A 144179-nucleotide genomic window follows, 5' to 3' on the forward strand; every position below is an offset into this window, starting at 1 on the left:
ATTTAAATTACTACAGTAAAGGGACCACAGTTTCAGTTAGGCCCAAGTTATGGGGACTCTTACTGGTTCTGTGAGGTTCTAGTGTTTAGGGAATTGGCTTGCACATCAATTGTTTTTTCTTCCTGATTTATTTCTGATTTCTAAAGTCACTCATGAATTTCTTAGTCTATCTTGTCAGACTTTTCCTAATGGCTTCTCAGAGATTCCAGCCAGTTGATGGTTTGCTTTGCCTTAGAACCCATTAACTTCTGTCACTTGGCCTGACACTGGTGACCTCTGCCCAGAGGCCTGACCACGTTGTCCATGTTTGCTATATGAGAACCAGAGGTGCCAGCCAGCACCACTACTTTCATCCCTGCTTCTGAAATGGACCAGAGGAGGCTGCATCAAATGGAAATAAAGATAAGATACAAACCCACTCACATATGTAATCTTTCCTCATGTCTTTCTGATCAGGGAACATGATGGTAAGGTTAAGTGCACAGTTTTGGGTACAGACAGAATTGGTTCTAATCCCAACTGCCACCTATAAATCATGTGATTCTGAACATGTTACTTCATCAACCTGGGACTCAGTTTCCTTATTTGTTAAGTGGAAATAACAACTATGTTGAGGTTTGTTGACAAGACTAAAGAAAATAACTCTAGAAAGAGTTATTTCTAAAGAAAATAACATAGATGAAGCATCTAGGGACGTATCTGTCACATGGTAGGTGCTTAATAAATGAAAACCATAAACAAAAATTTGATAACTTACCTGATATAACTTCCAGTGCTTTCTGTGTGGTTGAGATTTCATTTGTAACACAACAAAGCCTGCTTATATTTCTCCAGAGAAGAAAATACCATGGCAGCCTGATGTGCAATTGGGATTTAACCTCACATAAGACCCAAGAGTCCCTATGGAGGGCATTCTCCATGTGTTTCAAACTTGGTGCATCATCCACCAAGCATGTTCCCTCCGGAAAAAGCAGGAGACCGCCCAAGGTTTGGATAAGTTCAGGGAAGCATCTGAACTTTTTGGGAGCTGTCCCATCAAAACTGGAGTTGTCTGGGTTTTGACCGCTGGGGCCAATATTCTTTTCTGTCTGGGCTTTTTTAAAAGATCAGAACATTGGGTTAGTATTCCCAGTTTTCTATGACATGAGAAGCTCCTAAGCATGAAGATTCTGCTTATTTCAACCAGAATTTTGTGGGTAAAAGAGATGAGTAATGTGAGAAAATGAATGAGGACATTGGCACTCATTGAGGGAAGTTAGGAACTTCAAGGAGAAAAATAAAAGCTATCTTCATCAGCTGGCCTAAGGCGGAGGGGTTTTTAGAATAAGTGTTCCCAGCACTATTTTGAATCTTTCTTACATCACATAGAATCAGGAAATTTGGGTTTGAATTCTGTTCTAAGATTTATTAGATAGGGTGACTTCTTACAGTTTCAGTCTCCCAAGCCTCAGTTTCCTCATTGGTAAAAAGGAAATATTAGTAAGTATTCATAGGATTGTTCATTTGTTCATTCATTCACTCACTCATTCATCCAATAACACTTATAAACCAGTTGGTCTGGCACATAGCAAGCACTCAGTAAATAATAGTTCCCAGAAAATTTCTATGGAATCTTCATAATTCCATGTGCCTGGATTTCAAGGAAAATTTCACATTTGCATCCCAACTTTTTTCATTTTGCTTAGGAATACATTTTCACCTTTATAAAAAAAAATGCACTTGGCCCTTTAGAGTCCTCAGAGAAATATTTCAAATAGAAAAATGTGTGTCCTTCTAAAATCAAACCAGTGGGCAGCCTGGGCGGCTCAGCAGTTTAGTGCAGCCTTCAGCCCAGGGCCTGATCCTGGAGTCCCGGGATCGAGTCCCGAGTCGGGCTCCCTGCATGGAGCCTGCTTCTCCCTCCTCCTGTGTCTCTGCCTCTCTCTCTCTCTCTCATGAATAAATAAATAAAATCTTAAAAAATAAAATAAAACCAATGTTATTGAACCTGACTAAAACGTTAGGCTCAGTCTGTCATGTTTCTCAATTCACTTGAATTACCACTAATGAAAATACAACTTAGCTACATCCAAATGCATATAAAAGGTTGAGCCATCAAATGGTTTGACTTGCAGGAGAGAAGCATGCTCAACAATCAAAAGCGCAGGGTCCACCTCCATGAGGGTCCCTGGTGCCAGTACGTATACTCCAGGCCAGGAGGGTAAGCAGAGTGTCTGCTATGGTTTGCCTTCATAGAGTTTATGACTTTGCATTATGTTTATGACTTGCGCTATAACTTAATACTTCCCTCAAATAGTATCGTTTGCCTCTCAAACTTAACTCTTTTTTTGAGTAGTGTCAGTTTGCCCCCTCCCCTCCACTGTGATTTCTAGTCTTCTTGTCTTTCAGAGTCTGGAATACACTCCTGATTTAGCCATGACTGAATCTCGTACTACCCTGAAGAAAACTATGATTTGAGTAAATATCTCACATTGCTTTCATTAATATGTCACATTAAATTTAAAATCTTAAGTCCAAATCAAAAGTTGGATCTCTTAACATTGTTCATACTTTAGGAAAGTCTGAGAGCTGGGAATAATTTTTCTCATGGGCCAAACACACACACACACACACACACACACACACACACACACACACACACACACCAGATTCTAATGGTTCCCAACAGTTTTGTTTTACTTTATTTTGCTTAATCTCCTTACCATCGAGCATATAACTCACTCCCATGAACAAGTGGCACTTCTCCTCAAGGACAATGATTCTGGATGGTCAAGGCCACGTATAATTTGAAAAAGTATTTCCTCTCACCCCATGATATTGAGAATCATTCCTCCAATTGCATCAAGAGAATAGGATTCCTTTTGCCTGCTCTGATGGCTTTACTGAGAGAAGTTTGGCCAGAACTGTCATGCTTTGAAGTCAACAAAATTAGCACCTTAATCTGTTTTGGAGTTAAAGGGTCCTACTGGAATTCTCTCTTGAGGGCTTGCCTGAATAGTTACTCTTGGCATCCTGTTCCACTCATGGCCTTTCTGCTGTCATCATTGTACCCACCATAGTAACCTGTTGTGAGGGCAGTGATGTCTCCTGATGGTCCCAAGAAACCTTCTCAGATCGTCCTTCTTGTATAGGAACAAAGAGAAGGATCACTAGACAAAAGCTTAGGTTTTCCTTATGAAAACATAGTGACTTGCTAAGAGATTTTATAGTGGGCCCAGAATAAAAACAAACAAACAAAAGAAAAGAAAACAAACAGAAAATGTTTTCCTCATATTCATTCCATCAAGAGTTCCAATTTCTCAATAGCAAAAATAAGTCAGGGAGGCTTATAGGGGAAACAGAACAAAGCAAAGCTCTTGGGAAACAATTCTGAGAACAGCCCACTAGCTGGCCTCGCATGAACTGTCACCCAGGAGAAGACATAAAGTGAAGACATCATTCACGGCCCCCCTCCCACGCTTCTCATCTCCACCATCAGAAGAACAAAATGGACATAAAGCAAAAAGAGATTGGTACCCCTTGCCATGTTAGGAAAGAGAGTAGAAGAGCAGGAGAAAAGGAAGAGAGGGAGTGACCAGTGTTATATCCAGAGGTGTAAACAGAAACCTCGTTTTCCAGGAGAGGAAGGCTCTGGCCAGCCCCACTTGTGGGATGTGGGACCTCTAGGCTGCTGAGTTTGGGGCTGGCAGCAGCTTCTCAGAACCTGCCTTTGGAGAGTCAGTGATACTTACCTTCAAATAGGCTTGACTAAGTTAATTATGCCTTTGGTATTGTTCATAGGTGGAAAGGACAGTATTTTATCAAGAAGATGGTTTTGGGGTGATAGACATTAAGGAAGGCACATGATGTAGTGAACACTGGGTGTTATATAAGACTAATGAATCACTGACCTCTACCTCTGAGACCAATAATACATGATATGTTAATTAATTGAATTTAAATAAAATAAAATTAAAAAACCCTACCTTGAAAGGCGCCTGGTGGCTCAGTTGGTTTGGCGCCCAACTCTTGGTTTCTGCCCAGGTCATGATCTCAGGGTCACGGGATCCAGCCTTTTATGGGGCTCTGCACTCAGTGGGGATTATGCTTCTCTCCCTCTTGTCCTACTTCTCCCTCCATGTGCACACACTCTGTTTCTCTCTCATAAATAAATCTTTAACAAAACCAAACCAAACCTACTTTGATTTCACCATTTGTAAATTAATGTGTATAGATGTGTCTAACTTCACCGTTATCATGGTTCTCAGTGTCCATCACAGCCTGAGATTACATATATATTTTTTAAAAGATGGCTTTCAACTGCTTCTGTCAACCTGTTCTCCTCTTTTCTAAGCACTGCCAGTTTCCAGAAGGTACTTCTACTCAGCCTGGAGTTGCAGGTACAATGACACACAAGTGAGAAGACAGGAATAAAAAAAAAAAATCACACTATGTAATGATAACCGTGGCCAATGCTATGTCCAGATATTGAATTTGTTTTAGCTTCATAGGTATTAACAGTTGCTGCTGACACTAATTAGCCCAGTTTTTCATTACAGCAAAATTCCATTTTTATGGAATGGCAGAGGGAGAGAAGAAGACAGGCAGAGTAGGAACAAAGTTGGAGAGCAAAATTTGAGTAGGTTTCTTAGCAACTTGACTACTGTTCAGTGGAAATGTGTGTGCCCGGAGAGTTAAGCTGCTGCAGGTGACAGAGACCACAGGCATTGCCTCCCACGGCAGGGTGGGCCGATTTGAAACTGGCGAATGGCCAGTTACTTGCCTTTGGTGAAAAGAGCATTCTGTTGAATGGGATATTCATATGTCATATTTCTCCAAAAGCAAACTGTGTCTTACAGGCTGCATCTAACAAATTCTCCCAACATCCCTGGAAAGCAGAGCATGAGTGGAAAACTGATTTGTTCACATGTATCTGGCAAAGTTCATGGTTTGCTAACAGGAAAATGTAAATTCCACTGAAAAAGAACAGCAGCAAACCATCCATGCTGCAAAGATAAGGATTTTAAGGGTGTTAAAATTTGGGGAGATGTTGGAAAGGGATGGGGCAGTGAACAATGATGTGAAATTCAACTTTGAGGAAAAGTTTTGGGAGAGCTAGCAGAAGCCAGAAGGAGGATGAGGCGGAAATCTTAGGTGCTTTGGTGGAGGGAGGAGGGTTAGAGAGAGAATGGGCAACTGAGTCTAGGTGACAATTCTTACACAGTTAGGTATCCTTTACCCAGAAAAGCTGCAATCCCTTGAGATTTGGTTGAAGCATCATCCTCAGTCCTGTTTTTATGGAAACATCTTACTCTTTATCAACTGCAGCAGTTAGCACAGCATGGGGCCTGCAGAGTGGCGAGCTTATTGCATGTAGTCCCTTCGGATGACGTCTGCATTCCTGTTATTCTCATCTGACAGCATGGACCCGGTGCCGAATGACCTTCTGAGGTCTCCGGGGTGGTAGGAGTCAGGGCCAGGGGTCAGGCCCACGTCTGTCTGCTCGTAAAGCCTCTGTTTGTAGCCATGGCATTCTGTGTGCTGCGGCTTCTCAGGGCCCCTGAGGTAGAGCTCAAAGGGTCACAGTTAGGGGGGCTGAATAATGAGAAAAACTTAGTTCTGAAGTTTCGGTTTTAAACTCCTGACCCAAACACAGGCAGCGATGGGGGTGCAGGACTGAGAGAAAGAAGAGAGTCGGTGTGCGGTAGTAACACAGTGTAGGTCATTTGTGTGCATATCAGGAGTTGTGATGGGGCCATGTTGCCAGTGGAGGCCCAGCAGGGTCTTGTGACATCACCCATACGGGTGTTGGTGCTTGTCCCTGTCAGCTATGGCTGACGGAGTGGGAGAGGGGCCCTTCTCCCACCAGTGATGGAATTTTTTTACAGACTTGCCCTCTTTTTCACAGAGCTCCCCACTATGACTTTGCTGACTCATGAACTGAGTTACTCCTCCACTGGAGGATTTGGCCCAAGCTGCCCAAGGGGTTGAGTTAGAAGACAACTGCTGTGTGCCCACCCAGTGTGGCATCCACAGGCATCCCTCCTGTCGACGTCCCAGTGCAGGCTCCTGTCAGAATTGAGCTCGTCCCCCGAGGGTGGCCCTGGGAGTCCAGGTCCTGTTCCTGGGCATTAACCCAGATGTTTTATTATCTTTCTGAATTTGTTCTTTAGTTTAAGCCATTATGAAAATAGAACCTCTGGCAGTCGATTTTTTGTAGGACTGAATTTCAGGTATGAATCTTGTGCTGCGACTTGCCAGCTGTGAGATTTGGGACAAGTCATTTAAGGACAGACAAACAACAACTTTCTAAGTCTTAGTTTCCTTACCCCATCCCTTACCATGGGGTCACTGGCAACTAACTAAAAAGCAACTTTGATTTATTATTTTTTCTAGTATCCCATTTGTAGGACAAAAAGATAAATAGTAAAAAGTCAAACTCCATTTGGGCATGTCTTTTATAAGCCAACTTTTCGAACTCACCTGTGAAGATGAGCTCCTCTGCCCCTAAAGCTAGATCTCTAGTTATAAAATCCTTATAGTTGCATAGTGTCTTAAGTTAATGGAAATTATTTCCTAGAGGATTTTCATTATCTTCACATAATTCTGTGAAGTAAGTAGATTTCTTATCCTCACTTTACAGAGAAGGAAACTGAGAACTGAGACTTAGTGTTTTGTTTTTTTTGGTTTTTGTTTTTAAAGCAACTTTCCCTGAACCTCACAGCTCTTCAAGGAGAGTGGATCCTCAAACCCACGTCTTCTGGCTCCAATCCTCAGTACTTGTCCCATCACCCATGGCACCGAGGTCAGTGGTGACCGAAATGATGATCTAAATGATGGCTCTGAAGCTGAATGCAATTCCAAATCTTCAAAGAGAGATTCTATCGCACTAGCAAAGGGGGCTTGAAATGTGTAGAAAGATTTTTTTTCCAAAACAGCAGATGAAAAATCACTGGTTACTGAACATTCCATGTCCTAAACATTCCCACTCTAAGTCTGTGCCCCAGCCATCAGCTGGGGCCGGGGGTGGCCATACATAGATTCAGCATTTGGAGGAAAGAAGAGCTGTCACAGAAACTTAAAACAACACATAGCAGGAAATGAGAAAAAACATTATATATCGTAATCCTGTTGCTGTCTCCAAGGAGCAAATGTAAAAACAGATGCCTATGGCTTTAAGAGAAACAGTCATCCTGGAGAGTGTTACAGGTGTTAAGGAAAAGACTGTTTCTCATGCCTTGGTTCGGGGGATTCCCACAGGCCTGTGTCTGCTTCCTACAGCCCACAGCCTTCAATGTGTGTGTTATCTGGTGTGTGCTTGTTATTGGGTATGAATGACTCGGGGAGGAAAGCACCCATCCCTTCCAGGGGCCTGCTCCCCGTGATGGCTCCATCACTTCATCTCTGTGGGGAGATGGTCACCCAAGGATTCAGGGTCATTGCAAAGAGCCTGCTTCTACCCTTCCTCTTCCTCTCTGGCACCTCCATTTGTTCCAATTATACTGTTTCCTCTGTTTCTGAAGAAAGGGCTGGACCATGGAGCACTGGAGAACGCACACTGAGAGTCTTCCTAAATCAGGCATCACCACTGCAAACCCTCTTCTCCGTTATGGGTGAGAAATGAGTCATGAGATGGGCATGGTCCAACCCCACTCTTGGTCCAGCTAACCCTAGTGGCCTGAAGTGAGTCAAAATGGTGAGCAAGCTGTTCAGTTCCTCTTGAGAAGCCTCAGCTCTGTTCATCTGGATTTCTTGATCTTGCCAAACTTACCTACTTTGAGACATCAGTGGGCATGTTACCTGGAATGCTACATCTGAGAACCAGGGGTTCTGGAGTTCATCTTCCCTCATCGTTTTCTGTGTGGTCCAGATCTATGAGCTGCTTGTTCTTAGTCATGCTCATTACAAACTGTGTTCTCTTAAAGATCAGCACTCAGATCATCAGTGCCAAATCCCATTTCCTTGCACAAGTTCCACATTTCTTAATTTCTTGTGGTAATGACCCTGTTGGGAGGGTCCCGTCCTGATTCTCATTCTTCCTCTCCACACAATGCTTTCATCTCCTTAGTGGTCCACTGCTCTTCTTTCCTCTGACCATGAGTGTGATCTTATATTTTACTCTTGGCCCTCTGGCCCTCTAGTCTTCTCTCTGCACGTTAGACTTTGGTAAATTCACCCACCACTACTTTAAAGGTCACCTGTATGCCAACACTTCTTGAATCTGTATCTCAAACCCCACCAACCTCTTATCATCAATATTCAAGTCTGTAGTGTGGCACTTGAAAATACGGAGTTGGAAAAAAAACATGAGGTAAATTCCAGATTTATAGTTTTGCCGATGAATTAGCCGAGACCTATAGACATGCCTGAGGTCCCTAACATTTACTTATGGTGATCTCACCAATTTGCCTTAACCTACCTTCCTTGCCTTTCCTTCATTGCTTTGCACCAGCCAAACTGGGCTACTGTAAGCTGCTCCGTCCTCCTGACCCCATGCCCACAATTGTTCACATTGTTCCCTTCATAAATTGCACACTCCTCTTCTCCCCACCTCTATCAAAACCCTACCTCTAATTCAGCACGTGTGAACAATTGATGTTTCTCCTTCATTGCCTCAAAAAAAGTAGGCAGAGCGGCACCTGGGTGGCTCAGGTAGGTTAAGCATCTAACTCAGGACTTCGCCTCAGGTCATGATCTCAGGGTCGAAAGATTGAGCCCTGCATTGGCCTATGCCTAGCATGCAGCCTGCTTAAGATTCTCTCTCTCTCTCTCTCTCTCTCTCTCTCTCTCTCCATCTGTCCCTCCCCCACATTCTCACTCACATTTTTTCTTTCTCTCTCTCTCTCTCAAAAAAAAAAAAAAAAAAAAGTGGAAAAAGCCCAAATGATCCAAGGGGTACCAGGATGACCAGAAGAGTGGGTCTCTAACAAATCAGGCTCCTCCAGGATCTCAGTGGGACCTGCCCGTAGAGTAAGGGGACAAGATGATAAATAGCTTCCACCTTAATTCTTTCAACTACCTACTGCTGCACCACCAATATTTAGTCAAATCCAAAATGCTTTTAAATGACCTCATTTCAAGAGTTAAATGCTATGTGGGAGAGAATTCAATGACAATTCTTTAAACTATTAACAAAAAAGCCTACTCCAAAAGAAATAAAAAATACTGGCTGGTAATTTAAGAGACACAACAAAGATTTTGACCCCCTTAAGTTCCTGGAAAATGACTTATTTTAGGCATTATTGAAAATTTTTAGTTTAAAGGACAATTATTTTTATCAACAACATGAATCACACACTTTCGTTTAGCATATATTCTAGCTGCCTCCCACTTTCTACCTTACACAGTTGGAGTATTCACATAGTTTTCCGATTCCCTTTTGTTCTGAACAAATTTTGTTAGAACTTAATGTTAAATGTAACAGTGCCAGAAATATTTTTATATTTTTTCTAATTTTATATTTTTCCTGTTATTGAATTATGTTGAAGAAAGAAAAATGGGAAATGGGGAAACGATGCTGGTGAATGGCTTTGTCTGGATACTAATAAATATCCCACAAGTGATTTTCTTTTATTAATTTATTATTAGTCATTGGTGTTACTTATTCTCATTACTCATGAAACACCACCACAATTATATGAGACTTCCATCAGTGACCCTGTTTTAATGAGATAATGTATGGAGGTACCTGGTCACTAGAAAACATCGAGACCCAGAAAATGGCACCGTTTATTCCCATTATTAACCCTGAGAGTTCTGTGAATCCCTCCGAGGTCCTGAGGATAGACATTATGAGAGGTCTCATGCTACCAAAAATTGACCAACTTGTCTTCTTTAGTACCTTGTGTAATTGTCCCACGTCGCACTTATCCTATGTGTAAGACCACCTATCTCTGAAGCTTGGGAAGTCCTGATATCTGCACCTTCAGGAAATCACAGCCTGGCTCTATTCTTTTAACATCTGCCTCATTTACTAAACTCCAAGCTCCATTAAGGGCTGGGACCCTGTTGGCTTTGCTTCTTCCCTGAGTCCCTAAGGCCTAGAGTACTCCTGGCACTTAGTAGGCACTCAGCATTAATACATGGTACTCTGGCTCCTGATCTAGCCATGTGTTCTCAATCCTCTGATTTCTGCTATAAATAAATACAAGCCGTTCTCATGGATTTGATGCTTCTTGACTCATTCTCCCACAGGTCATGTAAGGCGCTTCACTGTAGGACAGTGATTTGGCTAAGTCTGAGTTTCCCTCCCACACAGTACCTCATGGGAGACACTGGATGGCCTTCTTTTTGTGTGTTCAAAAAACACATCCTTTGCACATAGGGGACAGTCAAAATGCTTAGGTAGTCACAGATCTTTCTGGAATGAGGACGTTCTGTAAACAACCAGCTTCTCTCACAGCATTCAGTAAACATTCGCAAACATTAGCAACTATTAATGTCTTCAAATGCATTACATGGTCTGGGGTTATTTTCACAGCTTTTTTTGTTTAAGTAATGGAGTTTGTAGGATGATTTTAATTGACTTTTCTATTTTTCATCTGTACCTAGGCTCAGACAAAAAGGAGCCAACAGTTCCTTTATGAAGCTTTTTCTTGCCAAATAGCATTAGGTCTTTTTGATTGTGTGGTGCACACCCATTGTTAATTATGCTGATTGTTATCCATAATAGAGTAACAAGTGATAAGTAAGACTTTGGCTCTGAAGCTTGGGAAATCCCCTTTTTCAGGACAGACAGGAAACCATGGCCTAGGCTTTGACTGACCTTGAGCTTTTTTCTCACCTTCCTGGCTCCTCCCTCACCTTCCACTCCCCAACATTCAAAAACATCCATCCTCCACTTGGGCACAAGTGACAGGAGGAGAGCTTCAGTAAAAGTGGGAAGTGATTTTTTTCCAGAAATCATCTGGAAATCATAGAATCAGGAGGTGGGAAATTATCTAGAGTTCTACCGTTTCATCTAATTTCTTAATCTTATAGGTAAAGAAAATGGATGCCAGAGTGGCTAAGAGAGGATGCAAAACTAGGAGCAGAATCCTGAATGAATTTAATTATCTAGGCAAAGCCTTCAAGAGGAGCCCACCACTGCTCTGAATTCTCCTGTACAAGTGTAAGCTCCTGTGCAGCAGAATCTACAGGGAGAGATACTTGATAGTCCTTTTGTATACTTAGATCTGAAAGCTTCCCAACCCGTAAGGCACATTTTAAAAGTAGAAGTAAAGAGAGAGAAGGAGATAGTGAGTAATTAACTTCGATGTTGTAGTTTCCTAGTCATACTGGAATTCCTCTTGATTTTATTCAGCTAAAGGAAAACCAACTTGCCATCATGCATGATTTTTATGAAGGGTTGAATGACTTAATTAACTTGGCTTTTATGGTAACCTGAAAAGATTCCCCACTGACTCCTGTGTTTTGACAAAGCTCAAACACTGTTATAGATCAAAGGGAAGATACCATGAAATCTGGACATGTCAAGGGTACTATACTGAAAGCCTCCTTATAAATGGGTAATTGAGGAGCTGTTTCCAAGCTGGACTTCTGACCCCAGAGGCTGTAACATCAAGGACAGAGATAATAACCACAATCTGGGGTGTCTAAGCCCTGGCTGCTGGGAGAAATGGATCCTTACCCACACACCCCTAAGTATGTGATCGTCCTGGCAATGATGCAGATTATCAACCAACTGCCATGCCTCTTGTAAATGTGTCCTTCAGAAAGGAGCCCTCCTTGCATGCCAAAGTTTTTATTGCTTTCCAAGGTCTTGGGCTTCTTTCAATCAACATTCTCCTTATTTATTATTGACATTAATATCAACCACATCAAAGCTGTCCATGCCAAAGCTGTTAACCTTGATACTGTTAATTTAAGCCATCTATTCTCATTAAACCCATATTGGTTACAAATAATGTTTCATCTAAATGTTGTGTGTGATTGTATTTGAAGCAGAAGACCTTAGTTAAAATACCAGCTGTATTTTAAATTATTTTAAATTATATTTTGTGTTTTACATTTATAATCAGAAGAAATAACTTTTTCTCTTGAAAAACATCTCAGACTCTAAAGGAGTTTTAAAAGTTTGACCATCACCATAACACCTTTGAGGAAACAATATGCTTATCTTTAGGTAACCAGATAGATGTCATGTATAAAATTTCAAATAATCCCAACCTTTGAATTCTAATTTCTTGGGATTATTTTTTACTTCAGCCTCCTTAATTAAAATTTGCTATAATCATTATCAGAACTTTTCCAGGGGGACCTGACATCCTGTAAATATCTCACAATTATACTTATTTGCCACATGAATCGATTAGGTAAAAAACTTATAAAGAATCATTACTTTTTCTTTGAATTTTTCAAATGGAGACAGCTATAAAAAAGGAATTTTAACAAGTGCTAGAAGATAATACATGTTCAGATCTTTTCTGTATAAAGGGATCTGCTCTGAAATCTTGAGGAATGGTAAAAAGAAAAAAGTATATTTGGACCTGTTGTTATTTAAAGATTCTATCAGAAAATCATAAATGTCTCATTTCTATAGCACTTAAGTTTTGTCTTCCAAAAGAATCAAACAGATCTGTTAGAGTCATGCAGCAATTTATAAATCTTGGAACATGTGTGCTTAATGGAAAAAATAGTAGACCATTTATGGATGTACAGTGGTGCTATCTATTAAATCATGGATTTTACAGAGTAGGCACAAGATGCTTTCTGGTTTCAACCCGTAAAGGTCAAGGCCTCTACCGTAATTCTGACATAGATTCTGATTCACCAAGAACAATTCTCACAGCTTGCTTCAATGTGGATGCCAGGTTTACCTATAGCAGTCCCTGCTACCTGGTTCATGAGCTATGTTTAGATAACTCGCCACACCTGACATGAGGGGTATAGCTGCAAGTCTGCTTGGAGGCTGATGGGCATTCTGTCCTCTCTTGGGAAAAGGGAGAATGTTGGTCAACTTGTTGAAAAGTAGTTTGCCACCTTTGAAAGACATGTGGAGATTTTCCTCCTGAACAGAATATATCAGAACTACATCTCAATCCTCAAGGCCTTTTCAATTTCTACCCTTAAAAAAGACAAAATGGAATGGAGAAGAAAGGGGACAACTGACTCTAAAACTGTCAGGGAAGTATAAAGAAACCTAAGAATCATAAGATAGTTTTGTGCTTTTTTGTTTTTTTAATTTTTTAAATTAGCAATCATATGACACTGTAAAGAGGCCTCACTACAATTACTGGCTCTTCTTATCTCCAATAAGAATTCAACTTTGCAATAGGAGAAACTCAGTTATTGAGAGACAAACACATTCAAGGTCACATGGTATTGGATACATGACACAAGATGCTGGGAGAACATTCCAATGACAGGGACAATTCTAGTTATCTCTGTGCAATGTGCTATTGCTTTCTTCATGCCTCAGCAGCTTGGTTCATAAAATGGAGACACATTACATAGGGTTGCCAGAAAAACTACAAGGCATCCAGTTAAATTTGAATTTAAGATAAACAACAAATAATTTTTTTAAATATTTTATTTATTTATTTATTTATTTGTGAGAGACACAGAAAGAAAGGCAGAGAAAAGCAGAGGGAGAAGCAGGCTTTTTTGCAGGGAGCCCAATGAGGAACTTAATCTAAGGACTCCAGTTCATGCCCTGAGTCAAAGGCAGACACTCAACCACTGAGCCACCCAGGGATCCCAACAAAAAATAATTTTTAACATAAGTATGTACCATACAATATTTGGGATGCATTGATGCTAAAAATTTATTCATTATTTATCTGAAATTCAAATTTCACTAGACGTCCTGTATTTTTAGTTTCTAAATATAGCAACACTACATTAGCAGTAAATAACAATTACCTTGGTTCTGTTCTCAGCTGTTACTGAAGAATTTCTACTTAAAAACATTCCCTAGAGAAAGAATATTCTTTTCAACAAATGGTACCAAAATCAATAAATATTCACAAGCAAAAGAATGAAGTTAACTCCTGCTTCACGTCACATACGAAAATTAATTCAAAATGGGATATAGACTTAGGATTTGGAAGCTGAAAATATGAAACTCTTAGAAGAATACACAGGAGTGAATTTTCATGATCTTGGGTTCTGACACCAAACACACAAATGAAAAGAAAAGAAAAACAGATAAATTGGACTTTATCAAGATTAAAAAAAATTGTGCTTCAAAGGACAGCATAAAGAAAATGAAAAAATCCCCACAGACTGAGAGGAAATCATATATCTTAGGAAACTATCCAGAATAAATAACCAGCAATAACACCAGAAAGACAACCCAAATTTAAAGATGGGCAAAGGACTTGAATAGATATTTCTCCAAAGAATATATACAAATGGCTAAAGGCACATGAAGATGCTCAACATCATTAGCCATTAGGGAAGTGAAAACTAAAACTATAATGGAATGCCACTTCCCACCCACTAGGATGCCTAAAATAAATGACAAACAATAACCAATGCTGGTGAGGATGTAGGAAAATTGGAGCCCTTATTCTTTGCTAATGTCAATTAGCATGGTGCAGCCACTTTGGAAATATCTTTCTCTCAAAATGTTAAACATATAGTTACCATATAACCCAGCAATGCCACTCCTATATATATATATATATCTCCAGAGAATTAAAAACACGTTTATAGAGAAACCTGTGCACAAATGTTCATGGCAGCATTAATTATAATAGCCAAAAAAATCTGAAATGTTCATTGATGGATGAATAAACAAAATGTGCTATATCCATACAATGAAATATTATTTGGTAATAAAAAGGAGTGAAGTACTGATGCATGCTATCACATGGCTGAAACTTAAAAAAATCGTGTTACCTGAGAGAAGCATGTGACAGAAAACAACACATTGTGTGATCCCATTTATATGAAAGAAGGGATGTGTGTTAGTGGTTTCCAGGGGATGAGGATAATAAGGAATGAGAAATGACTACAAATGATATGGGTTTCTTTTTGAGGTGATGGAAATGTTCTCATCACTCCACATGTAATTATGAAGTACTTTGTGTCATTCACTGTGCCACGTGCTGGTGGTGTCAGATGGACAAGACTCCACCTCTGAGTTTGAGGAGCTGACAGCCTGGTGTTGGAGAACAGTACCTCCACAGATGAGGGCTGCAAAGCATTATAGGGGTTCTGTATACACACGAACGGGATGCACTGAGTTGCTTTACACAGAAGGTGGTATCTATGTCATTACTTAACACAGAATCTGATGCAGGGTTGGTATTTAATAAACAATTGATGAAAAAATGAAAGAAAGAGGAGGGGCCCCTGGGTGGCTCAGTCATTAAGCACCTGCCTTGGGTCCCACATCCAGCTGGGCATGGGCATCAGGCTCTCTGCTCAGCGGAGAGTCTGTTTCTCCCTCCGCCCCTCCCTCTCCTTCTGTCTCTCTCTCTCATATAAATAAAATCTTTAAAAAAAAATAAAAAAGGAAGAAAGAGGAAAAGAGAATGGTTAAAGGTGTGACCATTCTATCCATTTAAGTGACTTGTTCAGTGAAGTTTCTTCTATGATTTGTAATTAGCATATCATTGAGTCATTCATATCATCTCTGAAGCATTTAAGGGAGGGCACTGAGGACTCTGCTAAATGCTAAGCATTTTGTTGCTACTGTTCCTGTGGAATTTGCTGCCTGGTGAGGAAGACAGTTAATAAACAAGCTATTAAAATAATGGAGGGTGTAGGGTAGTCTGAGAGTATAATAGGAGTGAGTCACTCAGTCTAGGGGTCATTGGAGGCTTCCGTGGGAAGTGACAGTTAAGGCAAGACTTGAAGGGTAAGTAAAAGTCACAGGTGGAGGCAGTCATGTCATTCATCCACATGCAAATAAATGCTTTCCTCATGTTTGAAGTGGCTGAAAGACAGTTTATCTGTTTAGGCATTTTCACATCCCTCCACCCAGCAATGCGGTTGATATGGTTCTTGGTTTTCTAAACCTTTTCTTTCATGAATAGTACAAAGGTAAACTTCACCCTAGATCCCATTCGTATTCAAATTTAATGAGATCCTAATCCAGTGGGTTTAAATGTCTTGCTTTAAAACCATCCTGTTTGATAAGCAATGTTGTGTCCTTTCTATAGCTGAGGAAACTGAGCCTTACACCATGATGTGCAGGTGGCACATCAAAGAACCAGTCAGCCCACATCACACGTGTCCCTCAGCCTGCCTGACTCCACTGTGGGGCCATTCCAATAAGTCCAGATTGCCCACTGAGGTGACCACCAAAAAGGCACATGGTATATGGAATTTGTAGAATTCATGTACATAGACCCTATCTTTCTGGTTATGTAGAGATCACTTATGAACTAATGCCGTGGACCAGGGCCTGGAGTTTATTTAAGTTGCACATTATTGTTTAAAATATTCATCTGGAATTGAGAGAAAATGAGGCGTGCCGTAGAAGCGTATTTCCATATAATCGAAATTTACCTCTTTAAGCACAACACTTTTTACAAATGCAAATGTTCGTGAATGTAAATCATTCTAAGATAAACTGCACACTCTCTGCATTCTTACCGTCATTTAACCTATCACTCAGTCTGTGAGGGTTGACTGTTTTCTATCATTTGTTGGCCATTATTAATTATTTATGTACCTGGTGTTATGCCAGGAATTGGGACTATATTAAGCAAAATCCCCAACTGATAGAAAATTTATGCTTAGAAGGAAAATATATATATACCTAAACAGCTAAGCCTAATATGTTCAAGAATTGCACTGAATTGCTTTGGGAATTCAGTGCAAGGGCTGTTGCATGCAAGTCCAAGAAGGTGCCACAGATAAGATGACATTGGAAGAGGACCTTGATGATAGGGGGAGGAAGGTGACGTTGGTGGTAGTGTAGTGGTGGATAGGGGTGTTGGAGGTCAAGAGGAGGAAAGAGAGCTTCCTGGGGGATGCAGTCACATAAACAAAGCATAAGAGTGGTCAGGGCATGGCCAGTGCTGTGGGAAGTGGCAAAGATGACGCTGGAAGGCAAAGATGACGCTGGAAAGCCAGCTGAGGAAGGGCCTTGTGTGCCAGGCCAACGAAGAGCACCTGAGGTTTCTGACAAGGAATGGCATGATCTGCATTAGCTTTGATAAGGATTACTCAGGTAGAGCCTGAAAAATGATGCATGGGATGGTGGGCAGAGACTGGAAACAGAGAAACGGGTTAGACATCCTTTAAAAACAACACAGAGGGATAGGTGGAGGGTTGAATGGGTCCAAGAAGGAGAAGAGGAAGAGCTTAGTTTGAGGCAACAGCTAAAATGAGATAGTAAAACATGGTCAATAGCACAGGCCTTTACAAAAACAGACACATAGACCAATGGAACAGAATAGAGAATCCAGAAGTGGACCCTCAACTTTATGGTCAACTAATATTCGACAAAGCAGGAAAGACTATCCACTGGAAAAAGGACAGTCTCTTCAATAAATGGTGCTGGGAAAATTGGACATCCACATTCAGAAGAATGAAACTAGACCATTCTCTTATACCATACACAGAGATAAACTCAAAATGGATGAAAGATCTAAATGTGAGACAAGATTCCATCAAAATCCTAGAGGAGAACACAGGCAACACCCTTTCTGAACTTGGCCACAGGAACTTCTTGCAAGATTCATCCATGAAGGCAAGAGAAACAAAAGCAAAAATGAACTATTGGGACTTCATGAAGATAAGAAGCTTTTGCACAGCAAAGGATACAGTCAACAAAACTCAAAGACAACCTACAGAATGGGAGAAGATATTTGCAAATGACGTATCAGATAAAGGACTAGTATCCAAGATCTATAAAGAACTTATTAAACTCAACACCAAAGAAACAAACAATCCAATCATGAAATGGGCAAAAGACATGAACAGAAATCTCACAGAGGAAGACATAGACATGGCCAACATGCACACGAGAAAACGCTCCTCATCACTGGCCATCAGGGAAATACAAATCAAAAGCACAATGAGATACCACCTCACACCAGTCAGAATGGGGAACATTAACAAGGCAGGAAACCACAAATGTTGGAGAGGATGCAGAGAAAGGGGAATCATCTTGCACTGTTGGTGGGAATGTGAACTGGTGCAGCCACTCTGGAAAACTGTGTGGAGGTTCCTCAAAGAGTTAAGAATAGATCTGCTCTATGACCCAACAATTGCACTGCTGGGGATTTACCCCAAAGATACAGATGCAATGAAACGCAGGACACCTGCACCCCGATGTTTATAGCAGCAATGTCCACAACAGCCAAACTGTGGAAGGAGCCTCGGTGTCCATCGAAAGATGAATGGATAAAGAAGATGTGGTCTATGTATACAATGGAATATTACTCAGCCATTAGAAGCAACAAATACCCACCATTTGTTTCGACGTGGTTGGAACTGGAGGAGTGAAATAAGTCAATCGGAGAAGGACAAACATATGGTCCCATTCATTTGGGGAATATAAAAAATAGTGAAAGGGAATAAAGGGGAAAGGAGAAAAATGAGTGGGAAATATCAGAAATGAGAGACTCCTAACTCTGGGAAATGAACTAGGGGAGGGTGGAAGGGGAGGTGGGCGGGGGATGGGGGTGAATGGGTGATGGGCACTGAGGGGGGCACTTGATGGGATGAGCACTGGGTGTTATTCTATATGTTGGCAAATTGAACACCAATAAAAAATAAATTTATAAAAAAATAAAAATAAATAAATTTATACATATATGTATAAATATATATTTTTCACTGGCCCTGATGGCCAGTGATGTGGATTTTGTATATATATATACAAAGAGCACAGGCCCTTGAGGCAGATCTGAGGGGGACAAGGCCTTCTTTCTTCCTGGCTGAAGAACCTAGGGCACACCACTCCACTTCTCTATGCTCCCTTTTCCTTGTCTGCAAAATGTGTTCTTAATACCTCACAGGATGACGGTGTGAGTCATTGAGATAATAAATTAAGTACCTAGCACCAAGCAGGCGGTTTGCAATTTGGAGTTCTTTTCCTCGTCCTGAAAGACCCCAGACAGGAGAGCACCCACTTTAACAGACTGGTTTAGGAGGGTCCTCTCCTCCTGTTACCTTTTCTGCTGCCTTGGGTCATTCTTTTGTTCAACAAATATGCACTGAGTATCTACTATGTGTTAGGCAATGTCCCTAGGCCTGTCCCTGCCAGCTCCAGGATCCCCTGAGAATTGACTGCTATTGGCTGTGAGCTCAGAAATCAGAGAGCCTGGTAGTGTCCATAAACATGCTGTTGGGGGACATAAGTGTGTCAGTGTATATAGAGTAAGTGAGCTCTCAGAGCCTGCCCCGTCAGGTAGAGTGCTTGGCTGTGGGGCTGCCCTTCCTGCTGCTTCTAGTACTTTCCCCCAGACTGTTGAGTTCTCACCAGAAGACCCTGCAGACATGTAGGACCTTGTGAGAGAGGCACAGATGGAGGGGCTGTGCTGGGAGCTCCGTCGAATACGGGAGAGGGCACTTGGTTACGCTGTGGCATTACCTTCAGAAGAAGAACGTCTTACAAGCAGAGGGGATTGGGAGCCATCCAAGGAGCTATAGAATCTTCTCCTGGAGATGCCTGGGACAAAGGATGCTTTCCTAGGCTGGCTTACACATTGCAGCCACTCATCACAGGAAGAGGGGATGGCCCCCCAGATCCTCCATCCCAGCCCCCTGTGAGTTCACACTGTCTTCTGCCTCGGGGGTAGTTTCTAGCACACGTCGCCACAACGCATGACATCATCTCCCAAAGGCAAGGGCCACTCGTGAGTTTTTGCTGGCTACAACCTCTGGGCAGGACTTGGTGTTCTTGATAGAGAACATCTGTCTTGGGCGGCACAGTTGGGAAAGAATGAAGGATTTTCTGGGAGCCCGACTGGCTCACTGAGCAAAGGCCAGGAGGCATTTGGTGAAGTAGCGAGAAGGCTGTGATATGTAAACATGATGTGAGTGTGCTTCCCAGGAGTGACTGGGAGTCTGCAGAAATGGATCGCAGGCTTTCTTCCTCCTCAGCCATAGGGAGGGAAAAGGAGCCTTGTGATGTATGTCTGTTTATTTGTTTGACTCAGTGGATAAACAGATCTCCATATCACCCTGGGGTGTGAATGACTATCCATGGATGTCACGTTTTCCCCTTCACAGTTGCTGTTTGCGCAAAATTCTCTTATTGTACAGACAGATGTCCCAGGGTCCTGAAATCAGTTCGTCTATGGAAGATTTCCCCAAAGGTGCTGGTAACATCACCAACAAATAAGGGAGCCCCCTTTTGGCTCTGTGTTTCTGTGGAGATGGAAGAGTTAGGTAGCAGATGCCTATTTTCTACAAGCAAAACAAGGACACGTGGTATACAAATGTGGTTGGTGTACCAACTCCCCTGACTGATAAGCCTGACAGAGGCTTGTGGGAGACAAGTCAGAAGACAAGAGTTAGAACTGGCAGGAAAAGGTTAGTGAAGAACTTAAATGACCACTTATCAGAAATTCTATCCTGACTTCACTAGCTTTGGAAGACCCATGGCTGTTGGGGCTCAGCAGCTGGAAGAGAGAATGGAGGGAAGATATGAGCAGGCAGTTGGAAAAGTTTCTTCCTACCTGCCTGGACCTAGAGATATAAATGATCTGAAGGTGCAGTGGTGCAGTGGGCTGGCTGGCTTCTTTTCTTTTCTTTTCTTTTTTCTTTTTTTTTCTTTTCTTTTCTTTTCTTCTTTTCTTTCTTTTCTTTTCTTTTCTTTCTTTTCTCTTCTTTTTTCTTTTTTCCTTCCTTCCTTCCTTCCTTCCTTCCTTCCTTCCTTCCTTCCTTCCTTCCTTCCTTCCTTTCTTTTTAAAATATTTTATTTATTTATTCATGAGAGACACAGAGAGAAGCAGAGATAGGCAGAGGGAGAAGCGGGCTCCCTGAGGGGAGCCTGATGTAGGACTCGATCCCAGGACCCAGGATCACACCCTGAACCGAAGATGGACCCTCAACCACTGAGCCATCCATGCATCCCTGGATTTTCTTTCTTGAGTGCCTCAGCTATTCCAGGTTGGCATGGCTACTTGGGATATTGAAAAATATATATGCTGCCTATAAATGCACAAAAGTGGACGTGAGAGGTGTGGTCACTCTGGTTGTCTTGAGATCACTAGATCACACTTAATCATCCTGTAAGGATTGACACAAAGGAAATTTCTTCCTCTGAGGCCTTTCCTGACTCCCCTCCCCACCAGATAGAACCTATCCCTTTGTGTCCCACTTTATTCCAAATATTCCCTCAACTTTTATCCCACCTGGAACTCTGATTCACCATGTAATTCTGGCGAGGGATTGGCTGAGTTCTTCATATAAACAAGCATCTAAAAGAGTCCCTGATACATAATAAAGGATGCAAATTGAATACATTAATTTATGCATATGCAACTTACCACATTGATGCATTCATAATGAGAGAGAAAAGTATGTCGTATGTCAGAGACATAAGGATACAAAAGCTGTGTGTGAAATATGCCTGGGCTTTGAAAGTCGTCGTCCTATCTGTTATCTCAGAACTTGAAAAGAATGTGTATTCTGCTGTTGGGTGGTATTCTATAAATGTCAGTCAGATCCTGTTGGTTAATGGTCTTATTGGATTATTTTATATCTTTGCTAATTTTCTTTTTTTAAAGATTTTATTTATTTATTCATGAGAGAGGCAGAGACACAGGCAGAGGGAGAAGCGGGCTCCTCGCACAGGGCTGGATGTGGGACTTGATCCCTGGACCCAGGGTACGCAGACGTCCCATATATCTCTGCTAATTTTCTGATTAGCTGTTCTCAGTTGTTGAGAGAGAAAGAGGTGTTCAAGTCTCCAGCAATAGTTGTAGATTTGTCTAGTTCTCCTTTCTGTTTTATTGGGTTTTGCTTCACATATTTGCAACTGCATTGTTTAGTGTATACATACACATTTAAGATTGTTATGTCTGCTTGGTGGATTGACCCTTTCATCGTGGGATATGATGATGTAATGCCCCTCTTTATCTCTGGTAATTTTCTTTGCTCTGAGATCTACTTTATTCAATATTCATATAGCTACTTCTGTTTCCCTTTGGTTAGTGTTTGTATACCTTATCTTATTCCATTCCTTTACTTTCTAGCAGATTCTATCATTATATTTGAAGCGACTTTCTATTAGACAGTATAGAGTTGGGTCACATTTCTTTAATTTGTTACATGACAATAGATACCTAATACAATTGGCATGATATCAGTGTTCTCACCTTCTAAACCCATAGAGTCCCCATGACTCTGCAGAACAGGTAGGTGACCTTAGAGCATGTGCTCAGTGAATGAACTTTATTATAGCACATCTGTCAAATCTTTCTGGATTCCTCTCCTAATAAAAGATATGGCATCCCAAGAGCTCCCTAAGATTCACACTGAAAATGTGTTAGGTGTAATCTGGTTGCTGTAATGTGGCTGGTTGACCCAAGGAGACATATGCCCAGAACTTCAAGGATGTTCTTAATGTTAGACTTTAGACGGTTGTGGTGAAGCAAGGCAAGTTTGGACGCAGCCTCTGTCTCATCATGCTTCTTGCTTTATAAGCAAGTGTGGAGCCTTGCTGCCTTTAGCAGTATCCTCATGTGAATGTTTCTGGCTGATAAAAAGTGTTCTATGTAGACCCCCTTCAACTTTTTCCCAATACCTTCTTGTCTCTCCTTCCCCAGGCAGTCTCTGCCCCCCCTTCTCACTTCCAAAGTTTTGGTCTGCCTTTTACTTCTGAGCTATGGGCCTTCCAAAAAGCTTCTTCTTGTCTTGAAAATCTTTAAGCGTTCAGCATGGGATATGAGTCACAGCTATTTTTCTTCCACCTCTTTTTACAGGATAAAGACTTAGCAGACTTGAGGTTGGAAGAAAAGACATGAGTTATTTTCACTTCAGGTAGAAGAGTGTTGGGTGTTGTCATTTTTCTGATTTTTCTTTCAAATTTCCGCTAACAAAAAAAATCAGATCTCCTGCATGAATCGTTTTTGAAATTTACTATATTTTTTAAAGTGTGTCTGTCTTCCTCCTGAATTTTCATTCCATCATCTAGCTCTTTTTTTATTAATTAATTTACTTTAAAAATTTTTTACAGATTTAGCCTTGGGAGAGGCTATGCCCATCCTAACCTTGACTTTTCTCAATTTCTGTTTTGTTTCCTTTGCTGCAGAAGGTAGAGACAACAACAATTCTGTTTTACTTCACTTCGCTCTCTGTGTTGAGTACTTCTTCTTACCCTGTGCCTTTGGTAGGTTTTGTTAAAGCATGCTGGACTTGCTTTGGTGTGCCACATTGGTCTACACAGTGGTCAAGTAACAAGTAAACCCTCCGTCTCCTGAAAAGGAGTTTTAATTGTCAAGAAGGGGATGAACCTGAGACCATGACATGAATTTTTGAAAAGCAGAGCTGCTTCAAAAGGGAGAATAAGTTTAAGAGACCCAGTGTGAGGCCTGGAAAGGACCTTAGAAAGTCGGAGTGCTTGAATTTATAGCCTAGAGTCTGCAGTCTTGTCTGACCTGCGAATGCCCCATTTGCTCATTACACCCACGGAATATAAGCTCCAAAAGACTGGATAAATTCTTACAATTCCAATGCCATTGATGTTGCTGCCCAAAATGGAATGGCCCAAGACCCCAGAAGCAGGACGGGCAGGGTTAGAGACAGAGCAAGGCTGGGAGAACTTGCTTCCTTTGCTGCCCTCACAGCCCCTCAGCAACCAGGGATCTCCCAGCCCTCAGTCTCCTTCCCTGGAATCTTGAACCACAAGGCCCTGAGCCTCTGTTTCCTCTAGACTTCCTACATCATGACCTGACTTCCCTAGACATCCCTAGATGTGGGGTCCCCCTACTGGCCTGAACTCAACAGACCGTACCTATCTCGGATGCTCACCCACCACCCACTTCCCAGATGAGAACAGGTTCTGGACTCACACCCCCCCCCCAAGGGATATTGTGAGGCTAAAAATGAGATAAAAGGATAGTCTTCATGGTGGAGATACTTAGTGACAGTAGAAGTAGTGGTTGATAGGGCTGAGTAAAGAATAACTGGCTGCCAACCTTAAGAGGGAAAAGCCTCAGGCTCTCTAAAGACTTTAGCTTGGAACCAGTGGCATAGACACAAATTCGACCTCTAGGTTTGTAACGCCGGAGACTAAAAGGTCCCAGGAAACCAAGCGCTAACACACAGTTTCAGATCTGGGTCTGTGACTCTCCGGTTGTCATTAAAAATGTTTCTGCTTATTCAGCAAGGCACATTTACTGGGGATTAGGAGAACCCATAAAACATTGCTCTCTATTCAAAGTCTTCTTTAGATAAACCCTCTGAAGCTTTGAAGTATCCACTTGCTAAGGATTTTTCATTACCCCTTATCCTCTTGGCAAAGTGCCTGGATATTTGTGTTTGTGCATGCACTATTTTTTTTTTTAAGGATCTTGGTAGATCTAAAGATCAACCCATACCACAGAGGCAGATGAGCAATATTTTTATTTTTCAATCATCAACAGAAGACATTCAGACATTCCATTTGTGATTCCCTTATTGTCCAAGAGTATAATGCAGTGGGAAGGGCCTTGGTTGGGATTTAGAGGCCTGACTTCTGATCCTGGCTTTGCCACCAACTGGTTATAAGACCTTGGGTGAGTCTTTCAGGACTTAGATTCCTCATGCACAAGGTGAGGGATGGGTGAGCTCTAAGCTTCCTTTCTGAAAGTTAAACCTCCCCTTCTAACTAAGTTTTCAATGAAGACTCCACCAAATACAGGCTTGTCTAACTTCCAGCAGTACTTGGGGACAGCCTGCGGGGAATGGTAGCATGAAAAGAAAATGAAACCAGGATTCTTTTCAACACAATCCATGGAACATTAACCAGTTTTGGTTTTTTCAAAAAAAACTGTAGAGGTGTACGTGTGTGTGTGTGTGTGTGTGTGTGTGTGTGTGTGTTTATGTATCTCTGTTCACAAATTTATGTGAACATGGGCTCAGAGGAATTTTTTAGAGATTGGATGAAATCCTGTGCTCTTCAAACTCTCTATAAGTAGCAGAATCCTTTCTTCAGTGAAATTGTATGCAGACTCTGAGTGCATACAATGCAAGAATGAACCTCCCACTGTGGAAACCCGCAGCCCATCTGCTTCTTGATTCTCCCCTTCTCACCTGCATCTCACCTTGATTTCAAAGGCTCTCCATAGAACCCAGAGCTTCTGGGCACCAGGCTGCATAATTCACAGGGAAACAAACTGAGGCTCAGAGAGGCAGGGACTTGCTCAGGGTCAGACACCAACTGGTGGGAAAGCTGGGGCTCCTGAACACTTGTCCAGGAACGCCTATCCTTTTCTCGCCATGATTGTTTAAGTGATTAGGTCCATAATCACATGTGTGCATCCATCGCCATGAGAACTCTCGTAGGATAGTGGGAGTTTCAAAAGTCAACAACAGCCAAAACAGCATCAGTGTTAAGATTCAGGAAGCCCCAGGCCTATCAGCCTCTGGCTCATTATACAGATTACTCTTTTTGTGAAGACAAAGAGGACCTTATTGCTAAAGTGCTGTTTCAACTGAGCTATTAAAAAGAGTCTTGTTTAAAAACTCATTTTATAAGTAATTAAAGAAAAGAGATGGTCCAATCTTTTCACCAGCTCCCTTGGAAAATGTTCCCGGACCAGCAGCACCTGGTGGTAGAGTGAGCTCACAGCAGGGCACACCAAAGTATGAGGGCCCCTCACTGTAGCCCTAGTGCCCAGATCCTTTCTGGGAAACTCTGTATCAGTCTTTGTGATTGTATAGCTCCAGGGTCCAGCCCTAGATTGCAAAATATTTCCCCTTTTGGACTTCAACTCGACAATAACTCAACAATGTGACAACTCAGTAGGAAACGGACCTTGAACAAAAGTGATAGGTATCTTTAGCTTGGCCAGAGCTGCCCGGGAAGCTCAGGGGCAGATTAAGTAATCATATCCTATGGCCTTCCTTCTTGCACAAAAGAAATATTTGCATCATGCAACCCAAGCACATTTCATACAAAATCTCATCCCCCCCTTTTCCTCTGGGTGGCATTTGGCATTTGTACGAGTTCCTAATGTTTTGTTGCGGTCACAAATAAACCTCCCCTGCCCACTCTGTAGGGAAGCTGAATCACAGACTGTTAGAGCTGGGTTGGCCTCAGAGGTCATCGAATCTAATCTTGGCATTTCATAGCAAAGGAGTCAGAGAGCGAGATGGGGAAGTGACTTGACCCAAGTTGTAGAAGTTAATAGCAGAGCTGGGGCACTAGCAGAGCCTCTGTCTCCATATCAAGGTCTTTTCCACTACTCTGTGGCACTTCCTCCAAATAAGCTACAACACAGTGACAGACTTTTCTATGTGGTTCGCCAGTGTGGGTATTTGCAGTCAGATAACCGAGATCGGTTGGCACCTCTCATTCGTTGAGCACCTAGAAAAAAAGCCCCTCAATAGGCTTACAGGCTGGAGAGGAAGAGAGATACTAAGTGAATAATTACTAAATTCCTAGGTTCATAGTTCCAAGTGTGTACACACCTCCAAGAAGAAGAATCAGCTGCTCTGGGAATGTTATCTCAAGACTGAGAGGGACTGTTTACATCCAGGGTGGAATTGGATTGGCCGATCCTGTGACTTAGCAGGTACAGATGTTGCTTCTTTGTTCATCTCCCAGAGGCTGTTCACATGATGTGTAGACTTCAGCCATTTGATTCTGCTGCTCTTCGTTTCTTCAGTCCGAAGAGGCTATGTCTAGGAAGACAGGTACCACAAAAGAACTAAGATTCATACTGTCTTATTCTCTGGTGTAAGTGCTTGGACAAATGGAGTACTGAGGGGACATTTCAATGATCTATGGAGCCCCACGTGTTTGTGTTCTTCCCGGGAAAGGCCTTGTTGGATATTAGAATCTTGATTGCCTACTAATGCACTTCTTTGATTCCTTACATTTACATCAAAACTAAAGTGGTGGCTTCAAATTGAACAACAACCTAATTTGGAATATTAACCCCTCCTCCTCTCCAACCCCCACCATTTCGGCATGCCATTCCTGTTACAACTTCTGCAAAGGCAGTCTCTGCAGAGTTAGAAATCCTGCCATGAATCTTTCTGGAAAATGAGCTAACTTGCTTAAATTCCTTGTCATTCCAGAAGTATGTAAAGAAGCAACAGTTAAAGGAAATTCCGACACCCTGGGTTTCATATTGAAGAGTTAATCACAGGACTTTTTTCTAAATCAAGGAGGTTTGAACTTGGGATCTGGGTTGACACCTGGTGGAGCTCTGCTTGATCCAACTCCTTTGATTCTCTTCCCAGCTCGCTTTCCATCCTCAGACCCTTCCCTTCCTCTTTCTTTTCCACCATGTTCATGAGGTTTCCCTGAAGCCCTTTCTCATTTTTCCATTAGTCCCCAAGTTTGTTCAAATTGTTTTCTTCTTCTGAGGCGACTCCCTCCTGGCTTTTCCTGGCTTTCTCTGCACCCTGCATCTTCATGGGTGGCCCCATCTCTTCTCTCTCCACTTGCCCAGCTTTTCCTTCTCTCTCCTCCCGCCCCTCATCGTGAGAGCCGTGCAAAAGCTGGCACCAGGCAGTAGGGAAGGGAGAGACAGTGAAGCTTCATGTCCCAGCATTTCCTTCCCCTGGCTGGGTAAGTGCCTCAGGGAGAGGGCGCTGAGCTTGCCTGGCAGAGGACAATGTGTCCAAAGCAAGTTGGCTTTGTGTCAGCATTCAGCTTTGGTCAGTGCTTTCTCTCAGTTGAGTAATTGGGCCAAGTTTGGCCAAAGTCCCATTCAAAGTCCAGTTCTGGAATATGTGTCTATTCCTCCTCTCCTTCTACTTTCCCCAGAGAGCCCAGGAGGCCAGACAAACTGTTCCCACACCGGGCTCTCATCAGGGTAGCTTGACATCACTTTTCCTCTCCAGGAAAAGAACTAGAGTTGAACTTTCCTTTAAGCAGATCCAATATAGATTTAGAATTAGAGAATAACATCTCTTTTGACAAAGAGTTTTATCGCAGAAGTGTTTTCGATAGAACATGATTCAATTTCTGAGTGCTTCTAAGCTACTTTCATGTGTACACTGCATCAGGTAAGACATACTGTATATGAGAGGCATTGTCTGGCCAGAAGACACTACCAGCCTTGCCTGGTCTTGACTCTTGCCCTGAAATTCTACCTCATTCTGTCTCCATTTCTTCCTCCATCTTTTCCTGTTCTTCCCACATATCTGAGGTGTGGCTGCACAAGTAACCATGCCACTGGAATGTAACAAAGTAGGCATCCAATAAATCCTACTAAAATAACCTGACTTGAATTACGCATCCAAATGAACATTGTCCTCTCAAGTAGTCATACTTTAATTTATTGCAATGATGCTGCTGGTCCTAAAACCCCATTTTGGAATTTATCTCTTCAAATTGCTTTGAAATCACATCCAGATCCAGTTTACAAGCCAAAATTATAAACTCATAAAGAGGCCTTAAAAATAATCTGGTACAGCCCCTGATTTTATAAATGAAGAAACGGAGCCTGTAGAGTTTATGCATTTGTTTTTTTCTCCCCCTCATCAAGACGCCATCACCACATTCTTCTGTAGAATAAATAAAACAACAATGGCACTCTCCCTCCCCTCAGAGAAGAGCCTCCTGTTGTAGCTGGAGAGAGGGCACCATGAGGAACCCTCATCTGTGGCAAGTAACCAGCCCCTCCTCGGTGCCACACAGCTTCTGGGGTGCCAAGATACACTCATTGCTGGATTTTAAAATGTTTTGCTAAATGCGTCAAAAATAAAAGACTCATTTTATCTAAAAAAAAAAAAAAAAAAAAAGACAACACTGTTCACCCATTAGTCATTTGATTAGTAGACTCAAATATCTTTGTGAAGCCCGCAGACATTACAATAGAAGAGTTACCAGTTACTAACAACGAGCTGTGCTAAGGTCTATGCCAGGCATTCCTCACAACAGAAATGTACACCAGCAATATTATAATGTGCAATTTCTGGAGGAGGTAAAGGAAAGTAAATTAGATGTGACTTGCTCAGAGCCACCCAGTGATGACGTGGCAGTGGTGGCTTGTGAGCCCAGGTCTCTTGGGTTTCAAAACCTGTGTGCTTTTCTAACTCTGTGGTGCACTAAAGAAAGCCGAAAAAAAAAAAAAAAAAGAAAGCCGAGAAGCTGTTCGTTTTCAGAATGTTAGGAATCATCAGACACTGTCATTATGAAAACTAAAAGAACTTGCAATCTTAAACAAAGCATTTCCTGCAAACCACACACATACCCACATGTGCATGCAGTTTACAAAAGGTTATAGAATGCTAGAAGTAGACAGGAAATTGGAGAAAAACTCTTATTTTTTAAGCAACAAGTCTGAGGTCTAGAGAGATCTCAACCTTTTCCCCAAGCCCCATCAGCAGCAAGTGACATCTTCCATTTCAGGCCTAGAGCTTTCTTCATTATGTCCTGGTGAGGACTCTCAGCCACGCCTTCACTCTCCACGGCAATGAGCTGAAGGTGTTGAGACTTCAGGACACCACCCCAACCCAGGCACATTGTCCCTTCTGGATAAATCATTCTCGTGCAGTGGAAAAGTTTCTCCAGGACAACACCCAAATATTGCCTAACTTCTAAAGCTGGTAGTTTCTGCATCTAGATCTTCCCATTGACACGGCTGAAGCACAAGAGAATTCACTCTGAGGAGCTGTCATTCAGGAAAACTCTTAACTACATTTTATTTCTTTTAATCTTGCAAAACAAAACAGAGAGAGAAGAATACAAAAGGTTCTGAAATATCACCTTTCTAGCCACCTTCTTTTATGAATTAGGCGAGGAAGCCTCTTGCCCACATCAAAGCAGTTAAGGGCAGATTCAGAGCCTGAAAGATAATTTTTTCCAACTCCCAACTCACTACGTTCTACAATACTTCTAAGTCATCTCTCCTGCCTTATGTATTTGAGTAGAAAGGGCCATCAGGCCATGGCTCTGGTTCCTCTTACCTGCTATTCAAGACAAAGTCCACTCTGCAAGAGCAAAAACTTGCTGGCCATGTCAGAGCTTCAGACGAGATTTTTGCTTCTTCTGGGTGTGAGCAGCAGGAGCTGACCTAACATGGCCAAGCCGATGAAAGCCACAGGGGCCTGCATTATTTACTGTCTTGACTCAAATCATATAAGGGGATTTTGGTGGCTCAAAAAGATAGCAGATTTCATCCACCAAGTTTTGCTATGGAGTTTCTCTTCTGCAAGCTTGAATCAATAATCCGCCAGTTGATTTGCTATTTGTTGAGGCTTGGCCCTGTGTGGAGTCTGAGCAAGCCACCATGAGACACTATAAAAAAGAGAATGGACCTTGTGTGCCTTTAGAAGGCATACGGTGACTTATTTATGTAGTGTTGTCTCATCTTCCAATGAACAGCCAGGACCATGCCTGAGTCATCTGTGTGCCTATCACCTAGCCAGGACATTGTGGGGGATTCTCAATAAATATTTACTGAAGGAATAAGTAAACGAATGTCACCTATAAGATAAAACAATAGCAACATGAGACACTTCAAGTCTTTGCCTGAACAAAATACTGATAATAAGCTATTGGGAGTCAGAAGAAAGAAGTGAGCAAAGGTGTTTCTTTGGAAATTTAGGAACTCAACTGGGCCCCAAAAGATGGCTCAAATGTGGTCAGTATTAGAAGCAAAAGTGGCTGTCTTCCAGGCAGAGGAAAGTAATGGGAGCAAATGAACGTCAGTGGAAATTTATGGAGTGGTAGAGAAAGCTTGACATCTCCATCTGGCTGTCCTAGACAGTTTCCTTCAAATCAGTGTGTGCAAGAATGAGTGCTTCATTTTTCCTCACAGACCGCTCCCTGCCCTGACTGGCAACTCTACAGTCTAAGCCAGAAACCTAGAGATCACTGCTCATTCCATCCAACTAACCAGTCATTAAGTTGAGATGTTTCTGCCTTACAACTATCTCTCATTCTATTTCCTTCTCTTCATGTGAACATTTGTGGCCTTAGCTCAAACTGGCATTGCCTGTCACTTTGCCATATTTCCCCAACAAGTCTCCTTGTCTCCGTACTGGCCCTGCCTACTTATCTGTACAACAGTTGCTTATTGAAAACTTTCCTCATTCCAAAAATGTTATAAAAATTACTATACCATAAGAGATAGTGCATTGTAGAAATATATGCATATGTATACATTATATATGAATATATGTGCCTGTACATGTATAAATATTACACATAATTATAACTATACAGGCAGTCAAGGGAAAGAGAAAATAAGGATAGAATAAGACAAGGATAGATAAAAGTTTAGGCATACAGATGTATGCCAAAATTCTACATGGTGGCAGTATATGACGTACTAATAGATGGTAAATGGGATATTTTTCTGCATTTATATGTTTCACAGTTAATAAGGGAACTGAGGATAATGTGCACTGAGAATATTTTTAGGATAATCAGTTGACCCAAATGTTATGTTTTGGTCTTTTGTTGTCTAGATGATGATTTTAAAAGATTAAACTCATATTACTGGTGTTATGTTGTGTGTGGACCAGTATTGCCTATAAAAATATTTTATATATAAAAAAGGCAATATTGAACTATATGCTACAGAATACCATATAACATATTCTAGTTCATATTCTAGAATATCGGCTCTAGTCTCTAAATGGCCAATAAAAAGAGTGGATTACATTGGGTTACCTGGATTGCACTGTCAGTAAGTTTTCTTAAAACTCATGTTCTCTGTCAAGGAGAAGCAAAACATTTTTTAGTAGTAGCTATGAGAAGAATGTTTCTCTTGAGGCCTCTTAAAGGAGACATGGCTTGATGTAGTGGACAAGACCTCAATAACATCCTTAAAGCAAACATGACAGCAAATTTCATGTTAAAAATGCTCTCTCTTTTACAAGCTGAGGGCATACCACCAGAAAAAAAAATTATTTTTTTTTAATTTTTAAAGATTTTATTTATTTACTCATGAGGACACACAGAGAGAGGCAGAGACATAGGCAGAGGGAGAAGCAGGCTCCCCGCAGGGAGCTCAATGTGGGACTTGATCCCAGGACCCCGGGATCACAACCAGAGCCAAAGGCAGATGCTCAACCACTGAGCCACCTAGGTGCCCCCAGAAAAAAAATTTTAAATAAAATTTTAGAGTGGATTTAGGAAATTCAGAGGAAATCCACTTCTCTGTGGTGGCTGTCTTGACCTGGGGCTGGAGTAGGGGTGGATATCTAGGTTGTTGAGAGGATTGTATGAATAGCAAATAATTTTTTAATAAATATGAGTTCGTATAATTGACTTCCTAGTAACAGTTGGGCTTATGCCAAAAGAAGATGAAAAACAATTACTATGTTGCATGTAACCTAAGCTATTTAAAAATATTCACAGGAAAAGGACACAGAAAAAACACATCAATATGTTAACAGTGGGACTCTGGATAGTGAGTATATATGTAACTCTTTTCTTACTGTTATTTATAGTTTTCTGTACACTTTGAGAAAATTACTTTAGCTCCTGTGTTGAGAATAGATCAGGCTGGGGTCGGGGTCGGGGAGGGGACGGGCAGTTGAGTAAGAAGGGTAGAAAGAGGGAGACCAGTCAGAAAGCCTCTTACCTGGGACTGGGAAATAGATATGAAATAAATTTTAAAACAATGACAACAAAGTACCATATACCTGTAATCTCAACTACTTAAAAATATAGATAGAAAACAGATTGGAAAAATGTGTTCCAACAAGTTCTTGATGGTTACCTCTGCATGAAGAGTTTATGTATAATTTTTTTATTATTGATTATGGTTTGGTACACTTTCAAGAGTTTCTACAATGTACGTGTTAGTTTTATCGTTTAAAAGAGTGAGAAAAGAATTTCCCCCAGAAGACAGTTCCGAGACTGTTCTAACATAAGGAAAAATGATTTATCTGAAAAGTATCATGTCACTAGTGAAAAAAATAATTCATTTCATGACTTCCCATTGCCTACGGAATAAGAGAGGTTTCTCAGCGTGTGTTATGAGGCCTTTTATGACCTGTGTCTACTTCTCCAACTCCTCACTTCTTGCTCTCCCCTTTGGCAACACCAGATTCTCTATAGTTCTTCAAATACACGGTGCTCCTATGCTTCCAGCCTTCATTCACTCTGTGTTCTTTTTGAAGAGCAACCTCCCCTGCCTTTCTTCTTGCTCTGAAAGCACCCCTCACTTAGTCAATTACTTCATGATTCTGCTTCCTAGACAATGCCCCCCTTTCTAGAAAGCCTTCTTGCACCCCTCCATGATAGTTTCCAGGCATAACATGTTTGTAACCCATATTGTGTTGAATTTAGATTTTGTCTACCCGTCTACCTTTTTCCAAATGAACCATTGGTCACTCATCTTTACTTATCCTAGCATGAGCATTATTGAATGGCACAGAGGTTCTCTAACAGCTTTCTCACCCAATAGGATATAAGAGGATCAGACCATTTTCCCAGGTTCTTCCCAAGACAGCCCTTGCTGTGGCTTGTGAAAGACAATGTCTGACTAAGGATCCAAATCTTCTGTGATGAGAATGTCACATGAGAATGTCACATGTGATCACGTGAAGGGTCTCTTTCTGGTCCCATTGCTGTCTTCCCATGTCTTTAGATACCATAGGTCAACATACAAACTCCTGAAGCTGGTCCAACTCTTTCATTTGACTGAGGAGACACTTAGTGTCTTGCTTTACCCATGGCCCAGAGCTGGTGGACATCTTTTGTGTCCTTCCAGCCTAGTGCAATTCCCACCACATGAGGGCCTCAGATATTCTCTATCATCTATTCTTCTTTGTTTCATCTTTCTTTATTAACAATTCTTTACTAATGTCAGAACCATTTGTAACATAAGCCTTACAAAAAGAGGCTGCAGGCCAGATTTGGCCCAGAGATCATGGTTTGCCAACTCCTCAGCAGGCTTGTGTTTAAACCGGTGGGTCTCAGCCAGAGATGATTGATCTTATCTCCACAGGACACATGGCAATACCTGGAGATATTGATTGTTGTGACTGGAAGGGGTGATGATACTGGCATCTAGTGAGTAGAGGCCAGGGATAATGCTAAACATCCTACAACGCATAGGACAATTCCCACCATGAAGAATGTTCTGGTCTAAAATGTCTATAGTGCATAAATTTAAAATCCTTGGAAAAAATAAATAAATAAATAAAATCCTTGGAGTAGAATAACTGCCCTCCTTTGCAGATGACGGGGAAGATTCCAGGAGCTTCTAATGGGGATCTGCTGAGTACAGACAGTACAGGCCCAGGGAGGCCCCATCTGGAGTGACTCGGAGCTTTGGTCAGTCAGCAGGAAACCCAGGGATGAGTACCATCTAAAGAAAGGATGGGCTCTGGATTCCAGAGGGATAGAATCCCCTGGAAAACAATTAGAAGTGAAGATCACCAATATGTCTTCAAATCATATGCAATAGAGAAGAGATCTGTTTCTGGAGAAATGTATCTCTAGGTCCAAATCCCAGAGACCAGGGAAAGAAAGGCTCAGTTGGAGGCGGTGACTGTGTTTTGCCCTGTCATGTCCTTTTTCTTCTTCTCTGAAGAACAATAAATTACAGTTTCCCTCTGACTTTCTCTTTGCAATGTTGGAAATGAGTGCTTAATGAGCTACTACTTTATGTTAGACACTAACCTTCAGGGACAGTTTTTAGGCTGAGTATCTAAGCTTTTTACTTCACTGGCCTTCCTACACTCCATGGGAGTTTTTTTGTTTGTTTGTTTGTTTTTTTAAGGTCAGACACTCCAATATCTCTCAAATTAAATCACAAAAATTCCAAAGGAACTTGGTTAGAAGTTCTCTTCTTCAGTGCTAAACTGTTTTTTATAAGATTTTTAAAATTTATTTTTTCATGAGAGACAGGGAGAGAGAGAGGCAGAGACATAGGCAGAGAGAGAAGCAGATTCCATGCAGGGAGCCTGATGTGGGACTCGATCCCAGAACCCCAGGATCACCCCCTGAGCCAAAGGCAGACGCTCAACTGCTGAGCCATCCAGGCGTCCCTCTTTTTCAATGCTAAACTTTTTAACTTTTGGCAGAGATAAGAGTGGAATCATTCAAAGGTACCTTTCATTCATCTCCTAGAGATTAAGTAAGCACCAGGGCCAAGCAAATCAGTTCAGGAAATGCAGGAATTCAAACAAACAAACAAACAAACAAACAGATGCCTTGGTTTGGAAGGGTGATTGAGGAATCAAGGATCACAAGTCAGGGTGATGGGTGTAGGTGGGAGTCCCCTGAGCATGTTCCTGGAACCACAGAATGGGAACCTAACTCAGGCTGCAAGCAAGGTATGGGAGGAGGGGCTTGGCTCCTTCCCAGAAGAAAGGAAGGCTGAGCAGGACCCTATGTTTCTCTTTTCTCTTCTTATTTATTTATTTATTTATTTATCCTACACTTCTCAATATGGATTTCCTCCTCAAGCGAGTTTGTACATACAAGGAGTTTCTGATTAAAAGAATGGAAGGAAGAAAGGAGAAAATAAGGAAGGGAAAGAGGGAAGGAGGGAGGGTGGGGATGTATGACAGACTCTGGTCTATCCTTGGCTCCCACCGTTTGCTTGCACACTAGCGACCCTGCAAACAACCGCAACTCTCGGCCCGAGAGCCATCTCTGGCTAAAGGAGTGTGCGGAGTCTGCACCCAGAGCAAAGCTGGAAGTGCCTGGGAGCTAAAGGTTCCTGGAATAACCCTCAGCCAATGGCAGAGAGGAGTTGATGGATCAGTAGTCCAGCTGCCTCGCCCCGTAGAAAGCTAGCGCTCTGGACACATCCTATACTGTCCCCCAGATGTCCCAGCAGGACTGAACCCCCGCTGCCCACAGCAGTAACTGCCCACTAACGCACACTGTTTGGGCTTCCCTCCCCCTCTCTTGGTGGTTCTCCCTAGGGTCACCTCTCAAATCAACTCCTTCCACTCAAATGCTGGTGTCAGGGGTGGCTTTCAGCTGAAGATAAGCATGTGTGGAGTAACACACACTTGCCTCATTCCTGGGGTTCACCTGGGGCTCACCTGGGGCATGCACCCTTGGTGAGAGTGTTCCCTCGGCGACATAAAAAGTAGATTTTTTGGTTCCTCAAGAAAGCCCACACAATCGCAAATGTCTTGAATGGGGAGGGGACTATCCTGAAACACAGGTCACTGATCTGCTCACGTGCAGGGCGGTTCTTCTGGGGACAGTGGTGGTGGTGTGCGGGTCCGGTGGCCTGTTCATGCCACTCTGCTGACTTCACAGCCAGGGGCAGACTCAGACAGAAGCCGTCCTGGAGATGCGCTGATGTGATGGGGTGTCCCACTGGCCTTCCTACTCCAGAAGCACGGCATAGAATTCAGACATGACCGACAATATTAGGTCAAATCTGCACGTTTTAATGTCCCCATTGGCAGATCAAAAATCACTACGCCTAGTTTCGGAATCCATGATCTACTTGCGAGTGGGTCTGCGCATAATGTATGTGTCTGTGTGTGGTAGGAGGCATCTTTATGTATCTAATGATGCTTTAAATAAGCTAATATTCAAATTCGCTTGAGTTCTCTGAGCCCCCAGGAGATGCAGCTTATGGAGTAGCAGACGATGGGAGGAAAAGACAGTCCACGATTAAAACGTCACATGGGAGAAATGCCAAAGTAGAGGTCCCACCCTGGGAGAGTTATGAATTGACTGTACCCCTTCTCATCTCCACTCCCTCAATCATTGCTGATGGGCAGAGGGAAACCATTTTCTGCCATCTGGTTTTTGCAAAAGTCAGGCAGTAAGCTCCCTGGGACAGGGATCTTATCTTGTGTAGTTCAAGAATGAGCACATGGCTGTGTACACTCAACAAGCCCTATTAGTACTGAATGCAATCATAAAAATAGCCCAAACGTGGATATTTGATAATGCCCCCGCAGCCAGCCTTAGTCATCGTGTCCGCAGGGTACTGGGTCCCCCAGGCTGGTGCCTTGTGTCTCTCAGACAAGCACCTCGGCTGATAGGGCGGCTGCGGGCTATTGTGAAAAATCACACAGTAGTTCCCAGGATCCTGGAAAAACAGCAGTTCAATCACGAAGGTTTTTTTCCTTGGTGTTTGACTTTGGCACTGAGTTCTTTTCAACTGAGAACTATGCCAAACATCTTGTTCGAACCCTTCCACTCGGCAGATATGCAAACAACCTCTCTGTAGCCTGCCAGGGGAAGGCGGGGAGGGGGCAGGGAGAGTCCCATAGAAAACACGGGAGGCTCAGAACCCTTTCTCTGCAAGCAGGAGCCAGCTTGGAGCGACATCTGGGAGCAAGACATGGACTGAGCAGCTAGGAGTGCTCAGCGAAGCATGGGCCTGGCAGCCGGGGTGCGGGGGTGGGCAGGGGGAGCACAGGGGGGCCTCTGCCTCCAGGCCCCCAGGCCAGGCCTTTCTGTGTGATTTTCAGGGTTGGCTGTCATTGCCGTTTCCTCCCCCAGGATAAGTGCACAGAAGTTAGGGGATTCTCCTCCAGGACCAGCTAAGACATCCCTAGAAAAAGGGATGAGAGAAAGCTGCTGGGGTGGAGACTGTGTCTGCAAATAAATATACAGATGTGCATTGGATCGTGTGTACGTGTGCGCACGGAGTGTCAGGATGGTCGCGGGATGGACTCGGCGTCTGTGTCCGGAGGAAGGACCTTGCACACAGGATTTCCTGGGGAAGAAGTGTCCCCCCTGAGCAAGCGGACCTTTTTCCCACAGCCCGAGAGGTGGCGGGAGGCCGCCTGCACAGCCTCCCTGGGCCGCGGGGAGCAGGGCCCGGGGAGGCCGGCGCCAACCCTGTGAGACCAGCCAGCCCGGCCCGGCCGGCTTCCGGGGCTCCAGGCCTCCGTCTCCAAGGCAGGAAAATCATCCTGCTTCTTTCCCAAAGCAAACCGTTCCTAGGAAAGAGCAGAATCTTAGGAGGAAATCACATCATCCGAGAGGGGAGAGCCAGTTCCTTTGTACTATTTTTCAGGGCTGCCTCTGGAGCCAATAATCTGTCATTCCTTGAATAAACAAGCACCTTATCATATCACAAACATTTATTTAACCCTTTTCTCCTGCACTTTTACCAGCAGGGAGAAAGAAAGCGGTTAGCAGAGCGGTTGGAGCCCTGTGGCAGAAATGCCAAATTCTCTGAACATTACACCCAATCTGTAAAGTGTCAGTCGGCCCTTCTCTCTGCCTCCATGAGATGCCGGAGCGGTCACCCCAGACTCAGGCACCGCGTTCCTGCCTCCCACTGCCGTTCCCACCCCCCCATCTCCATTAATACCCCTCATCCTTTCGCAGACAGGCCCTTAATTCCATCCAAATGGAGTCTGGGCTAATTTGTTAGGTTCTTTAGGGAGCTGATGAGGGAAATGGGAAGGGGAGAGACACACAAGGGAGTATTTACATTTCTCCTTTTCATGACAATCCACTTGACGGACAGAGCTGGTGAGCCCCAGCATTTTTTAGTGTGTGTGTGTGTGTGTGTGTGTGTGTGTGTGTGTGTGATATTTTTTAAAAGGCATATTCTTTGGCTCTGACATCACCAGAAAATGGAATGAACAAAGTATGTAAATTTCTCCAAGCTCCCACAATATCCATTTTCTCTCAGTGGATGGATTTTGTTTTTCTTTTCTGGTGTTGCTCCCACACAATGGGGCCAAATCTTGTTCAGGACAAAGAAACATATAAATAGAACATGCATGTGGTATGCAAGGGAACTTGTGGAGAGCAGAGAGAGGCTGTTTGGAAAAGCGTCTGGGGGCTGTCAGGGGGAACCACGGGGTCCCGGCCCGAAGTATTCCACAGGCAGATGTCTTGCCTGTCCCTAACGTTACAAACCAGAAATTCCCGAATGTTCCCATTCTTGGGGAAGCGCTAAGAAATGTTAGGATGGGTACAGAGGTAAGAGGGAAGGTGAAGTATCTGTGTGTGAGTATGAGCAAGAGTATGTGCCTCTAAGATGACCATAAGCCTGATTCACAGGCTGAGCGTGCTTTGCAGAGCTGGTGGAGTTGTCCGTCTTTACCAGGAAGGATGCTAAATCATGTGCAGTGTCTCACGCTCTGCATCATCTCGGTGGCTTCCACGGACCGGCTGAAACTTCCATCAAACGTGCTTTCCTGTATTAAGCATTTGCAATTGTTTCAGTGTCAATCATCCGCCAACCAACCCTCCCGTCTCATAACGGCGCACCACGGCTCCAGCCAAAAAGACTTTTTATCAGCGCAAGTTTGAACCAACTAATGCGTGTAGGTCCGGAGCGGTTATTTTTGTTTCCAAGTCTGGACACAGAATCACTTGTTCAATTTCCTGCTGGGTTATATCAGGCAGTTTTAACATGTAAATCTCTGATAAGGAAACTGACTAATTTACGCAGGTTGCCATCTGAGTAGCTGTCAGAGTTGCCTTCACTTCTTTGCTGCTCCCTTTCTTCTCTAGTCTTTCTCAGTCGTTGTTGTCACCGCCGTTTCCAGCCCTCTCGTGTGTACCCTTATTCTTTAGGTGTTTAGAATATGTTCTGAGGCTGAGAGTGTTGTAAAAACAAGCAACCACCCGAAAGCCCGTGTGTCCTTGACGTCTGTGTGGGAGTTCTGTTGGCCTGGATGTCTGCTTTACAGCTTGGGTGGGAAGTAAAGACGCCCCTCAGGCTCCTTCAAGCAATGTCCTCGACAACCGGCAGATTGTTAGTTTTTTTGAATTAAGATGAAAAACCAGTAATAATCTAAACTGCTTCTGGGCATGGATCTCCTTAACCAGCATCAGCCGATTTCAGCCGACGGGGCTTCACGACCTCTAAGTTGAAATCCTAGAGGCTGCTTGAACACTCGTTTCCGAAACCTGCCCTTGGCTGTAAACCTGTGGGTGTATCGATCCGTGTGGGCTTCCCCATTCAATAAGTTGATCAGGGGAGCAGGTATTTTCAAATAATTGCCCAAATATACAGACTGAGGTGGATCGACGTACCGTAAACCTGTACTCAACTATGTGGTGCTCTTGCCCCATGGAGTGGTAAACCTGGCCTCAGCAAAGTCCAGAGCTGTCCCCAGACTTGTGAGCTTGGGCACATTCTTTGAGGACTCAAAGTCAAAACCTGCCATCCCATTGGCTGGGAACAGAAGTAGAATCCATTCTGGGACTTGGTCAGCAAGCCAGGTAGGAGTCTGCTCCCTCTTCCAAGGCTTTGAGGATGGGGACAGAGAGAGCAGGGGTGCGGATCAGAGGGGTGGGGGGCATGAGACCAGGGGACCCTGATGTAGGTACCCTTCTTGCCTCTCATCCTCTCTATTCCCCAGCCCCAGGCCTCTCCCTGCTGTTCCTACAATCACGCCTGATCTCTCAGAAGCCCTTCACTTTAGAGATTTTTTTTAAGACAATAAGATAATGTGGGACTAAATGCAAATGGGATTTTAAAGTAACCATTTGTGTATCCCCCAGTGATTCCTGAAAGGCCTTCTCCTTCCCTTGTCTCCGCTTCCCCAACAGTGAACTTTAAATCCTTCCGTCCATGGGGACAGAAGGCAAAGTATCTGGACTTTCTTAGAGGCTCCCCCCTTGCCAGTGTGGCTTTTCTTCTCTTTGTCTGAATACTCTTCTTTATGGCTCCTTGCCAGTCAACAGATGTAAACTATTGTCTGGTTATTAAAAGGAAAAAAAAAACCAAAATACACAAAAGCACACATGCCATCCGTGGTAACGACTACAGGACTGTCCACATATAATCAAATCCATGGTTTGGTGCAAACAATAAGCCACCAGCCTCTGCCAGTCTAGGAACTTCTGCTTTCTCCAAGGTCTGATTAAAAACAAACTTAGGCAAATGCAACATGCTCAAGAAAGGTGCACCTCTGTGGTCTTGGGGCTTTGCTGGGCAGCCCTCAATGCCACCTCCTCCCCATCTAGGTTCACACTATCTTTGGGCACCCTTAGGACCCTCGTAGGAAATCTTCCCTAGTCTGTGGCCTGTGCCCTCCTGTTTGGTCTCCCTAGCCCTCAACAAAGTAGTGTAGCCATGTTGAACCCCCTTCGTGGCTTGTTAGAGCAGGGGGTGCACGGGGCAAGGGGTCCGACCTGGCTTCACCACCCCCTCTACTTACCGGTTGGCAAGTTTCTGCTCCCTACCCAGTTTCCTTGTCTGCAAACTAACGAGGCTGAGCTAGATACATTCCTTCCATTTTTCCTTAAGCAAATATTTATTTAGCTCCTACTCTGTGCTAGACGCTGAGAATGGAACTGAAAACAGGACGAACAAGGTCCTGGCCCCCATGCAGCGTATGGAACATCGGGAGGAGGAGGAAAGAAAGAAAGTAAAAGAAAACAAAGTGTGAACATCCCTGGAGAGGCAACAGCCTTCGAAAGCAGTGTTAGTAAGGGCCCCCGTGTTGTCCTTCTGATGTCTTAGGGATGCAAGTCTCCAGGGGAGGTACGGGCGTTCTAGTGGGGAGCGTCAACCGTCGACGTCAGGGACACCTGTGCGACCCTGAAATCCCCACCTTGGTGGACACCTGCGACCCCTCTCCCAAAGACTGGACCCGGCCAGAGCCCTGTCTCTGCTGGTCGCTCCCTCTCTGGGACTTGGGTATCTGCAGCTACCATTCCACTCTCCACTTTAACTGGGGGAATTTTCGGAAACAGCAGGCAAATGTGACACAACACCAGCCTGTAGCTCCACCCTTCAGTGGAACTGTTATTTTTAGTTGTCTCCTTTCTCTTTCCACAGCCATCTGCATACCTCCCTTGGTGAGTCATTTCTGAGGACATGTGACTTCTTGAACGTGAGGCTGGCTTATTTTAACAAACCAGTTCGTGTGACCCCATCTCTACCTGCAGCACTCATTAGATGGCTGTGGGGGGTGGGGGAGGAGCGCTGTGGGACCCCCAGCACCCCCAGATCCAGGCCAAAGGAATGACAACTACCCGCAGTTGAGCTGCAGGATGAGGCTCCTCGGGTGCACAACTGAGTCCCCGACTCAGAGAGCGGAGCATATTGTCTTTGCTCCATGCACGTAGCCGTGCGACTGACACTTGACCCCAGAGTCTCAGGCACAGGGAAATGCTCTGAGTCTGGAGCCGCTTCACCCAGCACCAGGCATCGAGGTCACGTCCTGAAAAATCACACCTTGCAAGGCTGTGAGTCATTTGTACAAGAGGCTAATCTTTCAAAATAGTGGATAATGAAATCGGAGTATTTCTAGAAGGTGTTGAATATAAATCATCTTTCAGAATTTGTGGTCCTCTTTTTTTTGGGGGGGTCATAGAGTAAAATACTCCCGAGTCTATGTTTCAGGCTATGTGACAACAAGGACAGAAGCACCGCCAGCTGCGCATCCAGGTCAGGGTTCCGCTGGTGTGGCACGAAGGAGCTGGAGGAGCAGGGGACAGATTCCCCTTGGTGTCCAGGGAGTAGCTCCTTCCAGCATTAATCCACTCAATAGTCACTTGCTGGGTGTTCCCAGGGTCACCTCCCGCCTCTCGCCCCACGCCTCACCGCTCCGCAGACACATGGTCTGTTTGCCTGCTGGTTTGTTGGTTTTATTTCAAGTCTTCCACGATCTCAGGCTTCTTAGCACAGGACGTCCTCATGTGATAGCCTCACTGTCTGGATGTCCCTCCTCCTCCCACTCTGGAACTATATTTAAATGACTACTTGTTAAATTAATTTGCTGAAGGTCTGTCCTCTCTACCAGATTGTCATGCAGGCAAGCCTCATTCATTCACCGACTGCTCCTCTCACACCCAGCAAGGCACCTTGGAAATAGGAGGATTTCTCTCAATAAATGTGTTGATTTGGTAAGTCTCCTTGCTCTCAAAGTTCATAGTCTAACAAGGGGGCCAGCTGAAAAACAATGTGGTACATTCGTCTTTACATAAATGTAGACATCACCCTGTGTATGCGCAGAGAAAACAACAAGTGATTCTGCAGGAATCATGTGAGGGCAGAGTCAACAGAAGCTCTAACATTGGAGCTGGGCCTTGGAGTAGGAATAGGAGTTTGAGTGAAAAGAGAGGAGAAGGAATTCTGAGCAGAAGATTTGGTACAAAAAAGACAGTGAGGGATAAAAGTATTGAATGGGTTCTGGGGGAAAGCACACAGTCGAATGTGCTAGAATAGATCGTGTCTGAAGGGGAATGCAGGCAATTGTAGACATCTTGTGTTTTCTGCTACAGACATATTTTAAGCAAACAGGAACATAGTAAGGAATACACGAAAACTAAATAATCAGCTTGTGCTTTAGAACATTCTCTCTAGTGACAAAGTAGAAGACAGATTGGAATGGAGAGTGGATGAAAACCATCTAGGGGGCTGTTGCAGGGGTCAAGGCCAGAGGGGAGAGACAGTGGGAGCACAGCTGGCAGGCTTGGTGTGGCTCCGTGTGGAGGGTGAGGGAGAGGCGTTCACCAAATATGACTGAGGATCCCAACATGGGTGCAAGTGTGACAAGAACATGGGAGGAGAATGGGGACTGGGGAGCAACGTGAGGAAGGAGAGCTCACTTGGCTTAGGACAGACTGGGTTCCCATGCCTCTTCTTCAGCCTGGAGGAAACGTCAAGAGCAGTATTTGTCAACCTTCTTCAAATTATTGCTCCTTAAGGAGCTTTTTAAAATTTTTTTTTTTCAAGGCACTTGGGTGACTCAGTCTGTTAAACATCTGCCTTTGGCTCAGGTCAGAGTCCTGGGATCAAGCCCCACATCAGGATCCCTGCTCAGTGGGGAGTCTGCTTCTCCCTCTCTTTCTGCTCCTCCCCACCATTCATGTGTGCACTCTCTCTATCTCTCTATCTCAAATAAATAAAATCTTTTAAAAAATATTTTTTCTTAATATCCCTGCCCCCATGAAATTTTAATACTCCAGCTACACTGTATATTTGTTTATATACTGTCTATAGATAGATCTATGCCTTAGATGTAAAGAGTAGGATGTTTTGCCCTCCCCCCCACACAAAAAATTTTGCCCCCTTGAGAATGTACAGGAGGAGGAGGGAGGGAGGCCAACAGTACTCTGCTTACAAGGAGTAAGGAAGTTTTCATGCAGAGGAGCATTTGCAGTGGGCTTTGGGGATTGAGTTAAAAAGTTTATGTTTTGTTTTTACTGTGATACTATATAACATTGTGCAAGTTTAAGATGTACGATATGTGGATTTGAGGCACTTACATACTGCAGTATGATTACCATCATAGAATTAGCTAATACTTCATCACCTCACATAATTAACATTTCTTGTTTGTGGTAAGAACATTTACAATTTACTCTCTCAGTAACTTCCAAATACATAATATAGTACTATTAACTATAATCACCATAAGATCCCCAGAACTTATTTATCTTACAGCCAGAATCTTATAGTCTTTGACCAACATCTCCCATTTCTCCCACTCCCACTACTCCTGACAACCACCACTGTAACCTCTGGTTCTTTGGATTAGTCACATACATGTGAGATCATACAGTATTAGTCTTTCCTTGTCTGATTTGATCTCACTTAGCATAAAGAAGACATGATATGTATACTTACAATGAAATATTATTCAGCAATGGAGAGAAGGAAATCCTGCCATTGGAGACAACATGGATGCATCTTGAGGGCATTATGTTAAAAATCGGTTGTTGTTTATTTTTTTAATCGAGATAAAATTCTCAGGGAGTCTGGGTGGAAAGATAAAAGGGCATTACAATTGACGAGTGAGTCCCTAGAAGTGGGTGGAAGTGCCAGAAGAGAATCCACAGGAGAAAGAGATGTCTTTCTGAACAAGAATGGGTCCTCCACAGCGTTCTCTCATGTACAAAGGGTCTGAGAGGTAGGATAAGTGGACCAGGTAATCTGGAGATGAGGTGGAGAGAGATAGAAAAACAACTGACAGGAGGCAAATAAGCTCCCCATAGATAAGAGAAGGATTTTTGTTACCACGTTTTTGCTTTTTATGATGTTGTAATAATGGATGTTCCCGAACACTCCATTTCCTAGATTTGTGTACATATCTGTGAGAGAAATTCCCAGAGGTGAAGTGGCTGGGTCAAAGGGCATGTGATGTAAATTCTTGGTGCATAGAACCAAATGCTCTCTGAGAGGGTAGCACCAGGTTACATTCTCACCGTGACCTTCCACACACAGCCAGCACAACGTGCCATCAAATGTTTTCACCTCTGCCAAATCTGATAGTGAAAGAGCAGTATTACTTTTTTAGATTAAATTTGCATTTCTCTGTTTATGAATGAAGTTGAGCATCTTTTCATAGGGTTAGAAGCCAGTTTTAGTTTGTTGTGTTTTTTTTTTTTTTGATGAAATGTTTTAGAGCTTTTGTCCATTTTGTATTTCATTATTATTTGCACAGTGATTTCTGTAAATTTTTCACACATTAAGGAAATGTTGTCTTTAATTAGTGATATAAGCTGCACATGTTTTCACCAGCTCACTGTTTTTTTTTTATTTATTTATGATATTATTGTACAAGACACACTTCTCAAAGCTTTCGTATGGTAAAAGTTACCGATACGTTCTGTTATAGTTTCTCAGTTTTTTGTTACACATAGAAAAGCCTCTACTACTCAGAGTTTATTTTTTAAGTATATTCTATTTTTCCTTCCAGAGATATATTTTTGTTTTTTTATCTTCTAAATTTTGAATCCATGTAGAATTTAACTGTAATAATGTGGGAAGTCGAAATCTAAGTATATATTTTTCCCTGGGGCTTATATGTTCCAGTGTCCGTTATTGAATAAGCCATCTTCTCCCTATTGAGTTGAGTTCTGAACTTCTGTCACATATTGAATTCCAATATATCTCATATTGATTTCTGGGCCTTTTATTGTTACATGGGTACCCATGTATCAATGCCATGAGGCTTTCACTGATAGCACATTACAATGTGTATGACATCTGGTAGAGCTAGTCTTCCTCAGTAATTCTCACACACACACACACACACACACACACACACACACACTCCTCTTCAGCTCTTGCTGCTTGTTGGAACATCTTCTTTGTGTAGAACATTCCATAGTTTCTTTGTAATGTGTCATGATGTGAATTTCTTTTCATTCATATTTAATATTACTCCTTCACAAATCTACTACCCTGTTCTTTTCTCTTCTCTTCTTCTGAAATATCATTTACATTTTGGGTTTTTTTTTTTAAGATTTGACTTATTTATTTGAGAGAGATAGCAGAGCAAGATAGAGCACGAGCTGGCAGGAGGGGCAGGGGGAGAGGAAGAAGTAGGCTTCTGTCTGTGGGACTCCATCCCAGGATCCAGGATCATGACCTGAGCCACGGCAGACGCTTAACCAACCAAGCCACCCAGGTGCCCCACCATTTACACTCTTGAGAGAGATTCTCTTTGAGAAGAGAGACCTTCTGTATCTTCCATATCCCTTAAGCTTCTCTCATATTTTCTTTTTTTTTTTTACTTCTCTGCACTACAATTCTGTAGAGTTTATTCTCATTATCTTCAATTTTCTAATTCATCTTCTATATCTAGTCTGATGCCACTTCCATCCATTAATATTTTTACTGTATTTTTCTGTTACTGTATCTTTCATTTCTAGTTCTGTTTGATTTTCCAACCATCTTGTCACATTCATGGTTCATACTCCTTGCAGATATTTAAAGCTTATCTTCTATTTATTTAAATAAAATTGGCTTAGCTGTTTATACTCTGTGGGTGATCATTCAGATAGCCAAAGTTGTGTGAATCACCCCTTCTGTCTCTCTATTTGTGCTGGCATTAACTAATGGTGTCTTGCTTTCTAGTGTGTTTGGTAGTCTTCAACTGCAATGCTTACTGCTCATGAAAAATTATTTGTACAAAATCCCTGAGGCCTAGGATAAGAGTGTCTGCTCCCAGGGATGATTAGAGTTTGTTCCTGCCGTGTGTTTGGAAGCACTATGATGTGGTATCACTTTAAACCAAATTCATCACTTGACCAATGGCTTAATAGTGACATCTAACAGGGACAGGCCTGTTTGTTTTCTTTTTCCTGCTTTGCTTACTATTAAGGAAATTCTCCCTAAAGTCCCCTGAGGTAGGAGAAAGGGAAGCAGATTTGCCTCTGGTTCACCTTTGGGAGTCCCAGCTAATATGGGCAAGAGTGTTCCATGAGACCCTTCCTTTGACCTTGGGTGAATCCTGGCCTTGGAGTATTTGGGTCTTCTTCATCCTGAAGCTCTATTAAAATCAGAGCCAACTCAATTTAACTAGATCAAAAAAGATATTCATGCAAAATGCTAGTCATTCAGTAGGTCCTTGTGATTTGTCAGCTTTTCAGTGCTTTTAAGAACAATCTTATTTAATATTTTATTCAATGTTTCATTGTTTCCAGAGGAAGGGTTAACCTATTTCTTTTTTTTTTTTTTAGAGAGAAAGAGAGAGAGAGAATATGTTCTTGAGCAGAGGGTGGGAGGGGCAGAGGAAGAGGGAGAGAGAATCTTAAGCAGACTCTTAAGTTTAGTGTAGAGACCAACACCAGGCTCTGTCTCATCAACCCGGAGATCATGACCTGAGGTGAAACCAAGAGTTGGTCACTTAACCTACTGCACCACCCAGGCAATCGTGGAAGGGTTAATCTAAATAACTGAGCCTGGGATGCTTGGGTGGCTCAGTGGTTGAGTGTCTGCCTTTGACTCAGGTCATGATTCTGGGGTCCTGGTATCGAGCCTGTATCAGAGCCCCTGCAGAGAGTCTGCTTCTCTCTCTGCTTGTGTCTCTGCTTCTCTCTCTGTGTCTCTCATGAATAAATCAATAAAATCTTTAAAAAAAAAAAAGCAACTGAATCCATTATTACCAAAAATGGAGTAATACCTGTTGATATTTCTTATAAGCTTTAGAAAGTTTTTTTTTAATTTTATATCTTTATTGGCTTCACATTTCATTTATAGAATTTTTTAGAGAGTTCAGGTTTTTGCTTAGTCTCCCTGTTTAAGAACATGATATGCCTTTCCATTTATTCAAATCTTTTGTTTCTTAATAGCATTTTAAAGTTGTCACCTTCTACAGTTTATATTTGTTTTGTAAATTTTCACTTTTTGGTTAAATTTATGTCTACATGCTTTCTTTCTCTTATATAAATGTAATATTAAACCCAGAAATTTTCCTCAGAGTTCTGCTCTATGGTATAGGTTCTGATATATGCTAATGTAATCATCTTTATTTCATTATTCAAATCCATCCCTGATGGTAAAGTTGTACAAGAGTATTTTAGCATTTCCAAGTGGAAGGATTTTTCTTTTTTCTCCTAATTTTATTTTTAATGAATTGCTTCATGATCAGAGAGGCTTTTCTGTGCTCATTCCAAATTTTGGAATTTATTGAAGCTTTCTTTTACCCTTGTATATATAGTCAATTTTTTTGACTATTCCAAGAGTACTTGGAAAAGTATATTCTCAAGGTATAGAGAGTTCTATGTATATTAAATTTACGAATTACATTATTTTTTTTGATTTGCACTAAAAGGAATAATAAAAGGGATCTAAAGCTCATATAGGAAACTTAAATTTTCTCAATTTTTTTTTTTTTTTTTTTTTTGGCTCAGGATCATGACCTGAACCAAAGGCAGACTCTCAACCACTGAGCCTCCTAGACATCGCAAATTTTCCCAGTATTTGTACATTAAAAATATTTGTGTTCTGCTTTTTGACTTGGAAATGATTTGGCTAGATGTAAAATTCTCTGGTCATGCATTGTAGACATTGTTTAAATCTCTTTTAGGTCTTCTGAGTGTTGCTATGGTGAAACTTAAGAGCAGCTTGGGTTTGTTAAGTCTCTTTATAGGTGACTTGGTCTTGCTATCAGAAAGTTCAAAGGATTCCTTTGTATCTTTATAGTCCAAAAACTTTTCTAGGCTATGATTTGATGTCGATTATTTTGTGTTAATTTTGCCTGCAATGGAGTAACCCCTTTTATTTATTTATTTATTTATTTATTTATTTATTTATTTATTTATTTTTAAAGATTTATTATTTATTTATGATAGATATAGAAAGAGAGAGAGAGAGAGGCAGAGACACAGGAGGAAGGAGAAGCAGGCCCCACGCCAGGAGCCCGATGCAGGACTCGATCCCGGGACTCCAGGACCGCTCTCCTGGCCAAAGGCAGGCACTAAACCGCTGAGCCACCCAGGGATCCTCGAGTAACCCCTTTTAATCTGAATAGTCTGGTCTTTTACATATGGAAAGAGTTAACAGTTATTTTATTTATTAAAATATTATTACTGCTTCATATTTTCTATTTTCTTTTTCATACATATATTTAAAGATTTCTTTATTTATTTGGGGGAGAGAGAGAGTGTGTGAACATGGAGGTGGAGGAGCAGAGAGAGAGGGAAAAAGAATCTCAAGCTGACTCCCCACTGAGTATGGAGCCTCATGCAGGGCTCGATCTCACAACCCTGAGATCACACCCTGAGTGGAAACCAAGAGTCTGATGCTCAACCAACTGAGCCACTAAGCACCCCTTTTTCAGATATATTTTATATACTATTCACTCTTCCGTTAATCCTTTACAAACTTTCATTCATTTCTGTTTTATTTCATTGCTCACTCCCAACCTGTGAGTACCTGATATGTTTCCAGCTGAGAGCACCTCCCTTCTCCTGCCACCACTGTTGTCCTTATTTCTCTGTCACCTTCTTTGCTAAGTTCTGCTAGTTCTTGTTTTACCTCCTCTTCTCTTGCTCAATTTTTCCTAAACAATTGTATGTCTGGGCTCTTGTTTTGTTTTGTTTCGAGCTCCTGGTTTTTAAAGATGATTGCTTCACTAGGTTTTTTTTTTTTTTTTTTCAATGCATGACAATACTTTGAGTCCCAAATTTCACCTATTTTGTGACAATATTTGTCTAGTGAATCTTTTTCCACTCTTCTTCATTTGTTGTTCTTGTTTCTTTCACCTTCTCTCATGCATAGGTTCCGTACTGATTCCTTTCTGGCTACTCATCTTGAAGTGAGGTGAGGCTTTCTGAATCAGCTCTTTGCAAAAAATGTATGTGAGGAGAGAGCCAGGGTTTATTCTGAGCTAGTAGGAATTCTTCTTAAACATAAGGCCATGATGGTGAGACTCCTCTAGTTGTCAACTTATAGTTTCTTTTCCTGCAGCAATTGCTAGCCGCAGAGCTGCACACAAGGAAATCACCTTCCTTCCCCTGACTGGCTAATACACTAAATAATGAACTTTGTCATTGTTAGGGTATCTGAGTCATCAGATTTCTTTATTTTCTGGAACTGTGATGACATAACACTTCCCCTTAGGATAGTGATACTCCAAAATAAAGGACTACATTTGACCTGCAAGTGGCCACCATCATCATCACTATCATTGAATTCTGTAGCTTCAATCTCCTTTTTCAATCCAATTTAAAGACTACAACATGGAATATGAGGAAGGTGAAGAAATTTCCAGAACAGGATAACTTCTGTGAAGGGGAGGATCCTGATAGAATGGCTGTCAGATACCTGAAGATGTAAATTTTTATTTCAGATAAGAACTTACTTAATGTCCTTTAGAAAAAAAAAATCTCATTTCAATTTTGTCGTCCAGAAAGAAAATGTCTCAGAAAATAAAAGTCATTAGACTCTGCTAAAGCTGGGTATTGTGGAATAAAAACAGGGGCATAGGTCAAATGGGGTTTCCAGTGTACTACCTCAGCAAGACAGTCAGAAGAAATACATCAAAGATCATGATTCGGAGAACCCTTAAGGTTTATCAAGTTTTATTATATCCATGCACTGAATTTATAAGTATTTGTGTTGTTATCTATTTATTTTTATAGATACATATAGATGTATTTTCTATGTATTATCTCTTGTTTTCTTTCTTTTTTTTAAAAAAAAGATTTTATTTATTTATTCATGAGAGACACAGAGAGAGACAGAGACATAGGCAGAGGGAGAAGCAGGCTCCTTCAGGAAGCCTAGTATGGGACTTGATCCCAGGACCTTGGGATGACACCCTGAGCCAAAGGCAGATGCTCAACCACTGAGCCACCCAGGGGCCCCAAATCCTCTTCTCTACACTGGTTGTTGGAGGTAAAGATGGCCCTGGTGCTCCGGAGGACAGGAGAGTACGCAGAGCCTAGGATGCTGAAAGTAGGCAGGCCTGCTCCCAAAAAGGGGTCGGGGTCCAGGGGGAGACTTGCTCAGGGAGCACAGGGTGCTGGGAACTCTGTACCTTCCTCCTCTAGCCTACGATTTTCCATCGCCACCAGACAGCTGTTTGAAATACTACAGCTCCAATCCCCATGACTCTCTTGGAACTCTTCCACCATCCCCATGGCCTCACAGCTCCAGTATGGGAAACTGTGCTTTAGAGGGATGTTATGAATATTAAGGAACAAGTGATTATAAATCTTTTGGCAAACAGACAGTCCTATAGAAATGTTAAATAACCGTATGTTCCCATTTAGCTTCATTTATAGCTTTTGGATGGAACTGAGACATTTTCCCTCTTGTTTGGGACTTTCACTATTCAGTATTTGTAAAGAAATCTTTAGCCACCTCTTATGTAAGGCTTAAGGGAAGTTCTCTTCATCTTCATGCTGACTTCTCCAAAGGGGTTTTTGTTTTTGTTTTTAGTTTGGTTTGTTTGGTGGTTTTTGTTTTTGTTTTTTCGGTCTGCTCTGAAGGCCCTGTCATTGGTTGGGTCTGTTACAAACAATCTCTTAATTGTGCGGCTTACACCTATCTAAAGACTTCATCAGTTCATTGTCTTTCTGAGGGCATTCACAGGTCATGAAAAATCTAGGTTCTGTAGAGTTAGCCTTCATCTTGGATCATAACACTTAACATGATTTCTTTTCATATGGTTCCATTGTGTTATGCAACGATACCTGCCTCCCACCCCCAAATCTGAGTACGTATCTCCAAAACCCAATTACCCACACAAACTTGGGACCAGTTATCTGGATAAATGATAGCCATAAGTGTTCCAAGAAACTTTAACCTTAATAACTTCATAATAATTAATAGTGCTAAATTAATCTAGAGAGCCTCTCCCAAGAGTTGCCAAAAGGGAATATAATTTAACTACTTTGAGAACCTTTACTCTGTTCTCATCCCACACTTCCATGGAAAGTTCCAAAGATATGCAGAGGAAAGGTGGAGAACAGTGGAGAATGAAACGAGATGAGGACTGGCTGTTACAGGCTGGGTGATCAACGGTACACTTCTCCCCTCTGAACTCTTCCTAAAACTGGAGGTACTTCTGTATTTTTCTCTCCTCAGTGCAGTGTCAATGAATACTTTCCACTCTCCTGGAGCCATTAATGTGCAATCATCATCCCTCTGTGGAGGCCATCTGACCACTGTGTTGGTCTTGTCTTCATGGATAAAATCTTCCAGGTCTCTCTGTCCACTCAGAGCCCAAGGCCCACTCTCTGCTGGGTTATATCCTCCAGGTCCCAAATAGAAAGTTTCAGGGGAGGGGGGTGGTCTGAGTTCAGAAATGCCTTCCTTACCAGACTCTTCTGCATCTTTAGTAAACCAAGATGTCCTAAAGCAGTCAAGTCTTCATTTACACCCTTTAAATATCTGTAGACGGTTATCATGGCTCTCAGTCCAGAAACACTCTAACCTCTCTAACACACTAACACACTTCTGCCCTCTTCCAGAAAATGCACACAGTGCATTTTCCAGAAAATGCAACAGTGCTTGTGTTGTTTTAGAAGACCTTTGATGGCACCAAACAGATTCTGATTCCCTTGTTATCAGATACAGAAAGTGAATTGGTCTCTACCTTGTGCACAGAGAAGCTTTTCTGTGTATAGGCTGGCAGTGCAGCCTACAGGCAATGGGGAGATTGTCAGATGGCAACAGTAAAGCATGAATAACATTTAATTTGAGCAGTCTTTTGTCCTGCTAAGATGTCTTCTCTTCCTTTTGTCTGTAAACTGTTTTTCTGCCTCTATTTCTTTTTGGTCTTATCTTCTGGTAAAATGCATGAACTTACACTTTGTAGCAAACTGCACTGCAGCAGACTTTGAACAGATTCCTCTGTAAATTCTTCAAGGACAGTGATTATAGTAGTAATTCCTCTGTATGTGTGTGTGTGAGGGAGAGGGAGAGAGAGCGCGCATCAAATAAGTGAGTGAATGCATACATACGTGAATAAAGAAATGGAAATTGCAAAAGGGAATTATCAGGAAAGAGAAGACTGTATAATTTATTTTTAAATTTTTTAAAAATTTTTAAAGATTTTATTTATTTATGAGAGAGAGAGAGAGAGAGAGAGAGAGAGAGAGAGGCAGAGACACAGGCAGAGGGAGAAGCAGGCTCCATGCAGGGAGCCCGACAGGGACTCGATCCCGGGTCTCCAGGATTAGACCCTGGGCTGAAGGCGGCGCTAAACCGCTGAGCTACCGGGGCTGCCCCAAGACTGTATAATTTAAAAAAAGGAAGAAAATCTGGTCATATGCCCACATTCACTGTTGATGTTGTGTTGCGATTGAAACAATCCTAAAAAGATGTGATGGCACGTGGCAAGTTGCTGGCTTTGGAGACAAATGGTCTTAAGCTTGAACCCTGGCCCTGTCATCTACCGAGCCCTAAACCTCTCTGAGGCTGTTGTTCTCTTTGGCATGAGGCAGGACACACAGCCATCATAGGCACCATGCAGGATTTACACTAGAATAACGACGTAAGTGCTTGCCACTGCGCCTGCCACAGGGAGGGCTCAACAAACGGTGTGGTATCTCTGGATGGCATCCTAGTCAGTGTTGAAGTGAAGACATTTCTTATTTTGGCTGAATATTTGGTACGTGTGTCACGGACCTGTTCTCTCACCTCCCCTAATTTGCATCTTCTATTTTTTTAATCCCTAAAGTTCATTTTATGTAAGTAATTTCAGTATTCTTTTCAGAATTAGGGTCTGGCACTTCACATTCCCCAAGGGGTGATGAAGGCCATGTTTAGTGATGCCTTTGCTGTGTCTTGACCAGCCTTTGGAGGGCAGCGGCAGAGACCAGGGTGGTACAGGAGCCCCGCCCCCAGCTGTATTCTGAGTCCTCTTATAGGACCACTGTTCCTCATTTTTGATGAAAAATCTGCACTAGGTGCATGGAATAAAAGAGAGGTTCCAATAATCAAAGAATCATCTTTCAACATAAAGAAGGAGGAGAAAGGCAAGTAAGCATTTTTCAAATTCTAAAAGATATCATTTGAGCAGTCTCTCTTCCAGAATTTCTTATCTGAAAAAAGATTCTTGGAATCCTTTCTGCCCATAAAACTTGGAAGTTTTGCAACACCACCAGCAGGGCAAGCAGCTTAGACATGGAGCCGCCATGTTGCCTGTAGACAAAGCCTGGCTCCCACCCTGCTGGTCCCGTCGAAGCAAATCTGCACAACTAGGATCTCCTTGGACACTGTCACAACTGACAAGAAGGTCAAGAACAAACAAAGGAGCCAGGAGTAAATTTACTTGTGGGAAAGCAGGCAGTGGCGGGGCAATTTAGCTGAGAGATTTGGAGACTGAGGGCTTAATGGGATTAAGAAAATAATGAATCCCCAAATTAACAGCTGTTGGCCAGGGAGACCCCACAATAAAATGTGTTTTTATTTGTGGTTCAATTGTCTTAGTGGGAATTGGAGATGTCTGTGCCAGCCTGGCTGTTTGGCAGGGCTGGGATCTCCGGAGAGGCTGCAAGCAGAGGACCCTGAGCCCATGCATGGAGAAATTGCTGTGTCAGGCCCTATGGTCAGCTTTATAAGAATTGTCTCATTTAAGTCTCCTAAAGCCCCATGAGGAAAGTACTATAGCTATTGTCCCATTTTACAGACAGGGAGACTGAATGTAGGAATACCAAGTAACAACTAGACTCATACAGGGTTACGACTCACACAGGGACTCTAGGGCCACATTCCTAACCACTACGCAATCCTGCCTCCTGCAAGTGAACCTTAGCAACCGGGAAGGAGGATGCAGCCCTGGGTTCGAGGTGAGCTCAGGTAGTAAGTTACCTGTGCCTTGTCCTCAGCCTGAGATATAGGGCTGTGGAAAATGCATTTCCTGCTTCAGGATGGTGGGTGGAGACATGCATATTACAGTGTATTCATGAGAGAGAGGAGAGAGCCTTGGGGAGGGATGGAAGGTGGACCAGGAAAGTATGTGCATGGCACACAGACGTGTCCATGCACACCCACTCACCCATTCACAAACAGCCCCAGGCAAGTGGCAGGGGTGGTCCTGCCTCTCTTCACACACACCTCTTTCCTCCACACCATTTCACCCGCCTGATTCCTTGGTTAAGACATTCTTACCTCCCCTTTGCCATCCTGACCGCCCAGTGTGAGCATATTGCTTTCTATTATCTGTATATCCAAATTTTCAGCTTACTTACGATACCCTTATGCTCAAAATGCTAGCTGAATTTGATAAGACTGACACTAAACCACAATAGAAAAAGAACATAATGCTGAATAAAAGTAGTACTTTTAAAAAAAAGAGCTTCAAGTGTCATTCTGACTTCTGGAAACTTCTTCCCATGAAACTCATATATTTTCCAGACTTTTAACACTTTGATCATTATGATCATTTTACATTTTTACCTCTTTCAATTGAGCTTTTGCAACTCAGAGATCAAGTTTGTTGCGTAACAACATTAACAGCTAATAAATTATGCTCTCCTCTGCCATTTTCTTGAGCAGGGCTGGCCGAGTCAAGGCCTCACGGAATTTGGGAGGAACTATTCTGAGGTTGATCCTCCAGTTGGGCTATAAGGTCAGGATTCCATGCCAGAGCTATGCTGCTCCTAAAGAGGGCATGGAGCTGAGACTCACCAAGTTGTGGGTCCATATGCTCTTTTCCAAAACTCTTGGAACCAATATGATTCAGAATTGTTTAGATTTCAGGAAAGAAATGTGCATATACCATATCTTGTAGAACAACTCCCACTGGGATCTGGAACAGCACCCCCTAATCAAACACATTAGTATTTCCATAGCGGAAAATATATTCACATCAAGTGGAATAAATATTAAATGTAGTCTAATATCATAACAATATAAATAATATAATATAATTAATAGTATAAATATTAAAATGATATAAATAACAGAGATATACATATTAAAATAATATAATAAATAATGTAAATATAAAATATAAATAATCAATTCATGTTAGTTTGGAGGAGGAGGTACAGGAGGAGGGGAAAGAGAATCCTAAGCAGGCTCCATACTCAGTGCAGAGCCTGACTTGGGCTGGATCTCACGTGCCTGAGCAGAAATCAAGAGTCCGATGCTCAACTGACTGAGCCACCCACACCCTCCTCGACCGTCAAATAACTTCAAATGACATTGTTGTTGCCACATGGGTTATCGAAACCCTTTTGGTTTTCAGATTTTGGGATTTGGGGTTTAATGGGGTTGTGGGCCTGGCAGGGCCAATGGCTGCCATTCATGGAGACTTCCTGTGCTCTCTGTGATCCTGACGAGAACCTCACAGGAGGGAAGTGTTCACAGCTTCACATGATAGACATGGAAACTTTGAAGCAGACAGTCTGGGAACATGGCCTGAGGTCTCCAAAAGAGAGAGAGGAGTCAAAGCTGGCATATCTACACCTGTGCAAGGCCTACCGTTTTGCTACCCTGACGTCTTCCCCCTAAGAAAATGACCAGCCTGACAGGTTTTTCCTTAAGATGACAACTCTCTTTATGTCACCTGTCTGACAGGCGGGCCCCTGGCTACTTGGCTCTCTCAGCTGTCTACACTTAGCATTATTAGCTCTTAGGGCTGTCAGGTTGATACGGATCCCCTGCTCTTTATGCAAGGGCCCCTTTAGTTTTCCTACTAAAAATATTTTTAAATAGTTGAGTGCCCCAGACATTCTTGAAGCAGTCATTTCCTTCCCTTCTCCTTTATTAATGGGCTAATTTCCTTCGACTCCCCAGTGTTGCTCTGAGGCACTTGTGGAAGGCCTGTTTATTGCCTTTGGCTGACATTACCTTTCTCCTTCTCCACCCCCAACTTTATCTTCTCCCTGCCAGCAGGACTAACCTTTGTTCCTTTCCTCCTTTGGGCTTCCCTCTCTTGCTCTGAATTTTCCGGAGGAGCGGTGGGGGGGGGGTGGGGGGGTGTTCTGAGCACTGGCTCCCCAGCCCGTTACACAGTGAGGAGTCCTGGCCTCCTCATTTGGGAAGGTTTGGGGCCATGACTGTGAAGAAGTCACATTGAGTGGGAAGTGTTCATGCTCTGGATGAAAAAACCAATCGTCTTAAACTTTCTTTTGCATTTCACCCTTTTACAGGGCACACACTGGGACGAACACCCTTGAACAGGGCCTTTCCTTATTTGAGAGCCCGTGAAGGATCTTACCACAGGGTAGCTCCTCACAGCTCTGTGATGACATGAGTATGGTCAGTCAACAGCAGAGGAACCTGAGGTGGATTTGGCTTCTGAGATTTCTCCTAGCCCCCAGGGTTCTCAGGAAAGTTGGCCAAGGGCGGAATGGATATGGCCTATGGGCTCACTGCTCTGATTGAGCGACTCCCCTTCCCAATCAAGCTTTCTTAGCCTCTTTTTCCTTCATATTCTCACATAAGATGGGAGTCATGAGAATATCACTATGATTCTTTTTTTTTTTTAAGATTTTATTCATTTATTTGACAGAAGGAGACGGAGAGGGAGAGGGAGAGAGACAGAAAGAGAGAACAAACAGGAGGAGTAGCAGAGGGAGAGGGAGAAGCAAACTCCCTGATGAGCAGGGAGCCCAATGCAGGGCTCGATCTCAGGACCCTGAGATCATGACCTGAGCTGAAGGCAGATGCTCAACTGACTGAGCCACCCAGGCGCCCTGAGAATACCACTCTGATTCTGACACCAACTCCAATGTGTGTGTTTCTTTTTTCACACCACTGAGCAATCCTCCAACATTAGCTGAGCGTCCTACTATTCAACTCCATTCTGACACTATGTACCTGGAGGTGGTGTCACGTCCCTCAGGTTAAAGGTTCATCCCCAGGAGATTGCCTCCCCTGCCTCAACGTCAGATGTCGATCACAAGTCCAGGCTGTCACCAGTGCTTCTGACTGGTGGGCTAGGGACAGTGGAGGTTCCCACCTGCTTGGATTCAATTAATTTGCTACAGCAGCTCACAGAACTCAGAGAAGCATTGCTTATGTTTACCCATTTACTATGAAAGGATAGAAGTGAGGAGCAGCCATGTAGAAGAGATGCATAGGGCAAGGTATAGGGAGAGCTTGGAGCTTTCATGCTAAGTTTTTATGGAGGTTTCATTATATAGGCATGATTAGCTAAGTCACGGGCCATTGGTGATTAACTCTTTCTCTCTAGCCTTCTCCCCTTCTTGGAAATAAGGGGTGGAACTGAAAGTTCAATCTCTAATTACATGGTTGATTCCTCTGGTGACCAGTCCCCACCTTTAGGTGACTGAGGGGCTTTCCAAAAGTTACCTCATTAGCATGACAAAAGACAGTTTCCCTCTCCTCTCATTTCAGCAATCCCAAGGGTTTTAGGAGCTCTGTGCTGCGAATATGGACAAAGACCAAATATATATGTCTTATTATAGTCACGAGATCACAAATACCTAACCCATTGAGTTGTCATGTGGGATAAGTTAATTAAATGAGTGAATATGTCTGGAGCTTTTTGCGCTGTGTCAGTTCTCTGGACACTGAGGCCACCCTTTTGTGCTCCAAGGTGAAGTCCTAATACGACCAAGGTGGGAAAATATTTGTCATCTCCCCAAGGAAGGAGGATTCTATATTGACACCCAGGGCAGGACTAACTCTCAGGTAGGGCTGGGATTAGAACCCAAAGGTAGAGATTCTCAGTGCTCTGTGCTAGGATGACAAACTGTACTGGTTTACTAGGGACTTTTCCAGTCTTAGCACCAAACGTTCTGCTTTTCAGAAAACACTTCAGCCCCATTGGTCACCCTAACCCTCCGGTCTTCGTGAGCCTTTGTTGCTTTATTGACCAAAATAGTATGCTTGGGGTGTCTGGGTGGCTCAGTTGGTTAAGTGTCTGATTCTTGATTTCAGCTCAGGTCATGATCTCAGCATTCTGGGATTGAGCCCTATGTTGATTTCCATGCTCAGCACAGAGTCTGCTTGTTCCTCTCCCTCCAGACCTCCCTCACTTGCTCTCTCCCTTTCTCTCTCTCTCAAATAAATAAAATCTTAAAAAAAAAAAAAAACACTATGTTTTCTGTCTTCACAGCTTTTTACAGTGGGAAAAAACCTTCAGATGCCAATCTTTGTATATAGGAAGTATTTTAAGTTACTGAAACCTAAAATTTCATAAAATAAGCATGTTTTAGTTCTCCATATTACCTTCTTTTGTATTTAATTTCCATGTCCTATCTCATTAGGTTATTTCAGACCTAGTGAATAATCTGTTGCTGGCTGCTCAGAGGAGGATGATGTATTTTCAAGCTGATGGAGAATGAATTAAGTGCTATTAATAAAGAAATTTCACAAAGTTCTAACTAACTTTTGGGAGTAGCTTACAATCAACCAGACTTAATTCTTCATTTTTTAAAAAGTTTGGCCTTCTGGAAAACATTATAAGGAGGCTTTGTTGCAAAGCACACTAATGGAGTGGAAGCACTGTGCAAACTAAAATATGAAATGATGTTATTAATCCAAATATTTTACCACAATCGTTGTTTCTTTTGGAAGAGGGTGGATAAATCCAAGATTTCACTTGGCCTGAAATATGCAGGTACTCAAGAAAAGCGATTATTGCTCCCACAGGTTCAATCTATAGCAAATGTTTATTGCATACTTAATATATTCTTGACACAATTGGCTATGGAAAAGTCACAGAGAGCAAAATTTGTTTCCAATTCTTTAAGGTAGTTACGTGGGTGCTAGAAAAGTGAGGAAAATGCTTCTGAAAAACTGTGCTTTTGGAATTGAACATTGAAATCAGTCTTTCAGCCATCATTCAATATTGCCATGCTGGATCTGGAGAGGCAGAGCCTTGTTAAAATTTCTGAATAAATCTTTAGGATAAAAGTCAGGATGAGTAGCTTATTGCCACCAACTCATTCTCAATAAACTGTTAGCTAAGAATCATTTGGAAGTTTTGGGCCAATTTGTCTTTGAACTATCAACATAAACAGGTTTGTGCCCATATAATATACCCCTTGTTGAATGTTTCTTTGCAAGATTGAATTTAGAGCTGTGAACATGAAAAATTGCTGTTAAGATATGAGGTACAGTCTAATTTTGAGGAATTTTGAAAGAATCCTTGTAGGAAAGTTGGATGGGATTCTTCTTATAGTGACACGAATACCTAGGTGGTTAATTAACCTCAATTATTATGAAGCACCTTGAAAAGATGGGAAAAACAGCAAAGATCTACTCTTGGAAAGGAAATCGATTGGGCTATTTCTATGCAGGATTGTTAGTGGCCACACACATAAATCTACTTTAAGAATCCACTGCATCTCAGACCACAGGATATCTACCATCAGGCATGCCCACCCAGAAACAGGCAGCAGACTCCTGCGAAGCCAGTCTGGAAGAGAAATTTCCCAGGACTGAAAATACTGTGGTCGTTTTCATTTATTTTCTTCATTCTCCTCATTTCTCTCTCTTCCCCATACTCCTTGCCTTCTGAAAACTTTTAGAAGTTGCTGGCTTCTTTCTGGATTACTGCAAATATAAAGTTGTCCCCTAAAATACCATGTGGAAAACGAATTTTTAAAGAACTTTGAAGAACATTCACTCTTTCATGAATGGCTTTTTTTTTTTTTAGCTCTATGATGGTTCTCAAACACTACCATGAAAGAAAATGATCCGCTGAATAGTATGGCCTGAAGATTCTCTGCTCCTGGAGAGCAGTGATTGAGGACCTTGGCATAAGATGCTCCAGGAATAGAACCAACAGAGCTTGAGGATTGTCTAATGTACCCACTGGCTTTTGGGTTCAAAACCATTCCTTAAAAACAGTGAGATTTTTCATGTTTTAGTTGAAAAGTCTACAAAATATGAGAAACTGCACATTTTGATAGGTTCGTTTTTTATTTTTATTTTTTTCATTCTATGTTGTACGTTAATGTATTGGGTTTTCTTTATTTTTGGCCAACCTCTGAAAATCCATAAGGCATTTCAAGAAAATAATAAATTTTACCATTGAAAACTTCCTCTGTATCTTTCTGGTCTCTTCTACCACTCAAATATCTAGCTTTGCTATACAACTTGTCATATCCCCAAGAAGTCTGGCATGGTTTGCCTTTTGTCTGTAGTTCTCTCTGCCTGGAGACAGTTCCTATCTCTGTCTCCAACCTCCTGACTTTTTTGTCCCTGCTGACCAGCCATTTCCTCCATGTTCTCATCTTCACCATTGGGAAGAATCTATCTGTTGATGTTGTTTTTATTTGTATTTCTCTAACTGCCAGTAGAATAGAACATTTTCACTGCCACTGAGACTCTTTGTCCTGTGATATGTGTTCATGTCCTTTGGATAATTTACTACTGGAAATTTGTCTACTACAGTAGCTATAAAATTTCTTATTTATGAAAGATATTGGCCCTTTTCTTTCTATGAAAATTATGGTTATCCTGGAGTTTTTTTGTTGACGTTTCATTTTTGTTTACAGTAGTTTTGAATTGCAGTCATTTTTATATTGTCATTTTAAAAATGTATGGCTTCTCCCTTTTATTCATTTATATTTTCCCATTCCCATTCATTTATATTTTCTTCTAGAATTTTTATGGTTCACTTTTTACATTTAAATGCTAACTCATCTGGAACTTATTTTGGTGTATGGTTTGAGGAACATTTCCTGACAAATAGATATTTCCAGATAAATGGATAGCCAAATAGTCCAACACAAGTTATTGAATAAACTATTCTTTCCCCTGTGAGTTTTGATACCAACTTTATTATGCAGTGATCTGCCTTGAATAAATTCTGGGGAAAGTAAAATTGTCTCTGTTTGCAGATGACAGGATATTATATATAGAAAACTCTAAAGACTACACACACACATACACACACACACAACACACATATGCACACACACAAAAACTTGCTAGGACAAATAATTGAATTCAGTAAAGTTGCAGGTTACAAAATCAATATATCAAAATCAGTTATGTTGTTATACACTAAGAACAAACACTCTGAAAAGGAAATTGGGAAAACAGTTGCATTTAAAGTCATATTAAAAAGAATAAAATGGTTATAAATAAACTTAACTAAGGAAATGAGAGACTTTTACACTGAAAACTACAAATTATTGCTAAAAGAAATTAAAGACATAAACAAATGGAAAGACATCCCATGTTCATGCATTGGAAAACTTAATATTACTAAAATGTCCATACTACCTAAAGCAATCTACAAATTTAATGCAATCTCTATCAAAACCCCTATGACCATTTTACAGGATTAGAAAAAGTTCTACAATTCATATGGAACTATAAAATCCAAAATCAATCCTGACAAAGAAGTCCAAGGCTGGAGGCATCATACTTCCTGATTTCAAAGTATATTACAAAGCTACAGTAATCAAAACAGTATGGTACTGGCATAAATATAGACATTTAGAATAGAAAGCCCAGAAATAAATCCCTAAATTCATCAATAAGGTTGCCAAGAATACACAATGGGGAAGGGGCAGTCTCTTCAACAAATGTGCTAGGAAAACTGGATAGTCAAAAGCAAAAGAATGAAGATGGACCTTTATGTTACACTATAAACAAAAATTAACTTAAAATGGATTAAAGACTTAAACAAGACCTGAAATTGTAAAGGTCCTGGGAAAAAACACAGGGGAATATCTTCATAACATAGGTCTTGACAACTTTTTGAATATGACACCATAAGCAAAAATAAACAAGTGAGACTTCATCAAACTAAGAAAGTTCCTACACAGCAAATAAAAAATAATAATTGGATGAAGAAGCAACCTAGAGAATGGAAGACAATATTTTCAAACCATACATGTGATGAGAAGTTAATTTCTAAAATAAGAAACTCCCACAACTCAATAGTGAAAAAACTAACCCAATTGAAAAACAGGCTAAGGACTTGAATGGATTTCTCCAAAGACATACAAAATGGTCAACAGGTATATGAAAAGATGCTCAACATCACTCACTGTCAGGGAAATGCAAATCAAAACCGCAGTAAAATATCACCTCACACCTGTCAGGATGGTTATTATTAAAAACAAAACAAAACACAACAAATGTTGGCAGGGATGTAGAGAAATTGGAACCCTTGTACACTGTTGATGGGAATGCAAAATGGTCTAGCTGCTATGGAAAATAGTATGGTGCTTTCTCAAAATATTAAAAATAGAACTATCATATGCTCCGGCAATCTCACTTCTGGGCATTTATCCAAGAGAATTGAAATCAGGATCTTTAAGAGATAATAGCACTCCTGTGTTCACTGCAGCACTATTCACAATAACCAAGAGGTACAAACAACCTAAGCATCCATGAACAGATGAATGGATTTTCTAAGTGTGGTATATATATATACCCTGGAATGTTATCAGACTTAAAAATATGTGACAACATGAATGGACATTATGCTAAGGGAAACAAGCCAGTTGCAGAAAAACAAATACTATAGAATTCCACTTACTATATGAGGTATCTCAAGTAGTCAAACTCATAGAAACAAAAAGTAGAACGGCTGCTGCCAGGGGCTGGGGGGTGAGGGAAATGAGAAGTTGCTGTTCAATGGGTATAAAGTTTCAGTTATGTGAAATGAATAAATTCTAGAGATTTTCTGTACATTGTGCCTATAGATAACAATACTGTATTGTACACTTTAAAACCTGTTAAATAAAAAAAAAAACCCTGCTAAATGGGTAAACTCATGTAAAGTGTTCCTACCAAAATAAAATTAAATTAAAATACAAAATTTCGAGGTTTCTGGGTGGCTTAGTGAATTAAACATCTGACTCTTGATTTCAGTTCAGGTCATGATCTCAAAGTTCTGAGACTGAGCCCAGTGTGGGGCTCCACGCTCAGAGGGGAGTCTGCTTAAGAGTCTCTCTCTCCCTCTCCCCCTGCCTTTCCCCCCTACTTGTGCACTCTGTCTCTCTCTCTCTCTCAAATAAATAAATAAATGTTTTTAAATATATATATATATATATATATATATATATATATATATAGAGAGAGAGAGAGAGAGAGAGAGCTCTGTGGATATTAGAGAACACTAGAAAATTGCATGTGAGGGCATTTCTTACATAAGCCTCATTTACTATCATCTTGTTGTCTAATGATGCTGATCATGTTATAAATATTTATGTATGGTATTATTTAAGTGCTATTATTTATTAAATAACTTTTTAAAAACATTTTGTTTTGTTTTGTTCTGTTTTTTACTGAAGACCATATAGAGTAGTGGTAGGGTTTGGCTGGACAAACCGCTTAATCTGCTTCTCTGCTTCCTCATCCATATGGTGTCGACCACACAGGTTTATTAAGCATTCAATTAAATTATACTTGTAAGAAATTTAGCCGTGTGTCTGACACTTAGTAATGAACAAGTATTAGCTATTATTCTCTTAATACAATGAAGTTTAGACAAGTCAAAGAAAAAAGCCTCCTATATAAAAGAAAGTCTTATGTGTTTTAGACCATCTTAATCCAAACAGGCCCAAAATCAAAATATTTCAAAGACAAGGTGGTCTACCTTATCCTGTAGTTTCTAGAAACATGGATGAAAACTCTCCAAGAATAAATAATAATATCCAACATGAACGAATAAATATCAGGTAGTAAGGGACAATAAGATTTATTTGTCCTTTGGATTTCTTTCCACTGTAAATAGAGATGTGCTCCATGATCAGTGTAAATTGTGGGAAAGAACATTCTATAAATCTCCATTTCACCCCACTAAGTCTCAGGGGACTTTGGAAGACAAACTTACTGTTAATGATCTTCTTCCCTGTTTTTTTTTTTTTTTTAAGATTTTTATTTATTTTTTCATGAGAGACACACAGAGAGAGAGGCAGGGACACAGGCAGAGGGAGAAGCAGGCTGCATGCAAGGAGCCTCACGTGGGACTCGATCCTGGGTCTTCAGGATCATGCCCTGGGCTGCAGTCAGTGCTAAACCACTGAGCCACCCGGGCTGCCCATCTTCTTCCCTTTTCTACTGTGGTACCTGAGAAAAATGGGATTATTGTGTAATGCTCTAATGAAAACAAAACATAGAGGTAGAGGTAATGCAGTATTTTATCTGGGGATTCAGTTCAACGGCAGTAGTCTTCATATTAATTGAATGTGAGCTGAAGAAACACAAAAAACAGTGTTTTTAAAAATTATAATCACTTGTGTCTTATTGGAGAGCAAAATATGTAAAATAAAGGATGCCTTAAATTATTTTGATATATTTTGTGCCTAATTAACAACTAAAATTGTTTCCCCTCATGGTATTGCTGATTTCAGTTCTGTTCTAATGTTTGAAAATATATGTAAATCAGCTTTTTAATACTTTCTTATTAAAATTATGTCTTTATAAATGCATAAATATGTGCATGCGTGTGTAGTGAATTTTTTAAATGATCTAGAATGTACAGGGCATTATGAAAAAGCAATCTTATTCTTTTCATCACAGGGCTTTCAAAGCTGTTCTTTGAATTATTTTTCCCCACTCCTTGCTTAAATCTCAACTGTAGCCATAGTTTATCCAGTCTTTTTCAGATAATGAAAGTTCAGTCCAGTATCATAATTGCATATTTCCAATTTGCCACATGAATAAAAATGTCCCATTTTTCTGTAGCTTGGAAGCTTGCAATGGAAGTGGGAGCTTTGGTTGACTTCTTTTCCCCTATCTTCCTCTACCACCTCATCTACATGCAAGCTGCTCTTTTAAACCCTTCTATGGGCTGAGAGTTTGGAGGAAGATAGGAGAAGGGAGAACAACAAAGGGAAAAAAAGGTCTTGCTTGGCTGTGCAATTGTAACCTGGAGTAAACTCTTCATATGGTAGACTCTTTATGATGACACATTGATTCTTGGTGTCTTCCTGAGAGTTCTTCAGGCTCCCTCCTCTGCAACCCACCATGACTATAGTTGGGATCTCTCATCAACAGCTCCCTTCCTCCAATTGCTAATGACCATCACCACGATTTCCTTTGGAATCACATTGGCCAGACTCCCTTTCAAGATGATACAATCCAGCTCCATTCCATTTGGCCCATGGGAGCTCACACAATTTTTGCTTTGCTTAACTCAGGAAGTTAGACTGTTTCCAGTACAATGTCTTCCCAAAGATTGGCTTTGTTATCTTGGAGCTCCTGATAGTCACAGCCTCTTCCCTTTAAGCTGGTCAAGCATCAGTCAGACCCCAGCTCTGGTCTCTCTAGCCAGGCAATCCATGTCAAACTTTTCAAATGATTCTCTTGAAGTTCCTCTTCTTGACTTGAAGACCCTCTTTCCTTCCTCCACAGGAGAAATACATGGCCAACTGTTCCAAAAAAAAAAAAAAGTCAACACAGGTGTCTTCAATTACAGTGACTCATTTTTCTTCTCTTTTATAACCTAGAAATGAATGGCAGACTAATGCTGGCAGATGATTTCACAATTTCTTAGCCCCTCCCTGCATAAACAGTCTAGCATCTTCCAAGGGATGTAAGACACAAAGATATTCAACAATAATTGTATTTGTTCTCAAATTCTGGGACTTCAGTTGAAACTGTGAGTCAACAGGAAAAGTCCCATTTTAACATAGTGTTATATATGTGTCATGGGCTCCTACTGGTAGTGCTTCAATATATTATGATTTAAATCATGTTCCTTGACAAAATAAATTTGGAAAGCACTGCTCCATTGTTTTGCTTTTAAGTATGATGTAAGCTACTTGGTTTGAGATAAATTTTTAATCATGTTGAGGGAGTATTCTATATGCAATTTATTTTTTACCAAAAATGAATATTGAATATTGTTAAATACCTTTTGACAGTAAAGATGAACATAAAGTTCATTGATGTGATCAATGGTATTTTTAGATTTCCTAATATTAAGTAATTTGTGGCTTCATAGAGCATTATTCCTTTAATAGGATGCTAGATTAGATTTACTAATACTTTAAATGTTTTGTATCTTATTCATAAGTGAGCTTAGTAAAAAAAAATTTGTGCCATCTTTGTCAGGTTTCAGTATATGCTACCTTTTTAAATAAAAAATGCAAAGCATTTTCTATATTCATCCAAGTTATAGTTACCTTTTTCAGAAAAAACTACTAGAGTACATGCATAGAAAAATACATCTATCAGTTTTCAAAAATAATCACACTTGAGGGGGACCTTGCTGGCACAATCAGTAAAGTGTACAACTCTTGGTTCCAGCTCAGATCATGAACTCAGGGTCGTGAGATTGAGCCCCATGTCAAGGCTCTCTAAAATAAATAAATCTTAAAAAAAAAAAAAAGTAACAACACTTGAGTAACTAGCACCCAGATGGAGAAAAACCAACATAAGTGCCCCAGAATATCCTTCATTTCCCTTTCACTAACTAAGGTCAACTGCATAGAGTAATTTGATCTGTGTGTATACTTTATGTAAATAGATTCATACATATGCACTCTTTTGTATTGGTCTTCTTCTTCTTCTTCTTCTTCTTCTTCTTCTTCTTCTTTTTTTTTTTTGAGAGAGAGAGAATGAGCATGAGCAGGGAGGGTTTAAGAAGGAGAGGGAGAGAGAGAATCTTAAGCAGGCTCCATGCCCTGCGGAGTGGGACACAGGGCTCAATCTTATGACTCTGAGATCATGACCTGAGCTGAAATCAAGAGTCAGGTGTTTAACTGACTGAACTACCCAAGCACCCTGTGTTGGTCTTCTTTAATTCACTATTATATTTGTGCAATTTAGCCATATTATTGTGTATGGTGATATACAGTTCATTCTCATTGAAATATAACATTCCATTGAATATATATACTAAAAATTGCTTATCCATGCTGCTGTCGATGGGCATTTGGGTTATTTTCAGTTTGAGACTTTCAAAGACTGCTTCTATAAACAGTCTAGTGTAGGTGGTTTTTTGAATACAGGTACATATCTCTGTTAGGTATATATTAGGAGTGGAACTGCTAGGCTGTAGAAAATCATATGGGATATTTGTCATTTTCTTTCTTACTGTTGTGTAGGAATTCTTTATATATTCAGAATGCAAACTAAAGAATGGAAAAAGATGTATTACACAAACAGCAATTATAAGAAAGGTGTGATAGTTATACTCATACCAGACAAAATAGATTTTAAAACAAAAATTACTACTAGAGAGAAAGAAAAATATTTTATAATAGAAAGGTTAATTCATCAGGAAGATGTAACAATTTTAAGTCTATATGCACTTACCAACAGAGCCTCAAAATACATGAGGCAAAAACTGACAGAATTGAAAAGAGAAATAGAGAATTCATAAGTCATAATTGGAGACTTCTATACCTAATTTTCAATAATAGCACAACTAGAAAGAAGATCAATAAGGACTTTAACATAGGTGTAAACCTTCATGACCTGAGGTTAGACCAAGCTTTTTTATACCTGACACCAAAAGCACAAGTCACAAAAGGGAAACTAGGTAAATTTGATTTTATCAAAATTTAAAAATTTATACTTCCATGGATTCCACTAAGAAAGTGAAAAGACAACCCACAAAACAGGATATTTGCAAATCATATATCTGATAAGGGACCTGTATCTAGAATACAGAAGGGACCCTTACAACTCAATAATTAAAAGAAAAATGACCCGATTTTTAAATGGGCAATGGATATGAATAGACATTTCTTCAGAGAAGATATACAAATAGCCAATAGGTACAAGAAGGAGAGATACAATGCAATAAGAGCACATTAGGGAAATTTAAATCAAAACCACAACAAGATAGCATTTCATTCCCACTTGGATGGCTCTAATAAAAAAGACAGATAATAACAAGTGTTGATAAGGATATGGAGAGGTTAAAATCCTTATGTATTAATGGTGATGAAAAATGGTGCAGTCACTTTGGAAAGCATTCTGGCAATTCCTCAAGATAGTAAACATAGAATTTCCATAGGACCCAGCAATTCCACTTTTAGGTATATACCCAAGACAAATGAAACCATATCTGAATACAAAAATTTGCACACAAATGTTCATAGTAGCATTATTCATGATAGCGAAACACAGAAACTATACAAATATTTATCAAATGAGGCACAGATAAATAAAGTGTGGTATATCCACATAATGGAATATTATTTCCATTGTAAAAAGGAATAAAAAATTAAAAATGAAATAAAACAAAAAGGAATGAAATACTGATGAATACTACGTCATGGTTGAACCTTGAAAACATTATGCCCAGTGTGTGTGTAGGGGGAACTAGTCATAAAGAAGACATGTTGAATGATTCTATTTGTTTAAAATATCCGATTCAGTCAAATCCATAGTCAGAAAGTATATCAGTTGTTGCCGGGGCCTGGGAGATTTGGGAGGAGTGGGATGGGGTGTGATTACTCATCAGTACAAAGTCTATATTATGGATTTTGAGGTTGGTTGTGGTGGTTACACGATTCTGGATACACTAAAAGCCATTGAATTGTACACCTTATATGGATGAATTGGATGATATGTGAATAATATCACAAGCTATTAAAAACAATTTCAATCTTGAACAATTCATGCTTACATTCTTTAAAAGATTATTACTCTTTAATACCTCCCACAGTGCTCAGGATATGTGGTCAATAAATGCAAATCAACAGAGTAAAGACTTTGATCAAATTAGACTGAAGAGGCAATATGCTTTCAAATTTCTCTGACACAGATTTCAGGCACAGACTTAGGCCATTCCACAGGATTCTGATCTGACAAAGAACAGAACCCTTTTCTGGGTTAGATGAAAAGGGGAAGCACCCCAAACAATAAGACAACCAAGCTACAAGCTGGCGCATTCCTATCTGCATGGCTGATAAGGACCATCTGATGCAATGTGGCCTTCCTCACCACAAAGTCACAATATTTATTTTAACACCAGTGAATATTGAGTGTGTGTATATATCTATATACTGATAAAACATTGCTCTAATATGTACACAGGGTCTGAACAGGATCAATTTATCAGGGTAATCATGCAAGCCTATGTATGAGAGAGGTCGTTTACATAGTGGGTTGATAGAGTACTGTGATATAAGCCATAGAGAAGCACTATCTAATGCTCATAATGCATGATATATATTTCATAATATGAGTATTGTATAAATAATTAATAGCATGGGCTTGAGAAAGCATTAGGATATGAATAAGAGAGTTTGCATGCAAGAAGATCTGCTCAAAGACTCGCTCTTAGTAGATTGGATAGAAATGCACAGGTTGGCCAAGCATATCACACATTTTTAGGGCCATTCTTCATCAAGCTTTGCCTTGTCTGATGGCTGATTCTCCTACTCAATGATGCTATTTCTTCAGATACAATTTTGAAGTATTTTATTTGTAAGTTTAAAAAATGTGTCTGCTGTCTATTTGTGTGAAAGTCAACATAGAGGAAAAAATAATAAAAATAATAATAATAAAAAGAAAGTCAACATAGAGATAAATTGCCTCATAAAATAGCAAAACAGAATGCAACTTTTTGAATTTCTAGATGTCACCATTTGTCTCAGAAATGTTCTATTTAGAAATAAGTAGTTGGCAAAATATTGACTAGTCTATGTGTAATTTATCTTTCAACCATTACTCAGTGCTTCCCAAGCACCCTTGATGTCCACCTAGCGAAGAACACTGTGCTGATATTTAGCTCACATCCCCAAGGATATCTCCTTTGCCTAATACATATGTATTAATTCCCATTAACCTCATTTAGAGGAAGGAGCAATGTGGGTATGAAGAGGCCAGAAGGCAGTGAGTGTCTGTTACGGTATATGAGTAACTCTTCCCATTATCATTCGGCCTTTATTTACTCAATGAATTCACATTGTGAGTAACTCATTTTTGAGGGCTGGTTCTTTTTCCTCCAGGGCTACTGGCAAAGACAAGTCCCTCATTCTTTCCTAGAGTTAGAAGTTACAATGGCTGTAAAAGACACTGAAGAAAAGTAACTCTGCGAATTAATGCAGACATTTGCAGACAGAAAGCCTCCTGGAAGAGCATTTATAAAAGTGGAGTTGCTGTTGAACTTACCTCGTGAAGAGAGTAGGCCCATGAATCATGTCTGCTCCCTGTCAGTCGACACCCAGGGACTGGGCATTCCCCTGCCCCACCCCCACCCACTTAGACCTTGGTGGAAACTACATAGGTATTTATAAATCTCTCTCTAAAATCCTGTGATTCACCAGTGCAATGAACCCACTTCTCTCCTCAAGTCTCAACCTCTGAGAAATTATGAGGAGGAGTCAGCTGATGGCCAATGCTCAGACTGACACGAAGAGTTATAGGGCCTGCTGACCTTGCCCTCTGAGTTTCTTTCAGTCCTCAGGAACCACAATTTGAAGACTCTAGATTTACAGTGACAATATAGGCCTTCTATTTGAGACAGTGTCAGAAGGGCTCTGTTTAAAATTTGAAAGAGTGTCTGCTCTCTGATTGGTTTATTCATCAGTAAAATCACTGTGTTCTGCTTCTGTGAAAAGTATTCTTATAGCCCCTTGAAAGGGGGGGGAACCCCTCTAGTTTTCATTGAAACAAGGAAGCAAAAAACTTTAAGGTATATTTTTAAATGATGGTAAGAAGTAAAAAAGAAGGAAGTGTCCATTGGGTCAATGGTACTGGGAGATGGGAAGGATGAGGGTGGAAAAGTGTGAAGGTTGGGTGAGTGTTTTCTCCATCCTAATAGGTGAGGGAATGAGGGTGAAGTCCTGAACAGTGGCTTGATGGGTCCATCTCAGGTTGAGTTTTTCCAGGCCAGAACAATGGAGAGAGAAGGAAAAGAGATTTGAGGGTGAGCATGCTCACAGAATATCAAGTTAATAAGGTAACTTGTAAGATCCACAATTTGTATGAAATTTTTCTTTTATCTTTCAACATTATCTTTCCATAATTTTTAACAAAAACTTTTAGACCCCTAAAATATAAATGCATATATATGCTTTGGGTTTATAACCACATGCTCAAAGTCCCACAATATATTCCAGATTTTAAAAATTAAACAAAGACACTAGAAGAAGTCAAGCCAGAGTCACTGTTATTTGTATAAAAAGTCCCCATTTACTTGATGAATGATTGTAAATTATCAAGGTATTCAACATATTTTATCCGTGTGTTTGTTTTCCAGTAAATAAGAGTGTAGTGACTCAACTATTTAACCAATGTTAGACAATTTTTTTGAACATTTATTGTTTATTATGTTAGACAATTTGAATGACACTGTAAATGTTATTTTTCCATAGCTTTGGATATTTAACGTAAGATTTGCAATGTGACTTTTTTTATTTTTTAGTTACGTGCTTTTTAGTCTTGGACATTCCTCAGGGCAAAATGTTACAAAGAGAATCCTGCTACAATGCGTAGGTTTATAGAATCTGAGGCTTAGAACCAAATCAGAAATCCAGGTAGTGTCCCTCCAGGTTTGGGAAGCCTCCAGGCAGGATCCCTGACCTCCAGTCCCCTGGGTCTTCCGGTCATTGCAGCAACTACTATAGAGGCCTTATTCAATCTTTTAGCTGCTTTGATTACAGCTCCCAAGGAGGAGACAAGCTTCCAGAATGAAGATTATTGGTCTTCCTCAACCTAAATGTCTCTATGACAGGTCACTTCAGGAAGCAACTGAATCTAAATTAGTCACTAAAGTTATCACATTATTTCTCTACTCCCAGCTGCCCTCTAAAAGATTTCTTCATTTGAAGTTAATGCCAGAAAGAAAGAGAATGCAGGAGGAGCTTTCCTGCTGACTCTATCAGACCAAGTATAGAATGTAGGCTCTGGGGGCCGATGTCAACAGGAACACCAGATTCTCCCTCATTTGTTCTTTATCTTTACTTACTGCACGTTTTGCTGCCATGGACTTTTTTATTATTCTAAATTGTGGGTGAGATAATAGTTGGTTTCTCAAAGTGCAAAGGCTAAACCTACTGATAAACTTCAGCTGCTACCAGGGGACAAAACGCCACCCAAACTGCCAAAACAATCATGACCTCACTTCCTGCATGGCGCACTGAAGGCTTCACCAGAAACTCAGAAAACCCAGCAGGCAAGGCTCTGGCATGAGCCAAAGGCAAAGATCAATGAGTCATCTGAGCAGTGCTTTGGCCAGGCCAGTTCTTTTAAGAAATAAATACATGGAAAAAGTTCTTTTGCTTAATTGCTATCTACTCAGGAGCCTTTGCTATCATCAAGCCTTTGCTCATACAAGTAAAATTTACTTCTGGGCTTTTTAAAAAACTAGGGCCAAACACTGAACAACTGAGATATTCATTTCCTCCCCAGCTAACAGGTTTTTCAGGTGTGATGTAAAAACCTCCATTTGCAGTGCAGCTTGGCCAGAAACACACACATTTAATTTATAACACTGATGAGAATTTTCAAGGCGAATACTTAAGGCTTCCTAAAAGCATAGGCTTGGGAGCTTTTGAAGGTCTTGAAGGGAACAGTAACATTTGTGTGGTTCTTGAAGTTCAAAGGGTCCTGAAAAGATAAAACAGAGTTTCAGTGCCCCATGGGGGCTTTGCATGGCTTTGGGGAAGGGAAACGAATATTGTTTGAATGGCTACCATGTACTAAGCTCAAGGTGGCCTTAATGACACAAATTAATATGATCTTGACCTCTCTGTCTAGTCATTCCACGTGGTGCAGAAAGGGCTAAGCCTGAGGAATGAGCAGGTGCTAAGGAAACCCAGGGAGGGCACCAAGTCCAGCCTGCACCTAGAAAAGGTGGTCAGCAAGGTCTTCTCTTGACAAGTACCATAAGGGAGTCTTAGAGGACAAGTAGGGATTAATGAATCCCACTATGATAAGATAGAATCAAAGGAAAACAGAAATTGAAATTAGAAAGCCTAGTTTGAGACTTGAGTCTCTCCTTATTACTATGTCACCTTAAGAGAGAAAAGAGCTTTAAGTTTCTAAAACTATCTCTCTTATATAAAATAAGGATGATAATACCCAGATTATAGTGTTGTTGAAAGGACAGACTAGATAATTTATCCTTTTATTTCTTTTTTTATTATTATTTAGGCATGTGCTAAAACTTTCTTGGTATCCTTTTATTTCTATTTCTATTTCTATTTCTATTTCTATTTCTATTATCTCTATCTCTACCTCTATCTTTACTTCAGGCAGAGGGAGCAGTATGTGCAGAGTCATGGGGACCAAAGAGACTGGTGTAATCCTTAGAACTGAAAGTGTCATAATCCCTCCATCCTAGAACAATCTGTGTACATCTAGTGTGGCCATTTTCCTTCTTCTCGTTTTGCCCAGAATTATGAGACAAAGAGAGACAAGGTCATGGCAAAAGAAGAGACTGCAGAAGTAAGTAAGAATCATGATCTATGGGGTTTGGCTGGTTTAGAGAAGAAGTAAGACAGATGTGGAGAAGAAAGATCGGCTGAAATTGTGGTGGTCTTAGTGAAACAGAAGAACTTGTGATGTGAGTAGCTGGAGTGAGGGTGCTGGCAGGACCCAGAGGAGTAAATTTCCTTTAAATGTGAGATTTCATACATCAGGAAATTCTGAGGGATGCAAGGAACAAGCACAGCCCAGAGAGCACAGAGCTGAAATGGAGTCCTGGCAAAGGCCACTGGACCAAAAAAAAAAAAAAAAGGCCACTGGACAAAGAGGTCAAGAGCATGATTGACTAGAGTGTTGGGCCAGTTTGTGAGTTGGACTTTGAAAGTCTTTAAACTGACAGGATTCACAATGGAAAAGGTAAATACCAAACTCTTCTCAAACCTCTTCCTGAATTACTAACGTGGATGAGAGATACCACTGTCTACTCAGTTATCCCAGCTGGGAACGTAGGCTTTATCTTCAAATTCTCTCACTCCTTCACCGGTCCATCCAACCAAGGAGCCCACTCATGGGGGCTTTTGTACAACAGCTGTAGACCTCTAGCAAAAGGAGAAGTCTTGTAGAGCTCTGGTTATAAGGTTGCAACCAGGCAGACCTAGGAGAGTATTGGCTCATCCTTTTCTGGCTGTATCAATGTGGGCAAGTGACCTACACACCATGCTTCATTTTTCTTGTTTGGAAGAGAAGATAATAATGGTATCTGCCTCAGAGAACTACAGTGAATTATGAGGTCGTATACATAAAATGTAGTGTCTGGCACACAGTAAGTACTCAATAAATGCTAGTCATTGATGTGGTAGTGTTAGTGGTGCTTTAGAATGCTATAGCAGACATGGAAAACTTCCAAAGACATTCCAATTCATGGAAAACCAGAATTATTCTTTGCTTGTAGGAGAGAAAGAATGCCTATGTTGGGTAAAAATGAAGTATATTAGGAATACAGTAAAGGATGCATTATAGGGAATGATGGGGATTGAAGCCTGAATAGACAGAGGGAAGCTTAGAGAATTCACTGATGCCAGTCAAGACAAGAAACCAGATAGGTGAGAAGAAGAAAGTGGCCAGCAGGGGCAGTAAGATTGAATTCTGTGCCTTCTGGAGAAGAGTTTAGGAAGAGAGAGGGCTAGCAGACCACCATTACTATCTATCTTAAGCAAAATAGTAGCCAGAGGGGATATGGACCAAGAGGGTTTCCCAGGCAGCCTCCAAGACCAGCTAAGTTTGAGGAATCCTAGAAAATCTGGAACATTAAGCATTGACACCAGCACCTAAGAAGCATGCTGGTTACCAGTGAGATGTATGGGCTCTGCAGACTGGTCTCTGAGAAGCACTACAAGCTATTTAATATCCCAGATTTCAGCTCTGTATTGTAAATTTCCCTACATGTTAACATTTCTGAAATTAGAGCATGTCTTGTTGTGATTGTCTCCCCCCAAGTGCTGTGCATTAAATCCCTAGAGCCACCATCAATGGCATCTTAGATTCAAGGAAACACAAAATATGTCACAATAGTATTAGTTAAGTGAAATGTGCTAAATTTCTATAACTCTATGGCATTTGATCTGTAAGTCACATATTCTGAGGGATGCTAGGAAATATAAATATTCTGACCAATAAAACTAATGCTGTTAATTACCTAGAGAATTCATGTTCAAATCAATTGATTGGGAGATTATGCACAGTCAGGAAATTGACTCAATGGAGGTGATAATAGCTAAGAACCCCCACTGCCTGGCCAGCTAGAGTGGATGTCTTCCTACTCCCAGCCTAGGGCTGCCTTTCCAGTAAGTCCTTCTAGATATCTGCAAGTTTAATGCACAAAAGCTTTCCCATTCATTCTGAAGCCTTGACAAATGTGCCTTTGCTTATTGGGGCTTCCAAAAGAAAAGATTAAATGAAATCTGAATGGAATACAAATAGTTCTTCCTTTCAGGTATTTTATTCTCTGAGAGCTCATGCCAGAAAACAAGCTTCCTTCATGATCACCAGGGAGCCCCCACTGGTATTGGTATTCTAATGGCTGGAGACATCCCCCAGGTTCCCTCTATCAATTCATATGATGGTATATATATTTAATCAGTTTCCACCATGTTCCTGGAAAGGCATTTAGCTGGCTGCCAACAGGCTCCTCCTCCTGCTCCCATACACCCATGAAGTCAGTTGGCCGAGCCCTTGATTCAACTACAGGGGCTCTGTAATCCTCTTCCTGAATTTTCTCCCGGGCAAACCAAGCTTCCCATCATGCATGAGCTCATTGTTCTGCCTCTCAAAATTTACCTACATGAAATCACCCATACTCTCTTCATGTATAGGCCAAGCAAGTCAACTAGATATATATTTTTTAATTCATGGAGGCTAGCATCATTCAAGAAAAAGAAGACTCTGGGTAGAAATGAAATAAAACACAATGAACTGTGGCTGGCTGGCTCTGTAAAGGGGAATTGTGGCACAGCAAAGAGAAACAGCCTTACAGAGAAGGAAAATCAATTTTCATTAATGATTTTGAGTGTGCCATTGGCCTCAAGTTAATTATTTATTCGCATGAGGGTTTAGATTTATCTCATGGATATGCCAGATTATTTGAAAGGGTTTTAGTGCCTTTGACCTATGCTCAACGAATCTTCTTGACCCATATTTCATTTCACATGCAAAATCAGTAGGCAGTGTATCGGTCATTTTTTTCTAGTTTATTCATTAATCCCATCAACTAATAATTAAAGAGGTTTACTATGGGCTACATGTTATTCAAAGTTCTAGGAATAAAACTGTGAGCAGAATATAGTCTCTACCTTCATGGAGCTTGACATTCTAACAGTGGGAGAGACAGGTGACCAGCTAATAAAAAATAAATGTGAACACTTGATGTGAAGTAATAAAATGCCACCTTACCTCTGGCTGTGTCTTTGAGAAACTCACAGCCCCACTCAAATCCTGAAGAAAACATCAGACAAATTCCAATAGAGGGGCATCCTACAAAACACTTGACCAGTTCTCCTCAAAACTGTCAAGGTCATCAAAAATAAAGAAAGTCAGAGAAACTGTTAGAACCAAAAGAAACCTAAGGACACATGATAACTAAATGTAATGTGAAATCCTGGATGGGGTCCTAGAAGAGATAAAGAACATTAGGCAAAAACTAAGGCAATTTGCTTTTTTTTTTTTTTTTTTTTTTGGTACTGTCTGTATCCAACATGAGGCTTGAACACATGACCCCAAGATCAAGAGTCACATGCTCTACTGACCAAGTCAGCCAGCCACTCCAAAAATTAAGGAAATTTTAATCAACTACGGACTTCAGTGAGTTACAAATAAATGGATATAAACATCACAATTTCAGATAGTAATCAGTCTGATTAGGAAGACTGCTGAAGAGCAGTGAGGTGAGACAGGCTTCCCTGAGAAGGGGACATTCCAAGTGTTATGGGAATGATGAGAAGAAATCCACCTGCAAAGTGAGGAAGCACATCTGAAGAATGGGAGCAAATGAAAAAAGGCCCTGAATTAAGAATCACCTGGTATGTTCAAAAAACAAGTAGAGAGCTTTGTGTGCCCAGAACCTGGCAAGTGAGTAGAATAAGAAGTCACTGGAGAAACTCCCCAGGTTCTGGAGGCCATGGATGGTCTTCTAGGTCAAGCTAAAGGTATGAAATTATTCAGAGTTACTGGTGAGTTTTAAGCAGGAAAGTGGCATGATCTGACTTATCTTTGAAAAACATCACTCTAGGTGCTGTGCTAAGAACAGAGCATATCAGAGCCTGTCAGGCACTGGGCAGAGAAGTAAACGGGGAGTGACTGTTAAATAGGCATAGAGTTTCTTATGGTGATATTAATGTTCTAGAAGTAGATAGTGGTGATTGGTTGCACTACATTGGTAATGTACTAAAAACCACTGAATTGAAGACCTTAAAAATGGTTAAAATGGTGAATTTTATGTTATAGGAGTTTTATCTCAATTTTTGAAAGAATAGATTATAGAAATGGGGGCAAGCATGGAAGCAGGTGGTTCAGCTACAAGGCTATTCCCTAATACAGGAGAGAAACAATGATGTCTTGGACTGGAGTGACAGCAGTAGAACTAAAGAGAAGTGTCTGGATTTAGACATATTTTGGAAGGAGAGCGGTAGGATTACTTTAGAGTTCATGTGTGTGGAACAGGTTATTGCAGGAAATCATGAGTGATGTTAAGACCGTAGGAGAGACACTTCTGACTTCTAGTTTATTTTAAGACTTTCTAGTATGGGTTTTATACGCCAGATGTTAGTACACTTAAGGATACAAATGATAGAAAACACTAACTCTAAATGGGTTAAATAGTAGGAAATTTACTAAGAATAAATCCAATAGTAGTAATGGCTTCATGCTGGTACAATCAGTGGCTGAGCACTTCATAAAGGACCTGGGTTCTTAACATCTTTCTGTTATGCTTTGCCCTCATCTAGCCTGTCTTCATGGCTTTAAGATGGCAACAGCAGTTCCAGGTGTCACATTCAAGCAAGAGCAAGACAATGACAAGGGGAAGAAATGGCATCTCTTTCTATTTAGCTTTCTTAGAAGCAAAGAATGTAGACAGTCCCAATGACTTCTCAGCATGTTATGTGTCTTTCTAATTTTATTTTATTTTTGCCTCATGGAAAACAATTATGTATTTATTCAATGGAACTGAGCTACAGAAAAAATAAAGAGTAACTGGAGGGTGAAGGTAGAGGAAGAAAAAATTAGAAGTTTAAAAAAAGTGGCTTTTTTTGAGGGGGGGTCTGTCTGTGTTTGCTGTGGTACTGCTCACACATATCTTCCCATGAACAACAGCATTCTGGGCTGTTGGTTAATGAAGAGACTCAGGTTTTTTTCTCACATTATCTGAGATTCAGCATGGGAAATGGAATTATCATGGTTAGCTCAAACTATCCAGGATCTATCTCCTAAAGCTGGGGATGAGGTTCAATTTCCTCTGAGGTACATGGCAATGGGAAGATGACCAATGGCTAAACAAAGGTGTAGGGTGGTTATTTGGTAGGCAACTAACAGCATCTGAGCCATGGTGGGTGAAAGGAAAAACAGGGGAGGGGGTTAAAGAATGTATTCATTATAAATAGGGAGAGGTGCAGAGAACACAAAGTATATTATTGTATCGCCAGAAATATGTCTGATAACTTCACTATCCCTATATATTTCTTAAAACTAGAGAAAAAGCATTTTGAATAGCCTTGAACATTTGATAAGAACTTGAGGTTCCTAGAAAGACTTAATAGAACAAAGGCAAAACAGGAAATCAAAGAACAGTTTAATAATCAAGGTTTGATAATAATGGTTTAACAATAATGGCTATAATCACTGAGCATTTCCTATATGTACAACACTTTTCTCCATACTTAACATATAAAATACCATTTAATTCCCAAGATGCCTTATTACTACATTTTCACTTTATAAGTGAGGAAATGGAGGTTTTGAAAGTTTAGGACAATTTATCACACAATTGAACCAGGATTTAAACCCAGACTCCAAAGCACGCATGCTTAAGCGCTGAGCTTCCTACACATCAAGCGTCAATCTAGACTTGAAAGTTTAAACTTTAGAGCAATATTTCTAAACCAACACCCCCTTTATGGAAAGAACAAAACATGTCCTGCCATCCTCAAAGAGACTTTGATTTTGATTACTTATCTTCATGTATAAAATCAATAGATATCTTCTTTCCTTTTACATGAAATTGACTTGCATTTTCAAACCTTCCCCCCTTCCCTGAAATTCTGTTATGCTTACTGGATGGTATGGGGGGTGGGATCCTCTTCTGGAGTGTGAATTAGTCTTCTAGAGCATTTGGGGAGGTATCTATGAGTGGAGGTTCTAAAGGAATTCTGGTCCTATTGGAATTCTGGTCCCAATGACCTATACTGGCTGTCCATATACTTACCCAAGTGAGCTAGATCATTGCTCAACTTTCCACTTTAGCTGAATGGGTTTGGTCTTGAGGTCAAAGACTTCCTAGAGCTGACTCTTGATTTTTTTTTTAATTTTTTTAATTTATTTTATGATAGTCACAGAGAGAGAGAGAGAGGGGCAGAGACATAGGCAGAGGGAGAAGCAGGCTCCATGCACCGGGAGCCCGATGTGGGATTCGATCCCGGGTCTCCAGGATCGCGCCCTGAGCCAAAGGCAGGCGCCAAACCGCTGCGCCACCCAGGGATCCCGAGCTGACTCTTGATTGTGTAAGAGAGGGCAAGCCACTAATTCTCTCATTTGTTAAATGGAGAAAACATATGATACTTAATATCTCCAAAGTATAAATGGGGTTAATTATGGTTCAACCACTATTGGAAACAAGAATTTTTGTTTCTCAGAAGATTGTTCTCAAGGGATAGAAGATACATTCCTATTTCCTCCAAGAAGACAGGTGAGACTGAATGAGTACTTTTGCTTGTTCTCTCTCTTTTTGTATAATTATTTCTTCAGGGCAAGGTGTGTATTGCTAATAGTCAGCACTTGTGTGAAATTAAACCATAAACACAACAGATAAGACGCACAATATTAGATTGGACAGTTTCCCCCACTCAGTAGTGGAAGCTTCACATGAACCCACAGGACTAACCCTGCCTCCATATCTGTGATTTATCTATGTCCAGTTAAAGATCATTCAGAATTGCCATCCAATTTAGGAATGCAATTCCTAAATGGAACAATAAATATTAATTTCATAGCTGCCTCAGAGTCTGCACAGATGGAGACTTAGCACAGACTCCTCTTAGCACAGGTGGATCATGTCATTATAGTCACACATCATTTCCCCACCATAGGTGAGTGGATGACAGTTGTGTGGGGCTTTGAGTGGAGCCTGTGTGCTAATATGAGAACTTAACCAATTTTTTAAAAATTATGCCTGTATTTGGAGATCAAGTTCTTGCTTCTTACAATACTGTGCTAGGCATGATGTTCTTGTGTCGTCTGTCCCTGTTAGTATTCCTTGGAACACTGCTTGGCACACATGTACATGTAAGTACTCTGTAAGTACTAGTTATTGTCATTCCTTTTGTTGCCCGTGTCTTTGTTAGGCAAAGACCTAGAATGGAAAGCAATGCAAGACTGTTAGTCATCAAACATCTCTGAGGGTTGTTCCTCAATGAAGGCTATGCCATATTCTCTCTTAGATATTTATGAGCTGTTGTGAAGAGGCATCTACAGTTTCCTCCAATTCTCTCCTCAGGTAAACAGTGGTGAAACAGGTGCATAAGAAGAATGATATTTATCAAGGTTTGGCCACTCAAGGGAAAGGTTTGTTGTGACATTCCCCTTTTCTCTTCTGAGGAAAGGCAATCTGGCTGTTTATCTCCTTGATCTGTCCAAGATCTGTCCATGATTCTCTGGCAGAGAATCATGGCTGTTTGCACAGTTGGCTTTGAGGAAGTGTTCCAGTTTTAATGTCCAACAATCTACAGGGGACCGAGAATGCTAGCATCACTTAAGACCTATCATGAGCTTGAAGGCACCTCATTTGGATATTAAGTACAGGCTCTTTGCTCTGTAAGGCCAAATTTATGACCTTATGCAAATTGCTTAAACTCTTCTAGCTCCAGTTTAATCTTTAGTTTATCCATAGAAAATGGAAAGAATAACAACTTATAAGATTTTGGTGACATTTAGGAGTAATGTATGTAACACACATAGGATGCTAACTTTGCACATAGTAGATGCTCAATAAATAGTAAGTATTGTTATAATTTCTTTGCAGTGTTTATACGATGGAATAATGCTTTTGTTAGGTTTCTGAAAATGTGGCATTCAAAATTATACACACACACACACACATTATACAACAAGTTAAAATATGTACAAGAAAATAGTCAAAAGGAAAAATATCAACATATCCAATAGTCACTGTTTGGAGGTGAACTGCTGGTACAACCAAAACCTAAAATAAACTTAAAAAAATAACTCTTGGATCATTTTAATTATCCAAGTGATGCCTGATAAATATATTCTCCTTATGTTCCTCTCTTCTCCAAATGTGAACAGTTAGGATTTTGTGTGAGATATTTTATATCTTTGACTTAGATATCTTTAATTCATATGTTTGCCTAAAGAAAATATACTGTATTCTTTTATGTATTTGCTTTCAAAATGGTGTTATCCCATAAGTGTCATTCTGTAATTGGCTTTTTAAATTAATTAATTAATTAATTGTTAGAGAGAGAGGGAAGGAGGTGCAGAGGGAGAGGGAGAGAATCTTAAGCAGGCTCCATTCCCAGTGCAGAGCCCCACAGCTCCATCCCACAACCCTGAGATTATGACCTGAGCCAAAATCAAGAATCAGAGACTTAACCCACTGGGCCATCCAGGAGCCCTTTCAATAGGCTTTTTAAAAGCAACATTATATTTTTAAGGTCTTGTCATATTGCTGCATATGAACATAATTCCTTTAAACTACTATTTTTAATTATATGGATATGCCCAAATTTATTTAATATTCCACTTTTGATAGGGATTTAGGCTGTCCTAATTTTTCACTCTTACCAGGAAAGCAGCAGGGAATCCTTGCATGTCTCTCTCCTTTGCACATGGGTGTTGCTTTAGATGAAACACCATGTCCTTTGCACATGAGTGTTGCTTTAGATGAAACACTTTGCCTAAAATCTGTTGGCAAAGTGTCTAAGTGTAGCTCTAATAGACACTCCCAGTCACCCTTCAGAATGACTGTACCTGTTCTCTAGTACTTTGCCAGCAGTTAATTTTGTCAAATTTTAAAGTGTTTTCCAATCTGATGGGTTAAAAAAAATCATACTTCGTTGGAGTTTTTCTCTTTTTATTTCAAAATAATTATAGATTCACAGCAAGTTGCAAAGATAGTACAGTGAGGTCTGTGTGCCCTTCAGTCAGTTTCCCCCAAAGGCTATAATCTTCTATAACTATGGTACCTATCAACATCAGAAAATTGACATTGGTATAAAGTGTGCATGGTCTATGTCATTTTACCACGTGCATAGATTCATGCACCATACCGCAGCCAAGATACAGAACTATGCCATCACCACAAAGATCTCCCTCATTTGCCCCTTAGAGTCACACACCTGCCCCCTCCACCATCCCTAGCTCCTGAACACTAGTACTCTGTTCTCTATTCTCTAATTATGTGTTATTTTGAAAATGTTATATAAATGTAATCATGCAGTATATAACCTTTTGATATTGGCCTTTTTTACTCAGCAGAATACCCTTGAAATCCATCCAGGTTGTTGCGTTTATCAATAATTGTTGCTTTTTATTGCTGAGGAGTATCACATGGTGTAGATTTACCAAGGTTTGTTTAATCATTTATCTGCCTTGAGACCTTTCAGTCACTTCCAGTTTGAGACTATCACAAATAAAGCTGCTGTAAACATTACATACAGCTCTTTGTGTGGACACAAGTTTTCACTTCTCTGGCATTAATGCCAAGAGGCCATTGCTGGATCTTATGGTAAGGGTTAGTTGTTGTTGTTGTTTTTTAAGAAACCACCACACTATTTTCCAGAGTGGTTGTACCGCTTTACATTCCCTCCAAAAATGTATGACAGATCCAGTTTCTCCACATTCTTGCCACCTTTTGGTGTTGTCATTAAGTTTTATTTAGCTTTTCTACCTGGTGTGCAGTGTTATTGCTTTGTGGGCTTAATTTTCATTTCCCTAAAGGTTAGGGATATTAAATGTGTGCTTGTCCGCCATCCATATTTTGACTTTGATGAAGTGTCTTTTCATGTCATTTGCCCATTTTCTAGTTGAATTAGGTTGTATTTTTTTTACAGTTAAGGTCATGTATTCTTTATATATTCTAGATATGAATTCTTATATGAGGGTAGAGTAGTGCCCCAGTGATGGGGACAGGGGGGCTCATCACCACCAGGTGGGGAAGAAAGTCCCAATTCCTCACTTGGACTTCTGTGACACCACCCCCATGGTGAGGAGGGGCTGTGGGGTACAGGGGGTGTCCACTGGAGCTCATTGAGAGTGGAAGTTTGAGCTCCCTAGTCAGACTTTGCTGGCAATGTGGGGCGGGAACTATCTTTTTCCATGGGATCTGTCTGGGGTAGAGAGCATTATCGTCTAAAAGTGTTCTATCCTAATAGACTGCCCTTTCCTGGTCTGATTAGAGCAAGCAGGTTCTTCTAGGGCTTTGCTTGTCTAGGCCTAGTGAGATGTCCTCGTTGCCCACTCCCCCAGCATGCAGTCTGGGATGTATGAGGCAAAGAGAAAACCCAGAGAGCTCACTGCCCCCTTGTTCTTTGGGTTCTGGGGCCTCTAGCTACTCTGCATTCTCTCCATGTTTCAGAGTCCTCTTATATTGTTTTATAGATAATGTCCAGGATTCCTATCTGTTCTTAGCAGGAAGTACAGGGAAAGCACTTTTACTTCAGCTTTCCAGAAGCAGAATGGATACTGGTTGTTGTAATTTGCATTCTTTATTATTAGTGAGATTGATTACCAATATCGAGCCCCATGTCGGGCTCTCTGCTCTGCGAGGATCCTGCTTCTCCTTCTCCCTCTGCCTGCCTCTGTCCTCACTTGTGCTCTGTCTCTTTCTCTCTGCCAAATAAATAAATAAATTTTTTTTGAAATGCCAGTATCATATAGAAGGCTTTAAATTGTAACGTAGTCATCAAATAACAACAAAAAAACATGGGCATACATCAATATGCATCAATAGGGATGATGGGACACTATGTGACTATTAAAAAGAATGTTTCACTCTAAACCAAGAAAGTTCCAGATCTAGCTTGGAACTTTGGTTTTATAGATTTCCTATCCTCTTTCAGCACTTTGAGAGTGTAGAGGACAGGTAACAGAGAGCATTCCTGCTCTATTGTCTTCCTTGAAAATGATGTCTTCATTTGTCTTTCATAACTTCTTCCCTTTCTTGCTGTAGTATCACTACATAATTGTAGAGGCATTTCCTTTCACTTTATACTTATTTGATAGGGACAGCTCTACCCAAGTATTATATACTGTTCTCTGACTTCTTCCCCATTTCTTTCTCCTGTTTTTGTGCTGACAGCCTATGTTCTACTTTCTTTTTCTTTTGCTGGAGCAAGAGGAAAGAATAAATCCGGGATTGTGTTTAATTACAGCTGGGGAATGTAATCCCTGGTTCAGTCCTCTTCCCTAAAATTCTGTTAAAAGTTCTAGTGTGTCTTGCTCGCCTGAGAGATGCCCTGAAATTCTGGAGTATTACCCCAATTCAAGCTTAGACACCAAGTCATTGCTTCTGTTGGAGACACTCTGCTCTAGTTTTTAAAAACTCTCCTGGCTTCCATGCCTCTCCCCAGTAGTGAAGGGCTCCTTAGTCCCAGCTTGAGTGCAATAAAATAAAGTAAGGGATTTGGGTGTGGTGTACCCTTTTCCATCCTCAGGGCTTCCTATGAAGCTTCCCTGGGCTCATCATCATCCTCAGGGGCTTTTGTTTTACTTCTTTTCTCTTCCTGTGCAGTCAAGGCCCTATTTGCTCTTAGAAAAATATAACTCCTGGTGATTTTTTTTTTTTTTTACAGAATTTGTCCCGCCTTCCTGCTAGTCAGAGAAAAAGAAAATGAGGGGCGATAGTGGTTTCTTCCTTCATAGCTAAGTACTAGTTATGCAGGGTGTCAAGGAAGAACTTCTCCCTGGAAAAGATGTGCTTCATTTTCACCCCTGGGTGCCATATCCCATTCCCCAAATAGGAGGGAAGTGGGCAAAATTAATGAGATTTTTTGAATTATGTCTGTGTATCACCTCCACAGAATTCTTTCTGGAGGGACTTTATATCGAGGCAGACATCAATATCCAGAGTCTTCCATTTCTAGACACTTTCCAAAGTTAAAACAATGCTCCTGTATCATTTATTGGGTTTATTTATCTACTATCCATTCCGTTTCATTAAGTTCAAGATGAGGGAGGTATTGTAACCCTGTGTCTGATTTGCCAGGTTTCCCCAGAAGTCACTTGAATATTAAAAATGTCCTTTTTCCTTGTGCCTGACATTGCTTATTTGAAATAAAGAAAAAGAATGCTTGCTTTGGGGATCCCTGGGTGGCGCAGCGGTTTAGCGCCTGCCTTTGGCCCAGGGCGCGATCCTGGAGACCCGGGATTGAGTCCCACTTCGGGCTCCCGGTGCATGGTGCCTGCTTCTCCCTCTGCCTATGTCTCTGCCTCTCTCTCTCTCTCTGTGACTATCGTAAATAAATAAATAAATAAAAGAATGCTTGCTTTGGTTGAATGGCTACTACTAAGTGTTTTCTATGAACTATGATCTCTTTCTTTAAAAATTTACTTATTTATTTGAGAGAGAGAGTTGGGGGGCAGAGGGAAAGGGAGAGAGAAAATTATCAAGCAAACTCCTGGCTGAGCTGGGAGCCCACTGGGGGATGGGGGGTGCTTGATCCCAGGACCCTGAGATTGTGACCTGGTCAAGAGTTGGCCGCTTAACCCACTAAGCCACCCAGGCACCTTTGAACTATGCTCTTATAACCTAAGAGAATAGTTGAAATAATGAATAATGAACCAGTATGAAATCCATTTTAAGAGTCAGTTTTATTCTTTTGGAATTTTTTTTCTCAAATTCTTTTACCAGGTTTATTAATCACATCACATATGAACTGGATTGCCATGTCTTCATTTTCTTTCCTTCTTTCTTTTCTTCTTTCCTTCTTTTCCCTCCTGTCTTTATCATCAGTTAAGTTTCCCATTAGGTTCTAAAGGAAATCTGCCCTATTCTGGTATGTTCTTCTAAACCTGCTTCTTGTGGAAGGTATATTTTCTAGATGTTCCTAGAGATTTAAAATTAGAGATATGAGTTTATTTCTACCTGCAGTTTTAACACTAATTGCTTTTTATACTTCCTTTTTTTCTGAGACCATATAGAGAAGCCCCATGTTCTCATCAGTTGCATTTCTGAAATCACTTGCTTGGACCATCTGCTTCAGAAGGAGACCTCACTTCTAAAGGTGTATGGAGACAAGAAGGTTGCTTTTAACAAGTTATATTTGGCTTAGAAGTGCCTGGGTGGCTCAGTCACTTAAGTGTCTGCCTTCAGCTCAGGTCACAATATCAAGGTCCTTGGATCAAGCCCTGCATGAGGAGTCTGGTTCTACCTCTACCTCTCCTCACTCCCTACTTGTGCTCTGTCTCTCTCAAATGAATGAATAAAATCTTTAAAAAAATACATATTTGGCTTAAACCAACTGAACAGCTCTTACTAATGTTGCATTTTCATTATCTACTCTGCAGTTTTAAAATGGCAGCCCATGGGCTCAATTTACCAAGTCCCATTCCTTCCTCTGGTTGGCTTCTACCAGGCTTCAAGCTATCAGTTTAAGTACAGTATGTTATGATTTCTCTGGAAGCCTTTCCTACTCCCTAAGTCTGGAGTAGGTGCCCCTCATGGGAATCCACTCCCATAACAGGCTTTGTTTACCGTAGTTTGCATTGATCACTCTGTAAGGTGATTGCCGATGTCTTATTTCCCATTGGACAGTAAGTCCATTGGACAGAGACTAAACACCCAGTTCAGTGCCTTGCACATAATTACCTCAATGAATATGTGTTTCATGACTACATTTTTAAAAACTTTAATAACATTTCAAAAGTTTTTAAAGAGCTTTGAAGTTCAACAACAGTGTATAGTTGCCAAGTTGGTTCTTATTGCTGCATCCTTTGTGGTTTACCAGAAGGGATGCATACACGCGTTCAGTTCACAAAACTATAATTGAGTAGAGTAAATTTTTAATGGAGTTTGGTAAAACACTTGAGCTAGGTTACATTTTGGACCAGCTGAGAAGCCACAGGTTTCATCACACTATTATTAATGTGGTTTTTTTTTTAAACCATTACTCTATCACCATTTGGCCCTTTGCAGAATTCATCAAAGGCACAGTCTTTGCCCTGAGGCTTTCGATTTTATCATTCCACTGCCTGAAGTCATCCATCTGTGAAGCCAGGGCAATGCACACCTACCTCATAAGGGTGTTGAAAATTAATTAGGCAATGGTCAGCTGTCTTCAATATGAGAGCGGGGTGTAAGTGCACATGTTTCGTGTCTCTTTTAATTATACCCCGTGTGCAAGCAAGGTAGCTAAGACCCCAGAGCATTTGGATTTGCAAAGGCTTTGAATGCAGTACAAAGCTTGTTGCCTCAATATAAAGTATCAATAGGAGGCATTAAAATGTCAGCGCCTTTTCAGGGATTTTGTTCATTAAAATGCCTGCAAAGGAGTATGCTGAATAAGTGACTGTGGACCAAGTCATAGCCCAAGCAGTAGAGCAAACAGGAGCCTCAAGAGAGCTCCAAAAGTACAAGGAACAAGCGTTTTAAATGGCGGGTGAAGTGGTGAGAGGGGACTCAGGGAGAAATCTGAATTTGCCCGGCACTCCTGCCCCCCAAAGCTACAGTAGATCAACTTAACACTTCCCGGCTCTAATTTACTTGCTCCTTGTTTTGATTTCACGGCATTCCCAATTATGCAGCTGCCAGGAAAGGAAGCAATGGAATTGCAATATAGAAAGACCAGACCACTTCTTTTCGGACTAGACATTTCTGCACAAAGAGCCAATGGGTCACATCTTCTGCCGGTTTGGAGTTGCTTCCAGGATAACCAAGCACAGTTGTGAGGCAGCTCAGCCTTCTTGGCTTCCCCTTTCCTCAATGGCCATGAGGTTTCTCAGCTGCCTGGGGGATCATCTATAATAGGCCATTTTATTTGGTAAATGTTTTCCTACTTACTGAAGAGTGTTCATTATTAATGACCAGAAAGGGAACTCCTGCCTCCTATGGCAGAAGTTGATACATTTGCTTTGTATAATTGCCGTGTATAGTTAGCCATGTGGTCGTTCAGCTAAAATAAATTGCCTTCTTCCCATAAGAGTCTCCCCGAGTGTCACGGGAGAGCTAGAGGGAAGCTGGCTGCTGAGACTAATCTCTTAGCTAACGCAATAGACGAGTCCAGAAACAGAAGGCAGATGGCAAGTTCGAGATGGATAGCATTTTTTAATGGCTTCAAAATAGCTCTGTCTGTAAACGGCTTTGCTGAATGACAACATGTAGTGCGATTTAATCTATCTATTGCTGCGTTGTCAGACCTTCTGAGAACTGTTCTCTGGTTCATCTATTAAGACAAAAACTGATCTTACTTCAAAGTGGGGGATGTAGAATGATAGGAATGTAAAAGGCCAGTAGAGTAGAAGGGTAAGAAGAAAACGCTACAATTATTTACAAATAAATGGCAGACATCCTTCCAGAGTAACAGTCACTTGTAGTTTGGTATTTGAAGAAAGTAACTCCATGTTGAGATGTAAGAGCAGAAGCTGAACTCTGAACTCTGAAGTGAAAGAGGCCCAAGGTCTAGGAGAAAAAGTCATGACAAAGACAGTATACCCTGGTCTGTCTCCAATTAGTAAGAATTCACATTGTTCTGATGAGATTAACATTTGGGTATCCAACCCATTGATTTGGGAAATGGTACTGATGAGGACATGGGGCCTCGGTACATGCTCTCAGGAAAGGACCAAAACAGGTAATTGGTGTTAAAGTTGAGTGAAGAAATAAATTCATACCACTAATTTTAAATTTCTAGAAATGTCTAGGAAAGAAAGCCTACTTACCCTAAGAAGCAGGTTGAAAAGAGCATACTTAAGTGTTGAAATAAAAAATACTATTTTTGTTTTGTTTTATTTTGTTTTGTTTTGTTTTGTTACAGACTGGCAGATAGACTCACCCTGGATGAAAATTAAGCAGGTGAAATTGGACAAGAGCAACACTTTTATGGAAGAACAGATAGTCACAGACCAGTCATGGAGGAATTAAACCATGGTCAGACGTTTCTTCCCCCTCTGTTCTGACGTTGGAAGTGAAATGATGCAGAAAGCTGTTCTTTCTTACTCTGTATTGCATCAGTCTTGCAAAGCACACACAGGTGCTAGTAATCAGTAACCACTTGAAATTTATGCTTGTTGTTTTAATAAAGCATTATATTTGGATTAGGATCATTTACTCTCTCTCTTTCTTTATCTCTTTCACTTAAATCTGAAATAAGCCTGGCTTGTTTGCCCAAATTATTCAATTCAATTTTATAGCTGTTTATTGATTTCCTGCAATACTCAAGGCATTTGTATACACTGACCACACTTTACAAGCCCCAAACTGGGTCAAATTATGTGTATGGTGCAATAAAATATTTGAAATTGAGACTATCTTCCAAAATTCCAAATTCTAAGCCTGATGCCAGGAGCTGAAAGGAAAAATAAGAAAGTTCCTCAAGAGTTTGCATGCAAAGGAATTAAATAATTGCAAAAATAAGCATAGAAGGCAGAGTAAGACAGGTGCCCCAACAAGGCAAAAATAAAGCTGTATGGCTTACATTCAGAGTCCCAGGTCCACCACTCACTAATCGTGTGACACAAGGCAGGTCATTGGGCCTCAGCAAGGCCTGGTCTCCACTCCAAAGTAGAGATAATCATATCCAGTCAGTAGATGTGTTATGAGGACGGAGCACATTGGAATGGTGGCTTTCATGCAATAAAATGTTTAAAATGCATGGTGGATTCAAAGAAAGAAGTGATATTAGAATGAGGAAAGGTCAACAAGAAAAGGACACTTTTTGGGGGGTTGGGTTTTGAGATGTCTAGGGGGTGGTAAGGAGGAAGATGTGTTGAGAAGAAAGGAGCTGTGTCTACACAGAAAAGAGTCACTAATGCTAGTGACTAATCCAATGTTCCAACACCATTTTGAGTGTTCTAGAACAAACATCTACTCAGGTGAAGAGAGCAATTGAAAAGAGAAAGAAAAGAAGGCCAAGAACACAATCTTATGCAACACCAGTGTGTAAGAGGAGGAAGTATAGGTGGTGACAACAGAGAGAAAGTGGTCTGAGAGTTTAGAGAAAACCTGGAAGAGAACAGTGTCCCTGAAGCCAAGAGGGTTTGAAAGAGTATCAAGTGGGACCAGGGTGGGGTCAGGGAGGGGTTCCAGTGCCTCAGTGAAAGAAGAGAAGGAAAACCAAGAGGAGGCCAGTGAATTTAGTAATTAAGTGGCCAGTGATAGTTTTAAATGGTGATTCTATAACAAAATTATACTTGAGCTGCTATGCCTATGTCTCCCATAGAGGTTGTGTTCATCATGTTGTATCTGGAAGGATTCGCCTATTAAGGCCATGGGTCAAGACCTTACCCATACATTATGAGTGGGGTGTACTTTTAAGTGTCAGGAAAGTTGTTTATTCAGCAAGGACAGTGAAACTGCAGGGAAAGAGAAAGCAAGCAGGAGAGAGGACCATTAGCTATCTCTGGGTCTCACTTTCCTGAGTCTGGACTTTGAGGAGGATTTTGAGAAGGACTTGAAGAAGCTCCTACATCAAGGAAAGATGCTCTCTGCCACAGGGAACACAGGCTGGGAGGCATCCTCAGGCTGAAAGTCTATGAGGAAGCCTAGTTCCTTGGACAGATAATTAGGTTTTAGGTTATTCCATTAGTTATTTACCCCAAATCTTCAGTCCTGCTTTGTTTAAAGGTTTCTGGCTAGTCTTTGTTGTGCCGTGGGGAATTACAAAAGGTATTTTCTGACCTCATCTGGATTGGGGTGTTGGAGAGGACACTTTTCGAGGGTGTTGGAGAGGCACTTTTTCGAGGCCTGTGTGGGGGTGATACCCTCAAGGAAAGCCACCCAACCCGGGAGCCAGAGTTAAAGAGAGGCCAGAAGGAAAAAAGAAGATACAAGGGCAGTGGGCTTAGAGATCAGGAGATGGTGAGAGACTCGCAGCTTCATGGCATTCTCCCTTATTTGGCACTACGGGTATTGACTTGGGGATGAGGAGGCAGACGGGCAGTGATTTAGTGATAAAGGACTCATTATTGAGGAAGATACTTCCCCACGTTCTCAAGGAGCCTAAGAAAATAACAGGGTTTAGGGAACATCCTTTAGATGCATGTGTGTGAGCAGAGCAAAGTTGTTTGCCAGCAAGAGGGACTGAACATACAAGATAGAGAGGGGATGCTTGAGGATCTGGGAAAAGTGAAGTCCAGGGCTCTGGTGGGTGGACACCCCACCAGTGTTGGTGGAAATGTAAAATGATGCACCTGCTATGGAAACCAGTATTGAAGTTCCTCAAAAACTTAGAACTACCATATGATCCAACAATCCCACTTCTGGGTATCTATCCAAAGAATTGAAAAATCAACATATCAAAGAATTATTAGCCCTCCCATGTACAGTGCAGTGTTATTCACAGTGGCCAAAATGTGGAAACAATGGAAATGTCTGACGGATGGATAGAGAAAAAGTGATATGTATATATGTATTATTACATTATTTAGGCCTTAAAAAAGAAGGAAATCCTATATTATGTGAATACAGGGATGAACTTTGAGGACATTGTGCTAAATTAACAAGTCATAGAAGGACAAAATAGTATGTGAGTCCATTTGTATGAAGTGTCTAAAATAGTCAAACTTATAGAGGCAAAGAATAGGTTGCTAGGGACTGCCAGGGGATATGGGAAGTTGCCAATCGATGGCTATAACATCTCAGTGATACAAGATGAATAAGTTCTAGAGATCAGTTATATGACATTGCACATATAAATAAGACCATATTCCACACTTACAAATCTAGGAGGATAGATCTCATGCTAAGTGTTCTTACCACAACCAAATTTTAAAGAGAGAGAGAGAGAAAAAAGAGAGAAATAGAGAGAGAGAAATACCCCTGTCACATGGAGAGAAACCTGAGTGGGAGACTGAATATAAAGAACTGTTTTATTTTTCATCAATCTTTGGAGAATTGTCAAGTGCCTTGCTACTGCCATTCATGAAACGTCTGTGCTAATGAATCTGAGGAAGGAATCACTATCATCAACTGTAAGCTGATGACACTGTTGACATCCAGCTAACTGGTATATCTTATATCAACAAACCTTCCCCCAAATGTCAACATAAAAAATAAAGAATGGACTATGGAGGTAGCCAGCCAGAATAAGGATAGCAGTTGTCACCTGAAATACAGATCTTTGGTAGATGAGTAGATATAGGAGAGTGATAAACTTACACCTACAAACTCCTGGAGTGATGGCAGAGAGTCCTTGTAAGAGTGCAGGACAGTTCTTAAGAAATGAAGCCAAAACGCTTATGTTTATGAAGATGTTCTCTGTTATAGAATTAGAGGAAATTGACAATCTTTTTATAATTCTTGTGAGATTACCCAGAATGCTCTGGATTAAAAAATAACAAAAAAAAGATGTGATAAAGTTGGAGGGAAACCAGAGGTCAACATAAACAGCAAAGGTAAAATGGGGTTGCTAAAGATGCATTGTGGGACTGAATAATCACAAAGGGGAGAGTATGACAAGAAAACAGTTTAGCTATTTGAAGGTTTGGGACCCAAAGAATGGAAGAAACTATTTTAGTTTAGAATATAAAAATAGTACTAGATGCCAAAAAGCTTCTACAATTTGGTTCCTTTCTGCCTCTCTTGGTTTATTTCTTGGTACTTCCCTGTAGATGCTGCCTTCACCTAGAGGAAGACTGTTTTCACCAACACAAAAACTCTACTGGGCAGACACTTGGGTCTGTGCTGTTCACTACTGTATCTCCACCCCTGAAGACAAGTACCTGGCATACAGTAAGCTCTAGGTATATTTTCATTAAATGCAGCTATAACCTTTCCTATAAATGCCCTGTTTCAATGCCAAATTTAACTCAATCCCACTTCTTTTAATAAATTGTAACTCCTCCATCCAATGTCATGTTCTTTATAGTTCTATTATAGTTTGTATCTTGTGTTAGTAGTTCTTTAAAAACAAAATTTATTTGCCACTGATTATTAATTCCTGCTAGTTTTGTCAAAATGTGATCCAAAGATTTATAGCATTGTTATTACCTCCGGTGCTTAATTAAAAATGTTATATGTTAGTCTCCATCCCAGATCGACAAAATCAGCATCTGTGGAGTTGAAGCCCATGAATTAGCACATTTTACTGGTTCCCTGGATTGATTCAGGTGCACAATGAGGTCTGAAAAGCAACCAAAGAGGAAGCCTCATTCTCCTTTTAGCTTCCAATGTGCTGACACTGTGCTTTGGGCCCTCAATCCATTTTACTAAGTCGAATTGAATTGAATTGAATTGAACAGAACTAAGTGGTGACCTTAATGATGATACAACTAATTTGCTTGTTAATTTTGAAATCCAACCACCTTCACAGAGGAAACAATCCATGGAATTAAAGTTACCTGAATTTTTTTATAGGAGAACAGAACGCAAATTAAATAGCAAACAAATAAAACCCTGATTTTATGTAAATTGCGGTGATGTAAGCACACATAGAGAAAGTGTATAAAACCTGTGTCCATTTTAATAAACATTCTCAAAATGAACACAGTGATGTAACTAGTACCCAGACCAAGCACTAGAACATGACTAATACCACAGAAGCCCTGCCTGCCCGTTTCCTGTCGCTACTTTTCTTTGAGGTTAGCCACCAGCCTGACTTCTAACACCATAGATTTATTTTACTGTTTATTTGTTTATTCTATCTATCTATCAATCTATCTATCTATCTATCTATCTATCTATCTATCTATCTATTTACTTACCTACCTATCTGTGTACCTATCTGTCTACATGTTGTTGTAATCCATTCATTCTTATTGCTGTATGCTGTTCCACTGCATGAATATAGCACAGTATGCTTGCTTATCCACTCTACATGGATGGATATTTGAGTTGTTTTCAGTTTGAGAGTATTACAAACAGTGCTTCGGTTTGTATTGTTGGACACGTATCTTGGTGAGCACACGCAGACCTTTCTGTTAGGTATATACCTAAAAGTGAAATTACTGGATCATAGAGTATATACATGTTTGTCCAGTTTGAATAAATCCTGGCCCAGTATTTCATGCATCTATGTATTTATGCCACCATAGTTCCCTCCCATGCTAACTCAGAGCTTTGGTCATGTGACTTGCTTTGGCCAACGAGACAGGAGAAAACGTGATATAAGTAGAGTTCATAAAAGCACTTGCCTGCTTTTGCCTTTTCTCTGGCTTCTCCTTGATCACATGTCCAGGCTAGCTTGCTGAAGGATTGTGGGAGCCATGAGGAGGAGAGCAGGTGATCCTGGACAAGGCCATCCTACTAGCCAGCCCCCAGCCATTCTGCCTGTTGATCACAAGTGCATGAATAAGCCCAGGGGAGATTAACTGAACCTAACACAGACCAGCAAGCTGACCACCTAGCCAACAAGACTTGTATAAATTTAAAAGTTCTTTTTTTGAGTTAGTAAGCTTCAGTGTTTGTTACACAGCAATAGCTAACTGCCATACTGCCAAACAGATTTGCAAAGGGTTGTGCCAACTGATACTTCACAAATAGTGTCTGAAGCTCTGGATTTCCAAGTCCTTCTCAATACTTGGTACAGATTAAACTATATGAAATTGTTGATATTTGCTTATTTCTGACCTGAAAACATTACAGTTTCATATAGTCCAACTTAATATTCTATCTTTTCATTTTAATCTTTCTTGGAAGTGTGTAACAGTATCAAATTGTAGATTTAATTTGAATTTTCCCAATAACTAAGAATGTTGAGCACCCTTTCATATGTTAACTAGCTAGTACTATATCCTCTTTTGTGAAATACCTGTTCCAGGTTTTTGTCCATTTTTCTATTGGATTAACTGCCTTTTTTGCCATTATTTGTAGAAATGAATATACACACTTGCACTCACACTGGATATGAGGCCTTTGCTAGATATACATATTGCAGATATCTTGTCTTATCCTGTGATTTTCATTTTCATTTTCTTAATGGCACCCTTTCATGAACAGAAATTCTTAATTTTAATATAATTCAGTGTACCCATTTTTAACTTTCATGTTTGTTAGCACTTCTTTGCCCACTCAAGGTCATGAAGATATTCTCCTGTTTTTTTCTTTTAAAAATTTTGTTGTTTATCTCTCATATTTATATCATTGATTCACCTGGAATTGATTTTTTTAAAGTATGGTATGAAGGAGGGGTCCTGGACATTTATTGGAAAGGTAGTGAGTTATAGAGCTTGGTTTTCACAGCTTTCATAGGGAGGCAGCACAGTCAACTGGAGCTAGTCCCAACTCTATCACCAGCTCACTGGCTCTGTGACTTTGGGCAGGCCACAAGAGCTGTCTCCTTTTGCCCTTATGTCAAATGATGTTAGATAAGATAATCTCCTTCATTCCTCCCAGCAGCATGGGATCTAGAAGTGACATAACACTCCAACTATGTGGGGTATTAATAGTTCTGGAACCTCCAGGAACACATTTAATGTATCTGAGTCCCAGTTTCTTTACCTATAAGATGGGAACAGTTGTACCCATATGGAGGGCTCTCGTGAAAATAAGAAAAAAAATTGTATGAGAAGTTCGGTACTCGGTTCTATTGTTCAATGAAAGGTACCACCTGTTGTTGCTGTTCATAGTCATACCTGAGATATCAGATAGAATTTTATTTCGTTTTAGTAAAAATAAAGTTGGTGCCTCTAAACTTAACTAGTGATAAAAGTTTGCATACAAGTTTTTTGGCAAGACAGCAAACCAGCTCTGTGATGAGAATCTTAATTTTGCCTCATTCTCTTCATTCCTAAGACATATTATCTAGTAAAGAAAGCCAGAAAGAAAGGGGAAATTCACACAGATATAAAAAGCAGCTTTCTTGAAATTGTATTCCATTATCCTTGAGCTCAAAAATGTATGCTAAACACTTGTGAGTCCGGGACAAGACAGGACAGGATGCCATGATGAGTTAAGTGTTAAGTCATCAAGTTTCTACAAAGAGACCGATGCAGGACTTACCCAGCTGCCTGATTCCACCTCATCTGAAGAAGCACCTTCCATCATTCTCACCTCATTACCACTACCTGACAGATTTCCCTGCTTTTCGGTATCATCCATCTCCCTCAACTAGAACATGATCTCCATGGGAGCAAGAGCTTTGTTTAATTTATCACGTATTTTCAGCACCTAGAAGAAAGCCGGACACATAGCACACATTTAGTAAATTTTGTTAAATAAATGAATGAAGGTAAAATAAGAGTCATATCAAAATATGTATCAAAAGTCATAACAACATTCAATTAGGCCCATGCTATATTTAATGTGACTGGAAATCAATAATGTATTCTGGCTATAATACTTCTGTCAATCTCAAACTCCAATTATTGTAGATGTTCAGTAATAACATTACCACAAAAATATTAGCCCTGTTAATAATCAACACATTTTTCTCAAGTGCACCTTTGGGAACTATGAAAAGGAAATTGATATTTCCCACACACATATGCTGTAATTGTTGGGTCCTTTTTTTTTTTTTTTAAGAACCATTTAATGAATATAGTTACTGAAAATTGTTTAAAGACATTTTTTTCTTTAAATAAAAACAGACGTGGGAATCATATTTTTACTATAAACAGATATTAAATTTTACATGTTGACTATTAGAAAGTTGTTCAATTTTTTCTTTACCAAAATAAATCGTTAATTAAGATAGACAAAAACCAGGAAACATTGAAGTTAGTCATTTAATTTCCTTACTAATTCAGAGCTGCCTGGAGTCATTTCCTGCAGGAATTTCACGTCTTCCCATTGAAGTGTTCCAGCAGCTGGTAACAAAATCATCAGCTCAGGCAGTGGGTGTTACTTCAGGCTCCAATTACAAATCAGGTGGTGTTTTTGTTTTGGGTTTTTTTTTTTTTAATATATTCTTGATGGAGCCAGATCAACCTTAGAAATAAATCTAAACACCTTCTAGAATGCTGTGTTGGCATTGCCCTAAAGAAATGATTTGGTCTAGTGGGAGAAACCAAAGACAAAGAAACCTAACTCCAAGATTTGGCTCAGCCACTAATTAGTTGTATGACCTTAGCTTTCACCTCCTGTACCCTAATAGCCTTGTCTACGTGAGCGCAATAACTCAAATTTTACCTAACCAAGTTGTTTTGAAGATGGAAGGAATGGTAGCCAAATCCTGAAGTTCTTGTTGCTGCACTTGACTCCAAATATAGCAATAAGCTTGTAATATTCTTAAGCTTAGAGAACTTGTCTGATACTTTGTTGGGTCTAACCTTGGCCAGTGCAATGTGCTGTGAGTACAAAGGAAGATTTTTTTTTTTAATTTATGATAGAGAGAGAGAGAGAGAGAGAGAGAGGCAGAGACACAGGCAGAGGGAGAAGCAGGCTCCATGCCAGGAGCCCGATGTGGGATTCGATCCCGGGACTCCAGGACCGCACCCTGGGCCAAAGGCAGTCGCCAAACCACTGAGCCACCAGGGATCCCCACAAAGGAAGATTGATAAATCAGAGAAGTCAACATCTTTTGCAGGATTATGAGGAAATTGATCATTGTTCCTTACAGGCCTAAAATGTACAAGCTTTGTCCTCATTCCTAAAGTTGCCTATTTACTTGAGAAACAGAAGCTAATAATTTAATCACACTATTATTTAAAAAAAAAAAAAAAAAAAAGAATGGCAAGAGATTTGACCAAACACATACAGTACTATGTTGCTGAATTTGGGATGGGGTTGGGGGGAGGGTGCAACCAAAGGTATATCCTTTTCTCGTCCAAATGTTTTCCTAACTGAACCTGTCAATTGAACATGGAAGGACACTGGTAATAAGCTATATTTTAAGAGCTTATTTTGTTTATTTTAGCAACCAGAAGGAGTAAAGAAGTCTGCATATTTCTCAAGTTGGGTGAGGACATACTGGCTTCTGGAGAACTTGAATCAATAAGCTGAAAGAAAAAGTCTAACTCCAATCTCAGAAGAACTTGGCTATGTATTTTAAACTATGTATTCGTAGATTCTTCTGCCCTGCAGGTCAATTCCACTCTCCGCTGTCATCAACAACTTGCTCCAAAGCTGATTATTGGGGAAATCAATGGGCTTCTGAATGAAGACATTGTCTGACTAGTATAATAGTAGAGCATGAAAAGGATATTATTTAACTCTTTTGAATATATTACATTTACTGAGAACTACAATTAAGTTATGGATTCTTTATCAGTAAAGCACTTTTTTTTTTAAGGATTTTATTTATTTATTCACTAGAGACACACACACAGAGAGGCAGAGACCTAGGCAGAGGAGAAGCAGGCTCCCTGCAAGGAGCCTGATGCAGGACTTGATCCCAGGACTCCGGGATCACGACCTGAGCCAAAGGCAGATGCTCAAGCACTGAGCCACCCAGGTGCCCCTCAGTAAAGCACTTGTTTAATTGTGGACATGAAGCTGGCTATAATGACACCAGCATTTAGTGGTTCAAAAAAATCTACAGATATGAATTACTGAGCATATAATGAATTGTGGTGTAGAGAAATATCAAACATTGGAGTGTGATATTCTGAACAACAATAATTTTAATTTTGTGTTATTTTAATGATAAACTAAACACATGAATTTAAGTATTGTGTTCAGGTTCCAGAGTCAGACTTTATGGGTTTAAATTCTCTATATATGGGATGGATTTGAAAATGCTATTGAATTTCTCAGCCCCAATTTCCCTACCTGTAAAACCATGATAATAATAGCATCTTTCTCAAGCAGCAAAAATGGGAATTAAATGGGACAGTCTTGACACATACTAAGTGGTCTGTAAATATTAGCTAACAATATTATCTTCATTGTCTTTGGATGACCACTGTACATGATTTCATATTCTCTGTATTTAAGACCACATTGATCCCAAGAAGTACTTTCATTGTCACAGGTAAATAAGAAATGAAGAGAGATTGAAATTAATACATAAGTGATATATTCATGCCAACTCAAATGCAAATGACACAGTATTTTATTGCACACAATTTCAAAGTGGTTTGAAATGGGAAAATGGACCAGTCACACAGCAAACCTACATACAGCTGTGCTGAATTGTAAAAAACCTTCATTATCAGTATCATACTCACATCCTGAAGAGCAACGTAGTTTCAGCCAAACAGCATCATCTGTCTTATTAATGTTAATTGGAATATATTGGGTTTATTTGCATTTAGTCGTAAACTGTTTTAGTTTCATGGTTGCATTAGAGATATAAGTATGAGGAGTTTATGCTCTATTTTATACTTAAACACATTTAGTACTTAAAAATTCTAAGCCAACACTAAAGGTGCACAAATTTCTTTTTCTTTGAGGGATCTTGACATGGTTCAATCTTGAGAAACATTGGTGTTTGTTAGAGTGGACTATAAATAATGTTAGGGCAATGCCTGATTATATGATTCTAATATATTTGCATGTGTCCACTGTATACAGGGCACTTGCTGAGCACAAACACTGATATAATGTAAACTGTGTCTAGTTAGGAAAGACAGAAGGAGAGTATGGGGTGTGTGCACAGGTGCACACGTGTGTGTGTGTGTGTGTAAGAGAGTGTATCAATGAGTAGTACAGAAAGTATAAGAATTCCAGAGATGATCCGAGTGCAGGTGGCCGACGTATGGTTTTGTGGGGACAAGAGATTTGAGGTATGCCTTAAATAAAGATGGTAGAAGCATTCCAATTTTGGGAAATGGGTGTCTGGAAGTAAGGAATAGTGTAAGCAAAGGAGACAGCTATTTCAGTTATATTTAGTTGTTTAATTTAGAGCAAAACATTAAAATAAATAAAACTTTCCTAAAACAAGTAATATATTATAAATTGGTCAGAAGTTCACATTTTATTTCTGCAGTGGCTACAACATAGATTCTATTTGCTCTGCTACTCTTGGAAACTGCCAACTATCCTGGAATCACGGTATCTCCCTCATTTTGATTATTGAATGTCCTCCTAAACTGGCACTACAGTGATTTAATTGACCCTTTAAGTGGGTTCTCCAATGCCAGTGTTCTATAAATCAGGCAGAGAGGTTTTGTCCCTGAAAGGGAGTTAGGGATTCTTTGTCTCAGATTAATGTAAAAAGGGATAAAATTGTATCCATGTTTAATGTTTCTCTTTACATGTTTTTCTGATACCTATGGTGCCTACTATTGCTTATCTGCTAGCAAATTCCAGCAGATAACAAGTTAATGATTAATTAGTAAACAAATATTAGTGGAAACTCATAAAGAGCCAATTACATTGAACTGATATGTGAGTTTGCACGTCCATGTTAATAATTTCATCACATGGTAATATTTCTTGCTATCATTTTTCTCTAGTCATGTTTTGGAATTAAATATATCAGAATTTTGTGGTGTTCTGCAATGAGTGTAGAGCTCTCTATAAAGAGCTCCAAGATTTCCAGAAGCTCCTGCACCTAAAATTTGAGAACCAGAGGTAACCTGGTAAAGGTTAACCTGGTTAAGAGGTAACTTACCTCAACTTTAAATGGAATGGTAAACAGGTGAATTTGAACTTAGTGTCACAGATGTGTTTACTATGCTGAGACATATTGCAGCATAAACCATGCCCTATATCATCAGATCATGGACAAGAAATGGGCAAAGAAGACTACAGTAGTAGAGTGGCTCTGTCCAAACATGGAGAATGTCAGCTAAATGGAAACAGTTGTCTGACTTACAACAACAACAAAAACGTTTAAACACAAAGGTGACACATACTCAAAACCTAATCGGAGATTGAATTTATGTAGTTGTAGGAGACACTATTGGCACCTGTCCTATGCTCTTTATTTTTTTTTTAAGATTTTATTTATTTATTTATTCATGAGAGACACAGAGAGAGAGGCAGAGACAGGCAGAGGGAAAAGCAGGCTCCGTGCAGGGAGCCCAACGTGGGACTCCATCCGGGAATCCAGGATCACGCCCTGAGCCGAAGGCAGGCACTAAACCACTAAGCTACCCAGGCATCCCTATCCTATGCTCTTTAAAGTATATTTCACATGGTTCCTTGGGAGGTCCCCAGGATTGTGTCCAGTTGCCTATAGAGATACACGTACTGGCTTTCTTCTCTTTCTGGATTCACTTCCTCATGGCACTTCCTGAGATCACCTTCTGAATAAACATCCTGCACACAAATCCTTGTCTCAGGCTCTGCTTTTGAAGAATTCGGGGTATTAGTGTACCCAGGAAATACCTCAATGATCCCTGGAGTCATACTAGGGAAAGTAATAATAATAAATATGCGCCTGTTAAAATACTACAGGTATCATTATTGAGAGCTTACTGTGTGCAAGCCATTGTACTGAAAGTTCTTCCTACAGTATCTTATTCATTCCTCACAAAACTCTTATGAATTACATATTATTCATATTATTTTTAAGATAATAAACTAAAGCTTCAGAGTGTTAGATCACTTATTCAAGGTTGTTAGTAAATGACAAGTCCGAGATTCAAACCCAAATCCTTTGTGTTTTTTCTATAAACTCAGCAAAAGTATGGTTTGGTCATTCATATTTTGATTTCAATCATTTTAACGAAACTGCAAACCCTAGGAAGCATCTTCTAAAAGATACATAACAAGAGAAATAAAGAACCCTATATGATTGTGTCCATCCTCTAGATGAGCAGTTCTCAAAGTGCATCTTTTTTATCTCAAAGGAGAAAGAAGCGAAACAGTTATGCAATATTCTTTTAAACACCAAATTAAAATAAAATAAGTAAACATTTTATTTTTACCCCAGTCATCTCAATTCTTTGCTTTGGATCATAAAAATTCGTCATTAAAGAATCTGGTTTATGAAGTATGCAAGTTCTCAACCAAGTAGTGCTCTGGAATCCAAGACACTTAATTGACTCAGTCCTTGGGCTCCTCAAGCCCCTGGTGCTCTGCTGATTGATCTCACCTGCAGACCCAGGACTGACTCGGAGGAGTCAAGAAACACAAGCTGTGTCAGCCCTCCTTATTTGGAGCAGGATCCCCTAACTTTCTTGGCAGCCCTGCTGCCTTAGTATTCTCAGTCAGAAAGAAGGGGGAATCCTGTTATCTCTAGTCTTGCTAAATGTCTCTAGAAATCCCTGAAGTTTTTCTTCCTTTTCCTTATTTCACGAATGAGACAGGAACACCCTTTTGTCAGAAGCGATACACAAGCATACAGAATAAAGTGTGACAAGGCACCCACACCATTCCACTCTAGAATTATGGTTTAGTGTGTATCATTCCAGTCCTTTTCCCATGCAAGAAACCTTTGTGTCTTGGTGGCAGGATATCATGGAGCCCCCAGGATTTACCAGGTTCCAGAGCATGGAATTATCTCCCATGTGTTTGGACGAAATGGAGCCTGTGGCAAAAGAGAAAGTGAGTTACTAATTGGATTTATGGCCATTACTCCCTGAGCAGCCCTCTGCCCTCGGTAATCTCCATAGCATTTCAGATAGAATCTCTCTCTGCAAAAGATCCAGAAGACTCGGTAAGGAGAAAGCTGGCACATCTCCTGCTCACCCAATAAAAAGTCAGATTGTTATTAAACAGTCCCCGAGGCTACTGTGATTTACATTCATTTTAATGGTTCTCTTTGTAAAGTAGTCCCTTTAATGGGGGATGCCCTCCAGTTCCTATTGGTTGCATGTAAAATAAATATTACACCATCTCCAGCTGTCCAGCTCTCCTTTCATGCTTTGACCTGCAACAGAAAGTACAGAGACTTGACATTTCCCCCTGAAAAGCTCTCACATGTTCAGGGATGCTCACCACCATTATTTGTGCAGTGGCGAGGTAGAGGTGGAGGTGGTCCAGGTACCCATCATTGGGGGAATGCAGATGTACACCGTGGAATACCACACAGCACTCAGAAGCCGCGAACTAGGTGGACCTAAAGCCACGTACAGAGAAATTAAAATTTAAAAAAAATCTTTAAACAAAAAATAGGAAATAGAATAAAATGTTTCGCACAATGCTATGTATACAATCTAACACACATTTCTATGTAAAATGATGCTACACATATATTTTCAAGGACGCATACCCAAGGACACGTACCAAACATAGGAGTGGTGGTGCCTCCAGGGGAGAAAACAATGGGGATGAGAGAAAAAGAGAAAAATTAAAAACTAAAATAGACACAGCTCTTACAAGGAATGATGAATTGGCTGGATGTTAAAACTTAACGCTTTGTTCCTGAGAGGTAGTAAACAAATAAATAATGAATGAAAGAAACCACAAGGTAACCTGTCTTTTATTTGGCTTTAAATTAAATCTCACCACCAGCAAGCATTTCTAGACCTCCTGTAAGCATGTGACATGATGCAAGTTCTGCTCTGTGACCATGGACAAGCCTCTGTGCCTCTCTGGACCTCAGTTTCTTCTTTGATAAAAATAACAAAAAGGAATGAAAAGGGGAAATGAGTGCTAGTACTACCTAGGTTACAATGTTGTATGGTTTGTAAGATTGAAACAAGGTAATACCTGAGGCCAAGCACACATGGGCGCTGGGTGAGTGCCAGTCACTTTCCTCTGAGGAGAATGAGAGCACAGTGGGACCTGAGCAGAGAATCATGGAAAGCCCTTGGACATTTGTTCCTTCCTCAGCTCCAGGGCTCCAAGAGGCAGACACGGGTGTTCATATGATGTTCAACTGTTATCTGTTCTTGTATGGGAGAGAGGGGGAGATCGCTCCAACATGTCACCCTACTGGTTGCCAGAATTAATGTGGCATAATCAGCACAGGTGGCCCTCAGCTCACCCCTCTGCTGCAAAGCTGAGAGTTTGGTCAAAGCTGACTGTCTACAGTGAGGCAGGGCTTCAGGCTGTAAGGTACAGCTTCCTACAACCTGAGGTCCAAGGGCAACTCCTAGAGGGCAGCACAGCCACCCCTAAGGTTGCTGACCCCAGGCCCTTGAGCTTTCTGTACCTGCCCCAATCCAAAAGAAGTCCCTAAAGCCTTGTTCCCTATACTAGAGAAGAAAGCCTTGATTGTACTGTGCCTGTCTTTCCACAGAAGCAACAGGCCCTAAGAGCCCGAGAGAATATTCCCTCCCACAGGCTGTGCAATCAAGGTTTCCTTTGCAAACAAACACCAGGAAAACTAGCAAAGCAGGAAGCTGAATTAGGCCCAGTCCATAAGGATCCAGCTGGGTCAGAATCTGGCCTCTTCATCTCAGGCGGGCTGGGAATGTTTGGAAGCACTCAGGGAAGGAGGACCTGAAGGAAGTGTGGGAACTTCTGTGCTCAGGACGTGTGAGTTCTGTCCTAGAGATCCCCTGGAGGGCTTTTGGCAAAAGTGTCCTTGGCAGAAGCATGAGAAGCCCCCAAACTGTCTCCAGCCTCAGGCCTGACTTCCTGTGGGTTTTAGGAGATTCTCTGAAGTTCAACCTTAAGCTCCCCCAAACTGCTATGAAAAAGTGAGAAGACAGTAGAGAGAGAGCTCAGTCACATGATTTTATTTTCTTTCCTCCTTTAAATGTGACACTCCAGGAGTTTCAACTGACCACAAATGAGGAGTCTGCATCAACACAGGTGTACGTTATCTTCCACCAGGGCATCGCTACAGCTGTCCGTGCTCAGAGGGCCTTCTGTGACCAGTTTGACCAGTGAATCCTGTGCTGCAAGAGAAAACCTCTGGTTCTTCATCTGACATGTGGGGCTACCCAGAAACTCTAAAAGGAAAGCTCCCCGTGACATTTTAAAGCAAACCCGAGGGAGATCAATTTCCGAAGAATAATGTGCTATTCCTGGCCTCTTCACCCAGGGCCATCCACTTGCACCTCCTTCCTAATGTCCTCCAGAGACTCCAGGCTTCAAAGTCATACCGAAGGCCCCATTTCTGCACTCTTCAACAAAAATTAGGTCAGGTACCCTGGCCTAGATGAGGTCATTTCAGGGAGTCAGTCTCCACCTGGGCAGTTTGGAACTGTTTTCATTTTTGCTTGTCACATCCTCCCAGTAGCCACCTTGGTTTTCTTATGAAAATGTTAGCAGACTACATGAGGCCTTGTTTTTCACATCCTAACATGGGGAGAGAGAAGTGAATATGGAAGAAGTCAACATTTGCCAACCTGTGCCAGGTTGGGGAGGAAAACCTCACCTTTGAGGTGGGTGAGCCTTGGGTGCCCCAGGATCTTGCCCTCCAGCAAAGACAGGGGGAAAATATGGCCATGGAATTGCCAAACAGAAGAGTTTTGTGTACCATGAATTGATTCTCTGAACATTTTTTTGAGCATGTATTATGTCCCCATCAATGTGCAATGGTACAAAAGATACTTAAGAAATAGCCCCTGCCTCAAATGAGCTCAGACTCTGATGGGGAAGCCAACATTTAGAAAAATAAAATGCAAATTAATTGCAGTAATAAAGGTGTGTATATTCAGAGCAGCAAAGCTAGGGAATCTTTCAAGTGGATGATGGGAGGTTTTCTAAATACAGCTCCAATTTCCTTAGAATTTATAAATCGTACATCCTGCTTCTGGTATCACATTGTCAGTCACCTTTAAATTGAGAGTTTGGAGATTTTTTTTTTGTATTTTCATAGATATCTAGAATATAAAATAAAAAGACTCTAAAGATGTTCAGAAAGAATAAGCATGCTAAAAAGACAATTGATGATGGAAAAGAAAGTTGAGGGCCTCACCCATTAGATAGGAAAGTTTGTATAAAGTTAATTAAAATATGTGAAAGTGAATGGGCAAAGAACAGACAATTCAATGGAATGTCTCATCCAAAAACCTTCTCAAATATTTTTAGTAACTTAGTATATGGAAATATTTGCAACTCAAATCAGTGATGAAAGTCAGGGTCATTCAATAACTGGTGTTGAATGCCATTTGCAAAGATATCTATTTTGTAAATGGATTAGCATTTGCAAAAATATGACATATCTTTCCCACCCTATGTCAGATTAACTCCAGATGGACTAATAATTTAAATACTTGTAAAAGAAATGCTCAAATTTCTAGAATAAAATACAACCTGAGTGAAGGATTTCCTAAGAAAAATTACAAGGAAAGAGGGCTTAAGGATAGTGGTGATAGATGTACATCCCTTATAAAGAAGGGAAGTACAATGTCACTGCCTTTCATTGCTCGGAAGCCAAGGGCAAGCCGGTGTCAATGAAACACTGCCATTGGAGAGGTGAGGGTGCGTAAACATGCATGTGTTTGGTGTTTTTACTTTTCAGTGATGACTGTGTATTATTGAACAGTAAAAAATAGAGACATGTTTTTTACGACCCATATCTGGGAACTCAACCTTAGTAGTATTTTTCATTTAACCAACCCCCTCCAAAACAAACAATAACTAAAAGTGATATGTATCCCAAGTTAATAATGTTTTTTTCACATACATTATGAGGCTTTTTTTTTTTTTCAAAATAATCCAATGAAGTAAATGTTTTCATTTTTGTCTACATTTGATTGATGAGGATATTGGGACTCAGAGTGACTTGTCCAAGATCATGCAGCAAAGAGGAGGCAGAAATATGAAGCATCTCCAGACAGCCATGTTCCATGTGACACCACAGCTGCTGCTTATGCACCAGCTTGTGTAGACGCTTCTTCTTTCCTGGGCCTGGAAGGGTGAGGTGGCTGGGGCTTCACCAGCTTTGCTATGTCTGCCACTTTCCATTTTCAGAGTCTGTTGACTATAATCTTGCCACTTAAATGTACCTGTACTGATACCCGATCCTCGGCACCCAACTTCCTGGACAGATATAAAACTGGATTCTTGGGGATATTTTGGAAGCGGCCAGAACTGATAGAACTGATGAATGGAAGAGTCTGTATGATGCAGTCTGCTGAAGCAGAGTGATGGCCTTCAGCATCCTCTTCATATAGTAGCTTGGAAAAACCTCAGAATTTAATTGCCATCAGATTTCAATATTAAAAAAGGACATATCTGCAGAAAATAATGGAATGAATGGTTAACCCTTTTAACTCTGAACATTGAATGAGATAAATTTCCAGCTGCTATTCTCTATTTTTGTTATTGGATCGATGTTCTGTATAAACAGGATGCAACCATTTAATACATTTAAATGTATTTTACAAAGAGTTTAATATGTCTGTAACAATCAATCTCAGTACAGTCACCACAATGTACATCCTGCAAGTGTTATTTTTTTTAAAGATTTTTATTTATTTATTTTTTGAGAGCAGAGAGCACAAGCAAGAAGTAGGGACAGAGAGAGGCAGAGGGAGAAGCAGTTTCCCCGCTGAGCAGGGAGCTTGATCCCAGGACCCTGGTATCATGACCTGAGATGAAGGCAGGTGGCGCTTAAGCGACTAAGCTCACCCAGGCACCTCTGCAAATGTTACTCTGTTGAGTCAGATACTGGTTTTTCCTGAGGTATCTCCAAGGCATGTAATGGGAAACAAAATTGGTAAATTACTCAAGTTCCTTTCACTGTGATTTGGAAATGATAAATCTTTAGAGAATGAGAAAAAAAAAGTTTGTGGAGACAACTTTTTTTTAAAACTTTTTAATTTAATCTCAGTCTTCTCAGGAATTCGTTCCTATGTTTATAGTATCTCCCTCTGTGCCCATATACTCAGGCAAGCTATACTGTTCCTACTAGTCTAGCCCTCAACTTTTCCTAGATGATACACAATAAGAACATACAATCTTTGATGAAGAAATAACCATTTATTATTTTTTATTATGTTGTATTTTGCTTTTTCCTTTTGTGGTAAGAGCACTTACGATAAGATCTACCCTGTTACCAAATTTTTAACTATACAATATAGCATTGTTAGTTGCAGTCTTACATTGAACTGTAGTAGCTCTCCAGAACCTATCCCTCCTGCATGACTGCAACTTTGTGCCCTTAGACCACTATCTCCCTGTTTCCCCATTCCTCCTGCCACCAGTTTACTATCTGCTGCCATGAGTTTGACTATATTATATTCCACATATAAGTGAGATCACACAATATTTGTCTATCTCTGACTTATTTCATTTAGCATAAGGTCCCTCAGGTCTATACATCTTCTTGCAAATGACATGATTTCCCTCTTTTGTAAGATTGAATATTTTACTATTATATAAATACCAATCTCACATCCTCTTTATCCATTCATCTGTTGGTAGGCATTTATGTTGTTTCCATATCTTGGCTATGGTAGATAATGTTGCAATGAACATGGGAATGCGGATATTTCTTCAAGGGACAGATTTCAATTCCTTTGGACATATACCCAGAAGTGGCGTTGCTTCATCAAACAGTATTTCTATTTTTAATTATTGGAGGAACCTCCATATTATTTTCCATAGTGGCTGCACCATATGCCATTCCCAAAAGGGTTCCTTTTTCTCTACATCCTTGCCAATACATCCTAGCAGGTATAAGGTGATAATTCATTAATAATCATTCATTGTGTTTTGTTTTCTGGGCATGATGATGATGGCTTCATGGGTGTATACTTATCTCCAAACGCATCAAATTATGTGTCTGTATGTCAATTATGCCTCAATTAACTGGTTTTAAAAACAACAGAATAGGGACACCTGGATGGCTCAGGGCTTGAGTGTCTGCCTTTGGCTCGGTTTGTGATCCTGGCGTCGTGGGATCGAGTCCTGCATCGGGCTCCCTGCAAGAAGACTGCTTCTCCCTCTGCCTATGTCTCCATCTCTCTCTGTGTGTCTCTCATGAATAAATAAATTTAATTAATTAATTAATATAAACAGCAGAATAATTAAAGGAATAGGTCATTTAAATTCATACATAGAAAATCGTGGATTTCCCTAAGACGTTACAAAGTCTGGAGCCATCTCTTTATGTTAAAATACATGCTAACTTTATATTTCTAATCAAAACACTTCAATTCTCAATCAGTCCATTGGCTGTCATCTTTTCTTGAACCAGTGGGGTGGGATTAGTTTCACATTTATGTAACCAAAGCATCATCAGTTGGTTTTACCAAATCAAAGGAAGACAAGTTCTTATGAGCTACACGATGACCAGGATCTTGTCAGTTCTAAGTTATTGTTCTATCTTGAGACTCCCACAAAAAAATATAAATGAGTGGGTGAATGAATAAAGATCTGGTTCAAAGGGAGACAGGCCTCCCACTCTTAGAAAGAAGAAAAAATGCTTGTAACTTTTATTTGGCACTATTTGCAGAGAGGGACCCAACCTTCTTTATATTATAGTGGCTGAAAATGGAAAACTACCTAAATGTTAGGTCACAGGAAGTTAATTAAATATATTACAGTCTAGACATGCTTTACAGACAATTAAATCAACATTGTGGAAGTCAGCTAAACGATAGATCACTTTGGATGTTTTCAGTAACATAAAACACTGACTGAAATGGACTTGAAAATCAGGACTTTTATTATGGCACATATCAGGAAGTCTAAGACAAGTTTCAGGTTGGTTGATTCCAGGCCTCAATAATGTCATCAAGAACCAGGTTCTTTCCATCACTCTGCTCTGCCATCCTTAGTGGGTCAGATTTGCTTCACTGTTTCAAGATGGTGACAAGATTTCAGGCACCATATCCAAATACAGCAATGTCCAGAAGCTCTAAATACTCTCTCTTCAAGTGTCTTATCTAGGATCAGGGAAACTTTTCTCAGGAGCCCCGAGCTGATCTCCCATTATGCCTTAGAAGGGAGTCATATGCTTATCCCTAACCTAACCACTGGAAGAAGAACAAGATGGTTATTAGGGTAGACCAAAGAAGACAAACCCCCTTGATCTTAGATATAGTTACCTTTATCTGATGGTTAGAAGTAAGCCTCTAAACGGAAGTGATAAATAGATATTAGATGTATCAATCAGGACAGGCTAGGTCATACAGCAGAAACAAACATCCCCAGAGTTCCAATGATTTAAAATAGCAGAAGTCTATTTCTTTCTCATGCCACATTGTACGATCACATCAACAAGGGCCTCTTTTCATCATGGTCCCTCAGATATCCATGTTGATGGAATAGTTAATCTCAAACATTGCTAGTCAAGTTACCATAAGGAAATAAAAACCTCTGAAAGTTATCAAATAAGCAATTAAATACTCTGTCCTAGAAATTATGTGTCAATTCCATTCTCAACTCATTTAATAAAACTAGGCACATGGCCCCACCCATTGCAAGGGTGTGAGGAGGTTTTATACTATTACGTCCTTAAAGAAGGGAAAACCAGGAACATTTGGCAAGCAACATCCTATTAGGTAAGCAATGGGAAAATATTCATGATTCTTTATTATGTGAAAAAAAGCATATGACAAAAATATACCCACTGTAGTACCCCAAGTATAATTCAGTGGATATGGGTGTATAACAAGCTGAAAATGATTATTATCTTAACAAATGGCAACAAAATTCCTCTTAGAGAGAGTGTATTGTGCATTTGCTTAGGAAGATACTTTATTAAACCTCTTGAGATGGAGGTATGAGTCTGAAAACGTAACCCATTGGGGATGAGGAAAAAAAGGAATAGCTGAAGAGTTCTACATTAGAAGTAAATAGGAATTCAGGATGATGGAGAGCAAGGAAGACAGAACAGTAAAAAGTAATCAGAGGCAGTTGTCAAGCACCACTGAGTATGGCCCTAGTACACTCAGGTATCTTAAAGCAGTTTCTCAATAAAGGCACTATTGAAATTTAAGGCTGGATAATTCACTGCTAGTAACTGAGTAGAGACCAAGGATGCTGCTAAATATCCTACAATGTTCAGGATGGCCCTTGCCTTCAACAGTGAATTATCCAAAAACTAGAAACAAGTCAAATGTCTTTTTTGATTGTCACCACATTTTTGGTTGTTTCTAGTTTTTGGTTGTCATGAATAGTGCTGCTATAAAATTCACATACAGGTTTTTGTGTGACCATAACTATAGGTTAAATATCTGAGAGTATAATTACTGGGTCATCTGGTCAATGCATACTTAACTTTTTTTTTTTTCATACTTACCTTTATAAGAAATTGCCAAACAGGTTTTCCAGAATGGCCATACTAGTTTGCATTCCTACCAGCAATATATGAAAGTTCAACTTACTTTGAACGCTCACCAGTGCTTGATCTTGTCACATTTGTTTATTTGATTGAAAGTTTTTCAGCCATTCTAATAAGTATGTAGTAGTATCTCCTTATGGTTTAATTTGCATATCCTTATGACTAATGATATTGAGCATCCTTCCAAGTACTTATTACTATTCACATATCTTGTTTGGTGAAGTGTTAAATTTTTTAGTTGATTTATATAACTGAGAGTTTTTCTTATTATTGCATTTTGAAAGTTCTTTATATATTCTAGATACAAGTCCTTTATCAGATACATGATTTCAAATATTTTCACCCAGTCAGTAGCTGGTCGTTGTATTATCTTAGCAGTGGCTCACTCTGAGCAAAAGATTTTAATTTTGGTGAAGTCCATTTTATCAATGTTTCAATGTTTTTCCTTTATCAGTCATGGTCTCACTATTATATCTACAAAACTTCTGCCTAACTTGAGGTCACAAAGATTTTCTACTAAAAGCATTATGGTTTTGTCTTTCACTTAGATGTATGATCCATTTTCATTTTTGTAAAAGTTATAAAGTTTAGGTCAAAGTTCTTGTTTCATAAATGAATGCCCAATTATTTTAACAGCATTTGTTGAAAAGATAATCCTTTCTCCATTGAATTGTTTTGCACTTTTGGCAAGAATCAATTGACCATATGTGTGTGGTTCTTTTTTTTTTTTTTTTTACATAAACTCTATGCCCAATGTTAGGCTTGCGCCAATGACCCTGAGATCAAGAGTCTCATGCTCTACTGACTGAGCCAGCCAGGCACCCCTTATTTTTGCACTCATTATCCTATTTCATTTATCTATGTGTTTATTCTTTTGGCCATACCACACTGCCTTGATGACTATGGTTTTACAGTAAGTCTTCAGATCAGGGAGCCCTCCAAATTTGTTCATTTTCAAAACTATTTTGGTTATCTTTGTCCTTTGGCAGAAAAATTTTAGGACCAACCTGTTTATATCTACAAAAATCCTTTTGATATATTTCATGGGATTGCATTAAATCTCTATTCAATATGAGGACAATCACTGTCTTAATAATATTGAGTCTTCCAATCGATAAGCAAAGTATATTTTTCCATTCACTTAGGCCTTTGTTGATTTTGTAATCAATATTTTGTTATTTTCAGCATGCCAATCCTGCATATATTTTGCTAGATTTGTAATTAACTATTTTCTTTTTTAAAGCTATTATTGGTTTTATTTTTGTAATTTCTATTTGCAAATGTCCATTTTAGTACATTAGTATATGATAGTTTTTGCATGTTAACTGTGTATATGTGAACATTGCTAAGCTTGTTAATTCCAGGAGCTTTCTAAAAAATTCCTTACAATTTTCTTTCCTTTTATTTTTTAAAGAATTTATTTATTTATTTATTCATGAGAGACCCAGAGAGGCAGAGACATAGGCAGAGGGAGAAGCAGGGTCCCTTGGAGAGCCTGATGCAGGACTCTATTCCAGGACCCCGGGACCACGACCTGGGCCAAAGGCAGGCGCTCAACCACTGAGCCACCCAGGTGCTCCAATTCCTTATGGTTTTCTATGTAGGCAATCATGCCATCTGTAAATGTAAACAGTTAATTTTTTTCCCTTCCAATATGAATTTTTAAATTGGTTTCCCTTGCCTATAGTGGCTAGGACTTCCAGTATGATGCCTTATCCCTGACCTTAGGGGAAAAGCATTTCAGTCTTTCACCATTAAGTATGTTAGCTGTGGATTCTTTGTTGATACTGTTTATCAGATTAAGGAAATTTCCCTCTATTTCCTGACATTTTAAAACACAAATTGATGTTGAATTTTTTCAAACGCGTTTTTGCATCTGTTAAGATAATCATGTGGCTTTTCTTCTTTAGTTTGTTAATATCATGGTTACACAAACTGAATTTCAAATATTGAAGGAACCAGGCTTTATTCCTGAGATAAACTTTACTTGGTCATAATGTGTTTTTCTTTTAATGCATTACTAGATTAAATTTGCTAACATTTTGAGGATGTTTTTATCCATGTTTATGAGGAATATTGGTCTGTAGTTCTCCTTTCTTGCTATATTTTTGTCTAAGTTTGATATCAGGGTAATGCTGCCCTCATAACATGAGCCTTCTCTTCTATTTTTCTGGAAGACATTGCATATAACTGGTATTGTTTCTTCCTTACATGTTTGATTAAAGGAACCAATTCCTTAAAAGACACAAAGTGCCAAAGTTCACTCATCTAAGTATTTTAATTTATTGGCATAAGCTTGTTTATAATATTTGCTTATAATTCATATATATACATATATATAAAGAATATATTTATTTGAGAGAGAGAGAGAGCTTGAGTAGAAGGAGCAGTAAAGGGAGAGGAAGAGAATCTCCAGTAGACTCCCCACTGAATGGAGCCCAACTCAGGGGCCTATCTCACAACCCCGAAACGGTGACCTGAGAGTCAAAATCAAGAGTCACATGCTCAAGTGACTGAGTGCCCAGATGCCCCTCTTACCGTCTTATGATTCTTTTAATTTCTGTAGGGTGAGCAGTGATGTCTCCTCTTCCAGTCCTGATTTTGGAGATTTGTGTCTTCTTCCTGTTTTTCTGGTGAGTTTAACTAAAAATTTGCCTTTGTATTTCTTTTCTCTCTCTCTCTCTCTTCAAAGAAGAACTTTTGGATGCATTTATTTTCTTTATTATTGTTAAGACTGGCTTCCTATGTTTACACAACATAATAGTCATCCAATGTAGAGAGATCATACTCAACTATCTCAAGCCAGTAAGCCTCTGTGCTTTATGGATTTTGTGTGGGTAGAGCAGAAAATTCAAAAATCAAGTTATTTTCCAGTCTTCCCAGGCATTACTTTCCACTGGGCCCTGTTATGTCTCCTCTGTGTCTGTTCATTGGCTCAGGATTGGTCAGGATTACGGCTGACTTGAGCTCTTTCCTTGTCCTGCTATGTAGCCAGGCAACCTTGGGCAGGCATATTTGTCCCAGCCCCTACTGCACCCTCAGACTGAAGCCAGCAGCACGATCAGTCACCAGCCTCTGACATGGTTATTTCCAACAACACCACCAATACCACCAAATCAAGTGAGCCCCTTTTGACTGCGGTGGAGAAACTGCCAGTACCCATCTGGCAAAACCTGGTCCTGGGAGAACCCCAGAACTGGGGTGGGTTGAGCATGTGGGCACGTGAGTGAGGGAGAAATAGCATCCACAGGCCAGACTGCCACAGATTACCCCATTTCTTAATGTTTAGCAGCATTTCAGGCATAAATGCTTCTCAGATTATTGTAACTTTAGTTGAGTTCTGGAGTGCTGAATGGGTTCTTGTCTTTTTCACTTTGCCCATGCTTATAATTGTTTTTCAGGGACAAAATTTGCCACTCTCCTCACTCAACCATAGCCAGAGTGAGCCAGTAACTTAGTTTTGAAAAATACTGAAAGAACCTACTGAACTGTTAATTATATCTCTATGCATTCCCTGACTACGTTTAAGGTTATACATCTATTTTATATGATTGGAAGTACCGTTTGTGTACATATTGTTTTGAATTCTGTTTTTTTTATTTGTTATTATATATATTCATTTCAACACATTGGCATAACTCACAGAATACCATCATGTTCATATTCCTCTAACAACAGTACACTTTTAAAAGTCTGCAAACACATGATTCTTTCAATTTTGTATATGAGTTTGGATGCCAACTTTGTTCTTTCTAGGTTGCTTAAAAAGCTCTCATAAGCTTTGTGAAATAAATATTATTGTCACCATCTCTATGGCTTCTTTATAGATTTAATAAGAAGAATCTTACAGATTGTCAAGAAATTCTAATGTTCAGAACATATTCTTGACAGCCCTTATGACCCACACTTATTATGGGAGTGAGTAATTGTGATGTTTATAAAGCCACATTACAATATGTAACTGATTTATGATGGTTTGGATATTCGGTACCCTATTCTGGATACAGACTTTCATAATATCCCCCAGAATGTCATGTGTCATCTATTTATGTAGTTTTATCTATACCTATTCATCTATATATAATTAAAGTGACTTGAAATCATTGACATTGATAATAAATATTTTATGACAACCCTAGAGATGACTGGATATATGCAAGGTGTCACAAAACCAAATGTGATCGTTACAGTATAACTGTTAACACTTCTGCTTTTCAAGACATACTAATCCTATATTGGATAAAAATGCTTCAGACCAGAAAGCACCTAGAACGAGAATTCCATATTTCTTAAAATTTCATGAAATAATATACTTCCAAAAGTATTAGTTCTCCATTATATACATATTATTGAACATACTAAAGTCATTGTGCCCTACTTTCTATTTTCTACTCTGTTACAGCATAAATCAAATTGATTTGGTGTGGCTTGATTGTAGCACACAAAAATGTCTCAGAAAAAAAGGGTTTTAGGAAAAGCAAAAGAAACATAAAGAGGTGACAGTTTTTCTTTTAAATCCATATGCAGTAATAAATATATCAATGCTACCTATGGATTTTTCAGAAAATTTTTAAAAGGCTTTATAAAATTCATGTCTTAGTCTTCTAAAGATATTTTATTAGTGAACAGCTGTTTAAAATTAACTAAAATAAATCCTTACTGTATTTTAATACATTCATTCCCCAAATAAGCACATTGTAGCCCTCATTTAGTTTTTTTTTTTTTAATCAATTGCACAGATACTGAATATGATCTGATTTGTGGGCAGTTCCTATGTCAATTCCTAAGAATTGACAGCAAACTCTGTAAGAGCCAGCTCATGAAATGACTGCTGCAAAAGCCAACAATGTGGATGGAAAATGCAGAGTCTGCCCATGAGAGATAGTCCTACAGCACTGCACACCGGTGCCAGGCGCATCAGAAAGACTGGGCTGGGTGCCAGACACACACTAGAGCCATACACAGGAGGCCAACAAAAATAGGTAGGAGAATTGAGGGAAAAAAACAGTGCATTTTAACCCCAAAGAGAGAAAATTACAGGAAGATATGAGAGCAATCTTTGAATATTTGAAGCATGGTTGTGGCATGTTCTGTTCTTATGGCCCTACCACCACCATTCATCCTCTCCATCCTACCCCCTTCTTCTCTGCTAACCAAACAGATCGGTTTAGGTTGCCAGAGAGATCCCCTGACCTCAGAAAGAAGCAGCTCCACCCAGGTCCTGAAAGTAGAAGCACAGTGAATCTAAACTGGCCATAGTAATTTCATGTCCTACAGCCAGTCTAGAGGTGATCATGAACCTAATTCTGGCTAAGGAGAAGTCTGATAAATCAGGCTTCCAGGAAAGTTTCTGCTTACTTTTTATTTTTTTTTAAAGATTTTATTTATTTATTAATGAGAGACACACACACACACACACAGAGAGAGAGAGAGAGAGAGAGAGAGCAAGGCAGAAACACAGGCAGAGGGAGAAGCAGGCTCCATGCAGGGAGCCTGCGGTGGGACTTGATCCCGGGTCTCCAGGATCATACCCTGGACTGAAGACGGTGTTAAACCCCTGAGCCACCTGGGCTGCTCTCTGCTTACTTTTTAAGAAGAAAAGAGTTGATTGGCATGCCTTTCACTGCCTGGTTCTTTCTTTCTTCCCACCTGCAGATACAGCAGAAAATGCGCTAAGAATGACAGTGTAGGAAGATAGACAGAACCTGCATCTTTGAGACTCTACCAGCTGGACTCTCAACCTGCAGACATTTTGCACTGTGAGAAAGACAAGCTTCTATTTGTTTAACTATGGTTGTTAAGTATTCTGTTCACTTCAGCTAAACAGTCCAAGTTGATACTGCCATCACGAGAAGAAAAACATATTTGGTCCTCAGACATTGTAGAAGATGCAACTGAATCTACAGAGTAGGAGTTACAAGGAAGATTTTGAATCAAGGTCAGTAATCATTTTCTAACAACTAGAATTGCTGGAAAATAAAGTTGCTTCTGGAGTCAATGATCTTCCATCCCAAACAAAGCCAAGGAGAAGGTGATTGACTTTCTGGAAAGGGTGCTAAAGGAGGAATTTCTGCATGAGTTAGGAGGTTCCACTGTCCCTTTGAACTCTAATTTCCATACTATGCCTTTATATTTGAAAAAGACACTACTGCTATTTGCTAGTCATATATGAAAAAACAGGCTTTAAAAGGGTGACAATTATTTTTCTAGATTGCTCAGGAGTAAGAATAATGCCTTCCTGATATCAGGTATCAATATTTGAAAACACAGAGATTTTTGTTCCAAGTTTCTCTCATCTTGGCATTTGTGTTGAATCACTCAAATAGTGTCCCATGATTTAGATTGCAGTAGATTGTATTTGATTTAAAGACCAACAATTTGAATAAGACTGTTCCGGTCAAATTCCCATTTTGACAATGCTGCTTTGCTCTAAATGAGTCACCTCATTTCTTAATGCTGAATGCCAAACAAGCTCATCTTCTGTTGTGGCATCTTCTCATTGGCCTCAAATAAACTGCAATTATTGCTATGTGTTCTAAAGGGTCTATTAAATTTTCCCTTTATTCAAGTTCAAGGATGCCCCATGAGCAGCTACTTCCAAACCCAGGCTCTGAATGTAGTCAACAGGGCGGAGGCAACATTTTAGTGACCACATTTTGACTATTTTCTGGAAATTCACTGTAGATCAGTTTTTTTCCCATCCCCATCTCCCTCCAAGTTGTAGATCAATTTAATGTTAAATTTGACTTACCAGACAGGACTCTGAGAAAATCACTCATGAACTTGTCATTTTGAGCATGTGTCTACACACAGGTCTCAGGATGTTTATTGAGTACTAGCTATGAAAGAAGTAGTTCTCTGCAGAGACTCAAAATAAATAAAATGGAAAGTACATTAGGATAAGAATGATGAGAGAAGTAACAGTAATAATGTTTTTTACTTGTTTGCTACACTTTTTCTTTCATATGTCAGAACAAATATTCTTGTTCTCATTTTATAGCTGAGGAAGTTGAGGCTCAGAGATATGCAAACAATTAATTACAAACAGGCCGAGTGAAACAGTGCCCTTATAAAGGTACAAGTCCACCACCCCTAATCTGAAATCTTAGGACCACCTGCATACAGGACTTTCTCAGATTCTAGAGTGACAATGTAGCGTATGTATTACTTATTAACTAACATCTCATCAGTGTCTGGATATCCCTCTGTAATCAAACACATTAATATATTTATGCAACAAAAAGTATGAATATTCATATCAGTGAGACAAATAAAGACTATCTAGAACCTCAGATCAGTAAGGTAAGATTTTACAGCCAAGTAACTTACATAAAAGCTTTCCATTTTTGGAGCTTTCTGGATTTCAGAAGTGCAGAGGGGACCCACCCTGGAACCAGGGGGTCTGTTCCACCAGTAGAGAACTAGTCTATTTGAATTGGAGAGTTGGATTGAGGGAGATTTCACAAAGGCAGTGACATTTTAGCCTGACCTTGAAGAACCAGTAGGGCTTTAAACATCAGAAAAATAATATGCATCTTCTAAAAAGGGAATTCAACAAACTCAACACAGGAGAGGTGGTACAGGAAAGGCAGTTTGGGTTATCACCTACTGGCTCCATGTGATGTTTGGAACTATCCTCAAAGGCACAGCAGCCCACTAGAGTGATGAGCCATGCTGGTCTGCCTAGGATTGTTCTAGTTTTAGCATTGTAAGTCCTGTGTCCAGGGAAGGCTCCTAGCCCCAGATACACTGGGACCATTGGTCATCTAGCAGCTCCATGATCTGCTTTCTTTGTTGATGAGGGTCTAATCCAGCTGAAATCAGAGTTGCCATTTGGATTCATGTTGCCAACAAGAGCCCTTGGCTGTGCCAGTGGTACCTAGAGCAGGCCTTTCCTGAGCCAGTCATGAGTCCAGGCTGTGGTGCATGTGTATAGAGAGGTCTACCGCCCAGGGGCTGGGGTCCATCTCAGTTGTGCACCTCCAGTGCCAGACCCAAAGTCCACAAATGAGCACAATGAGGATTTAAATATAGAACATGGAAATGGAGCATTTCAGGTCACTTATTTCTATACAAATAATTCACTCTTTGTAAAGAAACTCTGAGTTTGAATAACATCTATATGGATTACGTAGGGAGTTTTTTGATGATGGTTGTTAATCAGATCTCAAGGAGGGCTGGCAAATCACTAACAAATGAAAACTTCAGTCAAAAAACAATGTTTGTGAATATCCAGATGTTTGGTGTCCTTTAGTCTCAGCTTCAACGTTGATCATTTGGAATTAAGCTGACGGTATGAGGCAATGTTCTTAGAGCATTTCACACACAAAAATGTAAAGCTGGAATTAATATAGCAAAATGATAAAAGCCAAATCCAGATAACGTTTTCTCCAAAAGAAGCAAACATGCCCAAACAACTTGGCTAACACCTATATTTAGTCATGAGGATAATATTAATTACCATCAAGTGGTTTTGTCCTTTATTAATAGCATATCGTGTAGTGTTTCCTGTCTCTAGTTTCCCAAAGGATGGAACCAGAACTGTCACTGCATTCTCCACACGCCTGCCTGAAGCTGGCATAGGGCAGCCTCCCAGGGGCTCAAGCATGGACAGGACAGAGCCCAGCCAAACGCCTCCCTGGTCCTACATGGCCTCCCAGAGAGTGTTGATAGGAGCTGTTTTAATTCCAATGGTTACCAAGCTGTACATACTCTTTAAGTGACACAACCATTATTTACAAACGAGGGTGTGTCTGCCTTGAGACATATTTGTTTTCAGAAATAATCATAACCACGACCTTGGGCAACACAAATAATAAAAATTGAAAGAAGATATAATATACGCTAACAGAGCAGACTTACAAAATCTGACGTATTTGGCATTGTTTCATTTTTAAGAAGAGAATCCGTGACATTGAGCCAATTGAATGAGGAGGGCAAGAAAATGGGAAATAAAGACCAAATATATTACAAAACAACCAAGATGTTGGTAATAACCACAACAAAAAAATAAGATAAAATTGACAACATCTAAATAATATCCATGGAACTCTTGACCAACTTCAAGAGAAGAACACCCTCCCCCATCCCACCACCACACACGCACTGGTAAAATAGTCAGTGTCAAAGGGTGACCTATTATCTTGTCCATTCACTCAGTCACTTATTTATATGTTTCTTTAACAGATATTTATTCAGAGCCTACTCTGTGTCAGACACTAGGATAGAATGTTGAAAATACATGATTTCTCCCCTCAGAAAGTTCACATTCCAGTGGAACGGACAATCAAAGATCATCATGGAATAACCTGGTGAACAATGAGACTTTAATAACTAACAGTCCTTCCCATTTGGAAATAACTTTATAGTTTACAAGATTCACATCTTTTTGTATCTTTCTGCATCATTACATTGAAGGCATGTCTCTTATAAGCTGAATATGGTTGGGCATATTCTCCAAAACAATCTGAGATTTCTTGTCTTTTAACTGAAGAATTTGCTGATACTTTGACTTATTTCTACTATCTTTTCCTGAGTTTTCTAATACCATATTTCTTGTATCTTTTTCTCCATGTTCCTGTGCTGTATGGCATCAAACTTGCTTTATTTTCTTTTGTTTTCTTCTACGGACCTGAATTTATAAACTGCATTTCTATTCTTTTAGAAATTACCATTTAAAAATGTTTAATATGGGCACATGAGAAAGTCAAAAGTCCCCATTGGCTCTCTCCTCTTCCCCAACAAGGGACGCTCACCTCTCCTGCCAGCCACAATATTATCAAATGTTTAAATTCCACTTTATTTTAACTCTTACCTCATTAGTATTATCATTACTGGTTTGGGGGGTTTGTTTGTTCTTACATCAATGCTTATTCATTTTACTTATATGCTTACCAATTTCTTTGTTTCCACTGGTTTCAATTTCCTTCCTACTGAAATATAGGAATACTCTGAAAACGGATTTTTAGATAAATCTATTTCTGAGTCTAAAGTTTTATTCCAAATACAAAAAATCTAAAGTTTTATTCCAAATACAACTGAAAAGCCCACTGAGAGTCAATAAAGAGTCCCCCTGCAAGTTAGTGCTACAGAGAAGAATCACAGGGTTACTCAAGACAAGTATCTGTTAATAGCCACATTCACTATTTTGTAATCAGGAAATAATGCTTTAAACATTTATTGATTTATTTAAGTACTTGGTTATTCTACATCAATGTTTTGTTGTGGTTTGGTTGTATTTTAGGAAAATAGTTAGTGATTTCAGGTTAGTATATAATGAATTAGATTTTTTTTCCCATTGATAAAATGGGAAATAGGCTTGGCAGTGTTTTCTATTTAGACGGTCTGATTTTCAGGAAGGAATTATTGGAAGTGGGCAGGGCATGTATATTTTTAAGTAGCTCTTTAAGGATTATAAGTTATTATCTTCAATGTCTTCATTCTACCTTTACTTCTGAATAACTTAACTGGATATTTATTCTAAGTTGACTGTTTTGCCTTCTATAATTTAATGACATTATTTCATCATCTTTTGGTATTATTTTTGAGAATTCTGTTCCCAATTGATTATCATTTCTTTGTAGGTCTGTCTTCTTCCTCCAGATTCTTTTAATGCTTTTGTTGGTTATATGGTGTTCTGTAGTGTTCATTATGATGTACTAGGTGTGAATCTATATTTATATTTTCTGCTCAGGACTCATTCATTCACTCAGTATGTATTTATTGTGCACCTACTACATGCCAGATCTAAGCATTAGGGATTAGCAAAGAGCAAATTAGACAAAGTTTCCATGTTCAAGAAGTTTACATACTGGTGGGATGAAATGAGAGTTAAACAATAATCCCACACAAATAAATTATGTCTGAGAGTGATAAATGCTTTGGAGAAAAATAAATTAATGTATGAAGAGTAGTGAGTTCTGGGAAAGCACTAAAGATAATCAGGAAGCCCTTTTTGGTAGGGCAACGTTTGAGGAAATACAGAAAAAATAAGGACACTAACTAAGTAAATATCTCAGGAAAAGAGCATTATGATGGAGGATCTAGCATGTGTAGGAGTCCTGAAGTCAGAACATGCTTACTGTGGTTGAAGAATAGCACAGAGACCAATGTGGCTGGACATGAGAAGTAAGAGACAGAATGGTAGTGGATCAGATCAAACAATTTAGGGAGTGGGTAATACACTTTGGAACTTTGGAAAGACTTTGGAACTTTGGAAAGACTCTGGGAAACCAGTAGAGTCTTACACAATGGAGTATTACATAGCCTAGAAGGCTCAGTCTATCTGCTATGTAGAGAACAGACATTTTTTTTTTTATGGAGGGAAGCAAGTGTAGATGCAAGATGACCAATAAGCAAGCCAGTGAAGTGGTCCACCAGAAAGGTGATGGAGATTTGACCACAGCAATAATATAGGAGATGTTGGGAAGTGGCCAAATTCTGCATATATTTGGAGGGTAGAACTGATAGTATTTCCTGAATTGGATGTGGGGTGTGATGTGATAAAAAGAGAAGATACAAGTTATCATATAAAATTTTGAAACAATTTGTGAACTAAGTAATTGAAAGAATAGAATAGTCATTTTCTAAGATGGAAAATTTTCCAAAAAAGAGAAAATTTTCAAGAAGAACAGCTGGCAGGCGGAGTAGGGGAAATCAGGAGTTTCCTTTTGTGTATACTAAGTTTGAGATGTCTATTAGACCTCCAGGTGCAAATATAGTATAGGAAGTTTTAGGAATCTGAAGTTCAGAGAAGAGGTCTAAACTGGAAATGTCAATGTGAGAGTTGCTACATTTTCTATGTACAGCTAATGTGATGGGAATGAGGTTGCGCTAGAGAACAGAGGAGACTAAGGCTTCAAAGACTTGGTCATTTAAGGTTGAGAAATGGAAAGAAAGCAGTAGGGGAGATTGGGGAGAAACAGCCAGAGCAGAATGAGGAGACCCGAGAGAGAGAGTGGTGCTCTGAAAGCCAAGTGAAGATAGCATTTCAAGGAGGAGGGAGCAATGGGGAAAAACGGAGAACTTTTCCCTTAAGGTCAGGAACATGACGGGGATGTCCACTATCACCACTGTTGTTCAAGATAGTGCTAGAAGTCCTAGCCTCAGCAATCAGACAACAAAAAGAAATAAAAGGCATCCAAATTGGCAAAGAAGAAGTCAAACTCTTACTCTTCACAGATTACATGATACTCTATGTGGAAAACCCAAAAGATTCCACCTCAAAATTGCAGAACTCATACAGGAATTCAATAAAGTGGCAGGATATAAAATCAATGCACAGAAGTCAGTTGCATTTGTATACACTAACAATAAGACAGAAGAAAGAGAAATTAAGGAGTTGATCTCATTTATAATTGCACTAAAAACCATAAGGTTTTTCATTAGGTTTATTAAGAATAAACCTAATGAAAGAGGCAAAGGATCTGTGCATTAAAAAACTATAGAACACTCACGAAAGAAATTGAGGAAGACACAAAGAAATGGAGAAATGTTCTGTGCTCATGGATTGGAAGAACAAATATTGTTAAAATACGTATGCTACCCAGAGCAATCTATACATTCTGTGCAATCTCTATCAAAATACCATCAACTTTTTTCACAGAGCTGGAAAATAATCCTAAAATTTACGTGGACTTAGAAAAAGTCTCTAATAGCCAAAGGAATATTGAAAAAGAAAACCAAAGTTGGTGCATTATAATTCCAGACTTAAGCTATATTACAAAGCTGTAATCATCAAGATAGTATAGTACTGGCACAAAAACATAGATCAATGGAACAGAATAGAGAACCCAGAAATGGACCTTCAACTCTATAGTCAACTAATCTTTGACAAAGCAGGAAAGAATATCCAATGGAAAAAAAGACAGTCTCTTCAACAAATGGTATTGGAAAAATTAGACAACTGCATGCAGAAGAATGAAACTGGACCATTTTCTTATACCACACACAAAAATAGACTCAAAATGGATGAAAGACCTAAATGTGAAAGAGAAATCCATTAAAATCTTAGAGGAGAACATAGGCAGCAACCTCTGTGACCTTGGCCACAGCAACTTCTTGCTAGGCACATTTCCAAAGATAAGGGGAGCAAAGACAAAAATGAACTATTGGGAATTATCAAGATAAAAAACTTTTGTACAGCAAAGAAAACTGTTGACAACACCAAAAGACAACTGACAGAATGGGAGAAGATATTTGTAAATGGCCTATCAGATAAAGGGCTGGTATCCAAGATCTATAAAGAACTTAGCAAACTCAATACCCAAAGAACAAATAATCCAATCAAGAAATGGGCAGAAGACATGAACAGACATTCTTCCAAAGAAGACATTACAAATGGCCAACAGACACATGAAAAAATGCTCAACATCACTCGGCATCAAGGAAATACAAATCAAAACCACAATGAGATACCACCTCACGCCAGTCAGGATGGTTAAAGTGAACAAGTCAGGAAACAAAAGATATCGGTGAGGATGCGGAGAAAGAGGAAACTTCTTACTCTTTTGGTGGGAGTGTAAGCTGGTGAAGCCACTCTGGAAAACAGCATGGAGGTTCCTCAAAAAGTTGAAAATCAAGCTACCCTATAACCCTGCAATTACTAGGTATTTACTCCAAAGGTACAAATGTAGTAATCCGAAGGGGCACCTGCACCTCAATAGTTTATAGCAGCAATATCTACAATAGCCAAACTATGGAAAGAGCCCAGATGTCCATTGGCAGATGAATGGATAAAGAAGATGTGGTGTACCATTCAGCCATCAAAAAATGAAATCTTGCCATTTGCAGCAACTAGATGGATGGAACTAGATGGTATTATGCTAAATGAAATAAATCAATTAGAGAAAGATGATTATATGATCTTAAATATATTATTCCACTCATATGTGGAATTTAAGAAACAAAACAGAGGATCATATGGAAAGGGAGGGGAAAATAAAACAAAATGAAATCAGAGAGGGAGACAAACCATAAGAGATTCTCAATCATACAAAACAGAGGATTGATGGAGGGAGTGAGGGTAGGGGTGGGGGATGGGGTAACTGGGTGATGGACATTAAGGAGTGCCCATGAGGTAATGAGCACTGGGTATTATATAAGACTGATGAATTACTGAACTCCATCTCTGAAACTAATAATACACTATATGTTAATTAATTGAATTTAAATTTAAAAAATTTTAAAAAGGAAGAGGGAACAATCATCTCTATCAAATACTTCTGATTGTGCATAATGAGGATGGAGAATGCGCCATTGGAGCTAACAATGTGGAAATCATGTTTTACCGCCCTATGGAAAAATGGGGATGAAATCCAGATTAGGGGGGCTTTGAGGAAATCTAGGAGGAGAGAGACTATAGATGAAGAATACAGGCAGCTCTTGAAATGAGTGTTGCTGTGAGAAGAGAAATGGAGTAGCATCTGAAGGAGGGTATGGGACAAGGAAATTTGTTTTATTTTACTAGGACATGTTATTAAATATGTGTGTTTGCTGATGGTAACATAACAGAAAGGAGGAAATTGCTCAAGGGAGATTGTGCTGCTTCATTCTGAGGACTCACATTTTTCTCCAATTCAAGAAAATGTTCAGCTTCTCTGTGTCCAAATATCGTATCTCCTTGATTCCCTGAATACCTTGTAACTGGATATATATTGGTTCTCCTTAGTCTATTATCCACACTACCGACTTTCTCTTCGAATTTCCATTTCCTCATCTCTCTGTACTATATTCTGGGTGATTTCCTGAGCTCGACCTTTGGCCAAATAATTCTCCTTTCAGCTATAACGAATTTGTTCTTTGACTTATCTATTGAATTCTAAATTTCAGTATTCTTCATTTTTACAATTTCTTTTTTTTTCCTTCTTCAAATATGCTTATTCTTTTCTTACAGGGTCATTTTCTTATCTCATTATTTCTATAATTTGTTTCTATTCATCTTAAACATTTCTATTTTCTGTCTCTTTCAGATTGTTCTGTCTTCTCACATCCTTGGGAGCCAGTATTCTCACTTGTCACATCTGGTGACTCTATGTCGTGGTGGCCTTGTTCCTTATGGAGTTTGGCATATTTTTTTAGCGTATCTTCAGCAAAAGTTGTTTTTCGGTTGGAATCCCAATGACCCTTCCTTGTGCAAGGGTCCCCCTGGAGAAGCTGTTAAAGCTTTGCTTCTATAAAACCCTAGTTTTCAGTCTGACCTCGAAATATTGCTTTTACAATCCCCCTTTCAAAGGCCAGTGACCGTTTGGGTGTCCCAGACCAAAAGCCTCAGTCTCAACCCTTGAGATCATGCCTCGTCACCACCTGAGCATTCAAACTACTCGTACCCAGCCTCTGAGACCCACTGCCCACATACCCTTCTGCCCAACATCGTCTCAGCACCGGCTCTAGTGGTCCCCTTTGGGTTTGAGCTCCTTTTTTTTTGTTTGTTTTTGAAACTCAAGACTTCCCCTTTCCTTCCAATTTAACTACATATTTTAAGATGCTTTCTGGACACTTTTTAATCTAACATTTTTATGTAATTGCAACCAGAGAAATGTCGGCTTAGGGTCACCCTCCCAAATACGGTAAACTCAGAGGTCCAGTTGAAAACACTGGTCCCAGAACACTTTGACTAAACTCAGAATTGAAGTTGGCCCTCTAATGCTTCTCAACCCAGGAAACAACCACTCATTTGTCAGTGCTGGTGTGGGAAAGAAGTTTGTTGTTTTTTTTTTTTCTATCCCTGTGATTCTATTAAAAAAAAAAAAAAAAAAAAAAAAAAAGCAATTCCCGCCCCCCCCCTCCCCCGGTAATTAAGGAAAGATTCATTAGCAAATCTCCATAGATCCATAGAAAGAATTCCTGCTTCCCAGCCTTTACCTGTTATCCTCTAAAACTAGAGAAGTCTTTAAATGAGGTTCAAAAAATAATAGCAACAAATGAAATGAACTGCCTCCTGTGCAGACACTCTGTTGACCAGGCTGTTTGCTGCCTTCAGTGCTGTTTGTGAAAAAGAAAATTAATTTCTGTCTTGGAAATATGGAGGAGGAGGGTGTTTGTTTTAGCTAGGAAAAAGCATCTTTTTAAACATTTGGGGCATAAAAACTAATTTGTGGATTTTCTTTTCATTTTGAATAGATGGCTCTTGATACACTAAAAAAAAAACTTATATTAGGTTAAGAAATCACAACACATAAATATTTTAATATATACCTAATAATACTCATGTATTTTTAACAGCCAAAGTAAAAAAGATATATAGAAATTATTTCACTAATCCTCTGTTTATCATGTTGTTGGTGCTTGTAAACAGAAATTCCACTTTGCAGCATAGATAATCCCATCCTATTGTTTTAATGTATTTCCAATTTTACTTATAACAAGTTTACTGAAAGTGGAAATGTCATTATGAGGTAAACCATTATGTTGAACCAGGTAATAATCAATGTGCAAAACAAAAACACTATTTAATTATTTTGATTTAATTACTTCAAACTCCTCTTGTCCGTGGATTGTTCAAGTCCCTCTGTCCTACAGCTGTCCCCCATACTTCCAGCCTCTCTTGGGGCTGTAGTGGAATCAAGGTATCTCAAAATCCTCAAAACAGTACAAAAAATCATAAGATGAGTGGCACAGACCTCATATTCCTTTTTGTCATCTGGAACCCAAACAAGAGAAAGGTAAAATTACTGTCTAGCTTCAGAATGAACTACAAAGCTGCTCTACACCATTCACACCACTCCACTCTCTGTATACAGAGATGTACATGGACTACATTATATATATACATATACATACCTATGTGTGTATACATGCAATTTTATAATGTCATTTGACCAATATTTGGGCCTTAGGGACACACACCTAATTTTAAAATATAAAGCAATAATAAAGTATTTGATTCAATCCAAAAAAAATTTTATCTCTACCCATGTATTTCAAGAATGCATGAATTCCATGTATAGAAAGAGGTTTGTGACACGAAACATAGTAAAAAGATAGGCAGTCCATTTGGGAAGATGGTTAAACACACAGGCTTCGGATGCCAAATCTGTCTTGGCCACTCACAAGCTGTATAATCTATATAACCCTCGATAAACATCGATCTCTGGGTTTTCCCAGAAAATGGAGAAATACTACCTCTCAGAATTGTAACAATTAAGATTGTTTTGTTTTGTTTTTAAAGATTTTATTCATTTATTCATGAGAGACACACAGAGAGAGGCAGAGACATAGGCAGAGCACAAGCAGGCTCCCCACAGGGCCCGATGCAGGACTCCATCCCAGGACTCCAGGATCACGACCTGAGCCAAAGGCAGACGCTCAACCGCTGAGCCACCCAGGTGTCCCAAGATTGTATATTTAAAGCAATTAGTCCAATGTCCGACACATAGCAAGAACTTTAAAAGTTAGTTACTGTCATCCCTCCCGACTCTATCTTATTATTTGATTTTCTCCCAGGAACAAGTAACACTATGTTTTTAAAGCTATACTGAAAATGTAAAGCAAAACCATGGCCTCATTTTTAAAAAAATGTTACTTCTGTGCATTTGAAGGAAATACTTGCATTAACCCTTGGATTCTAGCTAGATGTCTTTGGACCTCATATTAAGATGCTTGTTGTTGGCAGCCCCGGTGGCGCAGCGGTTTAGTGCTGCGCCACAGCCTGGGGTGTGATCCTGGAGACCTGGGATCGAGTCCCACATTGGGCTTCCTGCATGGAGCCTGCTTTTCCCTCTGCCTGTGTCTCTGCCTCTCTCTTGCTCTCTTTGAATGAATAGATAAATAAATCTTTAAAAAAAAAAAAAGATGCTTGTTGTTATCAGGTATTGGAGGTGGGTAATAATTCCTGCTCCAAAGAAACAGATAACACTTCATTTGAATATGACTATTCCAGTTACTTGAAAAAATGAGATTTGTGACCAGGACATAAATATATCTATATTTACATTCAGCTCATCTATATAATACATGTAGACTTTTAAAATTTTTCTCTTGTTTGCTTTCCATAAATGAGATCCTATGAAACACACTATCCACAATTGCTTGCATTTTGTCTGATCGATACTTCATGGAAATCCCTTCAATTTAACTGGTCTAACTCCATTTCATTCTCATTAATGGCTACACAATATTTTATTACTGGGACAATCACTTTGTCATCAGGTTATTGTTGTTTTGCTCTGCAATGTTGGTGTTTGGGTTTTGTTTTTTTTTTTTTTCTGTTTTGCTACTATGAATAATCTCTCAATATGTTTTCCAGATATCCCATTCCTGGGAATCTATCTCATACAAATAAAAGCACCAGTCCCTGAAAGGAAGTTCAGTGTCAGAGAGTGCATGAATTTTAAATTGCAGTAGAATCTACTAGGTAGCCTTCCAAAAAATCTTAAATGATTCACATTTCTATCAACACAAAAATGCAAAAAAAAGAACTTTAAGGGATTTGGAGTGAGCACCAACCCCATCCACAACAGAGAGGGGGGAAAAGGAAATGAAAGTCCAAGAAAAAGAGAATAATTAAGCCTATTATGGATGAGTTGAAATTCAACAGAACACATATGATATTAAAGATTTTATCTATATAATCTTTAGGATCCCTGGGTGGCTCAGCGGTTCAGCACTGCCTTCGGCCCAGGGCATGACCCTGGAGACCCAGGATCGAGTCCCATCCCACGTCAGGCTCCCTGCATGGAGCCTGTTTCTCCCTCTGCCTGTGTCTCTGCCTCTCTCTGTGTGTGTCTCTCATGAATAAATAAATAAAATCTTCAAAAAAAATTATAACTATGAAGACTACAAATGTATGAAAAATAGTGTAAAAATCATAAATAAGGTCATGAAAATGTGTGTAAAAATGTCCTCTGTATGCTATAATGTCCCATCTAATGTAAAATGTTATTACAGGATGAAAAAAGTAGAACTCAAAATTATACTTCTTTACTATTACGAACCATGTAAAACATGTTTAGGTATAAATAGTTAGAAATACAGTTCCATTGGGGATGTGTTTTAAATAAAATTTAATTAAAATTATTTAAATGAAAACGTCTTTTTAAAACTATTAACTTCAAGAAAATACATCAAATATATATATGTAAAATATCAAATATATCAAAATGGTAATAGTGGTTCTCTGTGGGTATTTTTCCTTCCTTTTACTTGCCTATGTTTTCTCTCTTGGGATTGATTATTTGAAAATTTATTTTCCGTGTAAAGTATCTATTGCAGTAGAGAGTATCTACCCCATTTGGGGACTTAGTCAAAGTAAGTTGCTAATCTTTACCCACCATAGGAATCCTACACATTCTGATACGGCTCCTATCACTCATGGAGTGGCACCACTCTAGTAGAAAAAGAACTCATGGAGTGAATCAGTGGGGCACAACTGCTGGTTTTTCTCCAAACCAGGCTTCTCTCCTGGCACATGGCTACATATCTTCCTAGTGTGCACGATGGGTGAGTTGGGGTGAACCTGTGACCAAATCTAGCCAAAAGTAGCAGCAGTAGTAACTGTCTAGAGAGGGGCCCCCAATAGCCTTTCCACATGCAAAGTTTGGGCTCCTTTCATTTCTGCATGCTTGATGGAAGTGAGCCCCATGACCTTGAAGGCTTCACATTGATGGCAAGCCCCGACTCATCGGAGCCCCAGCATGGAAGAGCCTGCCCCATTCCCGCTGCTTAGAGAAGAACTGCAAGCTGATTGGAAAAACTCATTTTAGGTTTGATGTGAGCAAGTCATTAAGTTCTAATGGTGTTAAGCTATTGAGATGTGGGTGTTGGCAAGAGGAGAAGGAGGAGGAGGAGGAGGAGGAGGAGAAGAAGAAGAAGGAGGAGGAGGAGGAGGAGGAGGAGGAGGAAGAGGAGGAAGAGGAGGAGAAGAAAGAAGAGAGGGAGGAGGAGGAGGAAGGCGGAAGAGGAAGAAGAGAAGGAGAAGAAAGAAAACAAAAATGAAACTTAAATAAAGGAAAAGAATAGAGATGTGGAATGACAACGGATTCAGTTTGAAAGTACAATAAAAGTCAGCTTTGAATAATTGGTTTTCTACAGCTATTCCACATCAGTGGTGTTTATATAAGAGTAGTTTCCTCCACGGTCTTTAGCAACTCATGAATCATGGTTCTTATCCTCACTTAGAGACAGCTATGGGGACGAGCGAAATGAACATGTGGCGGGAGGGAACCAACCTGAACTCTCCTCTCCCTGGACGTTCCCACAGGCCCACATGCTCCTGGCTCGCCCTCCATCCTCTCCAGGAGAGCTCTGGGGACATGTGGAAAGTATCTCCCAGGTGTGAGGAGACCATCCCACTATCTGAACTCCACCCCAATATTCAGACCTTACTAGAAGCCCCATCATTTTGAGCCACATCTCACATTAAGTAGACGACAAAGCTGAGCAGCCTGCGCTGCGTGACCACGGTGGAGACGCGTCCAGGTGGCGCTCAGAAGGCCTGGGTCCCAGGCCCAATGTGTAAACAACTCGGAGGCTTGGACAGAGCCCCTGATCGCCCTCTGACTGTTTTTTCATCTGTAGAACAGACGTCAAGGAGGATTATGGGCCACTTACCCCACGGAGCTGTTGCGAATGGCAAAGTGAGATCATAGGCTTAAATAAGATGCAAGGTATTGTATTTATTTCTAGAACTGGCAGAAATACAAAACTCACTGACTTCCTAGCATCGAGGAAGTTGCCTGAATACTGTTTCATATGGACTTTTATCTCAAGGACTTTGAAGGTCCTTCAAACGGTTTCTTGCCATGCCTCCGTGAGCCTGCCCATGGTCCGTCTAGGGAACGATGAGGGGTTAAAGATGAATCCAGGACCCCTGCTGGAAACAATCACAAATTCCGATACTTACTTCATGAATCCACCACTCCACTGACTGGAATACGCACTAGTTGTTATATTAAGGAGTCTTCTGTGAAGTATTTCCTGTTCGTATTTAATGTTCAGGAAACTTCAGACATTTATCAGAGGGCATTTTCAGCATCCGAATGGCACATCCCTTTCCTCGGATCGTCTGGTTGCTGTTATATGTGGTTCGTCTCTGTCATGTTCTTTGCCTCTACTTTAACACAATGTCCCGAGTCCTAAAAATGTTCAGCTCACCAATGTCACAGAGGGGCCAGATTTGCAAGGATGCTTGCAGGGGAATGCAGGAAGTTCAAATTTGGCTGTGCTATTAAGCGCATGTAGAGGAACCCCGGTTCATGGTCACATTCAGCACAGCTGCTTGATATATTAACTTGCATCCAGAAGTCGAAAATTTCACGTGTAGCCGCTTTCTGTTTCCACTTTCCAAGGAAGCAGTCAGATCTCTCTACAACTGCACAACTGGCTTGCCGTGGTGAGGCCGGCTAGCGAACTCTCTCTGTCATTCAAAGACTAGAACAGAGTGCTTTACCCCTGAGCATCCTTGAGGCTCTGACAGGTAGACCAGAAGACACGTGAGCTTGCGCATGGAAGAGTTCTCCTCTGTGGCTCGCACGTTCCACGCGGGATGGTCAGACACTGAATTTGAGATCGATTCACTCAAGGCCTATCTTCATGAGAATTATTGCATAATGGTCATAAAGTAGAGCCACCTGCTGCTTTCTCGGGGGATTGCCAACGAGTACAACTTAATACCTACATTTGGTCCTACTCTGTGATAATTAAAACTAAGAAGACTCCAACATTCCAAGAAAGTTGAAAGATAACAAAGAGAGAGAGGGAGAGAGAAAGAGCAGGCCAGCATGTCTCAGACTGGTTGAGTCTACAAATCCTGACTGTGACCTTGCCTGACTGAAGGTCACAATCATACACATCGAAGAGGTGGCTGTGTGTGGCTTGGATACAGATGAACCAATGTTCAGCTATTTTGGGAAGGCAGTAGGCAATAAATGGCTGAGAACACAGAAACTGAAGCCAGACTTCCTGAGTTTAAGTAAAGGCTCTGTCCCTAATTCTCAGAATGACCTTCACAGCGAGTGATTTATGTTCCATGACTCAGTTTCCTCATCTGTAAAATAAGCATCATAAGCATGCTTATTTCACGGAGGATTAAACAAATGAATATGAAGTGCTTAGAACAGTGGTTGGCACTCATTGACTCTGCATTTTCAGGGCTACCATGGCAACTACAGCCACTTTATATGCATTTAACCACAGAAAAGGTTTCATTTCTTGCTACTCATCCTAAGGACTTCTCAGTCCCCCCCCCCCCCCACCAAAATACACACACACAAACATGCACGCTCGTACAAGAACCTAAGTCGGGATGCCGATAAAAAAGCCCAGGCTCAGAAATAAGGCAGTTCTGGGCAGCCCGGGTGGCTCAGTGGTTTAGCGCTGCCTTCAGCCCAGGGCGTGATCCTGGAGACCCAGGATCGAGTCCCACATCGGGTTCCCTGCGTGGAGCCTGCTTCTCCCTCTGCCTGTGTCTCTGCCTCTCTCTCTCACTCTGTGTCTCTCATGAATAAATAAATAAATAAATCTTTATTAAAAAAAAAAAAGAAATAGGCAGTTCTGCATTCAAACATCAGCTCTCATCTCAGCTTCTTAGAGCCTCCACTGTCCCTTCCTCAAGCTGGGGGTGATACTGCCCACCTACCTCGAGGGCAGGGGTGACGATTTAGTGTCTAGCTCATACTGAGTGCCCGCCTTAAAGATAGAACTACTCATAATCAGATATTTAATAGATCTTTTCTCATTTCTTCACTCACTGTACCCCAGACTTTTCAATAGGAAATCACACGGGAGGCAGATAAACGTAGAACTTGAAAGCACTGGCCCTAAACTCCTCTCTGTTTCCTTGCTGTGTGGCCCTGGGCAAGTGACAGCCTCCCTCCGACGACTTCATTTCCTCATCTATGAACTTGAAACAATAGGAACCCAGCTCCCCCAAGTCTTGTGAGGAGATTAAGTGAGATCATGTATGTTAAGCACTTGGCACAGGGCTTGGCACTAATGTTAGCGGTTATATTACTGTTACAGCCAATGCCCTTATTTTTGTGGCTGAGCAAGAAGCAGAGGGCAACTGCTTTGAGCAACCGTTGAGTGCTGAGGAAAATCCTCACTTCCTTTTCACTTCTTAACCTTGCCCAGTCCCCGGCATTGCCCAGGGGGCAGTTGGAATGACCTGCTTCGTGTTCCAAACCTTTGCCTTGCGCACATCTTACTCCATGCGGCTCTTCTGCAGCGCGCTGACCGTGTTCGGTCCCCCTCCTTCTGATCTGTAGGACATCAGGAGGAAAACACTGTGCGATGCTTAGGTAAGGATATCACGGTTTCCTTCTAAATCTAATGCAACAGGAAAGATAATACAATGTTTCATGCTGGCTGGTTGTGGGTTCCAGGCCATAAAAGCAACACCATGTACCCCTTGCCTTTGAAGAAAAGGAACTGTTAAACACAAAGCGGAAAGAATCTTTGGGATAACTTTATCGCTCGGATCAGCCTGTTAGTCTAGCGTGGTCTAATCCTTTCCCGGACTCAGGCACCCTAAGCGTTCCTTGGTTAACCCTCACCAGTTCCGCTTGTCTCCAGTTGGGGCGACATGTTCTCATATAGAATGTGAAGGATACACGATCACCTCGTGCAAAGGACCAAAAGAACATCGTGATGTCTGTTCCAGCCGCGTCCCCGTGTTTTCGTTTCCAGCAAATACCAAAGCCTTCCATCTTTCACCAGCTTGTGTGTGGGGAGGGATGAACAAAATGTTCTGACGGGAGAGCTTGTTTCAAAATTTCTACCAGGGAAGCAACTTGAGGGATTTAGCAGGAGAAACTGTGGGTGTGTGATTCTGGTCATGCTTAAGGAACTTGGACACCAGAGTCAGCGAGGGGGGAGGGGCGGGGAGTTAGGGCAGAGATAACTTGGCAGTGAAACAAAAGCAAACCAACAAAAACACCACGACCTGAAAGGGGAACTGGGGAGGCTGGCGGAGAAAGGGGGCATCACATTGACAACTTGGCCAGAAATCTGGACACTGTAAGAGACAATTTAGTACTGGGTCATGCCCCGGGCTGAATTTATTGCTTCTTCCCTTGTTAACTCGCCTCATGTTTAAAGTCAAAACCGCCATGGGCTCCAAGGGGTTTTATCTTTGTCATTTGTATGATCTGCCTCAAAATACATACCCTGGAAGGCGTCTCCTCCCGCTTTGGGGTCTCTTACCCCAAGCGAGGAGGACGGCACCCCCCACCCCCACCCGAGCGAAGAAAGCGGAGATAATGCTTTCATGGATGATGAAACCCGTGTCTGAAAGTCAGTGGGTTTGCAAGTTGGTTGCGAAGGAGGCGGGCGCTCCGCGGAAGGAGCGGGGCGGGGAGGCGGGAGGGCGGGTGCGCGGGGCCGGCGCGGGGCCCCCGGCGGCGGGGAGGGAGCGAGGGAGGGAGGGAGCCGCGGAGCCCCGGCGGCCGCGCAGCGCAGCGCAGCGCAGCGGCCCGGCCCCCGCCCCCGCCGAGGCCCGGGGGTGGGAGGCCTCCGCTCCCCCCTGGCGCCCGGGAGGTGGAGGAGGGCTCCTGAACACGCAGCCACGTGTAGCCAGCTCCAGGTGAGCCGGGAAGATTGCCTCCCGAGCTCAAGCTGTCCCAGAGGAGGTGCTCAAGCATCCGGCCCGGACGTCGATCCCCGTTGGGTGCAGGAGCAAGAGGCGCGCCCCGCCCTCCGCGTGCGGGAGGCCGGGCGCCGGGGTCCGCCTGGAACCCCGCGGGCCGGGCCGGGGCGGGGCGGGGCGGGGGGCTCGGGCGTCCTCGGGCGTCCTCGGGCGTCCTCGGGCGTCCTCGGGCGTCCTCGGGCGCGGGCAGGCCGCAGGCGGGAGGGAAGCGGGGGACGCACGACGCGTCGGCTCCCGAGGCTAACGATGTTTACACAGACGGAGCGCCGGTGGCCCGGGCCCAACATTCCGCGCACGGCGCAGGGGAGAGGAGGTGGGGGCGCGGCCCCGGCCGCCCCTCCCCCGCCGCCTTCCTGCAGCCGCAACCTGGACTTGACCCCCGCGAGCCTGGCGCGGCGCGACCGGGGCCGCCCCGCCGGAGCCGGGCGCTGGGACGGGCCGCCCTGGCCGGCGTCGCGGCGCGCTCTCCCGGCCCAGCGCCGCCAGGTGGCGGGAGCCCGGGCCGCTCGCACGCGGAGCCCTTCCGCGGGCCGCGCGCCCCGGGGTGGGGGAGGGGGCGAGGAGGTGCAGGAACGGGGGCCCGGCCCCAGGCGTAGAGCTCGCGAAGGAGGGGCCGTCGAGAGCCGGGTCCGGAGCCGAGACGCCGAGGACTGCGAGCCCGGGGTGGGGGTGGGGGTGGGGTGGGGGGCGCTCGGCCGGCTCGGTGACTCGGGCCAGTGGCTCCGGCTCTCTGGGCCTCCGGTCCCCCCGCCCCGCCCCCCAAAGCCAGGGCTTGCGGCTCGGGCTTTTCCACGGTCCCTTCGGGCCCTGACATTCCGACTTGTCTCCTGTGCATCAGGACTCCTGGCAAAAAATTACTCCAGGACTAGGAGTTAGCGAAAGCACAGCTCTCGAGAGACAAAAGCAAACAAACAGAAAGTCTCAATAACCCCCAAACGCTAGAACCTAGTGCGTTTTAACTCTATTACTCTGTAGAGATTATTTATTTCTTTAGTAACAAAGGTAATTGATTAGAGTTAGGGCCGAAAAAAAAAAAAAAACGTGCTTGGGTCATTTGTCTTAAGGAGGAAACATAAGTCTATAAATCCTCCAGACCCGAAGAAAGAAAACTCTCTATTCCCAAAATCGGCAGATCTTCCAAACAAGTCCTCTTTTCTCTGTCTAAATCTTTGCTCTTAGCCACCTAAACTCGGTGGCTTTCTTTTCCTGAGATTCATATAATCTTTAAAGAAAGGGAGAAAAGAAAGCCCCATTCTGCAGCATGGCCTTGGAAAGCTGAGCCCAGAAAGAAGGATATTGACATTTTATTTGGAGAGGGTTATGAATCTGAAACAAAATGATTTTCCATCTCCTAAAAATACATGTAAAATAACTTATAAACTAGGTGTTACACAAATTCACAATATGATTCTTAGACTATCTCTGGTGGGAAAAGGAACATAGATCTTCTAGTTTACACCACACAGTGTACTACGGGTGATGATTCACAAGCTGGGTAATCTTTCCCCACCCCCTCCCAAACAATCTAATCAACAATAAGGAGTATTTTCTGACATTTATGGTTTGAAAAATGAGAGGGAAGGTGACTACTTCAAACTCTTGTTACCAAAACAAAGTAACAAGGTACTTGGTGTACATAAAGTATTGGACGTGCAAAAGCTCGTTCCAATTAGTGGCCTCCAGAGTAATCTTCCAAAATGCCAAAATGAAGTCTTCTCCACCCCCCATCCCCTTCTCCAATCAAGTTTCCTCTCCCACCTCTCTCCTGCCCTCCCCCAAGTGTTCCCTCCCCAGTCAGCCGCAGGGCCCTGGTCTGGGACAGGCAGGAGACCAAGACCAAACACTGGCCCCACCTCTCCCCCCAGCTTCCCAGGGACTGTCCTTGCAGTGGGGTGAGTTTGTTGTGCTGACCTTGTGAGCGAGTGACCCACACAGAAGGACACTGTGTGCGGTCACTGAGTTTCTGGCCTCATGTGTCCGGTGTTCCTATCAATGAGGCAGCCAGGGGGCGGGGAGAGAGGAAGCAGGGAAGGATGATTATGAGGACACACAGGACCAGAGACTGCAGCTGCTTCAGGGACAATGAATAATTGGGTTGTTTCCCTGATGTTTTAAAATGTTTTAAAATGAAGGTGGGCCTGGCATCCAGGACACACTCCCAACCTCTCTCACTTCCTCCCACACGTTCCAGTCTCCTCTCTCCAGAGACAGCTTTAATGCAAAGGACACTGACTCCAGAGCCCAATGCCCTGGGGTCTGAATCCCACTCCTGCTTACCCCCACCCCCACACACAGTTCCATCGCCTACAAATGGGAATGAGGCTAGCTCACAGGAGTGCTGAGGTTTAAGTAAGAGAAGATATGCCAAACAGGCTCCGCACTGCATGTAGCCTTCTAAATATTTCCTCCTGTGATTGTTTTATTCAGGTCTCTTCTCCCTGCAGGGCTGCCTGCCTTACTTGCTGTGGCTTCACGCCATGCCGGGCAAGGATCACACCTTGTCTTGTCCAGAGAGCAAGGGAGTGTTACTAGCTTCGTGTTTGAAAAGATGTCAAGAAGAAACTAAGAAAGTGTAGAAGACTCAGAAAAACCCCCACTGGGGAGGCTGCCTTTTACTAACACCAACTCAGTAAACACCAGTTTGTACACCATTCCGTTTAAACTTGACAATGGCCCCAAGGTAAGTATTTTTACTCCATTTTACAAGGAGGAAATGAAAGCTAAAAGAGGTTGGTAACATTGCCGGTTGCACAGCTAGGACAGAGCACAGCAGTAGTAAATACCACTTACTGAGTAGCTGCGTTGCCTGTCTTTACTCATTAAATGTTCTCAACAACACTGTGAGATGGAAGCCATTCTTCTCCCCACTTTACAACTGAGGAACTGAGGCAGCATGGATAACTTCCTCGGCCAAAGCGCACACGCACAAAGTAGCAGAGCTGTGGTTGGAGTATAGCCTGGTTGACCACCCGCCCACGGCCCAACCGCAGCACACAGCCCCTGTGTCCATCTGCCTAGCGGTGATGGGAGAGCCCTGGCCACACACACCACCCCCCCCCCATTGCCAATGGCTGCTGTCACCCTCCAGAGGGTCCTTGAGAACTGCAGATCTATTCACAGCCCCATGAGAAACATGAAGCTTCCATATATCATTGCTCCGTACTTGAATTTTCAAGACAGAATGGATGTTGATTTTTCTTTGTTCTGGTTTTTGTTGTGGTTTCCAAGAATCATAATATAATTTCTCTGTATTGAGAAAGGATGACCTTTTTCTGTCCCTTGCAAGAGGTTTCTCCCTGGAAGATTTACCAATAGATCACCATCAATACTTTCCGTTGGGCCTGAGCTGGCTCGGATGTGGAAAGTGCCCAAGGCCCCACAGAGGGCCCACAATGCATCTTCCAGAAGACTCAGGAAGAAGTTCGTGGTAGCAGGCTGGCCAGGGGAGATGAGAGAGGCACAGTCAGAACAGGGCGCGGAGCCACAGTCCCTCACTACGCCTTCTGCGCCTTGACCTTCGGCTCTCTAAAGTACCTACAAAGACACTGCCAACGGAGGCTCCCTGTTGCTCTTCTGCAAAGACAGACATTTGGCTGTGTTTTTTCCCCCCTTTTCTCCAAATAGGCTCATATTTAGAAGTCATTTAAAGGATTAAAAGTGAAAGTTTCGCTCTTTCGCCTTCTCCAGGTATGCTTCTAGAACTGAAATAAGGAAACATTTTGGAAGGGAAACCCCACATCTCGCAGCTGGTAAAGGACAGACAGCAGGCTGTCCAGCCAGGTCTCCTAATGCAACGCTAGAGCTCTCCCCTTTGCACTTGACCAGCATGATGGCCTGTGGCGAGGGGCTCCCAGATGTAAGGAAGTGACAGCATGAGGGACTCGGGGCTGCCATAAGTAACTCATTTCCATTCCTATTACTGTAATTCAGCTCTTTAAAGATCAGCCTGCCCTTCTAGTAAAGGAACACACACACACACACACACACACACACACACACACACACCACTCTGATTTTCAGTGCAGAAGTTCCATGCCCAACAGCTAAAAGAGAAGGTTTTGAAATGGAGAGTGGGGCAGACAGAAGCCCTGGTTATTATAGTTAATTCAATTTAATGAAAGCCATAAAAGCAAAGCAGTTTTGCAGCGGGTGCTGACCATTCTGATTGCTCGGAGGACTCCTCGGAGTCCTGCTCTTAACGGATTGGCAGAGGCCCAAGTCCCTGCCATTACTCAGCCTCTGGCAAAGGGTCTCTTTACCTTGATCCACCCAGTTGCTCTTTTGTAAACTATTTCTCTCCTGTATTCTGTTGTTTTATTTATTTTTATTTTCTTAAAGATTTTATTTATTTATTCATGACAGACACAGAGACACAGAGAGAGGCAGAGACATAGGCTGAGGGAGAAGCAGGCTCCATGCAGGGAGCCCGACGTGGGACTCCATCCCGGGTCTCCAGGATCACACCCTGGGCTGAAGGCGGCGCTAAACTGCTGGGCCACCGGCGGTGCCCGTATTCTGTCCTTTTAAAGGTGATCACTGTGGTTCTCTTTCATCCTAGTAAGAATTGCACGTTTATTCCCTTTCCCCAGGAAACTCAAAAAGCAGAGTGAAATTTTTTTCTCGTCCCTTTCCTGTTCTCTCTCCACCTCCCAGTATGCTGTGCTTCTCTGCTCTCCATTCTCTTCCTGCCTCCCTTCAGGCCATCCAGCTGGCAGCTGGTCTGCACCTGTGCCACCAGGCCCTGCGCCTGGGCGTGCGGAGACGGCCCCTGCCCTCCGCTCGCTCTCAGCCTCAGTGTGTGGGGTGTGCTCAGGAGAACACAGGCAGGCTTGGACTGGACTGCAGGGGCACTGGGACAGGAGGGACCCCCAACCCTTGACTTTGCAGGCAGAAGGAATGTCAGGTAAGGAGGTGCAGAGGAGAGGAGTGTGTTAGAGTGCAAGGAACGTCTAGCGATGGCCTACCCTTGCTTGGCTGCCTTACAAATCTCTGTGTGGTCAGGCCACATCTTGGCCTCTTCTTTCTTTCTTTTTTTTTTTTTCTTTCTTTTTTTTTTTTCTTCTTTCTTTCAATTTTTGGCTCTGTTTCTATCTTTCAACCATACAGAGTTTTTTTTTTTCTTTCTTGCCCCAGCCTTTACTCGTGCTGCCAGGAACATGCTTCTCACCTCCCCAGCCTCTGCTGGCTGACTCTTTTATCCTGTCCATTTACCCTGTGGGTCTCGGATGAAACGGATGAAACGTCCCTTCCTCGGGGAAGCATCCCTGACCTCCAGGTGGCAACCCGTTTACTCCCGCCTAAACCAACACTTACCACGCAGCATTGTTGTCATCTGTTTGCTCATGTTCCACCGGGGACCACAAGCTCTGTGCAGACAGGAATTCCATCCATATGATCTATCTGTGTCCCTCCAGGCCAGAAATGGCATTGGGCATACAGTAGGTGCTTTTCAGAGGCTTGCCGGGTACACTAAACACGGCTAGAAAAGAGGATACTGGGGCATAGTGACACGAAGTGAAAGCAAAGAGGTGAGCAGGAGCAGAGCGGAAGGGTCCTCACGGGCCACCCTGAGGGGGACAGCACAGAGGCAAGATGGGGAGACCACGCGGGAGGAGAGAAGCACGTCAGGGAGAGCCCTCGTGGAGCAGAGTCGCTGAGTGACAGCACAAATGTCCCCAAGCCGCTCACTGGACCCACAGCCAGAGTTAGCTCACCCCCATTTGGATGGATTTCCTCAAAGGAGAGAGGAACCCCTCGCCGGCCAGAGCCAGCCTGAATTCTCTTGTGACAACAAGATAGCAGAGTCAGAGGGAGGTGGTTTACTACTCTGTGTTGGCCCCTCCTTCAGCAGCATATGACTTGAGGAGTGTTTGAAACATCTCATTGTTTGAAACAAATGAGAAGCTTCTGGAGACCCATAACAAAGAGGCCAAGGCTGCCTCAAGGTTGGAACGGGCATCTCCCTCAGGGGCTTTCCCCTGGGTCAGGGGCTGCCCTCAGCTGCCAGAGCTCACTTCACCTGTGTGCGGGGAGTGCCTGGAAGTCCCAACCCCTCAGGGCAGCCCTTAGCCAGTTGCAGGAGAGCAGACACTCCATCCTCTGTCCTCAGAGACCCGCTGCAGGACTTGCGTGCGTCATATGCCGTCTTTGCTCAGCCTCCTTCCTTGGCTGTCCCACGCCTCAGGCCTGGTCAGAACTCACCTGCGCCGGAGTCCTCATCTCCAGGCTCCATCTGGGGAACACAGCCCATGGCAGTGGGCTAAACCTCACCGTGTTCCTAGACCTCAAGGCAGAAGCAAGTACTCTGCTGCAAGAGGTAAAAGCCCTGCGTGCCTTAACCCAGCTGTACTGCCATCAAAACCGTGGTCATCATGGGTAGAGGGGAGGGGTAACTGCATGATGGGCATTAAGGAGGCACCTGAGGGAACAAGCACTGGTGTTATATGTAACTGATGAATCACCAAACTCTGCCCTGAAACTAATAATACACTACATGTTAAGTAACTTGAATTAAAAAAAAAAAAAAGTGATTATTGGAGGTGAGGACACACACTAAGAACAATTTCTAACCCAAATGGGGCATTTTCAACTAAACAGGAGATATTTTATTTTTCATATCCAAAACAGAGCCCACCCCCAGCCCCATGAATTCAAAGCCTGGTGCTTTCGAGCATTTGTCAGGTGTCACCGGAAGGCCTCACATTTGGCCGGGGAAGAAGATCACCACCTGCCTAAACCGAATGTGTCAGGGAAGGGACAGCCTGCGATACATTCACCTCTCCAAAAAACGTTGCAGTCTTTCAAAATTTTATGTGGAAAGAGAGAATTGTGTTTGGGGTGTGTCTATGTATATTCGGGGAAAGATAAAATTGGAAATGGTGAGTAATTCTAACTTCCTGTCACAGGTATTTATCAAAGGAAAAGTTTCAAAGTTTATGGGTGAAGAGGAGAAATCTTAAACTCTGTAGGTCTGCTTTTGGAAGTTGATAATGCTGGGAACACCCAAAATTGCTCACACGTTCTTCTTCCTAAGTTTTAACTTTGGTTTGTGGGGTGTTTTGGATTTTATTTATTTATTTAATGAGAGAGAGAGTGCACATGCAAGAGCAGGGGTGGAGGGAGAGAGAGAGAATCTTAAGCAGGCTCCATGCCCAGCACAGAGCCTGATGCGGGGCTTGGTCCCACGACCCTGAGACCATAACCTGAGACGAGATCAAGAGTCAGACACTTAACCAACTGAGCCACTCAGGTGCCCCAGCTTTACCTTAGGTTTAAGTTTGAATGTTTTATATCAAGATGCTTGCACATTAAAAGTAACAGGTTAATGAAAAAGTCAAAAACAAGGGTTTGAAAGAGGGAAGAGCAGAACTTTGCATTGTTGTCCCTTGAATGGGAAACAGAGATGTCTATGTATTTATTTAAGCCCTTAGGTTTAGG

The 144179-nt window shown here is 41.0% G+C and overlaps 4 long non-coding RNA genes and 1 pseudogene across 5 annotated transcripts; 4 read left to right on the top strand and 1 right to left on the bottom strand.

The window, feature by feature from the left end:
- The first annotated feature begins 42545 nt into the window (after positions 1-42545).
- LOC106559066 lies at positions 42546-61069 on the top strand. The gene is made up of 2 exons (XR_005362572.1): positions 42546-42763; positions 60682-61069. It is a non-coding gene; the product is annotated as an uncharacterized LOC106559066 (long non-coding RNA).
- Positions 61070-72189: 11120 nt separating this feature from the next.
- On the bottom strand, positions 72190-80249 carry LOC111096797. Its single transcript, XR_005362571.1, has 3 exons — positions 80148-80249; positions 77274-77385; positions 72190-73505 (listed from the first exon to the last, which is right to left on the bottom strand). It is a non-coding gene; the product is annotated as an uncharacterized LOC111096797 (long non-coding RNA).
- Positions 80250-80493: 244 nt separating this feature from the next.
- Positions 80494-90362, top strand: LOC119876455. The gene is made up of 3 exons (XR_005362573.1): positions 80494-80778; positions 81586-81653; positions 90080-90362. It is a non-coding gene; the product is annotated as an uncharacterized LOC119876455 (long non-coding RNA).
- A 17455-nt stretch (positions 90363-107817) lies between these two features.
- On the top strand, positions 107818-108044 carry LOC100682917 (annotated as a pseudogene).
- Positions 108045-136572: 28528 nt separating this feature from the next.
- Positions 136573-143331, top strand: LOC111096798. 2 transcript variants are annotated; one of them, XR_005362575.1, is made up of 5 exons: positions 136573-136679; positions 139170-139422; positions 141105-141271; positions 141442-141645; positions 141876-143331. It is a non-coding gene; the product is annotated as an uncharacterized LOC111096798 (long non-coding RNA). The 2 variants fall into 2 exon arrangements; XR_005362574.1 differs by lacking the exon at positions 141442-141645.
- Positions 143332-144179: the final 848 nt, after the last annotated feature.

Source organism: Canis lupus, chromosome 7 (genome assembly GCF_011100685.1).
Source record: "Canis lupus familiaris isolate Mischka breed German Shepherd chromosome 7, alternate assembly UU_Cfam_GSD_1.0, whole genome shotgun sequence".
Taxonomy (NCBI): Eukaryota; Metazoa; Chordata; class Mammalia; order Carnivora; family Canidae; genus Canis; species Canis lupus.